This window comes from Fundulus heteroclitus, chromosome 2, assembly GCF_011125445.2.
Source record: "Fundulus heteroclitus isolate FHET01 chromosome 2, MU-UCD_Fhet_4.1, whole genome shotgun sequence".
NCBI classification, from domain to species: Eukaryota; Metazoa; Chordata; class Actinopteri; order Cyprinodontiformes; family Fundulidae; genus Fundulus; species Fundulus heteroclitus.
The window spans coordinates 730999-849374 of record NC_046362.1 but is presented as its reverse complement, the minus strand read 5'-3'; the positions used below and the strand labels follow the sequence as shown (position 1 = coordinate 849374).

The 118376-nt window shown below is 40.6% G+C and overlaps 1 protein-coding gene across 2 annotated transcripts; it reads left to right on the top strand.

Moving 5' to 3' along the window:
• The first annotated feature begins 4345 nt into the window (after nucleotides 1-4345).
• Nucleotides 4346-73184, top strand: LOC105934789 (paired box protein Pax-6). 2 transcript variants are annotated; one of them, XM_021322761.2, is made up of 11 exons: nucleotides 4346-4535; nucleotides 11091-11144; nucleotides 22877-23007; nucleotides 26234-26449; nucleotides 27586-27748; nucleotides 45026-45178; nucleotides 51631-51713; nucleotides 54859-55009; nucleotides 56040-56149; nucleotides 57736-57877; nucleotides 72390-73184. In XM_021322761.2, the coding sequence occupies exons 1-11, from the start codon at nucleotides 4523-4525 to the stop codon at nucleotides 72473-72475; spliced, it is 1302 nt and encodes a 433-aa protein (XP_021178436.1). In that variant the 5' UTR covers nucleotides 4346-4522; the 3' UTR covers nucleotides 72476-73184. The 2 variants fall into 2 exon arrangements, with proteins under 2 accessions (XP_021178436.1, XP_036001324.1); XM_036145431.1 differs by lacking the exon at nucleotides 4346-4535 and adding an exon at nucleotides 11286-11500 and having other exon boundaries at nucleotides 11106-11144.
• The last annotated feature ends 45192 nt before the right edge of the window (nucleotides 73185-118376 follow it).

Genomic DNA, 118376 nt, shown 5'->3' with positions numbered 1-118376 from the left:
CCTGGGTCCCCGCCTATTCAATATCTAGATGCTCCCTCTAGCTCAGATCATAAAAAACAACATCAGCTATGCAGACGACACACAGCTCACTTCACTATGCCACCAGGTGACTGTGAACCCATTCAAACACTGAATGCTTAGAAGAAATCAATGCTTGGATGTGCAAAAATTGTACAAAACTGAGGTATAGTTTGTAGTTGTAGTCCAACTGTTTTTAATATTTGATTTTAGTTTCTATAAAAGTAAAATGGGAGGCAGATCCTTCAGCTATCAGGCCCCTCTCCTTTGGAACCAACTCCCAGTTTTGGTCTGTGAGGCAGACACCCTGTCTACTTTTAAGACTACTTTTTGTTCTCTCTCTTTTTTCTTCTTAGTAGGTACACCTGGTCTGACGTTCTAGTAACTGTGACATCATCCAGAGAAGACGGCTCACCGGCTATTGCCATCTAACGTAGAACAGATTACTGGATCAATGTGTGCGTCTGTGCTTTTTTGTCTGTCTTGTTGTGTCTCTGCTCTGTCTTCTGTAACCCCCAGTCGGTCGAGGCAGATGACCGTTCATACTGAGCCCGGTTCTGCTGGAGGTTTTTCCTTCCCGCTAATGGGTGGTTTTTCTTTTCACTGTCGCTTCATGCTTGCTCAGTATGAGGGATTGCTGCAAAGCCATGGACAATGCAGACGACTCTCCCTGTAGCTCTACGCTACAAGCAGCATTCACTTCTCCAGGAGTGAATGCTGCTTTTCGGGACTTTAAAGCAATCAACTGGTTCTCTTATATAGGAAATTTTTGACCAATCTGTATAATATGATTGATTTGACTTTGTAAAGTGCCTCGAGATGACATGTTTCATGAATTGGCGCTATATAAATAAAATTTAATTGAATTGAATAGTTATGCTGCTATAGGCTTAGGCTGCTGGAGGACATCAGGGCCTATTTTTCTCACTCTGCTGAGTTCTCCTACTCTTCTCCAATTTGCATTGTTTGTTGTTATTTATACTTTTAGCTTTTTGTTCTCTGTCTTTTTTCTCTTTATGGTAGGTACACCTGGTCTGGCTGTGACACCATCCAGGAGGGCAGATCATCCGCTATTACCATGTAACATAGAAAGGATTCCTGGATCAGTCTGTGCTTTTGTGTCTCTGCTCTGTCTTCTCTAACCCCCAGTTGGTAGAGGCAGATGACTGTTCACACTGAGCCTGTGTTGTGCAATTACACACTGTTTAAAGTCATTTAATGTTTATTAAATAACCCTCTCTCTGTTAAGTATTGTCTGGTGATGATCAGCTCTTAAGCTGATATCAAGACATTGGTTGAAAGGGATGAATTCGAGCACTAGCGATCTTTTAACAGCAAAACCTGCACACACATAGAATAAAGGAGTGACAACTTCTTTTCAAGTCCAAGAATTTAATAACAGAAATAAAATGAACATCCAGAGAACATCACTATCTAATGCTGTTTATCTGCATTAACACAATATTTTGATTAACAAATCCTCTCTACTAGGCTAGTGAAACGTAACTAAACTACTAAGCAAAATGAAGATAAAAAGAAGCTAAGCTAAGGAACTATGTACATGCAAAAACAAAAGACAAAACAAAAGTGGTTGGTCATAATCAGAATAATTCGGTGAATCCTGGTTCACTGCAGATCTGATTAAAAAAACAGAGACTGCCCAAACCTGTCTCTTGCCTCGTGTCAGTTCTGTCCACTTTGGCCATTCCAGGAAGGATGTCAAAGCAGGGAGAATGGTTGGTTTCTTTTTGGCGGGCTAGCGTTTAGCTCTGCAGCACCATGTGGTCGGGGTCGGAGGCCTGATGTCTTGCAGACCGTCTCTGCCTTGGATGCAGTCCGATTTGAGCAGGGGTTCTTCTCAGAATTCCACAGCGGGTCATTCTGCTAGCTTTTCAGCCGAATCTGGGGTTCTCTTCCCTGTACAGGCTGAGGAGAAATACAACAAAACTGTTTTTGGCACGCAGGAACCTTCCTCCTGCATCTGATTATGAGGTTAAGACAGCAAACTTAACTCTGATCTGCCCGGACATGTTCTCCGGGCGATGAGAGGTTCTCTCCAGATGCGGCCTGTGTGTTCCTTTAGGCCCGTGCACGGCCCATGGCCTGAAGTGGTTTCCTGGTCTACTCCAGGACGAGGTGGTCTTAGAGAGAGGCTCTGAGAGGGTCTGAAGCGTATCTGAAGAGGATGAGTCTCAGAAGTGTGCTGAGACTTTATCTGTGGGGAGTGGTCACAGCTGGCCTCCCGCTGAGAGAAGGGCAGTCCTAACTGACTCCCTCTCCTTCGCGGCTGTGTCTCCTTATGTTTGCAGCAGGATAGAATTATTTTTGTCACCTCTTCCCTACTGTTCAGAATCCAATCTGAGATCAATTATGTATCATGGTGCTATTATGGTGTAACACCTGGTTCTGCTGGAGGTTTTCCTCCCTGTTAAAGGGGAGTTTTTCTTTCCACTATCGCTTCATACATGCTCAGTATGAGGGATTGCTGCAAAGCCATGGACAATGCAGACAACTGTCCATTGTGGCTCTACACTCTTTCATGAGGAGTGAATGCTGCTTGTCAAGACCTTTTGACCAATCTGTCTGGATTATTTGACTTTGTAAGGTGGCTTTAGATGACATGTGTTGTGAATTGGTGGTATATAAATAAAGTTGAATTGAAAAATCTAATTTCATTGAGCAGGTACTTGTTGAACAATAACTGATGGAGACTGGCAGGTGTTTGACTATTAGTTCCTCGTAATCAGGTGGTTCCTGGCTTGTTAATTTACATTAAAAATCACTATATTAAAAAAATGCCCCTGAGCACTTATTAATAATTACTGATTATTTCTAAGAATATTGCTACACAATGGAAGTACACAGGAAGAAAAGCCTTTGCTTTCTAAATGAAACATGAAGGCCCAAATGAAGTTTACAGGAGAGAAAGTGGACAAAGGAGCTTTAGAAGAAAAGACGTCATACCAACTACAAAGCAGAGAGCTGGAGAGGTTGGGGAGGCTGCAGGAGGATCTAGCCAGCTCACAATCATATAATTCATCATGGATTCTACCATTTATCAGAGGGTACAGTATACCGATGTGAGACCATCTGTATATAAAAAAATAAATAAAGCTTAAGCTGAACTGGATTCTGCAATATGACAATGACCCAAAACATAGAAGGAATTCCATAAGGGACTGGCTGAGAATCGAGAAATGGAAAGTCATGGGCTGAGTTAAAGCTCAGATCTTGATCTCTTTGAGATGCTATAGGGTGTCTCGAAACATGCTAACGTTTGTGGTTTAAATTTGATTAAAACACTTTTTTACAGAGGTAAAAAAAAATGTGATTATATAAACTACTGATTATAAAAATGGTTGATCATAACTGTTTACATAACTGGAATGTTTGTTACAGAACGAACAGCATCATGAATGCCAAACAACACTGGCGGTGGAGATGGTTGTTGCAGAATTAGATTCTAAACCTGAAGTTGTAACTGTAGACACTCAGAAAGGCTGAATGCAAATACACAGCAGTTTTCGGATTTGTGTTTGTAAAGAAATGAAAACCATCTATAATTTTTCTTTTCACTTTACACGGATGCACCACTTTGTGTTGGACGTTTACATAAACTCCTAATAAACACAAAGAGATTTGTGGGTGTTGTCATAGTCTTGGAACTTTTGGAGTAATTAGTTCCACTCCTTTCAGCCTTCGGCCATCTGTCACCATCCTGTCAGCTCGGTCCACTCCTCTGTCACCAGCCACTAGTCATCAGCTTAGACCAGCTCCACCTGCTGCCACCAACTCTGCTCACCTGTTTCCCTGCCTTCATATACCTGCCTCACCTACACATTCACGGCCAGATTGTCTTGTCACCTCGCATGTGTTCTGCTGCCTTCATGCTCCCAGTCCTCAGCCTGCATCTGGTCAAGTCTGGTTCTACCTGCAACTCCTGGTCTGTCAGCATTCAACATTTTCAATAAACCTTTTTAACGTACTCTGTGTTGGCTAATTTCGGGTTCACATCCCCAAACCTGGCAGGTGTTGACTGACAAGATGTGAAAAAATCCAGATTTGAGTAGCTTGTGAATGTGCTACTCAGGTTCCCCATAACGCATTTATCAAACAACACCTCTAAAGCAGTTGGTTGTCTATAAATATGAACAAGGAACAAAGTGTGCAAATGTGATAGGGCTCTCTCTCTGTCTGTCACACACACACACACACACACACACACACACACACACACACACACACACACACACCTCTATTTCTCTCTCACTCAGACACACGCTGTCCCCTCCTCCCCCATCCTGCTCCCATTCTCTGTGCCGCCCTTTCAGCCCGCCCATTTGCTCTCCGTCCTTCACTCCCTTTTCTTGTCCCTCCTCCTCAGAGGACCGACTCTGTCTCTTTCTGCACTTGCCTCTCCAGTCAAGGAGAAACTAATTGGAGGAAAGAATAAACGAAAGGAACTTTTGAAACGTTGAGCGCAGCAAAAGTTTACTTCTGCAGCATGCCTCAGAAAGGTAAGCTTGGTGTTTGTTTTCAGTCTCGGTCTCCTTGCAGCATCCCTCCATCAGTTCTGCTCTAAACACGGAGTTGAAAAGTTGAAATAATCTGCAGAAAAGGAGAAATTTTCACTAATTGCTAGAGTTTAAAATAAAGGCAACAATCAACGTCTTAGACTGAGCAAAAATCTAAGATAAAATAAGCAAGAGTACGTTGAGTATGCAGCAGGAGTAGCCTACCTGTGAATATTTCCTGAAGAAAACAGACCTGATCACATTTGTCATCAACAATCCTGTCGGTCCAGAATTCGCATCTGGTCCATACTGGGCCAGTCAGGAAACAAATACCCAAATTCTGGGAGTTTTAACGGTGGTGAAATCTGGTAGAGGAACAGGTTCTTAAATTCAGCTGCAAACGAACTCCCGAGAAAGCAGGAGCGCTTTTCTCAGAGTGTTGCACCGAGTCGAGTCAGATCGACCGTTATGCGGACAAGGTGCACGACTAAGAAATATTACAAAATAAATGAGCATTCGTCCAAGAAAACAGGCGAATTATTATTATTATTATTTTAAAGTTCTTAAACTCTACATCACGAATGTTCTATGCTTTTGTGTTTTTTGATTACAAAAAACAACTGCAATTCGTTTAAGTGTTTTAAACACTTGAAAAAAAAAATATTATTCAACCTTAAGATGCTAGCCTTGATCCTGTAAAATTACTTTGCGTTCTCAGCAGCTAGGCTGAGAAGTGCATCTTTTAAATTCCCTGGAAATTCCGTGGGAATGAGACGCGCGGGGCCTCTATCGAATGAAAGCTTGGATACTTTAACGTCCAGTTAAAGATGCTGTTACAGAACGTTCCACTGACTATATATTTCTGGAGTCTCTAATATTTAATACACCTCTGAATGGCAGCTGTTTTTCCCCCTCTCTCGCTTTGAAGCTGATTTTAGAAGGACGGAGTTTGGGCCCACCATGTAGTGTGCCTGTATTAATGTGGTTCCACTAAAACATCCTATCAAACTATTCAGATAAAGTCCGATTTAATTGGGAGCCCAGCAAATTAAGCTCTTTCAGTGGGAGAAGCAGTCTGCGCCAGGACAAGCCTCGTTTCTGATCCAATGACAATAAGCCAAATGGATCCGTACCTTTATAATATCATCTCTTTCTAAAACACCAGGGGAATGTGATCAAGAGTGCACAGACTTGCCGATTATATAAAGGCGAGGAAACGCTCAGTTTAGCCGATTTATGAAGTTTGTGCGTGGGACTTCAGGAAGAAACAACAGCGCTGACGGAACATACGGACGGGTTTTCAGTTCTGTGGACCGCAGACATCAGCGATCTGTTCTCCTTAAGCTTGGACCTTAAGAGTCAATGATGTCAATGATGTGATTAAAATGGACTAGGTAGTTTTTTTTTGTTAATAACATAGACGGAGTTGGTCCCAATTATTGCAACGATTCAAATAAGGAGTAAACGTTTGGATATTCTTTTTTACTGATTAATGACCAACATTTATTTTGTTTTCAATTGCCTTTTGGAATTTGAAGCAGTTGTTTTTTAACTACTATTTTTAGTTACTTGAGTGTGGAACAAAACTATTTTTTATATTTATTGTGAAAGTTTGGAATTTGTTCTTTTCTTTAACAATTAGTAGAAAAGTTCATTCAACGTGGCTTAATTGGAATAGTTGCTGGAAAGTTTTTATTCTAATATGACTTAGCCTAATTATCTAAAACAGCTAGTTGTCCTGGATTTAACTCAGAACCAGCTCATTTCGGGGGTCTAAATGAATTCATCAAGTAACCTGTTGCCCATTTCGTTGGCAGCCTAGTTTTCATTATGCACTTGTATAACAAATTAATGTCATAAATAACAAAATATTTTTAAATAACTAACAAATAAATAAACAAAATTACTTTAATTTAGCTGTAACTCAAACTCTTGGAGTCTGACGGCTTTGTCCATAGTCAGCAGCCACAGAAGTAAATAAATAAATAAATTTGAAATACAATTATTATTATTATTATTATTATTATTATTATTATTATTATTATTATTATTATTATTATTATTATTATTATTATAGGAGCAGCCGTGCTGTCCCTGTAGCTTTTCTCTCTCTTATCAGCGCACTAATCGCGGCTCCCTGAAACTTCGGATAGTCACTGGTGGGCTCCGTGGGCTCCTTTATGCCATCTGAACTGGTAAAATTGGGCTCCCCGCCGCGGTTTTGTGTCACTCTCTCTCTTTAAACGAGCCGCAGCTCCTGACTATGCACAAAGGCCGGCCGGCCGGCGGCTATTTACCGGGCCGAACCGAGCCGAGTCGCGGCTTCGCTCCTCCGCCTCTTTGTCCCCCTTTCACAGGGAGAAAAGCGCCGCCTTCCAACGGGAAGCAGGTCCCCGCAGCCGGCCTGCTCCTCTGTGGAGCTCCGTCTCCTTCATTATGTTGTCAATGACAGAAGCCTCAAAGAAAGAGGCGCTTTGAGGCTTTTCTTCGCAAACTTTTTCTCTCTAACACAGAAAAGGCTCTGGCTTTAAGCTGCAGAATAAAAGAGCGCCTCCCAAACACCAAACTTCTTTTCTGATAATGAATGAATAAAAAATGGAGAGTGAGGAAAAATAATGTAAAACTATCACATTTAAAGGCTGCTGGCATCACATTAGATGGTGCGGCAAAGTTGCTCATAAAAATGCAATTAATAGTTATTATGAGTAATATGATCTGGAAATCCCATGGTACTGTATAACGCTGTTTTGACACACAATTTTCTTCTTTTAAAGGGTCATTTCAAATGTGTATCTTTAAGTATATTTATGCTAAAATCCAAACTGAAAATTAATCAGCTTGATTACTCCAGTCCATGTAAATGTGTAAATTTAATGTCAGAAAACTACAAAATACATATTTTAAAGCACCTTTAAAATAGGTAAATTAAAATAAAACTGTAAAAAGGTACATTTTGACATATTAGGTTCTAAATGGAGTTATTAAACTCAACAATATGAACTACATTTTTGGTGGGGGCCAGCGTGTTATTCTCGCTTGTTTTGTGTGGTTTCAGCTGAGAAGGATTAGGCTTGTATCTTTATACTGGTTAGGAAGGAAATGATCACCGGGGCTAAGGAGTTGATCCTTTAACCTGGGGGTTGCAGGTTCAAATCCCTGCTCTGACTGTCTCAGCCGTGTCCTTGGGCAAGACACTTTACACACTTTGCCTGCTTGTGGTGGTCAGAGGGCCCAGTGATGCCTATGGTCTGGCATCCCCGCTTCTATCAGTCTGCCCCAGGGCAGCTGTGGCTACATTGTGGCTCACCACCATTATGTTGTGAATGATTCAGTGTAGTGTAAAGTAGTGTAAAACGTTATACAAGTACATGCCATTTACCATAGTGAAACTAAGGAACTGTCACAAGACTTCTGGCTAAGAAATTGTTGGTGTTGCTGAACTGCTAAAAGTGTATTGGATAGAGTGGTCATCCTGTGTCAGACGGTTGGTTTTACTCTTCCACATGTCAACGTGCCCCTGGGTGAAGCCCTTCACCCCAAGTTGCCTACCAATCAGTGGATAAGTGTGTGTGCAGTGAGTGAAACTGGGTGAATGTGGTACTAGTATGAAAGTGCTTTGAGCGCTCAGAGAAAAGTGCTACAGAAGTGTAATCCATTTGCTATTTAAAGTAAACTTGCTAACTAGGTTATTTTCTTCAGCCTCAGGAGTTTCCAGTGAACACAGTAGCCTCGCGTGGTTGTTGGGGCATTGTGTGTGTGCTATGGTAATAGAATACATTTCAAAAGTTCTATCTATATTTGGTATATTTATAAATGTTAATCTCAAACCAACCTCAGCATTACTCCATGCTCCAAACATCCAGAAAAAGCTCTAGTCAATCCAGCACTTTCTGGGATCTCAGTAAAATGATTTAATTTGAAATTGTTTAAAGAAAAAAAATGAAGTAACTATGTAAAACCTCAGCAGGCGTAGGTAGCTAGACATTTGATTTTTCTCATCATCATGGCACACATTGAACTGCCAGACCCAATTTCATTATTCTTTTAACTGTTTCTCAATTCTTGTTTTTTTTTTTTTGTCTAACAGGAAAATAATGTGTTGAAAAAAAAGTTCCATAATTCAACAGTGAAAGGAAGTGGATAAAAGAGCATGTTTTGAACTTCAAAACATGCTCTTTTATCCACTTCCTTTCACTGTTGAATTATGGAACTTTTTTTTGTACAACATGCTCCGTATAGCCGAAGATTTCTGTTCATCTGCCTTCACACACATATTAACTTGGGTGACAGCCATTTCATCCATTGTCTTACGCTTATCCGGGGTCGGGTCACGGGGGTAGCAGCTTCAGTAGGAAGGCCTACACGTCCCTCTCCCCAGCCACTTGGGCCAGCTCCTCCGGGGGGATCCCAAGGCGTTTCCAGGCCAGTCGAGAAACATAGTCCCTCCAGCGTGTCCTGGGTCTCCCCCTGGGTCTCCTCCATTTCTAATTTTTATTTGCTTTAGGCCCATCCCTATAACCACTTCGAATCTTGTAAGGAGGCTCTCCACAAGGTTTAGGACTGTGTTTCTAGAAGCACATTGAAGTCGGATGATAAGGCCTGGCATGTAGTCTGTGCTCTAACCTTTCCCAAAGAGGTTCTGTTGGGTTGTGCAAGTAAGACAAGTTCTTATACACCTTTACCTGTTTAAATGGAACTTTCTTTGAGGGAAGAGAAAACAGTTGTTTGGGAACAACTGTTCCCAAACAGTTGTGAACATTAAGTTGTTCAAAATATCTTGGTATGTTGAAGCATTCTGAGTTCTTTTCATCAGAACTAATCAGCCATACCCAGCCTTTGTAAAATGGCACCAAACCATAGTTCTCCCCGCACCAAACCCTGCACTTGCGAAAAGATATCCAGGGAAATCCCATTCTGTTGGCAACTGACAAGAAATGGAAGTGATTGGAACACCTGAACTTGGACTTGGATGACTGAGTGAACACTTTTGGCAATGCAATTTGTTCTTCAAAACAACTGTAGGAAGATCAGTTAATTTGCATTTGTTTATTTCTCCCCAAAGCTCTAGAACGGTGTACCTGTCCTATTAGAAAAGCTAGTTCTTGAAATACTTAAGACAGTTTTCTTTTTTTACTTTAGTTTTCAAGCAATAACTCATTTCAGATAATCATTCCCTGTTTGCTTTATTTTAGAAGCAATTCAAAAATATACTTTTTTGTTTTTAATCTTATGTAACAACCCCCCACCCCGGACCTTCCACAGGTAGTAGGCACAATATGTAAGGAGCTGTATTTTTTTTTTTAAGACGGAGCTGCTTTATACCTCACAGCTGCTGAGCTACCGACTTCACAGTCTCCGAATTATGTCACAGAATGAAATTGATTCGAAATTCAATGCAAGACCACCGTTTAACCCTAGGAGGGCGCCACACCGATGATTTTCGAAACAAAAGCAGGATTTCAACAAATATGCAAAAAAATTCAAAACAATGACCAGGACAATACTACAACACAGCAATGTTATCAGTTTATTGGCAAAGTTGATTTAGGGGTGAGCTACTCTTTAAACTAGTAATAAAATAAAGCACAGCTTCTCTCTACCTGCAGAGGTCTAATGTGTTTGTGTGTGTCCTTGTACCTGCAGCTGAGTGAGAACATTTTTTGCTCATTTTACCAGTAAGTCCAGGCACGGTCATCACGTTGTCCTTTAGACAAGGATATGAGAGAGAGAGAGAGAGAGAGAGAGAGAGAGAGAGAGAGAGAGAGAGAGAGAGCAAAATTTCTGTCAGCGACTGTGAACACATTTTTAAACCAAACACTCAGAAACAAAACTTAACAGCTTTTAGTGTAAAATGAGAGAGAGAGAGATTTCTTCTTTTATGTTCTTTCATTCATGGTTGGTTCATTGTTTGTAAATAGTAAAATATATTTCACCCACTCCATTCACAGTGGTCCATAAAACTAATGCTGTTGCTCTTCTGCTTTTTTCTGGACTTCCTTGGAGAAAAACCTTTTAATTTGTCCTCACCCCGACCAATCACAGAAAAGCAGTCGGATCAAGTCAAAATTCTGTTTGAGTCCACTGGGTCTGACCCTGCCTCTGAGCAGGGCTGGAGTAACCCAGGCTGGGCCTAAAAAAAACTGTTGCTGAAAAGCTTGCAAAGTGAGCAGAGTGGAGTAAGAGTGCACCAAATGAAGGTGGTGGCAACGGGGCTATAGCAGCGAATCCTCATATTGAGCATGCAAGTATGTTGGGTTCAACATCCCATCATATCATTTTTAGAACTGTTAAGTCCCTTAATATAGATTCATACCATATAAACTGTGAAGAAAGTGACACGGCATGGTATTATTGCCTACGTTTGTCACAGGTGCTTGGACTCTGTCCTGCAATAAAGTCTCCTTCCAAATAACAACCAAAACATTATAATTAATAATCTTTAAACATTTATTTGTCTCCTCCTGTTTTCTTCTGTGTCCAATTAAAGTGTTTTGAGTCAGGACTAGATCGTACAGGAATGTATATAACCTAGTAACACATGCTTTTTTGTTTGTACAGACTACAGAAGTCAATCCAGCTGGGAGACTGGCGTTGCATCCATGATGCAAAACAGTGAGTGCATTACTTGAAGTGTTTTTCTTATATTGTTGCCAACACAGTATATCTGGTTTATTGCAGTTCCATTTGAGGTGAAATGCTACACACACTTTCCAATAAAATGCACATTTGACAGTCACTTTACCCCACTCATAGGTAAATGTGTGTGAATGGATGTCTGTGCCAGTGATGGCCCTATGACGAACTATCCAGGGCATACTCAGTTTTTCACCTGTAGACTGCTGGGACGCTCTCCTGCTCCTCTATAACCCTGAATGGAATCAAACAGGCAGAGAAAATGGTGGCATGCATGCAAACAGCTAAAGGCATTTCAGCGTCACCAGTCAATCTAACACTTATATCTTTGGAGGGTAAGTATGAGCTAGAGAACCCACAAGGTTAGAACATGCGTAACACAGAAAGCCCCCAGTGGAGATGACTGGAGGGGACATTTGTAATTGTGAGGCAACAGTACTAACTGCTTTGATGCTGTGCAGATTAATTATGATGACTGAAAACATGTTATTTTGCATTGTTAAAAACATTGTGTATTTTTGATAAGCATGTATCAAATTAAGTCGTGATGCAGAATTTGAAATCCTACTGAAACAATTAAAAAGTTAACTTTTTAATTGTAAGAAACCCCTTACATTAACTCAGCTGCACAAAATGTCAATATAATATAACGATTATGACACAATTAACTTAAAGGATCATCCCTCTCTTCAATTCAATTCAATTCAATTTTATTTATATAGCGCCAATTTATGAAACATGTCATCTCGAGGCACTTTACAAAGTCAAATCAATCATATTATACAGATTGGTCAAAAATTTCCTATATAAGGGAACCAGTTGATTGCTTTAAAGTCCCGAAAAGCAGCATTTACTCCTGGAGAAGTGAATGCTGCTTGTAGCGTAGAGCTACAGGGAGAGTCGTCTGCATTGTACATGGCTTTGCAGCAATCCCTCATACCAGTGTTGTATAGTAATGAAGTAAAAATACTTCACTACTGTACTTAAGTATATTTTGGAGTACTTTATACTTTTCTCGAGTATAACATTTTTTGATAACTTTTACTTTTACTTCACTATATTTCTGAACTTAATTGCATACTTTTACTCGAATACATTTTCAATGTTTGGTTTAGTTACTCGTTACAAAAACAGAGAGAGAGAGACTCACGCATGCAAGTGTTTTGACCCTACCTACTGATTGACTGCAACAAAGTCGGGAGTTGCCTGGGCTTGTTCATCACCACCAATGGGATAAGAAGCTGGTTCAGTGGTAAAGCAGGTTAAATTAACCTTGTGGTATAGGTAAAGCATCTAATAGCAGAAAGTCCTAATTTTCTTAACTAAATGATATCTGCATATCTTTTAGCAGGTTTACCACTTCCTGTAGGTTAACTATCACTTTATCACTTAAACATGTTCTTAGTATACACCCCCTTTTCCTGCACTTGGTTGTGTACAATTTTAAAGTGCATTGCACTGACCTTACTTGAAGAAAGAAAACTGAAAGCTTACATAAAGGTTGTATTTTCTGTCTAAACTTGGTCTAAATTTCTCCTTTGACTTTCAAAGTTTACCAAAATCTAAAAAATGTCATTCAAACTGCATTTGCTATGTTTTACTTTTTACTTATACTTTTTATTTCATTACTTAAATACATCTCTTTTTACAGTAATTGTCATACTTAAGTACAAGACATTTCAGATACTTTAAGACTTTTACTTAAGTAACATTTCAGTCAGTAACTTGGACTTCTACCAAAGTCATATTTTGGAGAGGTACTTATACTTTTACTTGACACTGAGATTTCAGTACTTTATACAACACTGCCTCATACTGAGCAAGCATGAAGCGACAGTGGGAAGAAAAACTCCCCATTAACGGGAAGGAAAACCTCCGGCTGAACCGGGCTCAGTATGAACGGTCATCTGCCTCGACCGACTGGGGGTTGCAGAAGACAGAGCAGAGACACAACAAGAGAGACAAAAAAGCACAGAAGCACACATTGATCTAGTAATCTGTTCTACATTAGATTGTAATAGCGGGTGAGCTGTCTTCTCTGGATGATGTCACAGTTAACAGAACGCCAGACCAGGTGTACCTACTATGAAGATAAAAGAGAGAGAACAGAAAGTTAAAGCAGAAATGACGACACACAATGCATAATTGAAGAACAGTAGAACTCTATAGAGTGAGAAAATTAGATCCTGATGTCCTCCAGTAGCCTAAGCCTATAGCAGCAAAACTATAAAGGTAGCTCAGAGTAACATGAACCACTCTAGTTATAAGCTTTGTCAAAAAGGAAAGTTTTAAGATTAGTCTTAAAAGTAGACAGGGTGTCTTCTCTATTGCAGCAAGCATATGTGTCTAGAAAAACAACACAAGAAGTAAAACATAATTAAAATGACTGTACAGCCCCTGCTTTGCCTCAGCTAACACACATATAGCTATCCAGAACATCCTGCAAGAGACAGAGAAATATGTCTAACTGACCCACAAACAGACAACTGCTTGATTAAATTTTACATGAAGGTTGTGCTCATCTGCAGGGTCAGATTTAGGAGGACGTTGACCCCCGAGTTAGAGCCAGTTTGTGACCCCACCCACACAAATTTCTTTTATTCATTGAAACTGCTGGGAGTGATAGATAGGTACACGTCAACATCAAAGCTTTTACACCCTGTCAACATGAAATTGTAGCTTTTGCCAAATGATCTTTGGGTTCCGAGTTCTGAACTGGCAATTCTGTCTTGCCATGGGTGTGGTAGTGGGGGGAAATGTAGACCTGACTGCACAGGACCCGAGTAGGTAGAGGGGTCCATGAAAATGTTCTTTTGTGATATTTTTAATTCAAATGATTTGGGCACTTTAAATAATTGGTGTCATAATTTATTTAAAATTTGTTAACAACATCAACTGAGAAAATGCAAAGTCCACCCCACATATGGGACATTCTGAGGGCCACCTCATGGAGGCGCAAAATGGTTTAGTCTACCTGACAGCACCGGCAACAAGTGCAACATCAGTGAGCCTAGATTTAATGACCTGGGGGCTAGACATCATACTGCCCAAAAAGCATACATCGGGGCACCAAAAGAAGAAAGAAACAAAATAAAAAAGAAGGCAGAATGAGGGGAAACAGCTGTTTACTTCTTTCTTTCCCAAAGGTGAACCGAGTTTGTGTGTTATACAAAGTCCAATTAAAGTTAATGTAGTCCACTCCAGAAAGCTGCTGCTGATGTTGGTATGCTCATTTGAAGTCTTTAGCTTAGCTAGTTGCCAAACAGGCTGCTTGCGGCTGTAAATATAAAGACAATTTTGGGCCAGCTGACGCTAGTTAAATGGCAAACGGTAAATGGACTGAACTTATATAGCTTATATACTTATATACTTATTTACCATTTAGCTAACGCTAGTTGTCAACATTAACCGGTTCCATAAACAAACAGTGACTAGTTAAATGGTAAATGGTAAATGGACTGAACTTACATACCTTATATACTTATTTACTATTTAGCTGACGCTAGTGGTCAACGTTAACCAGTTTCAGAAATAAAGAGTGGCACTGGCGCAGTTGTAGAAGCAGTAGCCAGTGCCTTCTGAAGATGGGCAAAGATAAGGAGAGATCGTTGGGGGTGGGTTGGGGGGTTATTCCATTTTTCAGGGGGTCACACTTTTTCAGAAAATATTACTTCAGGCTGGACAGTGGCTCTGTGACCACTCTTACAGTGCAGAGAAAGTCTATCTCAATAAAATCCCAAAATATAAAAAAAAGAGATGAAAAAAGCAATAGTGTAGTCAGTGATGCCAGATTAGGCAGGTTTACATCAAATTAGCCTTCTTTTGAACACATTGAGCTGAACAATATATCTTATGGGCAGGTTGTAAAAAAAATTGGGAAGCCTTTCACAAGATTTGGCATATTCTTTTAGAAAGAATAACAAGATATATCAAAACAGTTGTAATTGTGTGGCAGGAAACTAAAAACTTTCATATTTCAATAAAATAGCATCTCCATGAACACATTTTATTAAAAAAAAAAAATTAAATCTTTAGAATCTGGCAAACCTGACATCATCAATTAATAATAGTCTCTGATTAGTCATGTGTTACTATGAAATTGTATCGTTCAAGTAGGGTTGATTTCTACTGATGAACATAACATTTTTTATGGCTGTGTGTGAAATAGAAATCTTAGATGAAAGAGAGAGAATAATTTATACTTAGATTTACAATTCATGTTGGGAGGATATTGATTTTAAAAAAATCCGGTTGATTTAATACATTGTGTGTGGAGTCTGATGTGCAATGTTTTTTTTCTTTGATTCAGTGCAGTTGTGAGCCAAAGGTATGTTCTTTATTATATGTTTAACATGTGACCAAAAGAGGTTGAGATTTGGGCTGTTTTTTTTTTTTTTTTTTTTTTTTTCAGGTAGGCGGGTTTTACGTTGTGTTTGGGCTGGAAACTATCAGTCAGACCTGACAACACAGAGAGTAGTGCTGTGTCTATTCAATTAACTCAAAAGTCAAGCATAAACATGCCGCTGTGATAAACATAAGCACTGGTGTAAGACTGAACACTGACTGAAGTAAGCATTCATACTTGAAGAGGCAAGCAGCAGCCAAAGTGCAGAAGGATTAAAACAAAGCGTTCTCTTCTGCCTGCAAGAAACCCAAGTTCCTTCAATGTGGCTTCATTTCATGGCCCGGTTCTTCTCCTCCAATCTGGTTTCCGTAAGATGCACCTAATGGACACAGCTTCGTTAAAGGTGTCTAATGATATTTTGATGGCTGCAGACTGGTAAGCACGCCCGCTGACTGGGGGGACAAACGGGTCAATTGTCCCAGGCCCAGGACAGAGGGGGGGCCCAAAACTTACACTCTGACCATTAAAATGCAGGCAGAAGTATTATTTCAGACAATATTTGTGTGAAACATATTTAATATTAGAGTAACTATATATATATTTCTGCATAAGGTATGTAGTATGTTTTCTTTAAATAAGGGGCCATTAAAACTCGCCCCACCCCAACATAAAATGGTTTGACCGTTAGGACAACAGCTGGCTGCAACTTTGAAAGTTTGTTCCGCTGCAAACTAAGAATTACTGGTGCACAGAAAAGAAAAGAGAAGAGAAAAAGAGAAGATGATGGATTTTATGAGTAAATATTTTTGTAAAAACTGAGGATGAGTCTAGGAACGGAATGGCAGAGGAATGATGCCCATCCAGAGCCTGGTAAGAAGCAATGCGTTTATCAATGTGACTTTAAAGTATAACATCCACTGGTTAGTGTAAGGGAGGGGGGGGACACAACACCTTTTCTTTTACAGAAATACTTGAGTTTAGTGGCAAATGAGCATAAAGCAAAGAGATGGCAGAGGTCCAGTCTGAAAGACAGAGTGGAGCAGGAGAGCCAGCTAAGGCCGGGAGCTTGGTGGACAGAGAGAAAGGAAGACAACGTAGCAACATGTGGCTTCGGGGAGGGGGGGAGAGAGCGCATGTGTTTGAGGAGGAGACAGAGAAAGCCATCCCTACCGATAACAGAGAAGTGCAGGTGGAGGGGCTTGCTGCCCGATCGGAGAGTCTGAGCATAGTGACTCAGAGACGGACCACCCCGTTAATTTCAATGATCCTGCGTTATGGCCAACAAAACTGACTGATTCTGATTGAGTGAATGTTGTGCATTTAACACCAAAAAGGAAACCTTTCTCAGAGATGGCAAATGAACTGCCAGCAGATTCAGAGGACAAAAAAATATTTCTGTAAACAGCAGATTATTGAATAAAAGAAAAAGCATATGAGAATGAAGTTTACAGTTAAGTTGACTTTTTTATGTGTGTGTGTGTGTGTGTGTGTGTGTGTGTGTGTGTGTGTGTGTGTGTGTGTGTGTGTGTGTGTGTGTGTGTGTGTGTGTGTGTGTATTAGTCTGTGAACTGTGGCAGATAGCTCTCGCAGCCAGAGTCTGATAGTGATGGAACGTTATAAGACAGTCCATTAGCCCTCTGTTCCAGGTCACAGATGTTACGGAGCATGTTGTTTACATAACATCCTGGGGAAATTAAAATGCTTTGCCTTTCAAGGCCAAATTCTGATAATAGCATTTGTTTTTGGGCAGGCAGACTATTATCTTTTTGTCTGCTTTCAAAGTCTCACTGGTTCTTCTCAATGGCGATTCCAAAAAAAGCAAAAATTGTGGTCATTTTCCTAGAGTCCAGCTTCCAGCTTTCTCCAAGATCGTTCCCATTCTGCCAGCAAGTTCAGAAACCACAGCTGGCCTGCAGTTCTGCTTACACAGCATTTCAGTGTGAGTGCTGGTAGCAGACATATCTCTCACATGTTCAGTCTTGACATGGGCAAAAACAGCTGCTGACGTTTTCAGAATTTCTCGATACTCCAAGTAACCACCAGCTCCAAAAAGCAGAAATCGTGTTAACATAAATCCAATTTTGAACACATTTTCAACATCCTCGACTGAAAAAATGGAGAGACACACGAATCTCCTCCGACCACGTGTTCAGTTGCACCTGTCCCATCGAGCACAAGGGGGCTCTCCTTCTCCTTTGATCAATCGCATTGAGAGTCCAGCAGACCAGATCCGTAACTTACAATTTTGAAGAAATGTAAAAAGAGGCTCCAAGAAAGACTGATAGAAGCAGGCAGTGAAACGGGGGGAGGGAGAGGGGAAAAGATAGAAGAGAGGAGAGGAAAGAAAATAAATGTTTGACTCAGTGCCAGTGCTATTAGCATTTTATTTTTCTCAGATTCTTCCAAAACAACCCATATGCCATTGAGAAGTAGCTCACACAAACCAACACTTTATAAAAACAACACTCACAGGAAGATGTTTCTAAGCAGCTGAGAAGATATAAAAGGATTGCTCCCGTTAATGAGGAGTTTTTCTTTCCGCTGTCGCTCCATGCTTGCTCAGTATGAGGGATTGCTGCAAAGCCATGGAAAATGCAGACAACTCTCCCTGTAGCTCTACGCTTCTCCAGGAGTGAATGCTGCTTGTCGGGACTTTGAGGGTATCAACTGGTTCCCTTATATAGGACATTTTTGACCAATCTGTATAATATGATTGAATTTGACTTTGTAAAGTGCCTCAAGATGACATGTTTCATGAATTGGCGCTATATAAATAAAATTGAATTGAATTGAAATTGAATTTAACGCTGCAGAAATGGGGCTTTTGATGTAGCTCTGGAAATCTCTAAGGCCAAAGATGTACTTTTATACCATTGTGCATATGCAGCCATTTTCAGATGTATAAAGTCTGAGTGTAAACATTGATGACATTGAGAAAGAATCTTGTTGTCAGCTTACATTCTGAAAAATTTTAGATGAAAATGTGGGTATCCATCTGTCAGTACAGCATAACTATTTAAATATCTCGTCATGCTTCCGCTTTTGTCTCTTTTTTATTTTCCACACATTGATATTATTACTACAATGCTTTCTTCTCTAATACTAAACAAAGACCAATCAAACCCTGATACATATTAAACAAGTGATTTAAAGCTTTGGAAGGGACAGTTAAAATGATGCTTCCCTGATGTCAATGAGACCATCACCTGTCTGTGTTACCATGGAGGGCCTGTAATGGTGTCTCAGTTGGATGGCTCTGTTGACAAAAACAGAATGCTGTTATAGTGGGAGTTAATTGAAGTCAGGTGCTGTGTGAATGAGTTGATTTAAAGGGAAAGCTGCTGAGCTTTTCCCAGGGGCCCATCTGCTTTGTGTGTGTGAGGGTTTGTGTATCACACAGGATTGGGGCCAAATTGAGTCCATATGTCTGTCTATTAATTTAGTGTCAAAGCCCCAATGTGTTTCTCTGTGAAATGACACTGATTAACATTTGTACAGTCAAACTACTGACCTTTCAACACATAGGTGTTATGCAACAATTTGAGAGAGAGGTAGAAATTATACACAGTCACACTAAAAGTCAGTAGCAGCCAATATAATGGGGATCACTGTTCCCATAATTGAATCATGCAGGAGAGATACATGCAACGTTACTGTTTTCTGAATTGTATAGTTTTTTATTTCACTTTTATTTCACTCTTATTTACTTTTGTCCCCACAACAAGGTGCTGCCACCACTGTTTATTCACCATTGGTAACGTGATCAGTGGTAACGTGATGTTAGCTTTCCCACAAAAGATTACCCTGAACTTTTATGCGACTTTTCTATTGTCCCTGTCTATCTGGCACCACTCTACTCATCTCTGTGTGTGTGTGTGTGTGTGTGTGTGTGTGTGTGTGTGTGTGTGTGTGTGTGTGTGTGTGTGTGTGTGTGTGTGTAAAGGTGTTGGTTGGTGGGTGTGTGGATGGTTGTGTGTGTAGACTGACTGCATGATTTAGTAATTCACTGCTGAGAGGTTTATAAATCTGCAATATGTTTTACTCCACTGAGCCCATAAAAGCAATAGACAATAGATTCAGGGAAAATCTCTACTTAACCCACAGTCACTAAACTGTGCGCTCCGGCTCAGACATGGCAGACCTACAGGTTATAACCACACAGAGTATTTAAAGGTTTTCTTCCGGCTAATTTTTCACAAACATAAATGAACAGGAACAAATAAATACTGTTGTAAAATGTTGATCAGTTGGTCAAAAGCACACTTTGATTGCATTTTGAGCCAGGTAGTGAAAAACGCTAATCCCTAACAGATATGAAAAATTATGTTACGAGAGAAAAAAAACATACTATATTAGATCAGTGTGACATATGGCAGAGTTGTGACTTTTATCATTAGTATCTACAAAAAAAACTTTCTTAACTATTAACAAAAGCTTAGATGTTTGTTTTACTGGAAACATGTCAAACGTTTGTGCAGCTGAGTTTTGTGGGAGCATTAGAGATTAGAACAAGAAACCAAACAGGATCTGTCACATCCCCGGATGTCCAAACAGCACCACTTCCAGTGTTAATTCCAGTTTTGGCTCAGAGATGTCCCACAACTCCATGTTAAGCAGACAAACGAGCTGCGAGCATACATGTGGGTACAACCAATACGTCATGTTATCAGAAGATCAGGTAGGAAGGGAAAAAGCAGCGAGTTGATGCCACACCAACACAATGTTCTTATGAAGTTTAGATGAGATGTTAGACTTCATTAATATATGGGAGTAAAACATCTGTTCAAGCCAATTTCGAAGGAATTGGAATTGGAAGGATCAGGGATGTAGCCTATGCCCATGCTAAATGTTTGTATGATCCTGCACAAAGAGGACTTTGCAATATGAAAATGGTTACCCTGCATATGGTTTCCTGCCCCTGTTGTAATGGATTGAAACAAGTGTCCTACCTTTGGAGTCAGGAGGAGCTGACATGTATAATTAAAAGTTTCCCTTAGCATCCTGAAGTTCTGAATGAATTTCGTCTCTGTGAAGTTGTTGACATCCCTGCCTCACCATCTGTGGCTGCATCCCCACATCCCAACAGACCACTGTGCTAAACTGGCAGCTGCAGCTCCGTAAAATGCCAGAATACAGAGTTTCACTCTCTTCTTATTCATGTGTTCCTCCTCAGCACCCACTGACACCATAAATTGGACATCATAAAACCTATTTCTTCCATGTTTTCTTGACCAAAGCTGCTGGCCCTGACATCATTGTTATTGCACTTTCACGCATGCAGGTCAGATTGGAACTGAATCACATGGTCAGTTCACACTGGAGTCAGATATTGGCAAAATTTTAAAGTAATGTGAAAATCCAATTTCAGAAATCAGAAACAATCGGAATCGGGCATGAGGACCAGCAGTGTGAATGTAGCCTTAGTAATATGGTTTATGTGATTAAAATTTAAAATGTTTTATATTATTATACAGAGTTCTCATGCTTAGTTTTTGCATTTGGCAGACTGTGGCCTCAGGTTGGCTTTACAAATGTGTCTATAAGGTTTCGCATAAGCACTGTTTGTCCTCTGTTTAGCTGCAAGAAATTGTCTGACATGTCTTCAAATCAATGATAAACTGATTATGGGGGTCATACAATAAAGAAATGTAGAGTTTCAAGTTATCTACATGATTATGATTATTTCAGTTGTCTTAATGAATGAAATTTGCAAGAAACATATAAAGATTAAATAATGTGGTAAAAATTAACCCTTGATATACTGTACTTCACATGCAACATTTACTTTGGTAAAATAAAAACTTCCAAATATATACATTGCCTTGCAAAAGTATTTATCCCGCTTGACTCTTTTTTAACCTATTTTCTTACATTCTAACATTTAATTGAAACATATTATAATATTTTATGTAATGAATCCACACAAAATAGTCTTAAGTCGAAAAAGAATAAGAAAAAAACAGAAAATTGGCATATAAATATGTGTCCATCCCTTTGCAACATTTGCAACATTAAGATAGATGCATCACACCATGAAGATCAAAGCGCACCAAAAATAAGTAGTCTTAAACAACTTTGCTGTTTAAAAGTACAAGTCAGGGTGGGTTATGAAAAAATAGGCAATCTTTTTATGTTCCCCCAGAGCACCATCAGATCCATCATCTTTAAATTGAATGCACATGGTACCGCAACAACCACCAGAACTCAGAGCTCAGACCAGGAGGGCATTAACCAGAGAGGCAGCACTGAGACCAAAGGTAACTCTGAAGGAGCTGCAGGATCTGTTCATGGACCACAATAAGCCATATGCTCCATAGAGCTGGGCTTTGTAGAAGAGCGATAAAAAAAACATTACTTAGTAAGAAGACATGATTTGAGTTTGCCAAAAGGCATGTGGGTGACTCCTGAAATGTAGGGAGGAAGGTGAAAATAAAATGTAACTCTTTGGCCACCAAGTACTTTGCTATGTCTGTTGCAAACCCAACAAACCTATCAACCCAAGAACAACACCAGTGAAACATGGTGGAGGCAGCATGATGCTGTGGGGATGTTTTTTTTAGCAGACTGGAAAACTGGTCCGAGCTGAGGGAAAGATGGATGATGCTAGTGATATATTTTTGCAAGACACTGTTCAAAGATTCATCCTCCTCTTTTAATCAATTCAATAAAAATCAGAATCAGGTGCAGGTCTTCCATTTACTAAAGAAAACTTAAGACTACAAGCTATTACTGAATCGTGCAAATCACACTGTACTGTTCTTGAAGGGAATAAACATTGCTTTATTGTTGAAATGTCCTCTGTTTTATCATTCTGGTTTGTAAAAATTAACAACAAATAATTAAAGCTTCTGTCGTAAAGTTTCTGTAGATTTGCACAGAATATTGTTGTGCAAATATCAATTTCAGGTTGTTGGTTTATCGTGCCTCTTGGAACACGGCAGTCAGGAAGCTTGTTAAGTTTTCTTAAAAATTAATCGGAACGTGTCTGAATTCTGTCAAGCAATAATTTGATGGCATGTTGTTGGGAAAGTAATTTAAAGATTGCCATGGAATGGAGAACATGTCTTCAATCAACCAAGAAAAACGTGTCAATGACCATATTGTGTACCATGTTGTGTAAAATCAAAAGGAGTGGGTCTGTGCCATCAATCAATAATTCGAATGAGATTGAAATGTAAGTAATTGACACAAGGTTATCATAATGCCTTTAACGTCTAAGTGCATGGATTCAAAAATGAAATGATGGATTTTTTAGTCTATTTCCTCCAATTTACCATTAATTTAGCCTCTTATCAATACATTTTTCTGTTTCTCCTTTTGCTTTTATTTCTTTTCCTTTTCCATTTCTGTGTGTTTGTGTGTAAAGGTCACAGTGGAGTAAACCAGCTTGGAGGTGTATTTGTAAATGGAAGACCTTTACCCGATTCTACCAGACAGAAGATAGTGGAGCTTGCTCACAGTGGGGCTCGGCCATGTGACATATCCAGAATACTACAGGTATGCAGAGCTGCTTGGAGAACTACAATTGCATTACTTGAGGGCAAAATTAAGCGCTGAAGGATTTGTTTTAAGGTTTGGGGCTGTAGTGTACATTTTTTTATACTTGGCTTATGAATCTACATAATTGTATAGAATTTAACATTCTGTTTTTTGCAGCAGCCGCCAGCCATGGTTGACGTGTTTTGTCTTAGATAGGTACAGGCTACGAGGAGTCAGGCCGTTAAGGCTATTGCTGCAGAGCAAGACAGTTAAAAGACTGATGTTTTCTTTACTTTCTTAAAGTCAGCAAGAAGAGGACAGACTAGACCATATCAGACTTTGTCCTAGGATATATGTCCCATTCTGTAACCTGTTCTCATTCTTATAAGAATTTATTACATTTTGACTTTGATTAAATTCTCAGATCTCTTTCTTGATAATTAAGGAAAGCAACAAGATTTTTTCCCCACAACAGGGTTCAAAATCGTTTTGATTAGATTTTTTTTTTTTATCATTCGTTGTAAAAGTAGTAGCTTTTTTGTTTCATTTTACAAAAATGCTCTAAGTGTAAACCAATGATTGTGGGTAACAGTTTGTGTAAGGTTTGACAGAATCTGACACTAATGTCCAGTGTTTGCATTAGTTGAAAAATGTGGTTATGTGGTAATGGTTTCCTACAGGCAATACACAAGAATCAATATTAGTATGCATGTGGGTTAATATTATAGAAAGGCAAATCTAAAGATAAGTTTTATTAATACCTGCATCACATTATTGCCTATCTGCCTTGCATTCAGATTGCATTGACCTGTATTCTGATTAGTTCAGCAGCACATTCTTCTGCTCTAACATTCACACTCTAGCCCAAGCCTTGAAAGCACTTTAAAAATGTAAAAAATATTTTAATTAAGGATTAAAATACTTGAATGTTAATCTTTTATTACATTGATCAGTTAAAAGCCGAAATAAACTCCAAGTAAAAGTGGCAACAAGAAAATGCAATACTGACATAAAGAAAATGAAAACTAATTCACAGCTTATGCTGGGTCAAAATCCAAAGAGAAGAGGTGGGTCTTAAGAGCATATTTAAAGATGTCTATTGAAGAGGCATTTCTAATTTGCACAGGCAAGCATTCCATAATTTAGGAGATGCAATGGCAAAAGCTCGATCACCCCTGAGCTTCACCAGTGTCCTCTGTACCTCCACCAACAACAGGTCAGCTGATCTGGGGGACTGAGAAGGGGATAACAGGTGCAATAACCAATTAAAGAACCAATTAAAGACCTAAAATTAACTCTAAAACACAAGACGTGCTCTATGACGCATCAACTTCTCTAATGAGTAAAAAATTTGAAAAAGTAAGCAGAAGCTTTCAATCATCAAAATGGCAATCCTTGAGGGAAACAAACACAATGACTGATGTGATATAAAATATTATTAGCAAGCCTGAGCTGAAGAACACACTGCTGAACACACTGCAAAGTTGCTAACTGTAAATGATACTAAAGTGACAGATGCAACAAACTTCCTAACACTACAAGCATTTACAGATCAGAGACAATAAGGTTAAGGAACCAAACTAAAAACAAACATATCAAAATTAAAGCCATATGAGAGATTGCTGCAAAACCATGGACAATGCAGATGACTGTCCCTATGGTTCCATGCTCTTTCAGGAGGAGTGAATGCTGCTTGTCAAGACTTGACGCTATCTACTAGGTTTCCTTAGATAGGAAACTTGTTGACCAATCTGTATAATCTGATCCAAGATGTATAATCTGATTCAATTTGACTTTGGAAAGTGCCTTGAGTTTACATGTATCATGAACTGGCGCAAGGTCTGTGCTGAACTACAGCAACTGGTAAGAGTGGTGAGACTGCAAAATACAACTAGACGGAAAATCTACAGAATGTGTGAAAAGATATCCAGGAGACATTTGGCTTAGACCTACAGAGCCTTTGGAAAGTAGTCACACCCCCTAGACCTCACATATTTTCACCAATTTACAACAGTAGTATATTTTGTTGAAATTTATTGCAACAGGCAAACATAGAATATGTATAGCTTTATGCATTTGCCACATGCTTTTATTCATAGCGACTTACGAATGAGGACACAGTACATATGTCTGAAAAGGAATGAAAATGGGACATAGTTTTTTTTAATAGTTTGTTAATTTTTTATATGGTAAAAATTGCCCTGCTAAGTCAAGTCTTTATTCAAGCATATTTTGGTGGGAATACAGCTGCAGGACTTTTGGGATGTAGTCTGGTCAGATGAGATAAAAAAAAGAATGTTCTTGCCCTCATGCAAAGTAACATGACATCCCTATGGTTAAACACAGTAGTGGCAGCATCACTTTTCCCGATCCATCCATCCATCCATCCATCCCTAGTGGACACGGTGCTTATCTCCAGTGGTAATTGGGTCAGAGGCGTAGTAAACCTGCACCAGCACAGGGCCACACAGATAAACACAGGAGAAAATACCATGGAACCACACATTCAGACATAAGGGCAATTTGAAGAGACCAATTAACTTAACAGTCATGGTTTCTGGACTGTTGGTAGGAAGCCGGAATACCCAGAAAGAATCCACATATGGATGGGTAAAACATGCAAACTCCATGCAGAAACATCCCAGGTCGGTATCCTCCTAACCCAGGACTTGCATCAAGACAATACTGTAGTCAACTGTGTCCCCACCTTTTCTTTAGGGACAGACGAGACCAATAAAGTACTTTCTTTTCAGGAAATGTCCACTTGCTGACTCATTTAAAGATAAATTCCACTTTAAACTCTGGCAGATTTCATTTCACATATCAACCACCTGAGCATGGAACAGCCATGACTGCAAGTCAATGTTTAAAACCTTGAAGCATGTCCTGATTTTGCAAATGTCCCTGAAAAATATTCATACTTTTAGTATTAATTGTCTTAAAATGTTGATTATTTTGGCAACTCTAGCCCAAACCCATGCTGTTTCATGGTTCCCACTGTTTCACACTTCCTGTAAACAAAAGAAAAAAAGTCACCAACACTGTGAAGTGTCCTTGTTAACTTACAGAGATGTAGCTTTTGGCACATGACTTTGCTATTTGCTAAAAATGAATCTTGGCTTGAATGACTTGAACTTCAAAATTCCAAATAAATGTTAGATAAGTATTCCACCAGGAGAGTTTTTCTTTGCCTAATGCAATGACTAACTGCTTATTTAAAGATGTGTGCTGTCTGTTTGTCCAGGTGTCTAATGGCTGTGTGAGTAAGATCCTGGGTCGGTATTATGAGACAGGCTCAATCCGTCCTCGGGCCATAGGAGGGAGTAAACCCAGGGTGGCAACTCCCGAGGTGGTGGGGAAGATCGCTCAGTACAAGAGAGAGTGTCCATCCATTTTTGCCTGGGAGATTAGAGACCGACTACTGGCAGAGGGAGTCTGCACCAATGACAATATACCCAGTGTAAGATCTCCTGATTTCAACCCAACTATGTAAATGTGACCATGGTCTGTCATGTGGCTGAATGTTAGAACACTGATACATTTTAATTGAAGACAAAGAGCACACCACTTTGAAAAGCACTGAATTGCATACTGAATCAAACTAAGAAGACTAAAGCTTGCTAGATACTCCGCAATAAACAATACATTTGTTCTTGTTTTTGAGATAGCCAGAATAACATGAAAGAAGGTTGTTTTTTTCTCTGTGTATTCATGCGTCATGAGAAGCTCAGCGGCCAAACTCCTAGGAAGTCCCCTCACTATAAAACACACCACACCCATGCTAAAATTGAGGAAATTAGACAAAGCAGGAGTGCCCCACATAATTCTTAGGTGAAGCGCTGCAAGTGAGCAGAAGTAGCATGTTCAACCGCTTAAGCCACCAGAGTTGAACAGGGCATTTAAAGCATTTGATTTGACTGATGCATGAAAAATTTCTGCTTTTCCATCTTAAACATGCCCAACCAAATCCTGAACAATCACAGAACAGTAGTCGGACACTCTACGAGAATGTGTCAAGAACAAGCAGTAAGAACTCCGAGATCAGGGCTACGAGAACAAAATTACATAGTCTGCTGGTGGAGCGAGGTCAAATGTCTCGCTCCTCTGGAGTATTTCACAACCTTAACAGTACATTTAAAAAAAATTGCCATCTTAATACCATTTAAATATTATTATGAACAAGTGTTTCTGTTTAACTATTTACTAGGCACTCTATTTTGGGTCTTTGGACATTATTTTTGTCTCAGTGTGTTTCATCATCAGGTACCAGTGTTCTTTACCATTCTGTAAGTAAGAACATTAATAAACAATCTTAGTAGAAAACCACTTGGTAAACCCTCAGGTTGGTTATATCTTGCAAAAATGCGAGTTTCCATAAATTAAGCCAATATCAAGGGATCAATGAGTGTCTGATTTCTCTGCCTGTTATAACACAGCTCTGCCACTTAACTGACTCTAAAACAGCTCTGAGGCATAACTGAAGCAGGTTGACTCAAAGTCCAAAGGCTGCCTTGTCTTTTTTTTTTTTATCAAGAAAAACAAACAAAAAAATGTTTAGTGATGTTAGTTTCTCCTGAACCTTTTGTTCATCCCCAGGTTTCCTCAATAAATCGAGTGCTCAGGAACTTGGCCACTGACAAACATCAAATGGGCACCGGGGCAGCTGAAGGAATGTTTGACAAACTCAAGATGCTTACTGTACAGGGCACCTGGGGAGGACGCTCAGGGTGGTATGCTGGAGCTACGATCCTGAACACGGGTAAGAAATCTGGTAATACACTGCCCATTCAAAATAAAAAAAACTCTGACAATTTAAACCTGGGTATTCAGGTAAAAAAAAATCCCATTTGGGAAAATGTAAATGGTTAATATGTTATTATTATTCAACATTAATAAGGATCTAATGAACAATATTTTCCATTTCATATGGTTAATAAGTATGAAATATTAGTTTGCTTTGTTATATTGCATGATTTTAAATTATATCATATTCAATTCAGAGGTTATTATTTTGAGCCTCTACGGGGTCCTCTACTTTCTTTTTCCAACCAGTCAGGTCTTTTGCTGAATAAATCTTTAGCTGTGAAAGTTGGCAGTTGTGTGACACACATCTGCCGACTTCCTTCATTGCCTCTAAGTTTGTTGAGAGGCAGTCTCAGGTATAGTTAAAGCCCCAGTGTGTAAGACTTTTACACTGGCAAACCATCTAGTGCCCTAAATAAATTACAAATTACTTCACCATATACTACAGAAGCCTCAGAGTATAATAAGTGTGACAATATAAACATTATATTGTATTAGCTACTGCAAATAGCTAATATTCTAACAGTTATCTAACTAACAGTCATCTAGCTAACAGTCATCATGTGAAATGTTTTTTGGCACTGTTGTCAAGTACGTTATTTTTCTATAGTTGCTTGTAAATTGATTGTAAGTCACGTTTTTTTGGCCTCGTTTCTGAACATGCAGTCGCTTATTTGAGGTCTAAAATAAGCCACTATGAACACCAGTAAAGAGATCCAGCCAGTGTTGCTGTTGTACTACAGACTGTGAACAGGCTGGCCGATATCCCTCCGTGTACTGTACATACATCAGGGGAAGAGAGGCGAACAAATGACACATTTCTGCCGGGAGGACAGAGTATTTGCTCGACTACACTGCCCTGTTTCTAACAAAACGGCAAAAAGAAACTTCACTGTTGTATTAAATGAACTTACCTGTCCAGCAGAAAGCCCGCAATCTCCGTATCAGTTCTTAGTCTGCACTCCTTCAAGAATTATCTCCAATCCACCTGGTAATAATAGCTACGCCAATATAGACTCTCATTTTTCTCCCGGTTATTACCTATTTTTCTTTTCTTGGTTATTTTCTCTTCTCTCTCACTGGCCAAAAAGTATGTATGATCCTCCATTTCGACAGAAAACAGCAAAAAGAATGATTCATGGTGCTCTTTGCTTGTTTTATACTCCTCCACCACCGACAGAATGTTCCCATATAGAAGACAGGGAAAACACGTAAGGCTGACAGTTTGTACCCTTTCGGCTTCTGAAATCAAAAATAGCTATGCAATATGGCGCCTTCCAGTGGGTGCACCGATACCTATGTACTAATTCTAAGTTACGAGAATGCGTTCATTTTTGATGTGAGATTATTAAACTTTGCCAGAATATATATTTATGAAAGCAATACTAGATTTTTGCTAACTAAACGCCAAAGTAGTTACACACTGTTCCATTAAAAGCTTGCAGCTACTGAAACCATTTTCATTTAGCTGAGGACCACCCATGTTTTCATTTCTGTGTACTACTGTGCTCTACTGAGCAGAACCTGTGTGGCAGGCCCCCAATATTTTTTAATCTTCAAATGTAAAACAAAAACTGGTAGGGGTCAGGGTGACACACTTTGCAGTGTCTTGCAAAACCTTTGTATTTTATTGTGCTATGTGATAAAACAATACAAAGTATTTAAAATAGCCTTTAAAAGTCACCAAAGTAGTAAACATAATCCACCTGTATGATATCATCTCAGTCTAGGTTTGTTAGTGAATATTAGCGAACAAAGAGCATAATCAAGGCAAAGGAACACAGCAGACAGGCCAGGGAGAAAGTTGTGGAGAACTTTAAAGTAGGTTAATTCAGTTTATTTAATTCTGTTTAGTGCCCTTTCACAACACCTCATCTCAAGGCTGTTTATGAAGTCAATTAAATCAAATCATCCATGCAAATAGGTTAAAAGGTTTTCTATCAAGAAAACCTAGCAGATCGCATGAAGGGATTGACTTGCAGCTTTCGACCCTCCTGGATTAGATTGTAGTGACAGTGGATAGACGCTGGCATTGTGTTGTTGACTTTGCAGCAATCCCATCTTTTAAGCCTGTTATTTACTCTGCAAGAACTGAGAAATTTGTTCTTGTTCTCGAGCATAAGAAAAAAAAGTTTTCACTCTGACTATTCATACTTCATGATAAACTCACATGTCAAGAGCGACACTCTTACATGATTTTCCGCTTCACTTGCTGTCTTAGCTTACAGATTCGACTGTTGATGGACTTCCTAATATCAGCTTATTTGGTTGTCGGAAACTGATTTAGAACTGCATCTGTGGAACAGAACAACAATGACACCTCAGTGTTCCTGCTTGGTGTCCCCCTGCCTCAATACCCCCCTGCTCTGGGTTGCGGTATAACCAAAGGGAAAACATCCCCTCCTGGCAGAGACAAAATTAAAATTGGAAAGCAACCAACTCAGAACTATTTACCTTGTAAAGCTTGAAGTTTCCTCGGGTCGAGAGCCTGGCGCTGCTCAGCATTGGGATCCAACTTGCTGACCCCTGCTTTAAGGTTGGACTTGAGGAGGGATTCAACATCAAAGAGGACCATCAGTAGTACCCGTGCCATACCATTGGCAGTGGTGCAAGTTTTTGCAGTTTCCCAACGATGTGATGAGACTCTGACGTTGTTGTTCCCGATGTTCACCCTCTGGAAACAAAATTATATAAAATATCAAAATTAGAGCATGAGCAAGGATGACACAAGGAAAGTTACTACAAGCATTAGAATGCAAAATCCTAGAGAAAATGCCACAAGCCATGGACATCACAATAATTATATGTGGAGGTGACGTGTCCCCTTCACATTTGAAAGATCAACTGTCCCCAGAAAAGGGTGTCTCCAGAAGTGCCCATTATTTTGACATCTGATAATGATAAATGACCACCACTTGTTCTTTGATATTATGAGTTAATTAGGAGTGGACTTTTTCCAGGACAGAGCCTCAATCAGCTTTAACTGATAAGTGATGGTGTTGCTGGGATGACGGACAGAGGGAATATAGTGAACAGGTACCTGCAAAATGTGGTGCTGGAAAAAGGAAAAAGTGCAGATAAATAATAGGCACACGAGGCGTAGCTAGTACTGACCAAATAACCACTTTATTGTTCTATTTAAAGCCTACAAGTATACTAATACTGCTTAATGACGTGTGCTGAGATACTCCTGGTGGAATAGGGTGTTTGGAAGAAACCGCAGCACTTACGCTTTCAGTGGAACCACTGGGTTACTTGTGTTTGTGAAATGATGTGAGAATTTGTATTCTCTGTCTACTAGGCTCTGATGTCGGAACTTGGCTCATGCAGGTTTTCTTAAACGTGTGGCCAGGAAGGAAGCTGTGAATCTACCAGGCTGCTCTTACGCTTGCGTTTTATTCAAAAACTCGACTTTGTTCTGAATAGCCACAAAAACAAAATTTATACAACCTTTAATATTAGAAATTAAAAAATTAAAAAATATTTACTTGTAAAGATCTGGAAGGTGAGCAAAGTGATGTTTGCCCAGGGCCGTCACTCTCAGGTCCGTCAACATGCTTGGTGGGGCAGTTGTCAACGTCTTTGTTAGTCGTGGTGTTGATTGAGACAAGTTTTCTCACCTCCACCAGCAGAGCGGGAATCTCTGAGAAAAAAAGTACAATTTTATACATACAGCAACCATGAAGACCAATATTGTCTTAAAAGCTACAAATTAATTGACATATTAAAACAATAACAGGAGCAAATTATATGACTGACACATAAATACAAATACAATTCTTTAAAGTGCTATCACTAACTCCTCTTGTTCTTGGGACACACAAGATACAGGCCCAGACTTCAGATAATTGCTTGTTTAACATGGGCTCGTTAACAGTAACATTCTGTATAAGTGATACAGAATGAGCACAATCACGGAGGCAGGAATCAGTTAAAGGTTTTATTGAAGAAAATAATAAAGGTGAAGATGAAGTCGGCAGGCTGGATTTCCGGGTCTTGCTGAGGAAGGGAAGGCGAGAGGTGAGCAACAGAAAGGTGAGGGTTTAAATGGTGAGAATCTGAGGAGAGCACTGGAACTCACTGGGCTGATGGTTTGTCTTGAGCTTGGAAGGTGATGTCCAGGATTGTTGATGGGAGGTGCAGGACCGGTAGGTGTTCTCCAGATGTTTGGTCAGAGTGTGGACAGTAGTGATGGTCCGGCAACACCGATGCGTCGGCGCATGCGTCGAGCTCGTAGAGCAAAACCTGTATTGATGCGCGTATCGCTATGGGAAAGTCACGTGACCGATACAGGAACTCTTTCGAACTGACTGACATGCCAAACTGTTTCTGTTCCCTATAAACTGCGCGCATGTGCATTCGCGCACAGGATTTGGATTCAGTGCGCACAGCAAAGCTATGCTGCGCAGTAAATAAAATCCAAGCTGAACTGTAAACAAAATAATAATAAACCAAGTTTTTTTTTTACCATTTTGCAGTTCTGGTGTGATGGTGTACCACGGCTGGCTCAGTGAGTGCCAGGTGCTGATCGGAGCGCATGTTACATGTTACATGTAAAAATATTGTGTAATTTTTTGTCTTAATTGCAATACATTCTTCTTATATTTATCAGTATATACACATATATGGTATATGCTTATATTGCAATATATTTGAAAATATAAATACTAAATATAATATAAGGGGAATTTATTTACTCATGTATTGTATGATATTTACCAGTATATTACAATATATTTTTGTTTCTTAAGGGGCAGGCTCCCCTGGGTTTATCTTACTTTTTGCCTGCGGACCCTCAAGGAGAGAGGAACCCAGTCTGGAGAGATCGACAAACATGCAGGGTTGACCAAACTGAGTACATCCCTGCCCTTTTCCAACATCGGTACAGATCACAGAAATGGGACGTTAAATTTTATTAATGCGATTATAACAAAGCTGTTTCGTCATTCTTTACTTCGCGCAGAAGTCAGAGTGCAACTTAGCTTCGATCTGGTCGGTGAATCTCCGAACTTAGTCAGGTCCTCCGCTCTGCGGAGGACGAGTTTCTCCCCAGCTTATGCTGCCTTGTGGGACTTGAGCCCCATGTGAGACCTCATGTGAGGTTGGTCTCCTCAGCGACCACCCTCCTTTGTCTCAGGCAGGAAGTGAAGATAGTGAGTCTGTGGGAACAAAAGCTTTTGTAGCACTGATCGCACCATGCTGAAAGGGTGGATTCTTGGTGGCTAACTTCTGTGGCTTCCAATCAAATCTGCTTTTATTTTTCTCATCATGGCTCAATGGCACTACAACAGCATTATACAGTGATGTTCTCTGGATGTTTATTTTATTTCTGTTAACAAATTCTTGAACTTGAAGAGATTTTGTCACTCCTTATTCTGCATGTGTGCAGTTTGCTTTTAAAAGAACGCCAGTGCTTGAATCATTCCTTTCAACTATTGTCCTAATATCAGCTATTTGGGCTGATATTCACCAGACAATACCTAAAAGACAGAGGGTTATTTATTAAACATTAAATAATTTAAAACAGTGTGTACTAATAGTACAACAAGCTGTAATTGCACCACAACTAAAAATTTGAAAAATGATTCTGCAGTAGTCACTCTGGGTTGAATATAAATGCACAACACAACTGTCTGTTTTAAATTTGTGAAACATTTTCAAACCATGTAACATTTATCTGCCACTTCAGGAAATTATTTTATTTAGTCTTGGTTTATCTTGATTTATCACATAAAATCCAAATTGAATAAATGAAAGTGTGTGATTGTGGAATGACAAATTTCTAAGTAGTGTGAACATTTATGAGCAAAACTATAGTTCCAGTTTGAATTTTGCTGGAAAAAACTGGGAGGCTTCTTTGTTTGATGGTGACTCTATCAGAGTAAAAAAAGTTATTATTTTCTCCTATTCCAGATTTTTTTCCTCTTACTATTATTGATGAAATATATTGCTGAAACGAGATGAGTAGATACTGCCTTCATTTACGTGGATGAAGTCCGATTCCAGAAATGTGTAGAAACAGAAAGAAACCTAATTAATTAATTAATTAATTAATTTGCTGACACATAACTGCAGCAATAAAATTTTAACAGCATTCTGTTAATCGATTTTTATCTCACAAACAAGTGATAAATAAACATGGGGCAGAAGTGTTGTTAGGTTATCATCTGACAACTTAGAGGTTTGGGGTTTATTTCCAGCTTCCTCCCATATGTCACAATTTTCTTGGAGAAGACACTGAACCTGAAGATATATAGGTGTATGTGAACAGGAAAATGTGACTCAATGTAAATGCTACCCAAGACTACAAAAGCACATAAATTTGGACTTCTATTTATAAATTTGTAAGCAAGCAACAGACACCGAAGACTATCTGTGTACATTGTCAGTTTACAACAGTTTACAACAATAAAGTTTCAGTTTAGTCATGCATTAGGCACAAAAGGTTTGCTGTAGATTTCTGTCAGATTTTGTGGCTGATGGACTCATTTGCTATGTGAGGTACGCTGATATGCTTCTGCTCCTCCTCCATCACCCAGGGATTTAACAGTAAATCAAAGCTACGCTGCCTCCCCACTGGCCAACAACATGTTTGTGCATGTGTTAGTGTATGTGTTTAGAATTGGTGTGTGTGTCCAGGAGGGAGAGGGGCGTCTGCTCTCATTATGGTCTCCTTCTGCATCACTGACTATGACACTTAGCAATGGCTTTATTCTGTTTTGCAGCCTCTGTCTGTTGGGATAATGAATAATTAGGCTAGCACTAGAAAAAAAAACACAAGTACCGCAGGGAACTCGAGTCAAGCTCAGAGATTTCATGTTGGGGATCCCTACTCTTACATGAATTTTAGTTGATGTTGTTGAGAATTAAAAATATATCTTAGTTGGGGTTACTGAGGAAAGCAGAGTGGGGCCTGTCCCTTCCTGCTCCAGTGTAAGATAAACATGGAGTTTTATTGTCCTGAGGGGGGGTGGTCAGAAGGAGAGGAGATCAGTCATCCTCCCTCTGAGCCATGCAGGAGGAGTTTAATTTTGATAAAAGGAATGTCTTGGTAAAACTTACTTCAGACAGACAGACAGACTTATCAACCGCGGTGAGAACAACATCTTGTAATGGTATGTACTCTGTCTCCATATTTAATTTCTATGAATTAAATATGTATTTGAACCGTTCTACCTCTGATCAATGATTCCTTATTTTATTGTCAAATCTTAAACCGGGGTAAAAATGGGCCTTTAGTAGCGAAGCAGGACTAGGCCAATAATACATAAATCACAATGCTTATGCAGATTTCTATATTTGAGTAATACATGATATAACACCTTCCATTTTATGAACTCACCAGCTGTTTTATTTGGTAAACCTAATATCAGATTTGGCTTGCTTTAGAGTTCAGAACTGGCTTACTTAAATGCAGCATTGATTGAACAAGTTGTTGAAAACATTCCTCTGGTATTTTGCTCTATATTGACACAATAGCATGAAGATGATTTGTGGGTTGCACATATTTCCTGTTTGACCCCAGCCTAATGGGCCTTTCAGATAGGAAGCGGGGTTCAGCGCATTTGCGCTGTGCTGCGCTGCGCCGGCTGGGTTGCCGGGTCTAGTCATTTGTTTGTTGTTCTAGCTTTTGGTCAGCAGCAAATATGTAAGAAGCAAGCAATAGCACTAGCCCTGCTAGTTCGAAGAAAAAGAGCAGCAAGGAATAAGAGGCTGTGGGTGCACGAAACCCTCAGGTCCAGAGAGCAGCTTGGGGAGTTCCGGCTTGTGAAAGAGCTCCGTATTCACAGCGACCGATTCCAGGTCTACTTGGGGCTGTATATAAAAAAAAAAAAAAAAAAAAAAAAATGTGATGTGTGCTACTAAAAAGCAGCAGAGGCATGTGTGTGTGTGTGGGAAATGTGTTTCCATGCTACTGCTTTCCTCCCGATGTCCCTGTACAGTCGCAAACTTGTGTCATATAGTTCGGGGAATTCAGACACACACAGTATAAGCTTTTCCTCCATTTTGCTTCCTGGTCTTTCCAGCCGATGGCCCGGTTTCTATTGGCCACGCGTGCAATCGTCACGGCGCGCCGCGCTCAAAGTTCAACTATGTTGAACTTTGAGCTGGCCTGCGCGCGAGCTTGCGAAGCGGTGCGCTGCGCTGTGCTTGCGCTTTGCTCGACGCAGCGATAAACCGCCCTGGCGCGGCGCAAGCCATTGAAAAGAATGGGTTTCACACGCAGCAGTGCGGTCGTCGCAGCCTGTCTGAAAGGCCCATAAAGCTTTTCTGTTGGACTGAGATCTGGTGACTAAAGTGGTCATTGGAGCTCTGGGAACTCATTGTCATGTTCAAGAGATCGGTTTGATCAGAGTATCTTAGCTTCGTTACATGGTGCATTATCCTGCTGGAACTAGCCATAAGAGGGTGGTACACTGCAATCCTAAAAGAATAGACATCCTCAGCACAAGACTCAGGCAGGCTGTGGTTATGAAACGATGCTCAGTTTGTGCTAAGGTGGTCAAAGTGTGCCAAGAATATATATCCACCAACATCAATCTTAATTAATCTTAAACTCAGTGTATATTTCTATTGCATATTGTTAAACAAAATTACTTGAGTTAAATCACTTATAAATAATGGTTTTCTTTGGAAAACAAAAAAATAAGGCTCAATAACTATTATTTTGCATGAAAAACAATAAAACATGTCATCCATAACTCTCTTTGCCGTTGCATCATTTAGTAAAAACTTATAAAACGTATCAAAATCATACTGTGACGTATGAATATAAGAACAAATTTGTCTATTGTACAAAAACAACAATAAATCATGGCACTCGGTATCTCTGTTAGCGCTTGCACCACTTTGCAATGAGTGTGTAAAAACATACATCATTCATATTGCCTAATATTTCATATTGTTCTGAATATAGGCTGGTGGTCTTTTTTCCACTGTTTTTTCATTGTTAACTTGGATATATATATATTTTTTGTATGCCCTATTATCAATGATTGTGCAATATTTACTGTCACATTTATTTTTATTATTGCCATGTTTGATAAAGCTTATCCTCTGATCCTTTAGAACGAACTTTAGATTTAGACTATAAAGTGTGTGTAACTCTGTCTTTAAACAATTATACCCACTCTATTTTTCTACTCTTCTTTCAGCCTGTTGTTATTAACTTGTTAACATATTTCTGAGTATAAAGCTGATTGCTTTTCATGAACAATGTGGTCTGCAAAGGAAAAAGAGTCTTTCACAAGGAGCTGTGGAGACAGGCATGCAAAATATTTACGGACAAGCAGCACAGGCAAACGTTTCAGGAGCATTAATTTAACAAAATAATAGGCTTAAATACAGCTTCTTTCCTAAAGCTGTGAGGGCTACTTACCCCTGCTGAGAATCAATAAAACACCAGCCCAGTTCATATTCTGTTATATGTTTACCAACATCCTGCTGATTCCACAGGTTCTTGATCCAAGGAAAATTATTAAACTGTCTCTCACATACTAATGTCTATTTGCACACTTCAGTTTCTCAAGGAATGATTGTTGGACCTCCATGCAAACTGCACAGTTCTGTAACTTAAAGATTTAAATCATTGCACAGTATTTTTACTTTGTGCATCAGTGTATGAAACGGCATATTCGTATGATACACTTGTGCAACTTCACAGTAATCTACATCTTTAGAGACAGACATAGACAGACTTTATTGTTATTCAACTACACATTCACAATGTACATTTGGGTGAAATTCTGCTGCAAGGCACTGAGTATTAATTTAACTATTTATTGAAGTATTTGTCACAGCTGGATGAATAGCAACAATTAATATGAGGATGCAGATCGTACATAAAATAACAGAAACTAATAAAAATATTGACATTTTTCAGAAATGCAGCAGCATACTAAAAATACATTTTATATGTACAGAAAAAAATGTGTGTAAGACAGTATGAATAGTGCAAGTATATGTAGTAGCAGGATGTATTGCAACAGTGATGTAACAAATATGAGAATGCAAATAGTACAGTTACTCAGTACAATAGAGTTCACAGAGTCCATGTATAGTGATTAGTTTTGTCACAGCTTTAGGAAAGAAGCTGTTTATTGGGAGTTTAGCAGACTAATGACACGTGGAACGAAGCTGTTGTGGAATCTGGTTGTTCAGTGTTTGCAGAACAATTCTGCAGTTGTTGAACCTATTGCCAGAAGGCATCAGCGAGAAAAGTCCATGATGTGGGTGGGAGGAGTCTTTTATAGTTGTCTGAGCCCTGGTCATGCGTCTACAAGCAGTGTCATGGACGGAGGGAAGTAACCTCCATTTGAATCTGAATTCCTGCGGTATTTGTGCGTTCACAAATACACAAGAATCCATCTTGTCCCGCTCCCATCACAATTGATTGGGCCTGAACCAAAAATGGTTCTGGCCAATCAGGTTACAGTATTATATTTTAAGGCGGGACATACAGCAATGCAAGAGCTGTCGAGCCCACAGCCGAACCAAAAATAAACATGGCAGCACTGGAGGATGTACATGTATCTGCCGCTATCACATCTGTTTTGTCAAAATGCATGGTTTCTTCTTTAAAAGACAAACAGCAAGAAGTGCCTTGACCAATATAACTTGTGGTTTTTTCGTGGCACCTGCTGTTTACATTTTCACTTGATACCATCATTGGCACTAAGTGTCGCTTCCCCCAATCGGCTCTAAAAGTTCTTATGAATATCCTTCCTTTTGATTCGATGGGAGCAGTCCAGATTGATCATGTGCAGAACCTACAGTGCTACGCATTATCAATTTAGCTTCCCAGGTTAGGAGGGAAGCACTGTCCCGATGATGCTCTCCACTGTACTCATTACTCTCTCTACACATTTCCAGTCTGAAGCATTGCAGGTCCCAAGCCAGACAGCGATGCAGCTGGTCAGTATGCTTTATATTGTCCCACTGTTGAAGGTGATGAGGATGAGAGGAGGAAGTTTTGCTCTTCACATCTGAGCAGAAGGTGCAGATGCTACTGTGCTCTCTTCACCAGAGCAGTGGTGTGGAGGGACCAGGTCAAAGTGTCTGTTATCTGCACCCCCACAAATTTGATGATGCTGACTCACTCCACTGCAGCGTTGTTGATGAGGAGGGGTGTGTGACTTAGCCGTTTCCTATCACACCGCCTTTGTCTCCTCTGTGTTGGTTCTGTGCCTGTGTGAGCTCTCACTGCTATCTGCCTTTTGACTCAAATATGAGTCTCATTAGATGCTAAGGACTATCTGGACACTTTAACCTTGTCACAAAGTGTATTGGACAGTGCAATCAACTAAGATCCTGAAGAAAAGTTGTGCTTTGTCTGCAGGTTATGTGGAATCTGTGTACATTCTGAGTTAGTGTCTCTGTAAATATGTCATTATGGTAACAAATAGTGACAATAAAGATTCTTTATTGGCTCCAGCGGGTCACGCAGCAGGAGATATTCCTCTATAACAGGGGTCACTAATTTAAAATCAGTGGGGTCCGAATAAAGAAAATCAACAACCAGTAAAGGTCCGGACACATTTTTTATTACAATCCGTTACTTTAAACAGTATTTAACACTGAAATAAAATGTTTATGCATCCATCTCATACATTGACTTTTTAAACAAAAAAATAACATAAAAATAGAAAGTTTTTCTATTTTAAAATCCAAAGTGCTTTTTGAAATAGAGAAACACAATCTTTCACAGTTTGGTATATAGACAATTTCTTGATTTTCACATCTTTTATAAAACAACTGAACTTTTTTAATTTCTTTTTTATGGCTTAATGAGAGAAGTGAGCTTTAGGCTGCCCTGCAAGGATTTTAAACCTGGGTTTGATTGGGCAACAAAGCCAACCTCAAGCACTGATCAAGGTGCTCATTCGTTCTGTGCCTTTAAATCAGCTATTTTCTCCCTATGTATAAGCAAGCAGATATGTTTGGGAACGCTCCGGAGGGCTTTGCCATATTAACAAGAGAAGCGGCACAAGTGAAGTTAGCACAGGGGTTGAAGCAAAAATAATGTGTGACTGAAAACATTTTCTCGCAAGCCCATATATTACCGGGGCGTGGACATCATGCTGCATTAGTTGGCTGACTTGCTTAGTGTGTGCAAAGTCAACTAAATCTGGAATTTTTAAAATATCCATTGAAAATTTCTGTATCTGTGCCACCTTTCAGCTTTAGACCCTTTGCGTCATCCTGGACACCCTCTCCATCACTTTCCACATCCACATCATCATCTGGGTTACTTTCATCTCTGCAGCATCAAGTTCTTCCTTCACACTTTTGACAAACTGGTCCACAGTTCACTTTACAATTCCAGCTCCCTTTCCTCACTGTCCTCCGGAAAACCTCCATAAACTGCAGCTGCTTCAGAGGACAGCAGCTTGCATCATTACATCATCTACTTCACACCTGTGCATCAACTCCACTGGCTCCCTGTCACATTCAATATAAACCAATTTTATGATCATACAAGGCCAAACACAGCCTTGGAAATGCAGGACACATCACCAACACTATCATTATCATGTTATTGTTCACTAATTAATCATTACAGTTTATAAAAAGGCATGATTTAACTTTTTTGAAGTTTAATAAAATTGTTATATTTTAGCCCACTGACTGGAGACCTGTCCAGGATGAACCCTGTGTCCGCGCTCCACTTTAACTTCATAAAAAAACTCTGAGAATCGCCTTTCTCTGGCCTCACCCAGTTAGAACCCGTTCTCCAGTCCATGTTGTAGCTGCAGTTTATTTGTTTTATCTTTTGATGTAGTTTTCTTAACAATCTGTAAGCATCAAAATCCTTGACATTTTATTTAGTGTCCTGGAGCGCAGCTGCTTATCAGGTGAACACTGCTGCATACCGACAGCCGATGCAACTCTGCCTTCTTTGCTTCAGAACAGCGCAGGTTTTTTTTTTTTTTTACTTTTTCCGAATCAAACCCAGTCCAATGCGGCACATCGTTTCACATTCCGACTCTTCTTCTGCAAGGGTCATGCTAAATTAGCCTGAGCTAGCGCGTTACTCTTCTTTGTGTTTTAAATAACACATAATAGCGAATCACGAGGAGATCCCTGGTTGGTCGCCGCGTTTATCAGCGAGGGAATAAACGCTGACAGACGAAATGGCCACAGGTGGAAATAATTCATTAATTAACTGCAGGAGCAGATTGACACGCTTACCAAGGGAAGTTGTTGTCAGCTGTTGTCATCTGCTGAACTGTATGACCTGCTGGTTTGCATAAATCCAAAGAAAACCTTTGACCATCGCTACTTTCATTCATACCATCTGTGGCCAGTTTAAAATGCTCTCCCAAAAGTTAAAATGATGAACACCGATAGACCTCAGACTGGCAATGTCCGCTTTGGAAAGACCCACCCTGCTCTCTTTCTGATTGGCTAATGTCCCGGCTCTGCCAGGTTTGATTGGTTGAGAGCAGCTTCAGATTATAACCTTGAATAAAAAGTCTAGACGGGACTTTTTGCGCTCAATTTCCAAATGACGGAAATCCGTCGCAGCGACAGATAACTTTAACCCCTGAGTTAGACACTGTCGTTGGACAACATGCAGTAATATATAAATGTTTTAAATCAGGTTGGGTCCAGATTAGCCAGCAGGTGGGTCCGGATCCCGACCCTGGTCCGCTAATCCGTGACCTCTGTTCTATAATGATGCTATTTTCTCCCTGTACCTGTGTATAGCTCTGTCAGATTGCTGCTCTACATCTGAATCTGAATCAGAGTCCATCTTAAGAAGGCTCATTTTCTTCCTGGCTGGGCCATCTTTCTGGGTGATTGCTCATTCAGCATTTGTCCAAGTTTGTCCAGACTTCTTTTCTTTCACTCCTAGGAAGGCATTTCAAGTCTTTAAAATGAGGATCAAGCACTGTTGCCAGCTTCAGCAATGCAATGCTAGTATTCTCTTGGCATGAGGCAAGATTTGAGATGAATCCCATCTCAAATCTGATTTGAGATGAATCCTATCTCAAATCTTGCCACCTATGCTGCGTCCTCATCAGAGACTTCCATTACATGACGCAACTGGTGGAGAGCAGGCAGTAACACCGAGCATGAGACATAGGCTTCTCCACTCAGAATCTGTGTTACATATCTGCACAGATAAATAACCTATAGCTACACATAAGCACAAAGCCAGTAAGTTATTAGAGCAAATTTAGGGGTCATTTATTGTTATTCTTAGATTGATAGTCACATTATACGTTTTTGGCTTACCTTCACAGCTCCAGTAGAGCCATCCAACTTAGTCTCATTGAAAAACATGTAATAGTCATGTCGTTCTACAAGGGGAAACATAGTATTGTGATAATTTGGCTTCTTAATACATGTTAGTCCTATGTTGTTTTTTTTGCCTATTTATTTACATGATTAACCCAGTAACATGACTGTCAGGTTTTTCCAAGCAAAACATGGCTTAAGAACACGTCTTGAAGAACAAGGCTGCCATGCCCCGCACTTTAAGTGGAAAACTCAGCATTCAAGGAAAGCATCTGCATTTATATGCATTTTGATGACATTAATAAGGAGAAGTACGAAGTTAAGATATATGACATATCATATATATCATACCACTGTGTGGAGTGAGGAAATGTCACACGTGGCTTTTTCTGAGCTCCTGATAGTGACCCATTCTTTTCCCTTTGCAGAAACCTATGAAGATGCAGTCAGCTTCACAGCCACTACCACAGATAAATCTGTCCTTAACACTTTTACAAAGACATTTTGAATTAAGGACAAATTTAATCACTTATTGTGTGAAAATAACATAATTACTGTATTGCGTATTTAATTATAAACATACTATATATTATCATTTTAGTAAATTAAACTCAAAAATACTTTATTAATCCAAAAGGGATATTTAAATGTTGGTATAATTAATGGTATTCTTTAATGAGCTGTTGTAGATGCTGATGGCTGTAAGCAGGAAGGATCTCCTGTAGCGGTCTGTTATACAGTCTGGAGAAGCTTCTCACTGAGGACACTCTGATGAAGACAATCTGATGCAGATTGAAGATGCAGAGGATACTCAGGGTTGTCCATGATGTTCGGCATTTTATGAAGGATCCTTCTTTGTAAAATCATCTTTATCAGCTTGCCTGAGTTGTGGCCTAGCGGTTAGAGAGCCTGGCGTTTGAGTCTTGGAGAGACCTCAAAGGTCGGTGGTTAGAAACTCAGTCTGTCACTCCCTGTGTCCATGTGGGGTGTATCAAGACTGAATTTTGTTGGAAAAAAGTGAGAGGCTTCTTTGTTTGATGGTGACTCTATCTAGATAGTTGTCTGAGATAGTAGATATATTATCATATATATACTGACCTGCTTCTTCTTACACACTAACATGCCCCCATCCTCTTAAATTAAGGACTTCACTTGATAAAACTGGGGGAACACTACACAACTTTGACAGTCTTTGTAGAAGACTTAGAAAGATGTTTAATTTCACACTAATAGACTTGATTCAGCAGAATTTGTGACGACCAAAAGACTGAAGATCACTACGTCTGCTTAGGCGTCACAGACTACCTGATTTGTCAAACCATCTAAAGTCAAATGAACGTATCAAACTCTCATATGAACTGATGACCTCATGACACGTTAACAGTAGAACAACTGAGATCCTAATCCGTCTCAGGACTCCCAGAGGAGTTCACCTTGATTCCTCATAGGTTTTAACAATGAAGTTTTAAAAAAGTAACATTTTGCTTTATTTCAACTGTTTTATAAATTATCCATCAAATAAGAATTGATTAGCAATAAAAAAGAAAAAAAAAGATCTGTTTGATAAATGTACAGAATTTCACTGTAGAATTAGCTACTTTGGGGTCAACAATAATATAAATTGAAGCTGTATAGAGACATACGATTAAATACGATTTATAAAAAATACTCTAAACAGGGTAGGAAAAGGTCTTTTCTTCCTTAAAATATTGTCTTTACACTGGTCATACAACTGTATTTTATACAGGAGGTTTATAATCCAGCTACACTTGTGAAAAACTTCAGACATTTTACTTTCTTTGTAAAGCTGCCCATATATTTGCTATTATGATAATTTCATGTAAATACTACACTGTATATGGGATACAGAAAATTATTTATTTAATATGAGTTCATTTGGATATGCTAGCAAAAGGCTGGTTCACATGCGGGATTTTAAAATAGTCCGCCGATTTTCAATCCTGAGAGATGTAACGATAAAAAAAACCTAGATAAAGCAGGTTTGTGGTGTCTGGTCAGACAAGCACAGCACACCACACACAAACAGATTTCGCTTAAGATCAATCAGATATGAAATCTTAAGATCTCGTTTGATCTTGATCTCAAAATCAAATGTGAGTTCTTTTCTTTTTTTTTTCTTGAGAAACTGAAGTGTGCAAAAACAAATAATAAATCAAACGTGAGTTCAGAGTAAATAAAGATGGATGACCAGGAAGAATAATGGCGATAGTTTGTGGAGTAATTTTAACAGAGAAAACCATAACAAAAAGAGAAGGCATTTAAAGAATTGAAGACAACGCAACCAAGGGCTCGACGCTTACTGCACCATGAAATGGAGGACATGAAATGGAGAATTCCTCACCTCACTTTCTGATTGGCTGCACATCACATTCAACAGGCTTTGTGCTCATTTGTCTTCGGGGGACACCACACAGTAGGATATCAGGGCAAGACAATCCAACATGTTGAATATCCTTGATATGAAGTTGGAGTGGTCCCGACGTTCCACTGAGCAGACCTGATCACTCTTGTCACACCACACATGGCACATGGCTCTTAAGATTATTTTGAGAGACATGCCAATAATCGGCACCTCTTGGAAGGGGAAGATCCGGGCCAAAATCAGGCTAAAAAATCCTACCGTGTGAACCAGCCTTTACATGTAAAATCGTATTGATTATCAATTTTCATTAACATTATTGCAGGATGCACTTATTTTTTAAACAAAAATTTTATGAATGATACGCAACCATTGTCTGGTTAATGTATAAATATCTGACTTTGTTACAAAAGTTTATAAACATGTCTTGCAATTATTTAAAAACAATAAATGTGTAATTTTTTAAAATATTTTCAAGATTTTATATTATATTACCAGAGGTGACTAGAGTTCAGCCTTTTTTTCCATAATATCATAGACTGATTACCCAAGCACAACTCTGATTTTAATTTCATTTTCCATTCTTCCTGCCTTGCTTTTTTGATGCAGACATCCCTCAGACAGACGGAGGGGAGAACAACATATCAATCAGTTCCAATGGTGACGATTCAGAGGAGACTCAGATGAGGCTTCAGCTGAAAAGGAAGCTACAGAGGAACCGAACATCTTTTACACAGGACCAGATAGAAGCATTGGAGAAAGGTATTTGGGAGGTCTTAATCAAAAGCTACATTTCTATAACACATCCTGTACCACAGTGTTGGGCAAGCTACTTGTCCAGTGTAGTAAGCTAAGCTATCAGTTACTCAACAATAACTTAAGCTTCACTACATAAAAGCTACCACCTATAGAAATAGTTACACAAATGTGTTAAAAGTAGCTTAACTACATCAGAAGCTACTTAACGTTGTACCAACCTAATGTCAGATCAATTGCAAATGAGTCTGATACACTGGTTAAAACATTTATTAAAGATCGGCCAATGACCTAACATAGTGTAGACATTGCTTTATGAGCAGCATAATAAAATACAAACTGAAGTAATTACTGCTAGAAATAAAACAAAAAGGTTATTGGCCTAGTACAGTACCCAGTACTGTATGAAACAAACTACTGTTATTAGTACCAAATTAAAGGTACTGTGTAGTGTTCTCACTCTGCTTGTTCACTAAATGTTGAAAAGAAATTAAAAGCTAAAAACCTCATTTAATAAAGCTGCATTTTCTGTATGCTTTGTATTTATATTCACAAGATAATATTTTCAGAATTAATAATAACATTTCTGTTAATAATTTCATTTATCTTCTGCACCAAGGGCATAAGTAGGGAGAACAAGCAGAGTGAGTTTTGTGTAATATCAGACTTTATTATTGAACTAAGCAGGATTTAGACAGGATCAGAAAGGAAGGTGCATCTTCTTTCTGCCTTTCCCCAACGATCAGGGACCTCCTGGTTGTGTCTGGTGCTGCAGTGTTCTAATTGGGTAAAACACCTTTAAATCTAGTGGCTGAGCACATAAAAGACTAACCTGACAACAGCCAGATGCATGTCTCGCTCCGCCTAGCTCCACTGACATACATCTGGGACACCGCCCGTTGAAAGTGATTTCTCCAACCAATTTTATGGTCTGGCCAATCAGGACGCAGGGCTGGCATTTCATAGATGTGACGTAGTGGAGACGCAACCATGACGTGAGACTGTTTTGATAGCAATGGCGGCTCGTCGAGGAAGCAAGCGTTAAAACATTGATGCTGCTATTTCTTCCGTGTTGTCCAATCTACCTAATATTGTTTAATTAAAAGAACATCAGAGAACGCCTCTGAAGGCTTTTGTTGGTGGAAACCATGTTTTCGCCCTTCTCCCGACCGGATTTGGCAAGTTTTGTTTTCCGGGGCGCGTCTGCGCGTCTGCAGCGGACGCGCCCCGGAGCGGTTAGCGGTTAGCGTGAACCATATTAGGAGGCCTTTAGTCCTTAACGAGGTCGGCCCGGGATCGACTCCGACCCGCGGCGCTTTGCCGCCTGTCTTTCCCCCTCTTCCTGTCATCTCACTGTCAATAAAACGCGTGCCTCTAGAGCACGTCGTCTTTTTTTCCTGCGTCGCTCTCATCAGCGTCACGGGTTAGCTTCGGTGTGAGTAGTTGAAATAGCACGTTGATAAAGATGACAGACAAGTGGCTTATCCAATCATATGCAAGAAGTTTTGATAAGGCCCAGCCTTCAATAATGGCAATTCCTATGGCGGTGTCCCAGATGTATGTGAGTGGAGCTAGGCGGAACGAAATACATCTGGCTGTTGTCAGGTTAATAAAAGACAACCTCCTGATAATATAATATGCAAAAAACGCTACCAAACGTTATTAACGCCACCGCACGTATTTTACGCGAGCGCGCGTTTTTTACGTCACTGCGCGTTCTGGCTGGAAACACGCGGTGACGTAAAAAACGTGCGCTCGCGTAAAATACGGGTTGGAACTGCACGTTATTGTACGGACGATAATTTGCCTCATCGGCTTGCCATAAGTTCCACTGCCGTACGCATGCGCATGTTTCGATAGATACAGACAGGAAAGGCAAAGTAGAAGCTCGCGCATGAACGTGTCCAACCAACAACTCTGATTGATTGTTCACTCTGAATGTTGTTTCAAAATAGCAAACCTGGTTTCATTTCTTAGTTATGTCCTGGATTTTGTAGCGTTTGTGGACGCTACGTCGCTACGTGATCAAAAAAATAAAGTCACTACAGGAAAGTTACTTGATTCATAAAGCAGCGACGCTATGGTCAAGCTACTGGAAAATGTAGTTTAACTAATAGCTTCGCTACATGTGGCAGCGCTACTGCCCATCACTGCTGTACCAGTGGCCTCAAGTCCAAGACATCTGTTGGGTTTCTGCTCTTGTTTGTCATCAAAGGTATATAGCAACATTTTATGCTTTCAAAAAGCCCAAAAACTGTTTGATCATGATAAAATAAGGTTACATACACCAAGCCTCCATCCTGATAATGTTTTGAACGTCTTTTTTTTTGTTAAATATAGCTCCCGCACCGGACATGATTAGCAGATATAAACAGACGTGGTGCCATCTAGCAACAGTATCGCAGGACTAATGCTATCTTAATTAAACAAATCAAAATTAAATAATGCCGGACCAAGCCTGACATTCTGCAATGCCTTACAATAAAGTGGAAGCTTGGAGTGATCGACGACCAACTGTTATTAATTAAATACATCAATCTAACGGCAAGATTTACTCACGTTATTCAACTCTGTGGTCACATCTGAGCAATTGTCTGGTTTAGCGTCCGCTTCAGTGAACACCAAGGTCATACTGTATTACCAGCAACATTCCAGTCTTTTCCCTCTTGGAATCATATATTTTTTCGCGTTTTTTTTTTTTTTTCACTATCTCTTGGAAGATTCTTCATTGTTTCGCTTGGAGATGCTAATAGCCATTAGCCGCTTCCTTTGTTTTAACCCCTGCTGCGCATGTGCAGTAGGTACTTCCGTTAAAATCCTAAATAAACAGCAAAGGCTTTATTTACTAAAAAATTTAGCAAAAACAAAGCATAAAACATCCGAATTATAACTAATACGCCAGCAGGACGTGATAATCTTTCATAAAAATTTTGTATGCAACCAGAGTGAGCTGCAGACATACATAAAAAAACGTCAGATAACGTGGCTATGGACCTTTAATTTGTAGGAGATATAAATAAAGTTGAACATTTTCAGCTCACAAAACATATTCACAATTATTACCAACTTTTTTAAATATGCTATATTCAGATCATTCAGATCAGACGAAGCCTGAACTAAATCAGCCTTCTTAACCTGTTATTTAGCAATAGCTGAAAGTTTTTAATATGCATTTTTGACAGGTTAAAAATTGTATTAAATTAATTCATGAATTAATTGAATACCTTTAACTGAACATGTTTAAATTGTTATCACTTTATGGGTCAAAATCACAAAGCCTGAAAAGAGAGAAAAACAGAAAACAAACAAACGAAAAGAAAGAAACAGCCTGTTCTCAACTTTCTCTTCAAAGAGAATCCAGGACTTTCGGACTTGCTAGGGGAAATCAGTATCTTATCGTTACTTTGATTTAGTATAGTTGGTCCTGGAGGTTAAAGTAACAGCTAGTTTGAGAGGTGCCACAACCCTAGAGGACTTCTTCAAAGGCAACTCAAATCTCAAAAACATAATAGTTCATTGGGAATTTTGCAGAAGCCAGCAATTTTGTCCACAGGAAATTAAATTAAATGGAGGTGCACAACTTTTAGAACATTTCATTAGTTTATACCACTTTGCTTTTGTTTACTTTTGAAACACTACACATGTTCCTTTCACAGTATGTTTTTCACAATGTTAGATCATTAGAGGTACATCACCTCCTGTCTTTGATTCCTGTCTAAAGAACGGTTCAATACATTTTAAATATTCATAAAACAGTGTTTGCATGAAGGGCTTTAACATTTTTGAGAATTTTGCCAGTTTAAGGGAGTAGAAGTTTAGTTTGGTCCTAGCCGCTTTTAAACTTGCTATTATTGATAATATTTTCCTTAAAGAGATTGCTTCACCATAAACCTGTTGGGAAAAGTAAATAAATCCTTACCCCCAGATCCCACATCCTTCATGCTTACTCCGTTCCGTTCATGTCAGACAGACGGAGGAACTATGTTGTTATGTTAATTAATAAGAACAGTTCCACATTCTCCATGACTACTTCTAACATCACTGTCGACGGACCCGCTTTCACTGCCCAGTTATGGAACAACTCCAGTTTTCTGTTCCGTTCCAGCTCCGGCTGGGTCAAACTCCACAATTTTAACCGTAACAAACAGGAAAAAGAATGCTAACAACAGCCGGTTTGTCAGTTAAATAGTTTAAATAGAGAACATTAACCACAAAATAAAAATAAAAAAATTTTTCACAACAGTTAACTGTTTTACTTAAATATCGGATGCAAACCACTCTTTTAGCACCAAATAAGGAAGCTGATTCATCTTTTAAACATTCAATTTGAAACAAGGTAATTTCCAAATAGATTTGCATTTTGCTTGTCATGACAATGATTGTGTGAATTGTATCTCTCGCACATGCTCTCCTCTCACTCCAGGGAACTTCAGAGCAGAGCTAGACAGAGTAACAGTGGATGTAGTACGCTTTGCTTTTCACTGGCCCACGGAGGTGGTCTGGAACAGAACGAACACATCCAAGCATGGGGCATGTGGAATCTGGGGGTCAGAGCTGACTAGCAGCTGGTCAGATGTATACAGCCAATTATAGCAAAACCCAAAGCAACTTAAATTGGAAAATGTTTTTATCATTGGGTTAGAACACTATGGTATTGTAATGATCAGAGGGAAAGGACACAGAATTCAGCCAGACCAGCAGAGGTTTCTTTTAAAAGAAGCTTTTTAATCACAAAATCAAAAGAACAGGGGACAAATCCAAACAGGCTGTCAAAAACAAAAAGATGACACAAAAAATAAACAGTCCAGTTGTGCAGGCAGGGCAGGGCAGGAACAGACAGAACAGGATGGCACAGGTAACTGGAGACAAAGGGGGTCAAAAATCCAAAAGCAAATCAAAAACAGAATCTTGCAGAAGGAGACTCACCCATAACTCAACAAGACAACCTGGCACTTGTTAGGATATCAACAAGGTCAAGTGGAACGAGCTGTTTATCCCAGAACTGCATGGCACACTTAGATGGCACTGACCCAAAAGATTGGCACATATCTATCAGATACCACCCTGGAGGTAACGCAGCTTCCCTGCTGATGTCACAGTTTGGATGTGTACCGCCCTTGTATGGGTGTGTCCCGAGATCCCTTTATAATGTTTGTGTGATGAGCACTCGAGGCCTCCTGCCGATCAGGGGCCCATCAGCGCTGGTGTGACTGTAACTATTTCTCTGTCTTTACCTAGATAAAATATAACTAAAAGCATACTTGTCTGTTTTATGCGTCCTACATTCAAGGTAATAGAAGGTGGGGGTCGCCTGACTGGGTAAAACGAGCTGGGTCCACCGAGGGTGCTTCACCGTAGACACGGCACGGTGAAACAATAACACACTGATGTCTGGTCTCAGCAGTTTATATGGAGGTGGAATCAGGTGAAACCATTGAGAGGTGATTGTAGCAGGGGTGGAGTTAGGCAGGTGTGCAGAGTAAGTAATTAGACCAGACATCAGTGCTGAGGCTCAAAACAGGAACATATCACAAATTCAAAACCTAAACTAAGAAGCATCTGAAGACATAACTAAAACAGTAAGCACAAACCTAAACAAGAATCCAGACTAGACAGAACTCAAAACAGCCAGATAATAAAAGACAGGAAAGAGAAGGAAAACTAAAACTAACATAAACCATAACAGAACTCAGAATATTACAGGTATTGGATATAATTGTTCTAAATCTTCACAACAGATTGTTGTTATATTTGGTGCTGTTTTGTTTAACTGAGAAACCTTAATGTTTTTATGTGAAGTAATGTTTGTTGAGTTTGCCACCCTTAACAATCTGTCTCAACAGTCTTCACTCCATTCTTGTTCCACCATCAAAGTGAAAACTTTGGGATTTTGCTTCACACTGTCAGTTCAAAGACAGTTCTGTTCTGGGTCTTCAAAGTCTCAGATCAGCTGATGAGGCGGATTGATAAAATCTGACTCAACCTAGGTAACCACACATAACAATTTGTACGTTACTCAGTTGAACAACACAGCACCAAACATTTTACATGTACTGTTTGAGTTGTTTACACAGCTAAAATCAGCTACAATACTGACTGAACAGTGACTAGTAGCAATGTGTTTACATTTTCGTCTTCACACACTTCAAAAATGTCCAAACTAACCATTCAATTAAAGTCATCAAATGAAAAATCCAGTTAGACAAAAATGTTTGGGACTTTGAAACTAAGTAGGTACGCTATTGTAAAACTGTCCGACCAGGTATTAAACTTGGTTTTGCACACCTAAGTTTAAATTTGTAATTCATTTCAGAACCTGATGAAGAGCAGCTCCTTTTTATGATAAGACCCTAAAGGTGTTATTTTTTTACCATATAGTTTGAGATTTTACACTTATTTACACATTCATAGTGAATGTGTTGTTTTTCTAATTAAGTTATTTTATTTTATTGTTGTAGAATTTGAAAGGACTCACTATCCAGATGTATTTGCTCGTGAACGACTTGCCAATAAAATCGATCTTCCAGAAGCAAGAATACAGGTAAGCTTTAGCACCCGGTGCTATTCGACTTTAACAGTAGAGACATGTAGAGAAATCCTGTTATCACTTCATATAACCTAATACTATAAGATTTACAACAGTGTGGATCCCATCATATTTATCAAATATTTACTGAAATAAGAATTAGGAGGCCTTATGGTTGCTCTACGTTCTTAGATTTCAGTTGTCTGTCAAACCTGAGGTTCAGTTGCCTCTAACACTATTAACTGTTTCCAGAGTTTTTACAACACAGTTAGACTATTTTATTTTCTCAAAGAAGACAATGGATGCTCATCATACTCATACTCTAATCACATACTGTGCTTTTCCAAATCTTTATCTATTTTTTATCTTTTTTAAATAAATGTTGCTGTCATGTTTTGTTCTATATTTATACATCCAACCTAATTTTCACTCTAACATTCTGAAAACTTGGAGAACAAAGCTGACCTGTGCTCCTGGACCTGAGAGTACATTGTTCTGGTCCTGTTTTACTCTTCTTCGCAAGGAAGGAACCCTTGATATATTAAGATCTTTAAAATTGTGCTTAATATTGTTCCATTTTCCTACCTTTGGTTGGCTTGTGGAAAATAATCCCTTTCTATATGTAGTTGAAGAAGATATAAAAAGTACACAAATGTACTGTTGAAACATCCTAAATATTAAAGTATGTTCTTGTTTGCTGTCTTTCAGCTTATTTCTTGTCATTTAACCTAAATACACAACCCAGTCTAACCGAAAATCGTGTGATATCCATATCGGTCCACAGCGGAAAACGTAGTATTGTCACAATTCAGCTCTTCAATACGTGTGAGGCTTACATTTTATTTGGCCTATTCATTTACAATGGCTACCAACCAGGTCACATGACTATAAAGTTTTCCCCAGCGAAAAAAAGAATACAGCTGCAGTTGCCCGTGGAAAAGTAAACATTTAAGCAAAACAACTGCATTTATATGCATATTTATTACATTTCTAGTGATAAGTATGGATATTATTTTCATATTGTTCGTTCAGAGAAGATCTATCTACACTTATTGCCTTATCTGCAGCAGGCAATTCGGGTGAAGTGTCTCGTCCATACTGAGATGGTCAGAGCAGGGGATCGAACCAACTACCCGCCAATTGCAGGACAAACTCCCTAACTGTGCATATTACAACTGTTTTGTCTGTGCACAAGAGGTTTCTGCAATGATATCCTTTGTGCAAACTCAATGTTCAATTGAAACAGGTCCAGAGCTGCCCCATCAGTTATTAACAAACAAACATACCACACCCCTCCACACTTTGTTCTGTATGCTCGGATCAAATGGAAGCCATCCATGTTTAAACTGTAGTCCGTAATTTGCTCTATGCAAGTGCTGATCCCGGGTTAGTGTGACTAAGTCTTTATTTCTGAGGGAACTCGAAATGCGGGTCTATATCTTTTCCTCCAGGTATGTTGACTTCTCCCCGCATGTCTCCCATGACTCTTTTTCCTTATCTCCTGGGGGGTTTTAGACTGAGCCGCTGCTACTGCGGCTGGATTGTTGGTGAGATCAAGCAGTTGATCCCTGGTATAAACAATGGTAGCATGCTGTCCTCCATTGTCTCCAAAAAGTCTGTATAAAACAGGATAAGCAGCATAATCGACCACAAAACGGTTAGTTCCATCTTGTGACTTGAAAAGGTGAATAGCCAGGGACATATACACTACTCGTAGTAAATAAAAAAAGTTAAAAGTATGGAAAAACTTAATAGAAACACAGAGCCACTGACATGAGCTGCCTGCTGTCATGGCAATCCTCTAACCTTGCCTATAAGCTGAATTGTTGTGGTATTTGTGCATTCACAAACAGACCACTATCCACCTTGTACCGCTCTTGCCTCAGCCATTGGGGACCAAGCCAAAAACATTTTGGGCGAATCACATCACACTATTATGGTTTAAGTTGTTTAAGTTACAGTTGTGAAGAAAGCAAGAGCTGCCGAGCCCACAGACGAACCAACATAAACATGGCAGCGTAGGAGGACGCACGTCAGAAGCCACAATTTCTTCTTTCAAAGAAGAACAGCAAGAAGTTCCTTGACCAGCATAACTTGTTGTGGTTTCTCATGACACCGGCTGCTTACAACATTTCAACTTGATACTGTGATTGGTTAAACCAACCTTTGGTAGGCGGATACAAGGTGTCGCTTCCCCCATTCAGCTCAGAAAGTTCAATCCCGAACAAGATGTGATGAGAGCAGACCTAAACTAATAATGTGTAGAGTGAAACCAAGAGTGCCACACCTTAGCAGATGACCGTTCATACTGAGCCCGGTTCTGCCGGAGGTTTTTCCTTCCCGTTAATGGGTGGTTTTTCTTCCCACTGTCGCTTCATGCTTGCTCAGTATGAGGGATTGCAGCAAAGCCATGTACAATGCAGACGACTCTCCCTGTGGCTCTACGGTTCCCCAGGAGTGACTGCTGCTTGTCGGGACTTTGATGCAATCAACTGGTTTCCTTATATAGGACATTTTTGACCAATCTGTATAATCTGACCCAATCTGTATAATATGATTGAACTTGACTTTGTAAAGTGCCTTGAGATGACATGTTTCATGATTTGGCGCTATATAAATAAAATTGAATTGAATTGAATTGAATTGAATTATCATTCTTGCTTGCCAAGTTAGCACTCCTCTTCCATTCATATGATTTTGAGTAAACCTTATTTTTTGATAGTTTATTGTAAGTTTTTGCTGATCAGAAACTAGAAACTTTTGAAAATGCTTGTTATAAATAGCTCAACAAGCAACAAAATAAGCTATAACATGTATTTAGATTTACATTAGAGAGTTAACAGAACTTTAGAACAAATTTGAATGTAGATTTTAATTTCTGTCTTTATGCACAATTCAATTTCTTTCTGACAAAAAATCTTCAGAGTAAATACTGTCCTGCTATCATTGATTTACTGTGACTACTCCCCTTGCAACTCATAGCATTTTATCATCTTTAGCTTGTTATTCCACAATCATTTCACAGTTCACCAATGCAAAAGTAAGGCATCTCCTGTCTTCAAATTGTTGTGTAGTCGGGGCTGAATGTGAATTAAGGTGAACCAGTCCTTGCATCTTGTCTAATCCTGGTTTGATTCCTGTTTTGTTGTGGTTTGGGCAGGTTTGGTTTTCAAACAGACGTGCAAAGTGGAGGAGAGAGGAGAAGTTAAGAAATCAACGTCGGCAGGTGTTGAATTCCTCCAGCCATATTCCCATCAACAGCAGTTTTAGCAGCAGTGCTTACTCATCTCCATCTCAGCCTTCTGCACCAGGTACAAAATGAGGCAAACACTATGTCCCAAAAAACTCTGTACTGTTAGTGACACCAACCACAATAGAAGACAAGTATTCTATTGTTTCTGGTTTATCTAACTGAATTTCATGGTTCACTACAGCTACAGAGCTTTTGACCTGACAGTGAAGGGACACCACACAAGTATTTCTAAAAATATTCAAGCTTGTTTTGTGCTTTGTGTTTTTTTAAGCCCAGGAAATGAGTACTCTTTCAAATTCATTTCTTAAAATAGTTCACTTTGGTGAGCTGGTGGCTACTTAAATCCACTCACTCACAAAAAGACTTACTGCGATAAATACAAATAAAATCCTTCTTCAGCCGCTTTCTTGGTGATATCTCACGTTTTTGGGCTAAAACTTAATGAAATCTGTAGGTGTATATAATTGAATCTACCTCGACAAAAACCTTGGTTCCAATTTAAGAAAAGTAAGCTGTGAGTTTCATTGTGGGTAGGATGTAGGATGTTCTTTTTAAAATATTTGTCTCTGAGTTGCCCTGCGACAGACTGGCGACATGTCCAGGGTGTACCCCGCCTCTCTCCCAGTGAACGCTGGAGATAGGCAACAGCAACCACCGCGACCCCATGAGGGATTAAGCGGGTCAGAAAATGGATGGATGGATGGATGGATGGATGGATGGATGGATGGATGGATGGATGGATGGATGGGTTACCTAAACCTAAAAAAGTGTTCTGTCTGTACACTAGTATAGACCAACACTATGAGATATAAAAACAATAATAAATGACCTCCAAATGTTGTTTTCTCAACAGACTACATATTGTTTGAAGTCTTGGTAAATCTTAAATTCCTCAACTACCCAAACCTGGAAAAACAATTAAGCAATGTACAAAGCTGAAAAACAATTTAAAATGTACTTTTGTGAAACTAAAAACTTTCTTCTGCTACTATTCATTTATACAGACACATAGTAATTTCAAAGATAAGTTATTTTGTTTGTCCTTCTAGCCAAGCTTTCTTTCAGTCTCTTTTTTTCTTTCTATCTAGTGTCTTTTTCTTCAGGATCCATAATGGGAAGATCGGATCCAGTCCTGTCCAATAGCTATGGCCTGCCTGCAATGCCAAGCTTTAGCATGGCTGCCAGCCTGCCCATGCAAGTAAGATTATCGTATAAGACATAGCAGAAGGGCAGTGTCTAGATGATAATCAGTGGACTGTAAAGTGCTTCAGATCATTGTCATAATAAGACGTGTACCATTATCAGTTGGGTGACGGTGATAAGTTAATTCTCTCTGACTTGCTGGGTATCCACTTTCAAGTGTGTTTTTAGTGTTTGGAGTTGATCACAGCTCACTCCAAAATATCAAACCTAGACTCTCAGTGTGATTAAAGGTGCTATGACATCACTGTATAAACCAGTTCATGTAGTTGATATTGCTGCATATGTAAATTCATCAAATCATTTCATTAAAAAAAGAAAGTCACCCTTTTGTATGGGGTTGTTTTGGCAGGCCTGATTTCTCTCTTCAATAAAAGGGTTGGGTACAGTAGTGATATGTGGCCCTACCTAGACTTCACTGTGATTGGCAGCAACCATATTTGGAAAACTGGTCAAACAGGTTGAATATTGGAAATTCAGCTCCGCAGCTTCAGGGAGTCTGCCGCTTTTTTGAGCCGATACAGGGAGGCTGATCTGAGGCTGCTGTCTCCTCACTTGCAGCCATCCTCTTCTCAAGCGGAGGAGTCAGACATGCTAGCGCTACTCATGGCCGGTGTATCAGCTGGGGGCAGGGGGAAGGCTGTTTACATGATGTAATGAATTGCTGTGGTGAATCCAAAGTTAAGCCAAACACGGAGCTGATGCTAAAAAAGGGTTTTTATTGACAAAAATGACGGATCCTCCAGGGTGACAAAAAGGCTGGGACAGACTCAAAAAAACAGGACAGATCATTCAGGGCAACAGACAGATAACGAAAACAGAGGCTGCAAAGCTCTTACCACGAGGTAGCGGACAGGGACAAGATGAGATATTCCGGCAACTAAGCAAAAACGAAGGTGGGCTTAAATAGGCAACAGAACAGGAGAGCAGGGCGGGGCTAATTAACAAAAACAGGTGGAGGTGATAAAGGGAACATAAGATAGATAAACAAAAACCTAAGGTAAGGAACGAGACTAAACGGACACGGGGTGAAATAAAAACTAACAAAGGCCAGATAACAAAAACAGGCTAAGCATAAATTCAAAACAAGAAACAGAAATAATCCTAAACTGAAAAAATAACCAGAACCACAACAGAACATTACACATGATGGTGTGCTCTGATTGGAGAATATGAATTACATAGAAATACAACCTACGTAGAAAGATAACCTGTTTTCTGATCTGACTGTTTTTGAGCAAAGAGACAAAGCTGACTGGCCATGAGCAGGTCCTTTGGTACCCACATTTGACATTCACATGGCCTCATCAGTGCACAACAGATCATATTATACCCCCAAATCCACAGAAAATTCTAATGTGTTGGCATGGCCCCTTTAAATCTGCCTTAAATGCATGGAGAAAGCATAAAATAGTTATCTGCACTAAAAACCGGCCAAGAATATAACTCTGTGTCATGTACAGTACTTATATTTTATGTAAAGGAAACAGCATTGGATTAGAAACTATTTGCCTGAGTAATTGCCTATGAAAAAGTATTATAGACATTTAGTTCCACTGCTTTAATATAATGTTCTGTTTCCAGGCATCAAACCAGACCTCTTATTCCTGCATGCTGCCAAACAGCCCCACTGTAAATGGCCGCAGTTATCAGACATATACCCCTCCACATATGCAGCCACACATCACCAGCCAGTCGGTGACGTCCTCTTCAACATCTTCAACAGGTAGGAAGATACAGCAGGTCTGTCTCTGTGCTTGAAATGAATATGTGTTATAAACCTCTCTCTCTCTCTCTCTCTCTCTCTCTCTCTCTCTCTCTCTATATATATATATATATATATATTATATATATATATATATATATATATATATATATATATATATACTCCTAGTGTACTCTCTCTCTCTCTCCCTATATATATATATATATATATATATATATAGATATATATATATATATATATATATATATATATATATATATATATATAGAGAGAGAGAGAGAGAGAGAGAGAGAGAGAGAGAGAGAGAGAGAGAGAGAGAGAGAGAGAGAGAGAGAGAGAGAGACACAGAGAGAGAGAGACAGAGAGAGAGAGAGAGTACACTAGGAGTTTGGGATTGACTGGGTTACTAGTGCTTAATAATTAATAATTAATTAATACCTGGAGTTAATAATTGATTCCTTGATTATAAATTACCAACAGCTTTTGTCTTGGCACATTTTAGACAGTTAAACAAGCAATTCACCTTGGTCAGTTTAATAATTTGTTTAAATTATTTGTGAAATAAACAAATCTTTGGATCAACTTGGAGTGTGTAAGTAGAAATGGAACATCCATGGGATAATTCATGTGTATGATCAATGTTGGGCAGCACTGGCAAAGGGGAAGGGATAACCAGACCGTGTTTTGAAGAATGCAGTGTGATTTAGCCTCTAGCTGGTACAGTTTGCTTCCCTGAACAAAAAAATCATAAAACAGGACACCATGTGGTAAACACAGGATGTAAAAGGGGGAACTAAGAAATGGTCAGCTCTGCAGGCACAGGACTCGGTCTGGGGCTAGTTCAAATACATTCAAAATGTCTATAATGGGACTACTGGTGGACTCTGCATGAAACACAGCTTGTAGTCTGAGGCAACATTTCAAAACTTCAGGTGCACATTGACGGTTTAGGGCCAACTAAGGTTGCCAACTGTTCCTTAAAAAAAGGAACAGGCCTATATTTAGAAACACAAACTTGTGTCTAATTAAATTAAGGTTTGAGTCAAATGTTTACAATATTATTTCATACAAAGAAGAATATACAAAAATTATCATCATGTCAGTAGGGTGGAAGACAATGGCAAAAAGTGTTCCTTATTTATTTTTCTAGGAGTTGGCAACCCTAGGACCGACCTACTTCTAAAACCTACTTGATCATACCCAAGCTAGTAAGAAAAATAACTAAATAAAACAAATGTACTTGCTGAAGTCTTCTGCTGGCCCAGAAAGGTTTCTGAGGTTGGATTTGGAGACATATACGGTGCATCTGCTGAGTCTCAAGGCGGTACAGTTTCCTTTGTCTCCTCAGATAATCTCAGTCTGGAACTGGGATCGCAATCTGCTCTGACTCACTGGTCTTTAATTTGTAAAAAGGGTTGGAAATCAGTTGTTTCCACACAGCTTGATTTCAAGCTGCACTAAGCTTGCTTCTTTGAAGGAAAAAAGCGGGTGAGGGGAGAACTTACCAGTAAAGCCAGCTTCACACTGACTAAGTTTCTTGTGCACGCCGTCCGTTCATTGCATAACGTGCCACGCAGCAATCCATACTGGACCCACTCATGCATTCAGACATCTTTCCCTCCTTTATTCTGAAATATTACCGGAACTGCTTTACACTTCCTGCGTCTTACTTCCTGTCTGGCTCATCTGGTTTTTAGATATTGATGCACTTTGCTCTGTCATCTGTCACAAAGGGACTCTAGCCATATTTCTGATGGACAATGGCAGCGGAAGGTTCTCTGTAATGCCATAGGACCACATAGAATGTGGAAAATCTGCTATTGACCAGAATGGCTTTCATTTGTGATGTAAGGGAGGATGTACAGATGAAGGTGTGTGTGTGAATGAGGGGTTAGTCTTTTAGAACCCAGTTACGTTTGCTCTCAGAGTAGCACATGCCGTACTTCACAGAAAAAAGCCTGGTGTGAAATCCGCTCTACCTTCATTCTGCGTGGGGGAGGTTAGATGGCTAGGAGCTGTAGACACAACCCATAGACATTATTATGGGTAGATGGCCAGTGAACTGACACTGCCTGTTGTAGCTGGCGTTTCAGCGTGGCCGCCATCTTGGATGGGTCTCTCACACGAGCCCAGTGCATACATTTGTACTGAAGAAGCTGTTTACATAACTAAAATAAATCATAACTCCCTGAATTTTTACCTGATTTTCACACGGTTTGGTTTGTTACAAACGGCAGAGATGTGGTTATGATACATGATGTTGTTACACATAAAAAAACATGTTTTAATGCTGAAGTACGTTGTTTAAACAACATATTTTATAAATGTATGATCTTTAACAGAGACATATGGCATATTAATGTATAAATATGTGATTACATACAAAAATACTTTGTTTTATCCTTTTAAACGGACATGTGATATGCCATATTATTAAATATGTAAATAAATGAGTGCTTTCATGCTGAAATACTTTGTTTTTCAGCATGTTTTTCTCCTAAATAAAGAGACATGTGAATAAATAAATGTATAAATTAATACATTTTATATTTTCATAAAGAAACAAGTTGGATTGTTAATTTAAATTTATTTCATTCCCTCTCACATGTACAATCCCGAGCCTTCTCTACACACCAACAATAATTTCTTCATATTTTTGTGTTCTTTGCATGCACACATGCATACCCACAGATTTTTTAAAGACCTGGAAAAGTGTTCTTTAAAATTTCCAGGTCATTCCAGTGTCTTACACTAACCTGCTTTGTTTTGTCTCATGGCAAGGCCACTGGCAGTATTAGGGGGAGCCGAAAAGCGAGACAGGCAGAGACAGGGCAGACGCAGACTGCAGCGGGACCGTGGGGTGCGATTACTTTCCATCTATGTGATCTCTGCTCTGTTTCTCAATAAAAGTTCTGCAACTTCATCACCACCATCTTTTCATTTAGTAATGATGGAAATTAAGTATTATTGTTTAGAATTCCATCCACATAAACATATAATTATGTTCAATCTGTTGGGTTGCTACATTGTTCTTACCAAGTAAAAACTCATCTTCAGAGCCAATCTCAGCCCAAAAATGGTGATTTGTTATTGTAACCGTAAGCGGCAGAAACTACTGGCAAAGTTGATCCCTCTGCGTTTATTCCCGTTGGCTCCTATGTCAGCCTAGAGTAGGCGAGACCCATCCAATATGGCGGCGCCGCAGGATGCGCTCCAGCATGTAATGAGGCATCTACATATCTATGGGCACAACCCAGGAAAGTAGTCACAAACATATTCTTGCTTATAAATCCAATCCATGACAATATAGCAAAATAGCTGTTTCTTCTGTTTTATGAAACTTCTTCTTCATCAACTGTTTAGTAATTTTCTGATGGACAGGTACACTATGCATAATACTCAAAGAAAAAATAATTGTGATGAGAACTGGCTTACTCGCTGCAGAAGTGGTAGGCAGGATAATTGAGGCTGGATCAGAGTCTGGGGAACAGGCTTGGGTCTGCAAGGGAATACAAACAGGGCAGAAAAATCCATGGGCTAAGCAAGGCCCAGTGCCATGGTTCAAATCCAGGTTGAGGTCCAGAAATCAGAAGCTTGTAAATATTAGACAACAAGGGCAAGGCAGGGAAATCCAAAACAGATGATCAAGGTCATGACAAGGCAGGCAGGCAGGCATGAAAAGAAACGCTTGCCATCTATTCACTGGAAGCTTTCTATAATCCAGCACTATCCTGCTGTCACTGGTGGGTTTATAAAGAGCACGAAAATGGGGTGGGGAATGAGATAGATTGCAGAGGAGCTGAGAGGCAGGCTCACATGTGTGGTGCGTGAAGGGGATTATAACAGAAAATGGGAGGAGGATAACCTTACCTGCAAGATAAATTATTGCGGCATTTCTGCATTCACAAACGCATGAAAATCCATCTTGTACTGCTCTGACTTCAACTGTTTGTGTCCGAACCAAAAACAGTTTGGTCCAATGAAGTTGCTGTATTGAGTTTTAGGAGAGACATACCGAAGCCCACACCCGAACCAACATAAACATGGCAGCGCAGGAGGACGTGCGCGTAACTGCTGCTATCACACCTGTTTTGTCGGAATCCATAATTTCTTCTTTGATAATAGAGCATCAAGAAGGCCCTTGCCTAGCTTACCGGGTGGTTTCTCATAACCCCTGCTGCTTACGTTTTAATTTGATGCTGTGATTGGCTAAAACCAACCTTTAGTAGGCGGCCATTTTGCCCAACCAGCTCAGAGAGTTCTGTTGAAATTCCCTCCTTTCCCAAAACTGATTCAAATGGAGCCGTCCCAGATTGATAATGTGCAGAACTAGAGTGCTACACACTATCAATCTAGCTGGCCAGGTTAGCAGGATGAAGACAGCAGACAGTCAACGGGCCTCATTTATAAAGCTTGCGTATGCACAAAATGGGGCCTGAAACTTGCGTACATCACTTTCCACACAAAAGTTGGGATCTACTAAAAGAACCTTGATGAGAAAATGTGGTGTCCTCATCACAAATCTGGACCATGCTCATTTTGAAGACAGGGGACATGCAGATCATTAAGTGCTTAATTGCAACCAAACTGCATCATGATTCCTCTCAGACATTCAGTTTCACTCCAAATCAGACTTTATTCATAGATTGACTTTATCATAAGCATTCAAAACCACAGTGTTATTTATCCTTGCGCTGGTGACACTTAACTATGCATGAGGACTTTTCAAATAAATTAAAAAAAATGCCCATAAGCCAACCTAAATAAAAGTCTTCACAATAGGTATGCAAACAAATGATCAACTCATGATTAATAAGATTAAAGTTTGTTCCATTTCAACTGATAATGTCCGCTTAGACGGACCTAATTTCAGTGTTGTAGCATGGCCGTGATCCAGAAGAGGACGCTGCCAGTCATTGCAAGGTGGAGCCAGACCTCAGTAGTAGTAAAAGAAAAAACAAGCATGGCAGAGGCAACGTGAAGCGGCTCAAAAGGAGTTCGGTGTGGGATTATTTTACACTGATGACAGAAAAGCGGAAGGCATTACACATATAATTGTAACATGATAGAAAAAACGATCATGCTGCACAGTAGAGAGCTTTCGTGGTGATTTGCACATTTAGTAAACTCCTCTGTGAATTTTTTCAGTTTCTTTTTTTTTTCTCCAGGGTTGCTATTTGACCATTAAAAAAAAAACAATCACCTGACCCATTTTTAATACATTAACATGAGGTGCTTTGCATTGCCTATTTATGGTTGAATGTGGAAATGTAAAGGCAGACTTGGCTTAAATCTTCACAAAATATGGTAATGAACTTCAATGGGTTAACTCATGGCCACAACCACAGTGAAGATAAATGTGAATGAGACAGTGTGTGGTCAATTGCCATTTTTTCTGAAGTTTTAAGATTTAAGTTTAGATTTAAGATATAAGACATATTTTTAGAAATCCACTTTTTTGACCCTTAAATAGATTTGTTCTGTACTTTGAGTTTCTAGGAGTACAGAAAGATTGAGTGTAGTCTCTCCAGGTGCTGTCTGTGTTGTACTGTGTACTTAATAAAGTATATAATAAATGGACCGGAGCCAGGATATACGTTTTACTTCCGTTTACTCGTAGTAACCCCCACAACAGCCCGCATGCACGCATGATACATTCTGTGTCACTACATCTCCCCCTTTTAAACCAATGTTTCAAAGCCATTTACAAAAACCAGAATTATGTCTTTTCAAGCTGATACTATTCTCTTACATACCGCTGATCTTACTTAACTCAGGTAGGGGGTACTATTGTTACATTAACTTAAGATCAAACATAACTTCAGAATAAACTGTACGCATTTTGCATCTCGTCACACATCACATTACTGTCTCTTTTTTTTTTTTAAGAGAACAATACTGCAACATTCAAACTCAGAACACATAAGAACCTAACTGAGAGGCAGGGTGGACTATCTGATCCTCTCTGTTGTGGTATGGAGGATTATTCTGCTCCATGTATACACACAACACTATTCTACAAGTTCAGTCTTTTGATGGGCTTGACCGCTCTGCCCACTCTGGTGCGTATCCCCGGATCTGGAGTGGTCGATGGTGAAGGCACAACTCTCAAATGATAGCGGTTTCTTTTGAGACTGCCGTTCGAAATGTCCACAACGTATGACCTCGGTGTCCCTGCTGATCCGGAAACTACTCCAGTGCGTGTTTCGTTCTTTATCCAGACTCTCTGGCCTGGCTGGAGCGGTGTCTTCTCCTTTGCTCTGTGTCGGGTATTGTATCCCTCAGCCTGTTTTCTTTTAAGCTCCTTGTCTTTTTCCTCGAAAGCTCTCAAGTCTGGCCAAGCTGGTGTGAGGGAGCGTGGACACACTGGGAGAGGTGTCTGAATGTTGCGCCCCATTAGGAGCTGCACAGGATTTACCCCATGAGCGAGAGGGGTCGCTCTGTATGCCAGTAGTGCTTTGTGAGGGTCCTCATTCTTTTGCAACAGGGCTTTCACAGTTCTAACAGCACATTATGCTTCCCCGTTGCTTTGGGGGTAACGGGGGCTACTTGTCAGATGCTGGAAGTTGTAATCTGTAGCAAACTCTGCAAACTCTGTTGCTGCAAACTGTGGGCCGTTGTCGGTGACGAGTGTGTCGGGCACTCCATGACGGCTGAATATAGCTTTCATTTTCAGAATCACTGCTGATGCTAGAGTGCTTGTGAGGTTAGCGACCTCGGGAGTAGTAGTCAATGACCACTAAGTAGTGACCTTTTTTCCATTCAAACAGGTCTGCGGCTAGCTGTTGCCACGGGCGTGATGGCAAGGGTGTGGTCAGGAGAGGCTCCGGTGCATTGTGACTTTCCTTGGCACAAACTTCACACTGGCGTACAGTTTGTTTTATCTGACGTGTCAGACCTGGCCACCATACTGCCTCATGAGCTCTCGCCATACACTTAACCATTCCCTGGTGGCCCTGATGAAGTGTTTCCAAAATGCTCTGTTGCATGCTTGCTGGAATCACAATTCTTCTTCCCTTCATAAGGACACCATCAGCCATCAACAGGTCATTTCTGTGCTGCCAATAGGACTTCAGCTGCGGGGCTGAGCTCAGTCTGTCCCAACCTGTACGGATGAGAGAAGACAGCTCTGTACACACAGGATCTTGTTCTTGTGCTCGCCTAATCTGCATCAGTTTCTCTCCCGATGCAGGCGGTTGCTGAATGACTTCGTTGATGTGAGCTCTCATGTCACTCTGGAGCACGAGATCCTCCTCTGTTGTTGTACCTTGAAGGACGGCTCTTGAAAGAGCATCTGCTGCAATGAGATTTTTGCCTGAAATGTGCACAATGGTGTATGTGAACCGCAGCAGTCTCAATCTGAATCGCAGCACATGAGGGGGAATGTCATCAAGTGCTCTTGTGCTGAGGAGACTTAACAAAGGTTTGTGGTCTGTTCGGATCTCAAAGTGCAGACCCAGGAGGTAAGTTTGAAACCTTTCACATGCCCATGTGATGGCCAGGGCCTCTTTTTCAATTTGGGCATATCTACGCTCGGTTTCAGTCATACTTCTGGAAATAAAGGCCACTGGCCTCCACTCTCCTGATGCTTGAAGTTGTGACAAAACACCCCCCAGTCCATAGGAGGATGCATCTGCTGACACTCTAGTTGGTCTGTCAGTGCAGTGTGGGGCAAGTACAGCCGATGAGGTGAGCTCTTCTTTCACCTTTGCGAAGGCTGTCTGTTGCGCTGGCCCCCATGTCCACATATTATCAGCTTTCAGGAGGTCCCTGATTGGTCCTGTAAGCTCTGCGATGTTTCTGGAAAACTTTCCCACATAATTCACCATGCCCATAAATCTTTTGACATCTGCCACGTCTTTGGGTGGTGGCATGGCTGCAATGGCCCTGATCTTGTCGGGGTCCGGCGGTATTCCCTCTCCGCTGACGATATGACCGAGGAATTTCACCTCAGTCACTGCAAACTGGCATTTGTCGTTCAGGGTGAGGCCTCGCTGCTGTAAGCGTTGTAGCACACGATGCAGCCTTTCATGATGTTTCTATGGGGTGGCGCCAAACACCAAAATGTCATCTGCATGACAAACCGTTCCTTCAAGGCCATCCAGCTTCTGCGTCAAGCGCTTCTGGAAATGCTCCGGCGCTGAGGATATTCCAAACGGAAGTCGGTTGAAGCAAAAACTGTAATATTCTGATTATAGTTCTGGTTTATGTTTTTGTTTTTCTCCTGTCTTTGATTATCTTGCTGTTTTGATTTCTGTCTTGTCTGGATCCTCGTTTTGTTGGTGTAATGTTTTGGTTTACCCTGTTGTTGTTATCACTTTTAGTCTTAGCCTGTCCTTCTGTTTTTAGTTTGTTCTGCTTAGGTTTATTTTTATCCTTAGACTTGTCCTGTTTGCTTCCTTAATTATTTCCACCTGGTTTTGGTTAATTAGTCCCCCCCTGCTACTGTGTCTGCCCGCCTATTTAAACCCATCTTAGTTTTCTGTTTGTTGCGAGAACGTCACCTCTGATCTCTGCCCTTATGTTAATGGTAAGATCACCCAACCTCTGTAATTCTGTTACTTTACCTGTCTGTTGCCCAACCTGATCTGTCCTGTTTTTTGAGTCTGCCCAGCTTTTTGTTTTTCCCTGGATGTCTGTCCTGTACCTCTGTGGATCGTTTTTTGCCTGCCCAGATAACTCATCATCTCTTTAATAAATCATCAAGCATCAGCTCCGTGTCTGGCTTACATTGGACTCAACCTCAGCAAATCATCACAAAAACGGCCGAATGGCGTGATAAAGGTGGTAAGTGGGGCCGATTCTCTGTGCAGAGGGATTTGCCAAAAACCTGCAATGGCATCTAGCTTTAAAAAAATTCTAGCTCCAGCTAGTTTCGCGAGTGTCTCATCAACTGCTGGGAGGATGTGCCTTTCCCTGCATACATTCTCATTTAGGCGGGTGAGGTTGACACATATACAGATTTTTCCATTTGGTTTTGGTACTACAACCATTCCTGAGCACCACTCCGTTGCTTCTTCTATGGACGAAATAACCCCCATTGCCTCCATCCTATTTAGCTCCTCTTGAACTTCCCCTCTTAATGGCAGAGGCAAGCGGCGTGGCACTGCGAGGGCAAATGGTGTGGCATGTTCTTTCAATTTAATTTTGTATTCTCCCTCTAGCTTCCCTAAACCAGTGAACACTCTGGGATGTTGCTTCACGTAAGTATTCTCTGTGGCAACGGCATCCACTTGAGTCAGCAAGCTGAGGTCTTGTATGGCTGGCAAGCCAAAGAGTGGGGTAGCTAAACCTGGAAGAACATACACCTGCTGTTTTACAACAGAGCCCTTGTAGCTCATGGTGGCGGTGAAGTGCCCCTCTACTGTGATGGGAACATTGCTTGGTCCACACAGTCTTTTGTTTGGAGGTGACAGTTTCCCATGCAGCTTTTCAGAGTACATGTGTTTTGGGATGTGTCACTGCAGCGCCGGTGTCGAGCTTGAACACCAGTTGCTGGCCATTTACTCCAATTGACTTCTTCCACACTGTGCTAGGTGTAGTAGTCATTGTGCCCAAAAACAAAGTTTCCACTCTTTCACTCATGTCACTCTGCTGAAGTTCCTCCACTCTGATTTTGGTTTTACACAAAGCTGCAAAATGCCCCCTTTTATGACATTTCTTGCAGTCTGCATTGCGAGCAGGACAATCTTTGAATGAATTTCCATGGCATCGGCCACTCCTGCCACATTTGTCTTTTGCATTTGTCTGCTCTGGGTATGGTTTGTTTTGTTTCCTTGTTGACCATATTTTTGTTTGTGTTTGAATCTAACTGCATCCATATTTGCTCCTTCTGCACCCTCAGTGCTAGTTTGTGTCAGTATGGGTTGTTGCTTTTTTATTTCCTCATTTTGGTGAATTTTAGTCATTACTTTCATTAGCGTTAACTCTGAGTCAAGCTGTAAATTCTCTGAGAGCCCATGGTCTCTAATACCAACTACAAGGCGGTCTCTGATCATCTCCTCTTTGAGGACTCCATACTGACAGTGCTCAGCGAGCTTGTGGACGGCTGTGATAAACGCTTCGCCTGATTCACCAGGCTCCTGGCAGCGTTTGTTAAACTTAGACCTCTCTTATATCACGTTATGTTTACAGATGAAATGTTTTTCAAAAGCACCTCTTACTTTCTCGTACTGTTTCTTGTCCGCTTCTGCCAATGCTAATGTGTTAAGCACGTCATCAGCCGAGTCTCCCATAGTGTATATTAGCAAATTCACTTTGTACTCTTGATCCTTCTCATTGAGACCGGCAGCAATGCGGAATCTTTCAAAATGTCTTATCCAATTTGGCCATCCGGCGAAATTATTGAATTCAAATGCCTCTGGCGGATTTATCGAAAACAAAGAATCCATTTTGTTATACCTTCCGACGTCTTCGTCCGTTTGTGGCTACCTCGGAACGTTGGCTAGTTCAGCACGTGAGAACCCTTAGACTTCTTTTCCTCGCGTAAAGCCCAACAGGAAGGAAACTTCTCTTACTTGCTTTTTTAAGCTTCTGTCTTCATATAGGAGACGGGTCGTCAACTTCTGACACCATGTGTTGTACCGTGTACAACACATGTACACGGTACATATATAAAGTATATAATAAATGGACCGGAGCCAGGATATACATTCTGTATCACTACACAGTCTAGACATCTATATTCCATTTGACTCATAGTTTTCAAGTTTTTTTTAGCTTTCTCTGTTTTCTATTATGTTTTTTGCCCAACAGATGTACTTTCAAAAGTGAAGCATTACTGCTTTTGCTATAGTGCAAGACAGAAACAGAAAGGTAAAAGAGAAAGAAAGGAAGAAAAAATATCAGCCAAAATGTTAAAAGGGAGAAAAGGTGACAAAAGAAAAGCAAAGGAAAAAGAGAGTATAAGGTAACTTCCTCGGAGTCTGCTTCTGCACTTGCTAAAAAAGATATAAAAGGAACAGCAAAACAAAACAAAAAAGTATCACAAGTACAAAAAACAACGCCTTTGATTAGTATTGTTTGACACAACATGTATATAGTGACACCCAATGCTAGGTTTATATGTATAAATGTGTATCTGTAAACACCTGGATCTAAGCATGTGTGGGTGTTTGAGAGAGTGTGCTTGTATATGTTATGTTTATCCATAAGAACAATGCTCAATAGTGGCTGTGAGGAGCCAAGGCAGACACCAGGGAGACCAGAAGCCCAGGCATCCGAAAGGGCCCCCAGAGCACAGGAGCCCAAGAAGGAACAACACTGGGATAGGTGCAAAGGAGAGCCCCAGGAAACCCCTCAGCAGCCACAGTCCAGAAGCCGCCGGGGGCTGCAGCAGCGGGTCCACGGTCTTCACAGGCAGCCAGCTATGCCAGACCAGATCAAGCCATGGGCCCAGAGACCCAAGGGCACACCTCCCCACAGAAGGACCCTGATTGAGCCAAGGACCGCAGGCCCCATGAAGCAGCCACCAGGAGTGAGCCAGTATACACCCACGCACCCATACCTGGACACTGACAACAACCAACGCTCCATTGGGTCAAGGAGCCAACCACCGGCAGGGAGCCTCACAGGGGGATGGACTCCACACTTTTGGAGACGTGAGATGTCCCAGGAGAGGGGGCAGTCCAAAACCCAACCTGACAAAAAATACAAACACATAAACACAGTCACATTCACACCTTCCCACCCTAATGCCCACACAAGCAAATGCTTATAACCACACACGAGAAAAGATGTTGTACACACACTTGCACTCACCACAAACATTATATACTCCCATGTCCAGGTACCGATACCCCAGAGGGGCATCCAGCCCCCAGACCTGGGAGGTGAGCCCCATGACCAGAATGAGGTAGAGCTGACCACTTTAACCACAAGCTGAGACCAGGGTCGAGTACCACCCTAACATGGGCAAACCCAGTCCATACCCTAGCCCTAATTACTATTACATTTTTTGAACAATAACACCATAGTAATAGCTGCGGAGCTGCTAAAAATTGAGTCATGTACTTCTGGCTAACCAATTTAGGGGATCCGCAAATTTTATTTCTCACCGTGATTTTGTAGTCCAAGTGAAAATCTTTGGTTGTTGGGTGTATTAACCCACATCATGCATTACACTGCCCCTCAGCATACTACAAAAATGGCCGAACGGGGTGGAGTGGATCACTCTGCGGCTTGGAGGGAGGCAGGGTGTGAAGTGCTTCATTTGCATTTAAAGAGGCCGCACCAAAACAAGTTACTCTCAGACATGTCTCAGAATGGAGGGTTTTCAGCTGACGTCACGCTCACGTGACTACTCAGCGCGTCCGCCATATTGGGTGGCAGTCGTTTCGCACCGTTGACCTGCATTGTATGACGCCTTATGCAGTATTGGAAGTGAACAATGGGGAAAACGTGTTTAATGGTTGGTTGCACGGCCCGTGGAGGTGGAGATCAACGCTCTTTCTATCGCCTACCAGCCGTAATAGTGAATCAGTGTGAAAAAAAAAACAGCTGTCTGAACAACGCCGTCACCTATGGCTGACACGGATATCCAGGTCCGATTTGGACGGTGTTAAGCTGGAATACGCCAGAGTCTGCGGTGCTCACTTTGTCACAGGTAATTAACTGTTAAGTATTTAAAACATATAAGAAGAATATATTAATAATAGGGCTTGGGCGTTATGACTTATTACTTTCCGCGGCTGTCATGTTGACTGCCTCCGCCGCCTCTACTGCCTATTACTACCGCATACTGTACTCCCTCTCTCAGCCGTGTTTTAATTTGATTAATTTCACCTTAACTTGATTTCAACCATGGTAATCCGTTGCTGTATTGTGGGCTGTAACAGCGCAACACATGATCGCCATGGGAAAAACATAGAAACAGATTAATTTTCCACCGCTTTCCTGCCTGGAGGCGCAACCACGGAGAACAACTGTTAGCGATAACAAAGAGTCGTCGACTCGCTTGGATCGCGGTTGTAAGTCGACCGAACATAACTTTCCACAGTATCCCGATGTCAATGAGAGTGTGTTCTAAACGTTTGAAACACATAGCAGCAAGTTAAAAGTACATTACATGCGCGAGTGGTTGTTAGCGCTAACGGTTAGCATGTGCTAACCCGTCTGAGCGCAGCTTACCTTTGAACGAGTTACAGAGATAACAAAGAGTCGTCGGCTCGCTTGGATCGCGGCTGTAAGTCGACCGAACATAACTTTCCACAGTATCCCGATGTCAATGAGAGTGTGTTCTAAACGTTTGAAACACATAGCAGCTAGTTAAAAGTACATTACATGCGTGAGTGGTTGTTAGCGCTAACGGTTAGCAGCTACTAAACTAGCATGGGCCAGAGCCCGTCTGATCGCAGCTTACCTTTGAACGAGTTACTGTGTTCCCACTGTTTGCTGGCTTTATGATCTGCAGCTCCTACCGGCGCCAATACGGTAAATACAACTTAATTTTGCACTGGTCATTGTTCTGCTTAAATAATTAAAGCCGCGAGCGGCGTCGATCGGCCTTGCAGCCAAGCGCCTTCGCGCACCGCCCGCCGCCGGCCGCCAGCCACCGCAGAAGCATGCGACACATTTGCGTCGGATTGTTTACATTTTTACCATCTTATTAAAACTCACCCGTCCACGTATGATGGCGATTTCCTTGATGTACATAACCAGATGTGAACTGGTTGTGAGCCTCTAGACCCTTGTAAGCTCTCATTTCCTCAAGAGTGTGCAGAGGGTTTTCACCGAACACCAGGTAATGCATCTGGATTACGGCTAAACAAGGCACCGTGGAGGGCATACGGGTCCATATGGTCGATCACGGAACATTTCCTCAGGTATACGTCCTTATCTGGTCGCTCTAGCCCGCTGGCGTACTTATCCATTCGCGATACGATAATACGTGTAAGACAACTAGAGATAAGGAAGTGTGCCACCCAATATGGCGGACCGGAAGTTGGCCAGTGACGTCAGTGAAAACACCCTATTGGGACAAAAGAGGTGCTGTGGGGCAACAATAACAAGGAATTTAGACCAAAGCATTTGCAGTTCCACTTTTTTCTTCCTTCTCCTGTTTAACTGAATGATTTCAATGTGAAAAGGAAGAACTGAAAAGCATATATTCCCTTTAACATTTAGGTTAAAGATCTAAGATATATATTTAAATTTAATATCTAGATATAAGATATATAATTAGACATCTGCTTTCTAAAATAATTGACAAACAATATTAATTGTTAATATTCTATTACTGTTTGGTTTACACCAGCAACCCCGCGACCCAATGAGGGAATAAGCGGGTCAGAAAATGGATGGATGGATGGATGGATGGATGTTTGGTTTACTTGTATATGGGACTTATTATCAAATGATAAAATGAAAATCGTGGAATTTTGGAACTCATTATGATTCTTTCTAAAATATTTTGTGGAACCTCCATAACATCTGAATCTACCGTGTAAGTCAGGAGCATTACCCTTTCTCTGATAGTTGTTTTCCTAAGACATTCTTTCTTCTGTTTTTCCAGGTCTGATTTCTCCTGGCATTTCAGTTCCAGTTCAAGTTCCTGGAAGTGAAGTTGAAATGTCACAGTACTGGCCACGCCTGCAGTGACATCATGGCTCCCTGTTGTGACTTCATGAACAGGACTCTGGGAATCCTCGGTGGGAGAGCTGCCCAATACTGCTTGAATGCCAGCGCAAAGCTGATTCCGCTGAGGACAGGCTGAAGCTAGGCAAAGCCGAAAAGACAAACTTTTCTTTTTTTCTTGTGAGGAAATCCTCTGAATCTGAATACTTTGAAAAACTTGAAGACTTTGGATACTAATATACAGCAGAATATGTTTTGTTAAAACTGGTTTATGGTTTGTGTCTTGTTTTGACCCTTTGGTAACAGCAAGTGTAGGAAGGAAATAAAATGCTTTCAATGTACATGGACATTCCATTGACAAACATTTTATCTTTGATGCCATTTTATAATATTTACATACTGCTGCATTTGTGGTGAGTGGTTTTACCTGGACAAAAAGACCTGAATGAAACTGGAAATGCACTGTATGCTGTGTTTTGCTCCAAAAAATTTTAAAAGCCACAACCTCAGACATGTACAGGATTTTAAAATAAACATTCTTGTGATATAAGTTTGGTATTGTAAACCATGACATATTTGTAAACAAGCATGGCTCAGAATCTGAACTAAAACACTGATTTGATTCCAAAGCTTCACTGTCCAAAATATGTAATCTAGTTTTCAATTTCAATTGTGAAAGTGTTTGTCTACAATGTTCTGGGAGGGTTTCCATAATAAAGCTGAAACTATTACATTTCTGTGTAAACTTTTATACAGTGAAGAAGGCTAAACTCAGCATTGCTAAATGCGTTCAAACTAGAGTTTACCATGTTTTTAACTTTGAAGTAAAAGTCAAAGACACATGAAAGTATACAATGAGAGCAGTGAAGCTACACTGGATGGCTGGTCGAAGATCTCCGCCTCTCTGCCTGTTCGGACGCTTTTTTCTCTGCTCCCTGCTTGCTTGCATTTTCCTGCCTTTTACTTTTTATCTCTTAACCAAAACCACAGAAAGATGGATTTAGTTATTTTGTTTATTTTCTTTTACTTATTTTTTTATTTTGATTTTGAAAAGATGCCTACCTTCACCACAATGGACTTTGACAAGCTTTTACAGAAGATAGCTGTTATGGAACTGAAAATCTGTCGACTCGAAGTGAATTATGATGTAAACGCTGCGCATGAAAATGAAACAACCCTGCCTGTGATTCCAAGCGGTGACTACCAGCCCAGCGACACAGTGAACAAACAGTTCCCTGAGGAAAATGAGAATCCCTGGACCACTCTGGGTGCAAGACCAAAGGATCAACGAACCCCACACCTAGACAAAGTAAACTGGCCGAGGCTACAGAGAGATGTCCCAAGACAAGTGAAACAAGAACGGGCTGTTCTCAAAACAAATGACAGGAGTAAGCCTGCTGGAAATGTTGGAATTCCATTACTAAACAGATTCGCTCCGCTCCAAAATGTGACCCAGGAGGATCTTGACATCAATCAGCGGTACGTCAATGATTTTTGTTCTAAGACATCAGAGAAAAGGCATGCCACAGGGCAGAGGATCCTGATATTATGCAATGGATCTGTAAGGGGGATTAAACATTTCTGTAACAAGAAAAACACAGAGGTGTTGATTTATAATTATAGGAACTGTGGCCTGGTGTCTGATATTTCAGACATCCTTCCAAAGATCTTGAAAGAACACCCGACCTTGGAAAAACTCATAATACAAGCTGAAGCCCTGGGCGACATCACCCGGATAAGAAAATCAGAAGTATTGAAAGAGGATTACATTCGTCTATTGAACTTAGTTGATGGCCTTAATGTCAAGGTGTTTCTCAGCGGCCCACGCGTTCCCATTAATTGCAGAGATGAGATTTTTTCCAGAATTCTGATGCTAAACAAATGGCTGGAAAAAACATGCAAAGAAACAACTGTGACCTTCATAGACAACTTTAACATCGTTTGAGAGAGGAGACATCTGTTCAGCGACAATAGTTTCCATCTAAATAGGTCAGGTGCAAAACGGCTGATTTCAAACATCTTCTATTCTGTGAACCATGCGCCATCAGCTTTGTTCCAAAACAAAGCTCAACCAGTGCCAAAAAAAATTATAAGCCCAGTACAGCCCAAACAAGCCAAGATAAAGATGGCCAGAAAGATGACACAGAAAGAGGCTACGTCAGAGCTACAGGAGGATTCATCCCATATCTCAGAAGGACAAAGAGAGGACCAAGAACCTCCATCCCCACAAACAGACTAGACCCGCCTCCCCTTCTTCTCCACAAAGCCCAGAAGTTCCTTTTATGGAATTTTCTCACAACATGAACAAAGTATTTAAGATTGGCCTACAGATGACATCCTCTCCACATAGTCATTCTGCTGTGACTAAACCAGCATTTTCCAAAGGCTTCGGAGCCTCAGATCCTCCTCCTCTACATATCACAGAACATTCTGGTACTGAGGAACTCCAAATTACTTCACTGTGATACAGATTAGGCCCTGGCCGCACGTTTATCAGACATGACAGTTTCCAGCATCAGCCCAAGCCTTTTGCCGGAGATTATGGAATATCTGTGATGATACGTGGCAGAAATAAGAAAAACAAAAGGATAAACAGGAAAAAATACTTAAAAGTCATAAACTGTCAGATGCAACCTGTCACAGAGACATCATCAACCACTAAGTCATATAAACTGGGTTTATTAAACATTAGTTCTCTGTCAGGAAAATCCCTTTTAATTAATGACTTCATTATTGACAATAATCTTGATGTAACGTTTTTAACAGAAACATGGTTACATGAATCTAATGAAGAATTTATTCTGTTGGAGTCGACACCTCCAAACTACAATTTTCTTTGTGAGAGCAGACAGCAAAGGAAAGGTGGAGGAGTAGCAACATTGTTTAATGATTCACTAAAGTGTAAAAAGGTGTTTTTGGGAAAATTTGACTCTCTTGAACATTTGGCTCTCCAGGTAAAGAGCCCGGTACGAACTATGTTTCTGAATGTTTACAGGCCTCCTAAGTCCACATCAACCTTTTTTAAGGATTTTAGTGACCTCCTGTCTGTGATATGTGTTGATTATGACTGTTTAATTATTGTGGGAGAGTTCAACTTTCACATTGACAACCCTGAAGACAGAAGTGCAAAAGAACTGTGTGACACACTTAGAAACTTTGGTTTAACTCAACATGTTAAACAGCCAACGCAAAAGCAGGGACATATTTTAGACTTAATCATCACTAAAGGTCTAAAGATTTCTAAGGTTAATGTAAATGATGTTGCCCTATCTGATCACTTTTCTGTTACCTTTGAAAGCATCATTTCCAGTGACTCATTTAGCCAAAGGGACATCATAAGAAAACACACCTTTAAGGACAATGCCACGGAAACCTTTAATCAAGCTTACTCTGATACTTCAACCTTGGGCTGCAACTCAGTAGATGAGCTAGTAGATAACTTTCATTCTAAAGTCTCAGGCATCATTGACTGCATTGCTCCAGTTAAAGTGAAAGTTCTTTCCGGGAAGAAAAAATCTCCTTGGAGAAATGCTCCAGCAGTTAGAGGTGAAAAAAGGGAGTGTCGAAAAGCTGAACGCAGGTGGAGAAAGACTAAGCTCCAGGTTCACTATGACATCTATAAAGAGAGACTTTACAGATATAACTTACAATTGAAAAATGCAAGAGAATCTTTCTTCTCTGAGATCATAAACAAGAACATTAATAATGCTCGTGTCTTATTTGCCACAGTCGACAGGTTAACAAATCCTCCTGTGTCCGTGACTTCCGAACTCCACTCCACATAGGCCTGCAATGAATTTGCTAACTTCTTTACTGAGAAAATCCTAACAATTAGAGGATCACTTTGTACTACCATATAGAACCAATGCTGTATTCAGCTGGAACTATTTCTGACATAATGTCCCATTTCAGCCAAATAAACCACAGAAGCTTAAAGCAGATCATTAAACGGCTAAGTTCCTCCTCCTGCTGCCTTGATGTTCTACCCACAGTTTTCTTTAAGAAAGTTTTACCAGTCATTGCGTCTGATTTGACTCAGATAATAAACACGTCCCTTCTGTCAGGTTTTTTCCCCCAGTCCCTAAAAACAGCAATTATCAAACCACTGCTGAAAAAGAACAATTTAGACAAACTTCTACTCCAGAACTACAGGCCCATCTCAAACCTCCCCTTAATCAGTAAGATTATTGAAAAAGCTGTGTTTCAACAATTAAACACCTTCTTAACAACGACCAGCCGCTTTGACGTTTTCCAGTCCGGCTTCTGTGCTCACCACAGTACAGAGACCGCAAATCAATGCCTGGATGTGTCAAAACTTTCTTCAATTGAATAAAAACAAAACTGAAATAATAATCTTTGGACAAATAGAGGAGAGATCATACGTTAGCTCACAGTTTCAGTCGCTTTAGCTAGGAACCACTGATCAGGCCCAAAATCTGGGTGTAATGATGGACTCAGACCTGAACCTCCAAAAGCATCTAAAGACAATTACAAGGCCGGCTTTCTATCACCTGAGGAACATTTCCAGGATTAAAGGACTAATGTCTCAGAAGGATCTGGAAAGACTAATCCATGTGTTTATATTTAGCAGAATTGATTACTGCAACGGTGTTTTCACATGTCTGCCTAAAAAGTGGATCAGACAGCTGCAGCTGATCTAGAACGCTGCTGCCCGCGTACTCACTAAGACTAAGAAAGTAGAGCACATAACCCCAGTTCTAAAGTCATTACACTGGCTCCCTGTATCTCAGAGAATAGACTTTAAAATACTTCTGTTAGTCTATAAATCCCTAAATGGCTTAGCACCTAAATACATTACAGACTTGTTATCAGTGTATCAACCCTCCAGACCACTAAGGTCTTCTGGCTCTAGCCTGCTCTGCATACCTAGAACACGAACCAAACACGGAGAAGCAGCATTTAGTTAATATGCGCCACTTATCTGAAACAAACTTCCAGAAAACTGTAAAAGTGTGGAAAGCCTGAGTTCTTTTAAATCAAGATTAAAAACACATTTGTTTAAAATTGCCTTTGACTGTTCTAGTTAAACTGTTCTACTGTTTTTAATGTTTTTTTTTGTTTCTACATCCTATCCCTACTTGCTTTTATTCTGTTTTATTTTCATATATTTTAATCATGTAAAGCACTTTGCATTGTCTCTGTACTGAATTGTGCTATATAAATAAATTTGCCTTGTCTTGCCTAACACCAAAACTAACTGGATACATAAACACTAGAAATGTGCATGCCCAGCCAGGAAGGAAAGTGGAAACTAACAAGGAACATGCACGCACGTTGGCGTTACATGAGAATGTCACAATCATTAGCATGTGGGACGAGCAATAGATAAGACGATCCCCCCAGTGAGCAGCAGAGTTTTGTATTTGCTGAAGTTTATTGAGGACTTTGGAAGACAAACCATATAGATTGCGGTTTTAGTAATGCAGTCTGGAGGTAAGGAAGGCATGGATGAGAATTTCAACAGCCAAGAAGGGTAGTGTTTGGGGGTGGAGATGAATAAAATGTTTTTAGATGGCGGGAGGTAGTTCTTGTGATTTTGTTGACATGGTGTTCGAAGGAGAGGTTCTGTCAAAGATAACTGAGGTTGCAGATCGGAGTGGCGAGAGACAAAATGGTGTTGTCAATAGTGAGACTGAAGTTATGTGTGGTTTTGTTATAGTTGAGTTTAAAGACATTTGAGTGCATCTGTTAGGTTGAAGGAGTGAGACAACACAGGACAATCAGCGTCCCAGTAGGATTTATTTTAAAGAAATCCCAAAAGGTTGAACAACCTGTGGGGGAGAAAGGGGTCGTTAGGTTGTGTCAAATCAAAGAAATAAATACAACAAAACAGGGCCTTACTGTCATCTAAACTAAGAGAAAAATAAAGGGAAAAAATCCCTGCTATTCTAATCTAACAAAAAAACTCAAAACATTACTTTGGTGGCACCAACCTACTTACCAAATGTGCATAACAGAAAGAAAACCTACGTGATAGAAATGTACAGGGTACCCCAAACTTACCAAGCCCACAAACTCCCACCAAAAACAGAGAGCAAAGCATGTCAGGTAGCCAGCTGGTAGAGTGGGCCACAGCCAATGTTCCTAATTGTTCACGTGTCTGAGCAAACACACAAACTCCCTGAGCCTTCACTTGACCTCTGTAACATCACACGAGCACACTGAGGCTACATTACACCTGAGGTTATATCAAGCTACATGGTTTAATAAAATAATCAAGTTACAGCAATAATTTCTTTTAGGTTATTTAGTTTAAATAAAACTGATTTAACCCGATTACATGAAAAAGACAAAATTCTTGGATTTTTTTAAGAGCTGTATAGCTTATCTTTATTTCAGAGTAGGGGTCCTACTAAGGAAGAACTGAGAGATGTGTACATCTTTTAGAGTTCCACTCTTATTTCCATTAAATTATTTACATTTTCTGCAGTGAGATTTAGCTCAAGCATGTGGTGTTGTGAAGCCTCTCTTCTATCAGTCTGCTCCAGGGAAGCTGTGGCTCCTTACATAGCTTACCACCGTCAGGGTGTCAATGGGTGAATGATTGACCAGTGTAAAGCACTTTGGGGTTGTCAGATGATTTATTTCAATATTCTCAGCTGCACATTGCTTTTCTAACACAACGAGGGAACGCTCTCACTTCTGAACAATTTCTTTGTGCTGCTCTTTGTTTTATATACCAACGACAGCTTTTTAATAACATAGGAGACACTGAAAATCTTTCAGAGGCAGCTGTATGTTGTGCTGTCAGGAATGTTACTGTTGCGCTCAGTTATAGTTTAAAGTTGTTCCATAGTCAGAGAACCACAAGATTTATAATAGAACTTTACAGAATGAAAGCAATAATTTATTCTGTGTCAAATTTTGGCACTTCCATTTCTACTGTTCTATTCATATATTTTAGTTTCCATTCACCTATCCCCCAACTCTGTTTTTCAGCAGCAACAGCATTATTTCCTATGGTTAAATATTCTCCATGCCTTCATTAAAATTTTCTAATTCCACTCATTGGAAATGCGCACTTTAAGGCTTATTTCCTGTTGTTGCCATGGTGAAGCACGTTATCTGCGTTCCATTGATCAGGTCTTCTTTCATGCACATGCTCGCGTTGAAGTCATGATTGGCTGGACACTGAGTTTAGTTACCTGACTGATATCACCTGTTCTGAAACCGAAAACATGAGTATGACAGAGGGAGGAAGAACTACTCAGAGCAGCAGCTTTCTACTCGGGGTAGATCGGTATTTTTTCTTTGACTGAGTCCAGAACAAAGACGCACACCGCGACCTGCCCAAAGGCGTCTGCCCCACCCATCAATCAGCGGTGCGCTTCTATCAACACCTGCCGCTCACAGAGCGGGCCGCGGAACACCTTCTCACCAGAGTTGCAAAATAGTATAAAACAACTTGGTTTATTATTTAGTTTATTATCAAGTTCAGCTTGGATGTTATTTTCTGCGCAGCATAGATTTGCTGTGCATGCTGAACCCAGATTCCGTGCGCGATGGCGCATGCACGCAGCTTAGAGGGAACTCTGGCCACAGCCCTACAGGTGAGCAGCTTAAATAGAACACTCTTGAGTCACGATTGGTTCCCTCAAGCCCACAAGGCAATCAGGACAAATTGGCACCAGCCTGCACTCTGAACCTGGGAAGAGACAGGAAACACAAAGAGGGAAGGGAGACACATAAACAGTCTGGCAGACATGTCAGACATGTAACAGCATCCATCATTTAATCTCAATGATGCAGTTGTTCAAGGTGGAGTGAGATGCATTGGGGATGGATTTGGTGGAGATGTAGAGCTGGACTTCTTCAGCACAGCAGTGGAAGTAGAGACGATGGTAACAGATGACATAACCAAGGGGGAGCATGTAGAGGATGAAGAGTAGAAGATCAAATATCAAACCCTGTGGAACACCTTGTGATATTGGTCTGATAGAAGACCTGTGTTGAACAATGCATCATAAATGCATTTTTTAACTGTTGTTACCTACTGGCTGTGCTGCTATGAATATGTGATCAGCAGAAATAAATAATCAAGAAATAAATAATCAACCATGAGATGTAGTTTGTGTTTTGCGCATGCAGTATTGAAAAACTATGAAGATTAACATGGCCATTTTTCAAATAATGGAAACAGCTGTGAACCTTACCAAGACTGGCTGACACATGACAATTACCCAATAGTGACAATTTTACCCAATAGTGCATAGACCACTAAGGTCTATGCACTATTGGGTAAAAATATTTTACCCATCACACTTCACTGGATAATTTGCTACTGTGGCAGATTGTAGTCAGCTATAAACTGTGTGCACAATTAGAATTGATCAAAAAAGACATTTATTGGACTCTGAAAAGTCAAAAATGATCAAATGTCTCTCAGAGAGATATAGCACTCTTGCAATAGCGTACCGCAACGTCACGATGACGTCACATCACGTGGTACGCAGTAGGGCAAGCTTGCATAGTCCGCCGCTGTTTCGCTGTAAAAGAGACGTGCGTTACCCTTGGTTTTACTCGGTAAACGACTGCTTTTTCCAAATCTAAAACCATGGTTTTTAAACATTGTTGCTATGGAACGTGCAACAGCGACTCGAGGTACGCTGATCGGCCGCATATGAAGGATGTTTTCTTCAAGACTGCCAAGGAGAAATGTGTGCGCTGGTACACCGGTGCGGTCGCCCTACACAACAGTTCAATGGAAAAAGTTATCAAATTCACCTACATATGTAGCAAGCATTTTGTTGGAGGAAAGGGCCCAACCGAAGAACATCCTGACCCAATTCCAGCGACATCAAGTAGTGAACAGGTAAGAGTATTTTGGTGGCCGACATGTTAATAATGAAGCGCCTGCTACCATGATAGCATATAGGCTATCATGTTAGCGCCTGCTACCATGATAGCATATATCATGGTAGCAGGCGCTAACATGATACCCTGCTACCAGGATAGCTTACTCAAAAACATTTCAAATAAGACAAACATTAAACATATACCGATCCTTGGACGGTGATTACAAACAAAAAAACGGCCGACGACGCCATGACCGCCGCACAGGAAAAGAAAACAAAGCTTACCGTTCGATCAACTCGGCCCGTTTTTCGGTCTTTTTAAGCCCTCGACACTCAAGCCATCGTTTGAGCTGAAGGTTGGTGTGTTCTTCGACAGTGCGACCAGTAATCCGTGTGCCTGCGACATCGTCTTGGGAAAGTTTAATGGCTGTAAAGTTGGTCATATTGCTGTTTCTGTTGCGCGTGTAATAGCTGGTTGCTACGGGCGTTCTCTACCTGTATGTCCTACCTAAGCGGCAAAAGGGGCGTTGCTCTTGAGACGGTGACGTCACGTGCGCAGTACGCTATTGATAAGATGTTGGGCCATGATCACAAAACCATCAGTTATTTTCAGACAACAGGGTTGTAAGAAACATTTTTGGAAAAAAAGATGCAAATTAACTGCAAAAACAGGTATGAAGCGTGAAGCAACCTAATTCAATTCAATTTTATATATCTAGCACCAGTTCACAACACAAGTCATTTTAAGGGATTTTACAAAGTCAAATTCAATTAAATCTTATAGACAGATTGGTCAAAATGTTTTCTTGACAAGCAGCATTCACTCCTCCTGAAACAGTGTGGAACCACAGCGGACAGTCGTCTGTATTGCTGGCATAATACCGAGCATGTATGTTGTGACAATGGATAGAAAAACTCCCCTTTTTAAACCTATCTGGCCCGATTTCGGTACTAGCAGAGCCATGTCTATTTAATCACACTTTAAAAGTAGGTCAGAAACGGTCACATATTTCTTTCCTAAATACTTCTAAGAAGGAGACCTTAATGTTTATAAAACAAGTCCCTAATTTTCTTCCTTCAACTTTCAGTTTAACAGCATTTTAAACACACAAAATGCCATTTTACTGTATATCAAACATAGCTGACTATCTCAGAAAAATGTTTTACTACACAGGCATGCTTAACCCCCAAGGTCAGTATCATTAAAAACCAAGGAGTCCTACTTTTGGTTTGGACTAAGTGTGACAGAGTCCAGAAAGACTCACACTTGTGTTGGTGTTGTAATTTCACTACAGAACAGGGCTTACAAAACTCTCTCCCTGTTGCTGTGCGCATAGTGACACACAGGCACTTTCTCACAAGCTGCAGCAGCGACCAGTTAACAATGTAACTTTCTGCAGCGCTGTTTTTTCTCCTCTCTCAACGTCTTTCACCAAAGCAATGTAGATGAGTGAACAGGCCGTTTTAGCAGTGTTTTTTTAAAAAAAGTGGGTCATGATTTATGTTTTTTTTTCTTCCTTTTATTGATTTATGCTGTGCACAATGGTACGTTGATGAAAAACAGGGTACAATTTATTATCAAAGGCTTTTGTCATGTGCAGAAAGAGTTCACAAAGGAAATCAGCAACGTTATTTGGCCCTACTCAAAGGTCAAAATCACATTGGCAAAGGCATATTTGGACAAACTGTGCCAAAATAAGAGGTTTGCCTGTCACACTGCCACTAAAACCTTTATGAAACAAATATGCTTTAGCTGATTCAGTCCAGATTTTCTGCAGTTCTAGTCAAGATGTGGATATACAAAGTCAGAGGCTTCTCCTATATTTTCAAAAGGGTTTTCATCTACTTTTGCAGTGTTTATTTTGAAAAATATTTAGGTGAGTGTCAGGAGCTGATCTAATGAACCCGAATTCATCCACACACAGAGCCATGTTTGAGAGTTTTACTAAAAAGGTGATGGGTTGTGGAGGATGAAACCCAGAGAGGCTGTACCGGACTGGAGCAGGAGGATGATGACGGCAAGCAGCTGGCAGATGTGAGAGAGCTGGAGCTGGCGGACGTGAGAGGGCAGGAGTCGGTGGACGTGAGAGGAGAAGCACCGTAGGAGCTGTGCTGCGGAGCCGGTCAAGCGCAGGGTTCCAGGAAGCCTCCTGGGCAGTCGAGTGAGCTCTGGAGTTGAGGGAAAGCCAGCAGCTCAGCAGCGAGAGCTCTTGGGCGCTGGGTGATAGCAGGCAGGCACGAAGAGGGAGAGTGAGGCAGGGAAGGAACGATGACGAAGGCAGAAGGCTGGTGGAAGAAAGAAGGACGAAGGAAGAAGGGAGGTGTCGAGAGCAGTTGAGAGAAGACGATCCAACGGGAAATAGCAGACTAGGTGGGTTTATGTAGGTGGATTGAGTCTGGATTGAGTCTGGCTTGATTAGCGGCGGCAGGTGGCAGTGATCAGAGGTGGAGAGAGAACTAGGCTGAATGGGAGGTGGTAAGTGCTGGAAAAAGTCCAGGGGGAGGCAGGCAAAAACTGAACCCTGACAGTGAGGCTCAGAATTTTTTTCATTGTTTAATGACATACAAATCAAACATAGTGACATTTATAATAGTGATTCCACAATAATCTTCAATGCCTTAGTATCAATTCTGAAATTTACATTTACACTTTATAACTTTGGAACTGTACTTGATTTATATCAGGTTTGTACATTCAGGCTGAAACTGCTCCTGAAACCCTCTGGGCTTAAGGAGTTAACAGGAAAACACGTCCAGGAGAAACCGACTCAGTAAGAACGGCCATTTGCCTTGACTAACTAGGGGTTTGAAAAGACCGAGCAGAGACACAAATCAATACAGAAGCACACATTGATCCAATAATCTTTTCTATGCTAGAGACGGTAATGGCAGATGGTGTATAACAAATAATGCAAAATTGGAGAACTGTAGGCGAACTCATCAGATTGAGATCTTGATGTCATCCAGCAGCCTAAGCCTATAGCAGCAAATTTATAAGAAGCATATTTATGTAATTATTTAAAAAAAAATATTATTATCATTATTACCTCCAATGACTGGAGGAAGGTTTTCAGTCAACAGAGCTGGAGAAGCTCTGCTTAGCTGTTGCATTTGACATTTCAGTCAGCTGTAATGTTTTCTAACTAAACTCAGACACAAAATAAAAGCTTTTCTCCTGCATTGCAGAACATCTGCTGACAAAACAACCTTTTTATTTATTCTTAACAACAATTAATATTAAGTTAAATAGTAGAAGTTCTCTACTCATTAAAAGCAGTTTTGTGCATCCTGTGTGTTCAGAGAGATTTTGTCAAGGATTTGATCTTCCTCTTTCTTTTACAGCAGCTCCCAAACTGCCAGTAGTAGCCTAAATGCAATTTATTCATTTAAATAGGACAGACCAAGTTTGTTTTGCACATCTTATCCATTGCAGACAAAAATAGATCAGATGAATACACCTACTTATTGCTCATGCTGTTTTTTTTCCTGTCCACACAATTTAACGGTCCTTTTTTGAAAGCTTTGAAGATCAAGCCCTACAGTGTCTTACTCCCCTGGCATATTTTATGTTTTATTACCTCACAACCTGGAATTAAAATGAGATAATTTAAGAATTTACAATCTTTCATTTACAGAACATCCTACAACTTTGAAGATGTTTTTTATAGTTAAGCAAACCACAAACAGGGCAAAACTGCAGTTTGCATAACTATTAACTATTATTATCTAATAAACTGGAGCTGTTTGTCTCACTTTACTTTTTAATTGAAGGAATGTAGGCAAGTGTCAGTAATAAGTCCACTGATGGAACAAGGCAATAAGCTGGTACTCAGCATGTGGATATCTTGACATACCTTACATGCTGCACATAGATTTAACATAATGTAAATTCAGTTAGAAGCAATTTATAAATGAAAAAATTGTCTTTGTCTCATTGAATCTTTCAGATTGTCACTTTTATTCTTTCAGCGGGCAGCGGGTGGCGACTAAATGAGAGTGGGGTCAATCTGTCCTCATTTACCTAACAAAAGCCTGAAAAAAGAAGACAGAAAGAGGATCTGATGGCTGACACAGACAGAAAAAAGAGGGCTTCCAAGACAGATGACCTGATGCTTCACTTTGAGAAGTTTCATTTTACTACATCTGACAAAGTCCACATCTTGTCAGCACCTATCAATTACTGTCTCCAACAAATGGCATCACAGGAACTCTAAACATCAAAGAGCATTTGGGGAGTGATTAGTGATGCCCTATGTTCTGAAACAACATGGGTGACAAGTGGTGTGCTACACGATGTTCTGATCGAAACAGGACTAATTATGTATGTTGTGTGTGTAGGATGTCTATTTTAAAAATGTTATTACTTCTCCATTTGTTATTTTGGAAGGGAAATTCTAACCATAACTTTTTGATCTGAGCTTAAAGATAACATTTCATATGTTGCCTTTAAACTGTTTTCTAAATCCTTACTTTACCAGTGCTCTTATGCAATAAAGCAAATTACTACTGTCAGAAACCTTGGATCTCCAGAATGATAATTTCTTTTTTTTCCCCCAGAGAGGATAGCATTTCACTCAGGACAGGGACCCTATCTGGGAGGAGCTGAGCAAATTATACTGTGATAACTTTCCAAATAAACAGACTTTTAATAAATAGACTTTTTGAAAAACTATTTACTCACATTTTTGTTTTTTAGGATTAGAGTTTTGGGAATCAGTCCGTTTGTCACAACTCACTCTATATAACAGATCCCTAAAACTGCAAAAAAAAAGTTTCACTGTGCAACTATCAGTTTCCCATAACTATGGAGTTTGTGAATGACACCACTGTGGTTGGTTTCATCTCCAACAATGATGAGACCCACTACAGAGAGGAAGTCCACAGTTTCAGACAGTGGTGCCCTAGGAACAACCTCATTCCAGGAAGTCCAGAAAGACTGAACATGCTCCACTCTGCATACAGGAGTAGGTGGTGGAGCGTATGGACAGCATTAGATTCCTGGGCATTCACATCTCAATAAAAACATTGGTGTTATTTTTGACCAAGACATGTCATTTAAATCCCATATTAAACAGGTTTCCAGGGTTTTCTTATTTCACCTCCGGAATATTGCCAAAATTAGAAATATTTTGTCCAGGAGTGATGCTGAAAAACTAGTCCAATTAGTTTGTTCTCTGTCAGTTTTTTTTCTGTGACATCATCCAGGGGAGGCAGATCATCCTCAATTACCATATCACTTAGAACGGATTGCTGGATCAATGTGTGCTTCTGTGCTATTTGTGTTTCTGCTCTGTCTTCTCTAACCCCCAGTCGGTCGAGGCAGATGGCCGTTCACACTGAGCCTGGTTCTGCTAGAGGTTTTCCTCTCCACTGTCGCTCCAGGCATGCCTAGTATGAGGGATTGCTGCAAAGCCATTGACAATACAGATGAACGTCCCTGTGGCTCTACGCTCTTTCATGAGGAGAGAATGCTGCCTGTCAAGACTCAATGCAATCTACTTGGTTTCCTTAGATAAGAAACTTTTTGACCAATTTGTATGATTTGATTGAATTTCACTTTGGAAAGTGCCTTGAAATGACATGTGTTGAGAATTGGCGCAATTTAAATAAAATTGAATTAATTTTAATTGAAAATCTCATCCGACCTCTCCTGGATTACGAACACCTCCCACATGGTAAAGAGGGCTAAACAATGGCTCTTCTACCTTAGAAAATTGAAACGGACTAGACTTTTGACTAACCTGATAAGAGACTTTTACAGAGCTACCATAGAAAGTATTTTATGTCTCAGCACAATTGTGTGGTATGGGAGCTGCACAGTGCAGGAGAGGAAGGACTTTGCACCGGTGCTGAGTCCTGACATATGCCATATTTATGTACATCATGCATATACTAACCTCTGCCATATACTAACCTCTGCCATTTCCATTTTCCATCTTCAACCTGATGTGCACAGACAAAATGTTCCCGGGGGTGGACGTACATTGTATTTGTTCCATGAGGGTTTGATAAAAGGAAATAGATGAAAGGGGGTCTTGTAGCACAGTGGTGACTCATTAACTGTGGTGATTTTATGCAGTAATTATTGGGTTTAAATTAAGTAATTTTAGTTTTGTGTGTAACTAGTGTAAAAATGTGCTTATTATTTTTGTAAATATGTGTAGAAATATTTTCAATTTACTTTTGTAGGGGTTGTAATGCTTTGTCTTTATTAATGTCCTTTGAGTCCCCACCTTTGTGGCTGCTTGAGCAGTGAAACACCAAGGCTCAACGATGCATTTTGGAGCCAGCCCAGGTTGTCAATTGTTATGTCAACCAACAGTAAAAAAAATCTATCCAATGTATTCTTATTTATTTAGCACCAATTCACAACGCATGTCATCTCAAGGCACTTTACAAAGTCAATTCAATCAATTCATCCAGACAGATTGGTCAAAGGTTCCTGATCTAAGGAAACCCAGCAGATTGCATCAAATAATAGACTGGCAGCATTCACTCCTTCTGGATGCAGCAATCCCTCATACAGAGCATGCATGTAGCAATAGTGGAGAGGAAAAACTCCCCTTTAACAGGAAAAAAACTCAAGCAGAACCAGGTCCAGTGTGATCTGCCATGTTTGAGAAAACAGAGCAGGGACACAAAAAGAACACAGAGGCACTGATCCATGAATACTTTCTATGTTAGAGAGGGCAATAGCGGGCTAGCTCCATACGTAGCTATGTCTTGGAAATAAACACAGTTAAGCAGCTTGGCTCTGAGATAGTTTTCAAGTCAAGAGGAAGAAAGAGAGCACAGACAGTTAGTTGTAGTAAAATATCAGCCAGTAGCTATGTCTAGGAAGAACCAGGGTTAGACTGTGAGAGACAGGGCTAACTGTATCATTAATAACATGAAGTTGTTGACAGCGGTAGCTCAACCGATCTGCCCCACAGGACTGTGACACTAACCTGACTGTAGCCATATGGATTTCGCTTAACCTAGCTCCACTTACATCCATCTGGGACCTCTCCCATAGAGAGTGATTTCTCCAACCAATTTTATTGTCTAGCCAATCAGGACGCAGGGCTGGAGTTTCATAGATGTGACGTAGTGGAGAAGCGACCGTGACGTGAGACGTAGCAATGGCGGCTCGCATCGAGGAAGCAAGCGTTAACATTGAATCTGCTATTTCTTCCGTGTTGTCCAATCTACCTAATATTGTTTCATTAAAAGAACATCAGAGAACGGCTCTGAAGGCTTTTGTTGGCGGAAACAATGTTTTCGCCCTTCTCCCGACCGGATTTGCCAAGTTTTGTTTTCCGGGACGCGCCTGCGGCGGAGCGGTTAACGCAAACCATATTAGGAGGCCTTTAGTTCTCGACGCGGTCGGCCCGGGATCGACTCCGATCCGCGGTGCTTTGCCGCCTGTCTTCCCCCCTCTTCCTGTCAGCTCACTGTCAATAAAACGCATGCCACTAGAGCCGCAAATTTAACGGGTACTGAAACAACGCCACCTTTGATTGATAGACATCTGCAAACTGGGAATACAGCCGATATCATGACTGTCTCGAGCAAAAGCAGCTGATTCTTTCCACAGCATTCTCTTTACTTTTCTTTGTTCTTCTTCATTTAGGTGGCTGAGGTCCACAGGAGGCTGCCACAAGCCCGGAGCAATTTGAGCAGCTGATGTTGTTGCGGCATTGGCTACTACCTTGGGCCTGGTCAGCTCCTGTGGGCTGGTCTCAATCACCCTAGCAACAGCCTGGACACCACATAGAACAGTATTTCTTGGTATGATCACAGGGTGCTTTGTGCAATTTCTTACTGGTATTGTTACATAAGGTCGCTTCACAGATTGCATTTCAAGGAGGCCCTCCCTAATCTCAAGTTCTGTGAGATGGGCATGGTTTTCTTCAGGTTTAAACAAGAGAAGAGGGTCTGACCTATCTACAGCTGACGGGACCTGACACTTAACCCAAGCAACTTGTCCAGCTGGAACTGTGGCATAGTAGTTACCAGTTCTTAACAGTTTGGAACATGTGGCGGGTTTGCCTGTCTGAATGAAGCTCACCAACAGCTCCACCTGATCCCCTGAGGCAGATATGGAATCAGAGAGGATTGTGTTGAGGGCTGGAAGGATCTCTGCTGGTCTATCCTGAACCACTTCCTCCAGTACATTGAATCCAAGGATTGGTCATTCAAGGTTTATGCTACTGATAAGGAAAGGCACCATTATCGACTGGCTAAGATCAGAGTTTCCGGCAAAGCTGACTGTGATGAGGACCCAGCCGTCAAAAGGAAGGACTCCTCCATTCACAGCTTGTATTTCCAGCTCCTCGTCATCAAAAATTTCACTAAGGGGCCTCACCGGCGCATCTGGTAAGTACTTCTTTTTCCAGCTCCGATCGGTCATGCTTACTTGAGCTCCGGTGTCTAACAGCGCATCAACTGTCAAGCCATTCAAGTCACATCGTGCAAGGGTCTTGGCGCCTATGAACTTGGCTATTCGCCTACTTGTTTGAGTGGGTAGGGAAAGTGGAGATTGGGGGTCACTTTCATCATTTACTTTAGGTTTTCTAGTTAGCAAGCTCTCCTTTGCACGACTCTCAGAGCTGAATACATTGCATTTGGCACTGTGGGACTGAAAATGAGACCCGGTCACTGGTTGTCCCGCTGCAGCAACCGGCTCCAGTTTTCCTGACGCTTCGGCTTCTTCAGGCAGCCTACTGCTCTGTGGCCGTCTTCACCACAGTAAAAACAGTGAGTGCCACCTGGGAGTTTCTTGGCAAGGCAGTTAGCCATAAGACTTGGGTTTCTTTTGTTCCACTTGAGTTTTGCAGTGGTGGTAGAGCTCGGAGCTGTGAGTCTGCTGTGTCTGCTGTAATAACTCAACTTTAGTCATCAACTCTGCTACTTTTTCAGTTAACTGCTGGAGTGCATTAGCCTTAGCTGTCTATCTGGAGCATTTTTCTTCGCACAACTGCCTTGTGTAGCTGCAACTTCAACCTCCACTAGCTCAGTGCTATGCACACTTACTTGTTTTGGTTTCACGTGCGGCCCCAAACGTCTCTGTCGCTCATTCTCTGTGCTTGTTTCCTTCATCATTTGTTTCAGAATTGTCTCATTAGACACACTGCTATCAGAAAGCAATGTCTTCAGTTCTTTGCATATGTCATTATGTTTGTGGCTAAGGCCTTGATATATTGTGTGTAGAATGTAAAATGTCTTGAACTGTGTTTGCATTGTTTTCACTTCTGTGTCTGCATGTTTTGAAGCAAACAGTATCTTTTGTTTCAGACCTATGACACGGTACAAGAACTGTTGGGGGGTTTCATTGTCATTTTGTCTCATGCACATCAGCTCTTGGAAACGTTCTGTGTTGCTTCGTCCACCTACCACCTAAGTGGGACTGTAGGAAGCCCTTCAACTCATCTATAGTCAAATCATCTTTGTGCATTAGCATGTCTTTAAAGTGGCCTGTTTTGATGATTCTGAGGACACCTCTCAGTATTTCCATCTCACTGAAGCGGTCTTTTACTCCATCATCAATTTGCCTACATATGTTGTTGAAACTCAGGTCTGAGCTCTGATCACCAATCTGCCCGCCTTGAACCTTGAACTCACGTCGTAGCATTGAGAGCTCCCGAAGGGGCACGACTCGGTCATGTTTGCCATGTGTGTTTTGTTCAGGTGTGTGCTGTTCAGGTGTAGGGTGTATTGGTGTAGGTGTGAGAGTGGGTGGTGATGTGGGGTTGTTGATGTATTGTAGAAAAATAGTGAACATTTTCTGTAACTCGATTGCGTCTGTGTTCTGCGTGAGTGGTGAAATAGTTGTTAGTAAGGGGGTAGCTGGGCTAACCTCAGCTGTGTGGGTCATTTCAGTATTAGGGACACTGGTCACCTTTTCATCAGTAAGTGTATTTGGCTGCCCTGGTGTCAGCTCTTCACTAAGCTCTGGGGTTGACCTAACATTATGCAAATCATCTGCAGTTGACTTAGACTCAACATTACGACTCTGAATGACTTTATTCACAGTATCATTTAACTCCAACAACACAGCCATTCCCGAATCCTCAGATTGCATGACAGTGTCACTGTTCATAAAAGCTTGGATGTACTCAAAGCAACTATCTTCCTCACCAACCTGAAGCATGGATGCATCCTTCCCCGTCACCGGACCAACACTGCGAGCTAGTTGAAAAAGTTCATCAGCCGTCAGAGTGAGCAGACTCTTCTTGATGTCCCACACCAAGCTTCTTCTCTCACCGTCCGCCATGACTGCTTTTCCGTCTTCCTCGCCATTAGTTGCTCCTCTAGGCAGCTCTTTCGTCCGTGGCTCCAGGTCTGGTTTCAGTTGCTTGGCACTGTCGTCACCTCACAGGCACTCGTTGGGGTGGATGCACAGTTTGCGCATCTCAGATGATGGATTGTTAAGGTAGGTTGTGTCTTCATGAACTGGAGGGTTGAGGAGGTGCTGACATCGCGGATGTAGGTCCCACTCTTTCTCCAGGTGCATGGGCTGAAGTGTCATCAACTGTTGGAACGCTTCACACAGCTGATTCTGGTCGTGCTTGTCACCTTCGCATCTGACGCCGTCCCCGTACGGGCCACCAAAAATCTGTAACGGGTACTGAAACAACGGCACCTTGGCTACATTCCTGAAAACAGGAGAGAGATGAGGACACGGCCTGTCAATATTGAGGATCTTGCAGCAATTTATTAAAATGTTATCTTTTCAATACATTCCTTACGTTCAGTTTCTTTCCTTATGTTCAACATATTCAGCAGTTCAATGTCCTTTGAAAATTCTCAATGAATTTCAGTGTCCATGTCAACACAAAAACCACAATGTCTTCTATTCAAAATCCATGACAAAATAAATCTCTTTTCTCCAAAATACATGTTCACTTACTCTTCAGCTTAATGTTTGAACCTATTTATCAAGCATTAAATACATTGACAATGGTATTATTAACCAGCATAATGTTTAGGTTACTTTTAAATTCCCTCAAAGTAATTTACTTAATTTTTAATCATTACAATACTGCATTTTACCCTCATAAACCTAAACACTTAATGTAGACGAAACTCGTTTTTAACAGTCATCTTTTTTTCTTCATTTACCCATTTAGCAAAAACACAATTTAAACTAATGGTGGGGACCTTACAGACAGAAAAATAAACAATAGACATCGAGGTTACCCATTTAGGTGTATACATTAAACCGAGTGAGTTTAATGTATACGCAGGTCATGCGTAGTCACTACCCTGTTGAACGGCAAATCTTCGCCTCCATGTTTCAAACTTACTTTTAACAAATTCAACATGACGCTCAATCGAAAATTACAGCATAAAAACTGTTCACAATCGTCCCTAATACACTTTAACATACCTAATCCCTTATTTCAAAGCATATTTGCATATTTACAAACCTGAAAACAGGAGAGAGATGAGGACACGACCTGTCAATATTGAGGATATTGATATCCTCAATATTGATATTGCAGCAATGAGGGAAAATGCAATGAGGGAAAACGCAAGGCAAGACACCTAGACCAGAACCCGCCCTCGCCCCCTGCTGGCATGGGGTGGACATTACAAAAATAAATTACAAGAATTTGTATTCAAAATAACAGAATTATTCTCTTTTTACTATTATATTTTCTTTATATATCAACACAAAATGTGACACTTTTGTGGTCGTCACACAAACACATTAAAACAAAAAAAAGTTTTGCTTTTTCCTGCGTCGCTCTCACAGCGTCACGGGTTAGCTTCGGTGTGAGTGGTTGAAATAGCACTTCGATAACGATGACAGACAAGTGGCTTATCCAATCATATGCACGGATTTTTGATAAGGCCCAGCCTTCAAAAAAGGCAATTCCTATGGAGAGGTCCCAGATGGATGTAAGTGGAGCTAGGCTGAGCGAAATCCATATGGCTAGAGTCAGGTTACTGTGACACAGCTAAACAGAACAGCAGGTAAGATGTAGCTACTATGAAGAGAAAACGGAAAGTTAAAAGTTGACATAACAATAAATGCAAAATTGGAGAGTAGTAGGAGAATGTAGCAGAGTGAGGGAAATTGTTCATAATGTCTTTCACTAACCTAAGCCTACAGCAGCATAACGTCAGAGATAGCTGAGCATCAGTGCCGGAGTGGAACTTATTTTCAGCCCTGGAATTTAATGCCTGAGACCGGCCCACTTAAGATAACAACCTATTATTATTATTTAAAAATACGCAGATTTATTTCATATTTCATCCTATTCCCTTTTGCTTGTGGTCTTTGTGTATTTACTATCTTCCTTTTAATAATAAATAAATAAATAAATAACAGGACACTGATATTGCTTGGGTATAAAAAGCAGTTATAATAAAACTAATGCTTGTTGTTCACACACTCTGTTACAACAGTTCACCTGTTTATTCCATACTAACAGAAGCAATCCCCTCATCACTACCTCTTTCCTCCACTGTTGATGTATTGAGGGCATCAATAAATATCAATAAATTCAAAAATAGAATTAAATGCTGTTACTATGTGCAGTTTGGTAATAAAAGAAAATAACATCTTGATGTAACTAGAGTTCTGATCAAATGCATTTTGAATTTTGTTTTTGTCAGGATACAGCCTGTAGGCTGCATCCTGAACATTTCCTGCCTCCTCCCTTCCCAGCGCAGTCCTGATTGGGAGCACCAGTCAGGCTGTAATCACCCCATAACTGGTTCCACCAGCTCACATCCCTTTATAAGCTCACCTCTGTTTGTTCTTTGTCGCTGGCTCGTAATGTCCAACTACTCCAACACCATGCCTGTCTGCTCCTGTCCTCCCGTCTTGGTTCCCGTCTCATCAGTTTAGTTTCTGTTCCAACGTCTTCGTCTTCAAGGTCTCTGGTTACACTCCTGGTTCTGCAGCAGCCCAGCTCCCCTCTGTGTCATGGACTATTGCTCCTCCGTTTCATGGACTCTGTATCTCCGTTCACGTCTTCATGGACTCGCCTTCACTCCCGTTTCCTGGTCAGTCTCTCCGCTCTGCTCCTGCCAGCCAGCTCCTGCATCCTACATCTCCGTCTGTTAACTGACTCTGGTTTGTGTCATCGCCATCATCCACTGCCTACAATAAACTCTCGGAAACCAGCTCTGTGTATGTGTGCTCTGTCCAGGTTCATCCACAGACAATATAATGACAGTTTTAACATGTGTTACATTTTTAAATGTTTGTAAGGACAATATTAGTGCTAATTGACATGCAGTCACAGCCACACACTTGAAAATTACTGCAAGTATTCTTTTTTTTCATCACTTTTAATGAAGCCTAGGCGGAAATTCAACTAAATTACTTACATTCATCCAATCAGAGGATCATTCTCCTCCGACGCAAGACAATTGGCTTTGAACCACACCTTCATAAAGCCCAACCAGCATCCAGAGTTAATCTTAAAAGGCCTTCAAATCCTCGTCTCAGCCTGCCACCCAGCCAAAGAGCAAGCAGTGGTTGTGCATGTCTGATTTGGACTCAGATGACCCTGATTCAATCCACCTCCATCCCCTTCTCCACCATCGTAGCCAAGCTCCATCTGGCTTTTCCATGGTAGTCCTTCAACCTCGTCCCTATCAGAGTGAAATTCCTCCCGGACTCTTATTGCATTCCCTGTCACATCTCAATCTCAACATGGCAGAAGACCGCCATGTTGAGCCTGGTTCTGCCAGAGGTTTCTTCCCAAAGGTGAGTTTTTCCTCTCCACTGTCGCTTGATGCTTGCTCATCATGGAGAGGTTCATGCAAACCTGTGTTTATCCAAGCTGGACATCTATCTTTCTGGGTCCCTGAGTGAAGCACTAGTATCAGCTCTCGCAGTCTACTGGATCTCACCAATACAGCTCATGCAGATCGTCTCGCCAACCAGCAGTCTATGGACTGAACCAACTTTGTCTATCTCCAGTCCACCACCAGTTTCAGGTCTGGGGGGAAATATCCCTGTTCACGTACACCTGCTTATGCATATTAAAGTATAATTCAGCCCTAATGTTTTCTTAAAATAATTGTATCAATAAAATTCTTCTAATTGTCTTTCTCTTTCCTTGTGAGTTTTTCAGATTGAATTGTTATCACATTACCACGATATATTGTGATAAAAACTTAAAGTCCATATCACCCACCCCTATTTTAATAATGGTGATAATTCTCAGCACAAATAAAATTAACCATTTTTACAAATCCATCTGATAAATTCAGGTCAGCTTCATGAAAGTAGTGCTGAATCCTCTAACATTTTTACACAGAACAGCACCCTGCTCTTCATCATATTAATTCTAATATTCACTTAATGAGTAGCTATGCTGTCAGGAGCTTTAAGCCCCTAGTAGGGTCACCCAAGGCAGACAGGTCCTAGGTGAGGGACCAGACAAAGAGCAGCCCAAAAAGCCCCTTATGACGAGCAACATAAATGGATTTCGTGTTCCCTCGCCCGGACGTGGGTCACCGGGGCCCCACTCTGGAGCCAGGCCTGGAGCTGGGGCATGTTGGCGAGCATCTGGTGGCCGGGCTTTTGCCGATGGAGCCCGGCCGGGCTCAGCTCGAAGAGGTGACATGGGTCCCCCTTCCCATGGGCTCACCACCTATGGGAGGGGCCAAAGGGGTCGGGTGCATAGTGCAACGGGTGGCAGTAAAAGGCGGGGGCCTTTGCGTTCTGATCCTCGGCTGCAGAAGCTGGCTCTTGGGACGTGGAATGTCACCTCTCTGGTGGAGAAGGAGCCTGAGCTAGTGCGCGAGGTTGAGAGGGTCTGACTAGAGATAGTCGGGCTCGCCTCGACGCATGGCTCTGGCTCTGGAACCTTGAGTCAACATACTTCACTCTCCTTGAGAGTGGCTGGACATTCTTCCACTCTGGAGTTGCCCCCGGCGAGAGGCGCCGAGCTGGGGTGGGCATACTAGTTGCCCCCCCATCTCGGTGCCTGTACGTTGGGGTTCTCCCCGGTGAATGAGAGGGTGGTCTCCCTCCACATTTGTGTGGGGAGACGGGTTCTGACTGTTGTTTGCGCTTATGCGCCAAACAGCAGTTAAGATTACCCACCCTTTTTGGAGTCCTTGGAGGGGGTACTGGAGAGTGCCCCTCCTGGGGACTCCCTCGTTTTGCTGGGGGACTTCAACGCTCACGTGGGCAATGACAGTGGGACCTGGAGGGGCATGGTTGGGAGGAATGGCCCACCTGATCTGAACTCGAGCGGTGTTCTGTTGTTGGACTTCTCTTTGCTCGTCATGGATTGTCCATCACGAACACCATGTTCAAGCATAAGGGTGTCCACATGTGCTCTTGGCACCAGGATACCTTAGGCCGCAGTTCAATGATCGACTTTGTTGTCGTTTCATCTGATCTGCGGCCGCATGTCTTGGACACTCGGGTGAAGAGAAGGGCGGAGCTCTCCCCCGACCACTACCTGGTGGTGAGTTGGCTCCGATGGTGGGGGAGGAAGCCGGTCAGACCTGGCAGGCCCAAACGTATTGTGAGGAATTGCTGGGAACATCTGTCAGAGTCCCCTGTGAGACGGAGCTTTAACTCCCACCTCCGGGAGAACTTTGAACACGTCCCGAGGGAGGCGGGGGACATCGAGTCTGAATGGACCATGTTCCGCGCCTCTATTGTTGAGGCGGCTAGTCGGAGCTGTGGCTGCAATGTTGTCGGTGCATGTCGTGGCGGCAACCCTCGAACACGCTGGTGGACACCAGCGGTGAGGGAAGCTGTCAAGCTGAAGAAGGAGTCCTACTGGGCTTTTTTGGCCTGTGAGACTCCGGAAGCAGCTGATGCGTACCGGCAGTCGAAGCGGCAGGTGGCTCGGCTGGTCGCCGAGGCAAAACCTCAGGCGTGGGAAGAGTTTGGAGAGGCCATGGAGAAACACTTCCGTTTCTCCATCGCTTCGAAGCGATTCTGGTCCACTATCTGGCGTCTCAGGAGGGGGAAGCAGTGCAGTACCAACGCTGTTTATAGTGGGGGTGGTGTGCTGCTGACCTCGACTCAGGACGTCGTGCTTCGGTGGGCGCAATACTTCGAAGATCTCCCTAATCCCACCAACACGTCTTCCATTGCGGAAGCAGAGCCTGAGGACTCTGGGTTGGGTTCTCCCATCTCTGGTGCAGAGGTTGCCGAGGTTGTTAAAAAGCTCCTTGGTGGCAAGGCCCCGGGGGTGGATGAGATTCGCCCTGAGTACCTTAATGCTCTGGATGTTGTGGGGCTGTGTTGGTTAACGCGACTCTGCAGCATTGCGTGGACATCGGGGGCAGTTCCCCTGGATTGGCAAACTGGGGTGGTGGTCCCCCTATTTAAAAAGTGGGACCAGAGGGTGTGTTCCAACTACAGAGGAATCACACTCTTAAGCCTCTCTGGTAAGGTCTATTCGGGGGTTCTGGAAAGGAGGGTCTGTCGGATAGTCGAATCTCGGATTCAGGAAGAGCAGTGTGGTTTTCGTCCTGGCCGTGGAACACTGGATCAGCTCTACACCCTCAGCAGGATCCTGGAGGGGGCATGGGAGTTTGCCCAACCAGTCTACATGTGTTTTGTGGATCTGGAGAAGACATTCGATCGTGTCCCCCGAGGGATCCTGTGGCGGGTACTCCGGGAGTATGGAGTACCGGGCCCTTTAACAAGGGCTGTCAGGTCTCTGTATGACCGGTGTCAGAGTCTGGTCCGCGTTGCCGGCAGTAAGTCGGACTCGTTTCCGGTGAGAGTTGGACTCCGCCAAGGTTGCCCTTTATCACCAATTCTGTTCATAACTTTTATGGACAGAATTTCTAGGTGCAGCCAAGGTGTTGAGGGGATCCGTTTTGGTGGCCTTAGGATTGCGTCTCTGCTATTTGTGGATGACATGGTCCTAATGGCTTCATCAGGGTGTGATCTACAGCTCTCACTGGAGCGGTTCGAAGCCGAGTGCGAAGCGGCCAGGATGAAAATCAGCACCTCCAAATCCGAGACCATGGTCTTGAACCAGAAAAGGGTAGAGTGCCTCCTCCGGGTTGGGGAGGATGTACTGCCCCTAGTGGAGGAGTTCAAGTATCTTGGGGTCTTGTTCACGAATGAGGGGAAGATGGAGCGGGAAATCGACAGGCGGATTGGTGCAGCGTCTGCTGTGAAGCGGGCGCTGTACTGGTCCGTTGTTGTGAAGAGAGAGCTGAGCCAAAAAGCAAAGCTCTCGATTTACCGGTCGATCTACATTCCTACCCTCATCTATGGTCACGAGCTTTGGGTCGTGACCGAAAGAACGAGATCCCGGATACAAGTGGCCGAAATTAGTTTTCTCCGTAGTGTGTCTGGGCTCTCCCTTAGAGATAGGGTGAGGAGCTCAGTCATCCAGGGAGGACTCAGAGTAGAGCCGCTGCTCCTCCACGTCGAGGGGAGCCAGTTGAGATGGCTCGGGCATCTGGTTAGGATCCCTCCCGGACGCCTCCTTGGTGAGGTGTTCCGGGCACGTCCCACTGGGAGGAGGCCCAGGGGAAGACCCAGGACACGCTGGAGGGACTATGTCTCCCGGCTGGCTGGGAACGCCTTGGAATTCCCCCGGAGGAGCTGGCCCAAGTGGCTGGGGAGAGGGACATCTAGGCCTCCCTAGCTCTGCTACCCCCGCGACCCGATCCCGGATAAGCGGAAGAAAACGGATGGACGGACTTAATGAGTAATCCTACCTGCCCACTCAGGACTTGTGGACTCATGACTGGTGGTGCTGCATCTTGCTTCTTACTCTGAGGGGCTACAAAACAAAAACTCCCAATTATATGGCGATTCATCATACTGTAATTTAAACTATATAACATTACATTATGCACCACAACATCACAAAAGTCAATGGCTTGATAATTAACTTGTATTGTGGTTTGCAGGCAAAGTTCAACATCTTTCCTTACCAATTTCATCGTCCTCATTTCACGTTTCAAACTGCAACCACCATTGACTGAAAGCAAGACATTATGTCAGGATGCTTTAAAAAAAAAAATTAAAAAAAGAGCAGCCTGTGGAGGTAGCCCAGGAATAGCGGTAGCAGCGTAGCGTACATGATCTACTATACAGTGTCATGACTGAACAGCGACCCAAAAAAAAAAAAAAAAAGAAAACGGCTGTTGCAGCCCAAATATCAGATCAGCCCACTGGGAATTGTCATGATCCTCCCAATTAGCCTCTCCAGGCCTGTTGAGGATTACCTAAGCTACTATAGTAAGCTTTGTCAAAAAGGAAAGTTTTAAGCCTGGTCTTAAAAGTAGACAGGGTGTCTGCCTCATGGACTAAAACTGGGAGTTGGTTCCACAGGAGAGGAACCTGATAACTAAAGGATCTTCCTACTATTCTACTTTCATAGAGTCTAGGAACCACCAGTAGACGAAGTGCTCTGTTAGGAACATATGGAGCAATCACATCTATGATGTATGATTGAGCTTGATCATTAAAGGTTTTATATGTGAGAAGAAGAATTATAATTCTTTTCTGGATTTAAATTAAGGGTCTGTGATTTTTCTGAAAGTTTCCTCTAGTCCCTTTTTGAATAACTGTGCAAGCGCAAGACTGCCGTACCTTGCTCTTCCGCTCTTCAGGGGGGAAAAAAAACTCACAAATCCACTTTGTTTCTTTCCACTGAGGCCTTCCTCTTCTTCTCACAATCATGAATGTGCTTTGCTTCTTGCGACTCTCAGCCATGTTCAAGTGGTGAGAGCTACAATCAATAGCTAACACCGAAGCAAACCGGATACATAAATACTAGAAGTCGCACGCGCAGCCAGCAAGCGGAAACTAACACGTAACGTACACGCACATTGGCGTTATGTAAATGCTGATCAATCCCTGCCCTTCGGTGCGAAGAGCAGGTACTGGTTAGAGTTTTTACAGGGCTGCAGCTCCCACAGATATGAATACATAACATAATTCCTTTATATGAATACATAATGTATTGACTAGTTTCAGGATAGAAGGTTATACCAAGTAGAAAATTTTACCCAGTATAATAAAAAGTATTTCTCAACAGGATTACCAACTATAACTTTAACATGAAGCCAATGAAGGTAAGTTAAAATAGGAGAAATATGATCTCTCTTGTTATTTTTTATCAGAACTCTTGCTGCAGTGTTTTGGATCCGTTGAAGGCTTTTAACAACATTTTGTGGACTTGCAGCCTCTTGAGATGATTGTGCAAAAGAAGATGCCTGAGAAATCAAATAACATAATCGAAGCCTGAGGATCATCTTCATGAGACTGTAATAAAAGAGAATGTTTTCAGTCAGGCTTTTTCAGATCTGCTGTAATACTGGCAGCTACAGGATATTCTCCCTATCCACAGCATTCACTATCTAAAACTGTTTGAAGAAACTGTTATGATATGACTAATATCAACACTCAATTTCCCTTTGGGGTGGATAAAATGTTTTTCAATCAAACTGAATTTTGTGAATAAATCCTTACAAAGATATGTTACATTTATCCTGGCTGTTGAATAAATTGTTATTTCCAAGTGCACATTAGCCAGAGTGTTGCAGAAACTCTTGTGAAGGCGTTTACTTTTTCTATTAGAGATTTTCCATTGGAACAAAAAGAGGCTCGGCTTTTCTGCACATCAAATCCAGAGGTCAAACTGATCCACGTATCAAATAGAAAGGCTGATCTGGGCCACACACTGAACACATTTAATCTCAGACCTGTTCTCCTATTGGGGCAGAGAGCTCAGACAGAGAACACACAGCCAAACAGAATTACATCACCTCTGACAGTTCGAGTGCTCCATGTCTTCATGGCCTTTCTCCTCGTCTTACCCTCCACAGTGGACAATCTCCTTACAACACAATAGCATGGAGGATCCCTTTAGACCACAGTGCTGTGCAGCAGAAGCATGGACAATCTTGTCTGGTTACAAAGCATGACATTCTTTGGTGCTCAGCTTCAATTAGCTGTGCTCTAATACATCTCAATACAGCTTCAATACGGCTTCAGTACAATCTAAATATGGCTCAAAACATTTCAATTCAACCTCAGTGGTTCTCAATACAGCTTCAGCGCTCGATCACTAGACCTTAATACGGCTCAGTTCATCTGAATGCAGCTGCAGCAGATCTAAATATACCCTCGGAGCAGATCTATGAGAGCATTCAGCAGCTCAGATTGACTACCTGAAACCCACTGTGCTTTGGAACCAGTTTGCTGAGGGTCTGGATGAATGAATGTCAGAAGGGAAAGAATTCCATTTGGGATTCTAAGTTTAGAGTTCAGCTTGACTTATAACGATGGGACCTTAACGCTGACTTAGCAAACAAAATGGGTGTCAATGATGGTAAGTGAAGTATGTTGACTGGCTCTGGTGGTCCTGTGACTGTTTGACAGGTGGATAAAGATTTACCTCAAACAAAGTGTGTCTGTTTACTTTGATCATTAGGCCTCAAAACAGACATACAAACACTTTGCCCAAGCTTGTAAATCAAGGTGGAACTCATTTAAGACAAAATTGCCTGTGTCACTGTTATTTGTCCAGTACTAAGGTCCTTTATAATTCTTGTGTATTATGGGTGTGACTTTGGCCAGAACAGCATTTTCACATGTAAAAAAATGATCCCTGAAGAACAATGGGGGGGGGAAAAAAACAGAGAAGAACATTAAGTTTTACTCCATAAATGAGAGTACACAATCAAACAAGTCTTGTTGCTGTTCAAAGGTTCAGAGGATGACTTGAAGAAACAGTCTCTGATTACAAATACAGGCATATTTAGCTGTTTAGTCACCTTGATAACAGGGGACATAGCCTTATCACAACTTACTCAATAATTAAGTTGGTCAAATTTGGTTAAAAGATGTTGGGCTCCAACCTCACCTCAACGCCCATGTAGAGCTCAGTCAGAACATATCACATTACCACAGTCCAGTACTAGTTTCCTTGCATGAGATACACATGCATGATCAGCCTGTTGAAGAGCCAGGCTGATTATGCAGCTAAAAACCTGTAATATTATTACGTTAAATAAACTGACTTTGATTTGATGTTAATACAGTGTTTTATAGTTTTAAATCTACCAAGAGTACATCACTTCTGTATTAGAATATTCTATATGGCTGTTTTCTGTTGCAGCTCTAGAACACTGTCAGGTACCGAAATATTTAACAGGTAAAGTCTCCATAAGTAGAGAAAACAGAACGGAGGAAAGAATTTAGAATTTGAAGTCCTGGAAGATTACAGATTAGCTGTTTTAGTCACCTGACATGAACTGTGAAAGAAATCTGTTGTGGAATTTGAAAAAAGCAGTTTCAGCACACAAACCAAATAAAATAAGTCAGCTGCCAATGAGGAGGTAGCTGAGATTCCTCAGGAACACATTGCCAGAGGTTGCCATCAATCCCATTTGCAGCAAAATAAGGCTTTCCTAAGAACTAAAGATGTTTGTCATATAGGGATTAAACCCTTTTGAGTCAATAAAAGTGACATTAGAGTCTATGTTTAACATGGAAAAACCATTTGTAATGTCACTTTTGTTCAGCTATTTAAACTGTTCTTGTTCTTGATTTTTTGATTGCAAACAGCTGATAGTTTTTATATTTAGTAAATAAAACTAATTCAGTGGGGATTAAACATTTTTAGATGCAGCTGTATACTAACTCACTAACACAGACCAAGAGCCACCGCAATAAGACTTAAGCCTTCATTACTATGATGGACCCTTCATTAACAAAATGGAGAGGTATTTATCCAGTAGAGGAGGATGCGCAAAAAAAAAGATTAAAAATCAGCAAATAATTTATTTTGGAACTTCAGAGACTATATGTGATTCATGCAGGACAAGGAAAAATACAGCAGGTGAAAGATTAACAAAATTCCTAATGGTGAGGTTTTTCTGTGCAGGGATGAACTGTAAAGTGGGCCGAGGTCAAACAGTACATCAGTTATCAATGTGCCGAATTTATACCAGCGCTTCACAAAATGTCTTTCACTAAAGTACTATATGTAAAGCCCGACTAGAAGAAAAATGTTCTGTTCAAACAGACGGATACACCAGCAACTCCTGACTTCTTTTTAAACATTCAAACACACGTATTTAGTATGCAGAAATTGAGAACATCATCATGCACACAGAGAAAGACTTAAAATAAATCTTTAATATATTTGTGAGTGTTTTTGTTGTACTCTTTTCCTATAAAGCGTCATTTATCACCACAAATATAAAACTTTATGCTCTGATCTACTGTAGGTCTTGACCGAGTCTTGGGTTAGATATATTTGAGTAAGCCCATTCTTTTTTGCAAGACAAGCCAAACTCAGTGAGAATGAATCTAGAGCATCTGATGAGCAACTTTTAAGTCTTTCTGCACACTATCAAGTGGTTTTATCCTGGACTTTGTCTCGCCCATTTTAACACATGAATGTACTTTGATTTAAACCATTCAATTGTAGCTTGGGCTGTATGAAAGATGAACCTCTGCCCCAGTTTTAAGTTTCTTGCAGCCGCTAACAGGTTCTCTTCCTGGATTGTTTTGTGTTTACTCCCACCATCTTCCCATCAGCTCTGACCTGGCTTACTGTCCCTGCTGAAGAATAGCATCCCACCACAGATTTTAGATTTAATTTGTAAAAAATAAAAAAATAAATTAAAAAAAACTTGCATCTTTGTTGGCCTCTCTGTTGCTCTTGTAATGTGACAAAGTGAGAAAAACTCAAGGGGTATGACTACATTTGCATGGTCCTGTACCACAGAATGGCAGCGCTAACATGAACAACAATGTATTAAATATTTCATTGATATAATATTAATGATTTTGTTTTGGAAAATGGTGGCAGTAAAATTTGTTTAGCTCTGGTCCTGCTGCTGCAAAATCATCTTCTCTGATGAAGCAGGAGTTGAGGGTACACAAAGGTCAATTCTGATACATATTTGCAGTTTGAAAAAGAAAAGAATGATTTGATGAATGTGTTTATTGCAACCAGAGAACCCATATGTTATATGTAAGGGTAAAGAAACATTAAAAAACATCCATTTATCCATCCATTCATACATGTATATATTTTTTGTAAACAGGAAGTTTTCTTTCCAAATGTAAGTATCCAATTGCTAAATAAATGTTGAAACTAAAGCTGAAGAGCTCTGTTGAGGGGCTATAGGAAGAGTTAGCCATCAGGTGTCTGAACTCACAGGCTTATTGGGCATCTTAAAAGGCTCTGGAGGTTCTCTGGCTCTATGGACACCAAACAATAAGCAATTGTAGAGCATGTAGAAGACCAGTGCAACTGTTGTTGTGACTGCGATTAACCCTAACTGAGGGAGGGAGGTCCTGTAAGAGGCTTTCACAGCAGACCTTATGACACTACACAGAGAGGTGATGAAGACATCCAGCCCACCCCGGATACTTAAAAGACTGACCCTTAACAAAAGGCTGTGGCAGGGCTTCTGATGAGTAGGCGTCTCAATAAAGCCCCTGCACACTATAGCACAGTCACATACAGACCTTTTGTCATTGGTGATCATTTTGGAAAGCTTCACTGCTTTGGGAGACCCAAATGAAGAACTTAATGTTCTTCATTTATCTGTATTCATGAATGTTCTTCATTTATCTGTTTAAAGAGCACATTTCAAAACAACCTCAGTTGAATCAAACTGATGTACAGAAAACAAAATAACAGCTCAGTAAAATAAGACAGTAGGTAAAAAATGTGATCATATGAGTCACGGAACAAAAATAGCTGCAGTAGGTGATCAAACCAATTAAAAGCCTGCTACAGTATTATTCAAAACCATGGAAAAAAGCCTGTTTAAATCGGTGTGTTTTTAAATTTTCATAGTACATAACAGATCTCATTCACAACAAAGGATTGTCCCAGAGCTTTAGTAAGGTGAATAAAAGATCCTGTTCCTTTTGATTATCAGCCTGCTAGGAACTTGTAAAAGCTGCTGGATTGAAATCCCAGTGGTCCGGTAGGTGGATGACTATCCAAAAGATCAGCAAGATATCCTCTTAAAGAGTTTGTTCTGTTTTCTTTTTTTGCTTGTTTTTTGTTTCAATGAGTCCTATCAGATTGTTACAGGTTATTCAATTCAATAGTATTTATATAGCACCAATTCACGCCCTTCGATAGACTGGCAGGTCGCCAGTCGTTCAGTGTATACACCGCCAGTCGTTCAGGGTATACACCGCCTCTTGCCCATTGACAGCTGGAGATAGGCACCAGCACCACTCGCAACCCCAAATAGGGATAGACGTGTACGAAAATGGATGGAAGGATAGCGCCAATACACAACACATGTCATCATAAGGCATTTTACCAAGTCAAATTAAATCAAATCATCCAGACAGATTGGTCATAACGTTTCCTATCCAAGGAAACCCAACAGATTGCATTGAGTCTTGACAAGCAGCATTCACTCCTCCTGAAAGAGCGTAGAGCCACAGTGGACAGTCGTCTGCATTGATGATGGCTTTGCAGCAATCCCTCATACTAAGCATGCATGAAGCGACAGTGGAGAGGAAAACTCCCCTTTAACAGGAAGAAAAACCTCCAGCAGAACTAGGCTCAGTGTGAACGGTCATCTGCCTCGACCGACTGGGGGTTAGAGAAGACAGAGCAGAGACACAAAAAGCACAGAAGTACACATTGATCCAGTAATGCTTTCTATGTTATATGGTAATAGCAGATAATCTGCCCGCTGGATGGTGTCACAGCCAGCAGAACGGCAGACCAGGTGTACCTACTATAAAGAGAAAAAATACAGAGAGAATATAAGGTTAAACGTTGAAATAACAACAAACAAACCAAAAAATTGGAGAACAGTAGGGGAATCAGCAGAGTCAATATATATATATATATATATTGATGTCATCCAGTAGCATAACTACAGAGATAGCTCAGGGTAATTTAAGCCACTCTAACTATAAGCTTTGTCAAAAAGAAACATTTTAAGCCTAGTCTTGAAAGTGGACAGGTCAACTGCCTCAAAGATGTGAACTGGGAGTTGGTTCCATAGGAGAGCTTGATAACTAAAAGATCTGCCTCCCATTCTACTTTTAGAGACTCTAGGAACAACCAATAGACCTGCAGTCTGAGAGCGAAGTGCTCTGTTAGGAACATACAGGGTAATCAGATCTCTGATATATGCTGGAGCTTGATTATTAAAGGCTTTATACACGAGAATGATGATTTCAAAGGAAGCCAATTAAGGGAAGCTAAAATTGGAGAAATATGATCCCTGTTGTTAATTTTCATCAGAACTTATGCTGCAGCATTTTGGATCATCTGAAGGCTTTGAACTGCATTTTGCGGACTTTCTGATAGTAAAGAATTACAATAGTCCAGCCTTGAAGTAACAAATGCATGGACTAGTTTTTCAGCATCATTCCTGGACATATTTCTAATTTTGGAAAAATTCCAGAGGTGGAAAAAAGGAAACCCAGGACACCTGTTTAATATGGGATTTAACTTAAATATCATCAAAAATAACACCAAGTTTTTTACTTTATTACCAGAGGCCAATTTAATGCCATTCAAATTAAATGACTGATAAATTTATTTTTAAGGACTCTGGTCCAAAATTTAAAGTCATCTGTGTTTTGATGTCATCAAGACAAATAATCAAGACAAGTAATCGATTGGATTCATCAGGATTTATGGATAAATATAGCTGAGTGTCATCAGCATAACAGTGGAAATTAATCCCATGCTGTCTGATAATTTTGCCAATCAGAAGCACATATATATTAAAGGACTGAACCCTGTGGTACTACATAAGTGATCCTAGAGTTTAAAGAAGATTTTTTTATTAACACGAACAAACTAGAATATGTTAGATAGATAAGATTAAACCAGCCTAATGCTTTTCGCTTAATCCATATAGTATGTTTAAGTCTTTCTAGGAGAATATTGTGATTAACTGAATCAAATGCACCACTGAGGACAAGTACTGACACAAGTGCATTATCTGAGGCCATAAGAATATCATTAGTGACCTTTACCAGAGCTGTTTCAGTGCTATGATGAGCTCTGAAGCCTGACTGAAACTCTTCAACTAGGTCATTACTCTGTAAATGTTCACATAGTTAATTAACAACTACTTTCTCAAGAATTTTACATAGGAAAAGAAGATTAGATATTGGTCTGTAATTTATTAAGTCATCTTGATCAAGAGAGGGTTTCTTATGGTAAAGATTTAATGACAGCTACTTTAGAAGTCGGTACATATCCATTTACAAAGGATATAGTAATCATGTCTAAAATAGGGGCATTAATCAAAGGGAATACCTCCTTGGTTGGGATTGGGTCTAACATACAAGTAGAAGGTTTAGATGAAGCTAAAATGTTAGATAACCCAGAAAGCTCTACTGTGTCTAAACAGTCCAAATCAGGTTTTAAACATACCTCCAAAGTTTCCTCACTTACTGAGAACGAGGTAATCATGTTTGGGAGGATGTTAATGATTTTATTTTCAATAGAATCAATTTTATTTGTAAAGATTCCCATAAAGTCATTACTACTGAGAGCTAAGGGAATGGATGGATAAACAGAGGTCTGACTCTGGGTAAGTTTGGCAACTGAACTAAAGAGAAATCTAGGATTTCTTTTATTGTCTTGTATTAATGATGAAAAATATGCTGCTCTAACTCTGCGAAGGGTCTTTTGATACAACATTAAACTCTCCAATTTTGATTTCTTGTTCCCCACTATGTAGCAGAGAGACATCATGTCACCATCAACTTGTTGGAAAAGTTCATCCCGATGAAAAGTGGTGAACCCAAATACAAGATAGAATTTTAGCACACAAATGCAAGTCTTTCAGCAAAACAATCCGAAAAAATTCATAAGCAAGGAAAATGTCTTATGTATTTTTTCTCAGCAAAGCTAAGTAACATCAGTTCAGCACTATAAACACCTAGGAACATAGATTATTAAATAGGTTTTAAAATTCCAATCTGTAAAAAGTTTTTTGTTTGTAGAAGTACTCTTTTGGTTTTCAGAACCAGAGTTTATTGGTAAGGAAAGTACCGGTATGTATCGGAGGATGGGCATCCATCCTTTTTATCATTCTTCCCATTAGTCCAAGTCAGCTGGTCCAGTTAGTTACCTGTGGTACATTGCCAAATGCTCCTCCTCAAATCAGTTGACTGGACAAGGTTGAAGCAATAGGTTATTTTAAAACATTTCCAGTAGAAACATGCAAGTAAAAATAGTAAAATAGAGTAGAAATATGCAGTAAGAGAAAAAAACTTTTCACCTGGTTTTATCAAGTCTGTGGACTTGCTGACCTCCAACTACTGCTGAGGAAAGAGAAGAGGATGGGTTCAAAAGCTCAAAATCACACTTTATTAAAACTGAAACAACCAAGTTGCTTGATCAAGGGAGTTTTCCACATAGTCCTTCCCATCTTACAGTTAGCTTAATAGGGTTGCAATGCAAAAGAAAAAGAAAAAAAATTGCTTGCTGCTCTAACTCACTCACATTCACAGACACACACGCATCCAATTGCAATGCTGGAGTTGGTCATAGGGCCCGGTGGCATTGATGCTTGGCAGCTTCGCTTCAGTCAGTCTGCCACAGGGCAGCTGTGGCTACTAACATAACTCACCAAAGTCAGGGTGTGAATGTGTGTGTGAATGGGTGAATGACTGATTGTAGTGTAAAGCGCTATACAAGTACAACCCATTTACCATTTGTTTCATGTACATAGTGAGGAATGTGCCTTGACTTCCATAGACGTCAATTCATTTTAAGCCTCTCTATGGCCTAACTCTGACCCTAGCCCTAACCCTAACCTTTACCAGTATATACCTTACTCTAACCCCACCCTCAACCTAAATGACACCTAAGTCCTAAACCTAGCCCCTAGCCCAGATTAAAAGTGAGGACCTTTTTTAGGTCCTTACTTTACATCAAAGTCCTCACTTTACAGGTAAGATGAGCAAAAATGTTCTCACTCAGCTACAAGTACAAGAACAAACACACATCCTTCCAGACAGTGCTTTGTCATCATTTAGCCTCATTTAGTGAGTACAGTTGTTTTTTCTTTGGGCCCCTTGGGGACCAAACTGACACAGATAAAACCCAAGAGGTTCTGCCATGTTTCAGCCTGCCAAACACCCCACCCACTCTCACATACACACACCTGAACATGTGTGTTTTACAAAGAGAATACGTCCATTCAAGACAGATACACCCAATCTGAAGTTTCTGTGGCAACAAGCATGTCAAAAGAGTTCCCAGTGTAGATGTGCAAGCACTCACACACCAGCGTATTCATAGATACACAAAGCCCTTATTTGACCATTATTTAGCTTGATGACATCTTACGAAAAAGGAAAAAAGTATGATGACATCTTTATTATCCATCCATCTATCCATCCATATAATTTAAAAGCTCTTGCCAAATAGTGCTTTGTGATTCTACCAGTTGATTCTGTAACAATTGCTTATAAGAGTCAAGTAAAATACCTAATTAAACTAATTAAAAAGGCAAATTAGTGTTGTCTCTATGACAGTGTGCAGATTCCATTTTTTTCTATATTTTAGAAACAGTATAACAAGTCACTCTTTCTGGATGTGAGTACTGATCAGAAAATATGCCTGATTAGTAGCATGAAATGTAAGCAGTCAATATACACGTCTAAACTTCACGTTGAGTTTAGTTGGGGATTATTAAATGAACTGTCAAGTCCTGGGGCCGCATTCATAAAGATTCTCAGAGTCCTCTCAGATCTTCTATTGAGAGTGAGTCACATGCTGCTGAGAGCAGTGACATGCGGTAGGGTTCATAGCTGGTGAGGCACTGATGTCATCAGAGTCAGATTTACAAATATATACACTCTACAGAGTATACTCATTGCAAAGTGCTGAAGGAGACTGATTGAGCCAAATCAAATCACCAAGAGACATGGAAAAAATATTGATTCTTTGATGAAAAAAATTAAACTAAATTATTAGTCATTTGATTGGTAACAGTTTGAGTTATGATGGATTTCTGCATTTGTAACACATTCTAAAAATATAACATACATTTCATTACAAAAACAAAACATGAATAATTATCGCCGTCTTACCTCTACTTATAAATGAAGTCCATGCGGCGCTCTTTCTGAACAAAAAAATCGGTCACTTTCCGGTAAAAGTTCTCTTTATCTTTCTTCAGTTTTAAAAGTCTCTCAGTCTCAGTGGAGATCACTGCCAGGGAGGAAAGCCTTCCTTGATCAGTCCCGTTCCGGCTGTATGTTTAGAGTCTTTTTAGTGCTTTACTTGTTTAGCATAACTCGCTAATAATACATCCATAACTTGCTGTCACTCTACAGTTTTGGATCACGAGCGGTGCTCCTTGAGCGCCCCCTGCCTAGAGGCCAAGGAAATGCCGGCCTCACCTACAACCCGTTCTTTGCCTTTTATGACCGGCCAGCAGCACACGAAAACATGTTACCTGCACACAGTTTGATGATTAAAACACAATAAGCTATCCACATATATTAAATTGTTGAAAATCAGTTCATAGCTGTTTGAACAACTGAATCTATAATCTAGAGACAGGAAGATGCATTCACAGAATGGAAGCCAGCGCAGTTAACATGGCATTGCGCAGTCCCAGGGGAGGCCAAGCTCGCTGCGGCCTCACCGGCTTCGCTATCAAGCGCCCCCAAGGATTTACATGAAAAATGGCGAAAGGTCTGCGATTTTAAAGAAAATATGATAAAAAATTAGGAAATTAGATAAAAAAAGATATTTTATTACAAATGACTGAGTGAATCACAATTTATATTATGTTATCATCATTATATATTTTCTTTCTTTCCATAATGACAAGTGAGGGCTGGCCTCACTTGCCTCCCCTGACTGCACATCACTGGCTGAGAGCGACTATGAGTAAGGAGTAGGGGACGGCGATATGAAGAAAATCTAATATCACGTTATCTTTGTGCTATATTGCGATACACGACATATATCACAATATGTTCAAATAACCTTGAATAACAAATGTTTTTAGCCAAAGAGTGCCTAAGGTTGTATTGGCATATCTCATATTAATGTGTCAAAATTTTTTGCAAAATAAAAATTTATTTAAAATGTTATATTCTAGCCATTTTTAACCACAGCTGCACATAGAAGCTTTTCACAAATTACAATATTGTCACATTAAAGCTCTTTCATGGTGAACACTGGACCTTAAAAACAGAACATCACAGCGGCCAAAAGGAACACCAAGGAAAAATCTGACACAAAATAAACCTGAAATAAAAGGTGCTCTTTTGTGCTTAAGAAATATAAATCTGTATAATAAAAATGTGACAATCTCTTTAGGTGCTGGGAAATTTTAAACAAATGTTTTTTTCTGTCATATGGGATTTAGCAAAAGAAGGCGCCAGTTTCAACAGTTTTACGGCTGGTTTAATTGAAGTTTCCTTCGGTGTTTGGGGGGGGGGGGTCGACACGCAGAGTTTACAAGAGTTGCACTGGATGACGTTTTAGGTGGAACAAATTTGTGCTACTGCTACCTTTTGTGGCAATGGTGTTACAGCATGTTTTGCAAATTACCGCATTTTGTTCGACATCCTTCTTGTGAAATCCAAACCACAGCCTGAAACGCCCGCTGTCGCCAAGGTACTTGCCTTCTCGTCAACGTAAGTAATCGCACGGGTACGTTGTTGTGTGTGCGTGTTTGCGCCACAGCGCTTTCTGGCTTGGAGGCGGAACAAATGATGCGTTCACAGAATGCGGGAGAAACTACACTTACAGTGAATTAAATACAACGGCTCAATCTTGCTGTGAAAATTTGCACGTGATAAAGTCATTTTCAGTATCGCGCCGAGGAAAACTCGAGATACATCGAGTATATTCGATATATCGCCCACCCATAAGGAGATGACAGAAATGTATATCTTAGCGAGGAGGTGTGGTTGACCCCGTTGCTAGATGTGACATTGCCTTTTAAGAGCTATGATTGGTTGATACAAGAAGCAAACAAGAAGTAAAACACAAATGCGCTCCTGTTAATCAAACGAGAGAAATTAACAGATTAGACTGGATTAAGAAATATGTGACATGATGATGAAACGTAGCAAAATTAAATAATTGCACACACCATCAAAATGTTTCAATGTACTATATTTAGATTGTCATCATCATTTTTATTTAATTATTATGTTTACTCACCATACTGGTCATTTTACTACTTAATTTATTTGATATTAATGTGCTCTCATCTGTCAGCGTTTTACTGTGATTACCTGCTTGTATAAACCGGTTGGATATAGCAAAACGACCGACACAAAATGGAGCAAAAAAGGTGGAGAAAACCAAACTAGACAGAGAAGCAGCACCTCTGTCCTCACAGCTCTGGGAGGAGAATAGAGGAGTGGTGAAAGATGAATTGGTGCGTGAATCATGGCATAAATAGGCGGGTTTACATTCACAATGCAGATCATGGAATCTTTTTCTCTACCTGGCTTTTACTCACCTACCTGGAAAGTGAAAAGTGCTCCGTGAAGCAATCAAAAGCCAGAGAGGATTCTAAATTCTAGTATCATTATGTACAGTACAGAAAATATGCTCTCGCCGCTTTCATCTTGTGTATTTATGTACATATTTATCTGTGGCTTTTTCCAGTTTATCTGAAATTTCTGTACTATATTTTTGGACATTTATCCACTTTTTATTTATGATCCAATGTTTTTCCTATTATTTATTTATCCTTAATAAAAGGAACTGGGGGTGGCCGTTGGGTCCCGGCAGTCGGCTGGGGCTGGTGCTTTTGCTCTCCCCTGGAATATGGGGGTAGGGCTTGGGTATGGAGGGCATAGGGTGGGGGAGGTAGCACCTCAGGGTTTGTGGGGTGAGATCTGGTTGGGTGGCCCGTTCGGTTCATGTTGGCCCCATCTCTAGGTGCAAGGGCCCGTGGGTCTTCTGGGCTGGCATCGGGATGGGGGGTAAGGACTGGAGTATTGTAAGTTGTGGTGGATGCCCCCCACCCAAATCTTGATGTTAGGTTTACCTCAGAGGTCAGGGGGTTGTATACCCCTCTGGGGTGCCGGTGCTTAGGAGTAAAGGATGTGTGTGGTGAGTGCGAGCGTGTGTATTGCTTCCCTTTTTATAGGTAGGAGTGTTTGCATGTGGGGGCACTAGGGTGGGAATGTGTGAATGTAGAATATAGAATGTAGAATATAGTATATATAATGTTCTTTCTATATCTCTCTTTGCAGGTGTAGAAGAAGACTCAGAGAATATTATATTTCTCTCTCCCTTTCCTCTCCTCTTTTTCTTTCGCCTTTCTCCCTTTTAGCATTTTTTCTCATCTGTTTAATCTTCTTATTTTCCCTTCTACCTTCCCGTTTCTGTGTCCATTGAACAAGAAATAGTCCCAGAATAAAATCTAATAAAGCTTTTTACATATATAAACAAACAAGAAGAGCACTATGACAAAAGCAGTAAGGCTCCACTTGTGAAAGTAAAATCAGTTGGGCTCTTTTTGGCATTAAGACAAAATTTCTTAATGCTACACTGCCAGACAGGACACACACATAGTAATATTAATAATAATTTAAAAAAAAGGATATTTCCTGTATAACAAACTCTTAAACTCACTAAAAGTCTTCCTCACTACTCCTAACATTTTTCACATTTTCACTTCCATCTTACCAATGTAAAAATCTAAGAAATATCTTTGAAGTCAGGAGATTCTAAGATTTGTAATGAGGTTACTAAGAGCTACTTTTAGCTTTAAGAGTTTATGTGAATATGACCCTTGGTTGTTTGGTGCAATAAATTCATCAAAACAAAAGTTACAAAAATAAAATTCACTTGCTTCAAAAAAGAGGCAGATTCAAAAGTTAGATTTGCTTTTTTAATTTAATACTTTTACAGACTTGCTTGATGTTAAATTGGCTTTATGCTCCTCTAGCTTCCTGTCCTGTAAGAGGCTTTGGATAAAAGCTTCTGCAAAATCAATGTGATTTGGTAAAAAGCACACACACACACACACACACACAGGACAAACATCATGCACCTATATATAAATTGAGGCTGGAAATGTTTAGCAAAGGCCTGTACGTCCAGGAGATCATTTACACTGATCACCAACAGAGCTTCCATTGTAAAAGTACATTTCTGTTTCATCAAAATGTCAATTTTTTACAGAGATTTGTTACACACAGAATAAATATTTCAAGTGATTACTTGAGTTAATTTTGAATGTTCTTGCTTATAATAAATTAAAACCCAAAACTCAGTGTCAGGATTTGTGCTGATGAACCCGAACTCATACCACACACGGAGCTAAGTTTGAGAAAGTTTATTGACGGATGGATGGATTGTGAAGGTGGAGAACCAATGTCTATACCAGGGATGGAAGAGGAACGCTGGAGGACTGGAGGAAGCTATAGAACCGAATTAACGCGAAATTAACGCGTTAACTTGCCCAGCCCTAATATATATATATATATATATATATATATATATATATATATATATATATATATATATATATTAGGGCTGGGCAAGTTAACGCGTTAATTTCGCGTTAATCCATTAGACTATTAACGGCGATATTTACTTTAACGCGCATTAACGCATGTTGCTCACATGCTTTTATTTTGTGAAGGTCTGTTGCTGCGGTGTAGGGATTTGAATCAGAACAGTAGGTGGCGATAATGCGGCAATAACCTCGCTGTCAGCCCAGCCTCGGATTCAAGCAGGAAGAAGAAAGGTGCTGGCTGGTTAAAGGAAAACGCGGAAAAAACAAAGCTGACATGGGGAAGGCGGTGTTTCCCGCAGGAATTTGCTTAGGCGAGAGGGTGAGTTGGCGAACGGAACAAGTTTTGTGTGGAGCAGAGCGGGGTCTGCATTGACGCCGTCGGTGAAGTCGCTTCTCACTTCAAAGTATCCATGTGTTTTTGCCTGTTTTTTCCCTGCCATTCACTATATGCACGCGAGAAAGCAACAACAAAAAAACACTTGTTAACGTCAAATAAACATGCACGCATATCAAGTTAGCAAGCATTTCAGTTTAAAGTTCTTCCAGCAACAAATATGACAGAAACAAGTTAGTTGTAACCACTGCCAAGTTAAACTTTGGTATTGAACATAAAATGGTAATGCTGCTCCCTGCGGTTACCTCAGAAATTGCCTGTTTTTGGTAGATTTTTTCCCCATAAAGAGAATTCCCTGTCATTGGCAATAAGCTTTAATTTATTATTATTGCTATTTTTTGTTTTACATGTCTAAGTTGAGCTTTACACTAAATATGTGTTACTGATAAGTGCTACAAATGTTACAACACTTTTGTTCATATGGCAGCAGAACATTAAAATAAAAGTGCTCTTTACACTACTTTTGAATTCATTCTTGGAGTTTGTAAATACTATGCGATTAATCATGATTAATCAGGCAAATTATGCGATTAATCGCGATTAAATATTTTAATCGTTGCCCAGCCCTAATATATCTATCTATATATATATATATATATATATATATATATATATATAGATAGATAGATAGATAGATAGATAGATAGATAGATAGATAGATAGATAGATAGATAGATAGATAGATAGATAGATAGATATAGATATAGATATAGATATAGATAGATATAGATATAGATATATATATATAGATATATTAGGGCTGGGCAACGATTAAAATATTTAATCGCGATTAATCGCATAATTTGCCTGATTAATCATGATTAATCGCATAGTATTTACAAACTCCAAGAATGAATTCAAAAGTAGTGTAAAGAGCACTTTTATTTTAATGTTCTGCTGCCATATGAACAAAAGTGTTGTAACATTTGTAGCACTTATCAGTAACACACATATATATATATATATATATATATATATATATATATATATAGAGAGAGAGAGAGAGAGAGAGAGAGAGAGAGAGAGAGAGAGAGAGAGAGACAGAGACAGAGAGAGAGAGACAGAGAGAGACAGAGACAGAGAGAGAGAGAGGTCAATAAATAGTTCAATAGAAGAACAGTTCCTTTTCCATTCTAGCCTATCATGCAGGTTAACACTACAGTCATTACATTCACCCTACCGATTACAAATGCAGACCCAGGAAAAGTTCCTTCACCAAGCTTCAAAGAGTTTAGGGGGCACGTTTTCATTTTCTTCTTTTAATATTCACAGTTTTGGTAAAAATTTGGTTGAATTAAGGGCTCAGTTTAATTTCAGTGTTCGTTGTTTAAAAATAGGTAATTAAGCAACATAATAAAATGGCTAGTCCTACACTTAAAATATATTTTTTGAATGTTTAGATAATTATCGATATCAATCAATCTGATTTTTTTCCTATATCGTCCAGCCTTAATTAAACAGTATGTCCAAGTACTATACAGTACCATCACTCAGAACAATGATGGGCCTCCTTTTGCAGGAACCACTGCATCAATGCAACTTGGCATAGAGGCGATCAGCGTAGGGTTCTGCTAATATGTTAAGGAAGCTCTGGTATCTTCAATAGTGACCTTCAACTCATCCATATATTTGGTACTTGTGTCTCTCCTCTTCCTATTAACAACATCAACAAATATTCTGGGTCAAGAGGGGGAGTTTACTAATGTTACCATGGTGATTAAAGCAGGTATTGGTATCTTGGTACCATAGAGTGGTACCAAGTCAAGGTAGAAAATTAAATCAGCATCTCTATAAAGTAGAGGCATGACGTGCTCTAAAACATCCTGGTAGAATCTGCACTAACTTGGGAATGATTAAATATAGGGGACTTATTTAGTGTTATCATTTGTAGTAATATTAACTGGCCATTGCTTTTCATTTGAACCTTTAGCTTTTTCATTTTAAGAGTTAAAATTGATAACTGATTTTGAAGGTAAAAACTTCCCGAATTTTGTGGTGTCCCCTGCAGGCCACGGCACTATTAGCCTTTGGCTGTGGGCCAGTTGGCTCTGCTCTGTACTTTTCCTCAAGACTTTGAATTCCAAATAAAATCCAAATCTTACTTTGATCTGAACAGAGGTTTTGGAACTACCATGCAACAGTCCCCATTTTCATGTTTGCCCAGGTAAAACGCTTCTGAAGTTTTCTCTTGTTCAGGAGTACAATGAATGTGACAGTTACAACATGTTTCCTGGACACGTCTGTGTCTCCCACCCCTGGGAAATCTCCAGAGAATGGGTTGTGCTTCACAATGCTCTCAACAGTTTTACCTTCTGCTTAACTTTCTTTAACTTTCTTATTTTTTTAGCAGTTACCTTTTGTGGTTGTTAAGTGCTGTATCCATTGTATTTCTCCAATTTTAGCTTCCCTTCATTGGCTTCCTGTTAAATCAAGAATAGAATTTAAAATTCTCCTTCTAACGTATAAAGCCCTTAATAATCAAGCTCCATCATATATCAGAGCTCTGATTACCCCGTATATTCCTAACAGAGCACTTCGCTCTCAGACTGCAGGTCTGCTGGTGGTTCCTAGAGTCTCTAAAAGTAGAATGGGAGGCAGATCCTTTAGCTATCAGGCTCCTCTCCTGTGGAACCAACTCCTAGTTTTGGTCCGTGAGGCAGACACCCTATCTATTTTTAAGACTAATCTTAAAACTTTCCTTTTTGACAAAGCTTATAGTTAGAGTGGCTCATGTTACCCTGAGCTACCTCTATAGTTGTGTTGTGATAGGCCTAGGCTGCTGGAGGACATCAGGGTCTAATTTTCTCACTCTACTGATTTCTACTGTTCTTCAGTCTACTGTTCTCCAGTTTTGCATTGTATTACATTGAAATGTCTGTCGTCATTTCAGCTTTTAACTTTTTGCTCTCTCTCTTTTTCTTCATAGTAGGCACACCTGGTCTGACGTTCTGTTAAACTGGGACATCATCCAGAGAAGACGGCTCACCCGCTACTACCATCTAATGTAGAACAGATTGCTGGATCAATGTGTGTTTCTGTGCTTTTTTGTCTGTCTTGTTGTGTCTCTGCTCTGTCTTCTGTAACCCCCAGTCGGTCGAGGCAGATGACCGTTCATACTGAGCCCGGTTCTGCCGGAGGTTTTTCCTTCCCGCTAATGGGTGTTTTTTTTTTTTCACTGTCGCTTCATGCTTGCTCAGTATGAGGGATCGCTGCAAAGCCATGGACAATGCAGACGACTCTTTCTGTAGCTCTACGCTTCTTCAGGAGTGAATGCTGCTTGTCGGGACTTTGAAGC

Coding starts and splice junctions, on each gene's coding strand:
- LOC105934789 (XM_036145431.1), top strand. CDS start 11,428: ATGGTGGCATGCATGCAAACAGCTAAAGGCATTTCAGCGTCACCAGTC. Junction 27,749..45,025: donor AGCTACGATCCTGAACACGG/GTAAGAAATCTG, acceptor TTTTTGATGCAG/ACATCCCTCAGACAGACGGA. Junction 55,010..56,039: donor ATCTCAGCCTTCTGCACCAG/GTACAAAATGAG, acceptor CTTTCTATCTAG/TGTCTTTTTCTTCAGGATCC.